The 144,179-nt window shown below is 39.4% G+C and overlaps 2 protein-coding genes across 5 annotated transcripts in view; one reads left to right on the forward strand and one right to left on the reverse strand.

Moving 5' to 3' along the window:
• Nucleotides 1-311: 311 nt before the first annotated feature.
• Nucleotides 312-81,030, reverse strand: elavl4 (ELAV like neuron-specific RNA binding protein 4). Of its 3 annotated transcripts, none has more exons than XM_079385008.1 (8): nucleotides 80,509-81,030; nucleotides 47,651-47,737; nucleotides 42,496-42,736; nucleotides 25,285-25,388; nucleotides 14,698-14,851; nucleotides 7,217-7,442; nucleotides 3,760-3,798; nucleotides 312-1,391 (listed from the first exon to the last, which is right to left on the reverse strand). In XM_079385008.1, exons 1-8 carry the CDS (start codon nucleotides 80,554-80,556, stop codon nucleotides 1,064-1,066), a joined length of 1,227 nt encoding a protein of 408 aa, XP_079241134.1. In that variant the 5' UTR covers nucleotides 80,557-81,030; the 3' UTR covers nucleotides 312-1,063. The 3 variants fall into 3 exon arrangements, with proteins under 3 accessions (XP_079241134.1, XP_079241135.1, XP_079241136.1); XM_079385009.1 differs by lacking the exon at nucleotides 80,509-81,030 and adding an exon at nucleotides 62,262-62,467; XM_079385010.1 differs by lacking the exons at nucleotides 3,760-3,798; nucleotides 80,509-81,030 and adding an exon at nucleotides 62,262-62,469.
• A 9,193-nt stretch (nucleotides 81,031-90,223) lies between these two features.
• agbl4 (AGBL carboxypeptidase 4) overlaps nucleotides 90,224-144,179 on the forward strand; it is a 343,262-nt gene continuing 289,306 nt past the window's right edge. The window contains exons 1-3 of one of the 2 annotated variants that reach the window (XM_079383835.1): nucleotides 90,224-90,332; nucleotides 93,487-93,609; nucleotides 121,768-121,892. In XM_079383835.1, the coding sequence (XP_079239961.1) occupies nucleotides 90,296-90,332; nucleotides 93,487-93,609; nucleotides 121,768-121,892 (285 nt within the window). In that variant the 5' untranslated portion in view covers nucleotides 90,224-90,295. The remainder of the gene's footprint in view (nucleotides 90,333-93,486; nucleotides 93,610-121,767; nucleotides 121,893-144,179) is intronic. The other variant, XM_079383836.1, reaches the window with a different exon arrangement.

A 144,179-nucleotide genomic window follows, 5' to 3' on the forward strand; every position in this document is an offset into this window, starting at 1 on the left:
GCTGTTGAATAATTACTGCTATGAAAAATTACCTGCCTGAATTTGCATCCCTTGATAAATTCTTCCATCTACAAAATTCTTCCATCGCCAATCTGGTTCTCCCCGAAAAACAAACGACCTTGGATCCTAAAAAGTACCACGGCAGAATGAACAAGACAAGGTGGCACCTGACCCCTCCCCCCATCCCTAATTAGCCAGTCAAAATATTTTTCTCTTTTTTCAAATCCAGATTCTTGTAAAAATTCTTCAATAATTATTTTAATCATTATTTATAAAAATAGATCTTCTTTCTCTTTATTTTTTCATTTTTTCTAAATGCATTTTCAAGCAAAGAGATTTTCTCTTTGGCAACAGTGTGTGTGTAGGTTTTTTTTTTTTGACGCAACTTGTCATCAGGAGTGCTAGCCCGTCCCTTCCCTCGCCCCTTCCCCCTGAATCCCCCGTGAGGACAGACGTGTGTTTTGTTTGCAGTACAAAACCAAAACTATGCTAGAAACATCTTCTGCATTAGAGAAAAGGGATGGCCTCATCCCTCTCAATTCATTTTGGGGATCTCTAACAATTTACACCAAAACAAATGAATGAATGATTTTTTTTCTTCTTCTTTTTTTAAAAAGAGCCCCCTCCTGTTCTCTTACCAGGGAGGCGTTATTCTAACGACAGTGGATCCGGATTTAAAAAAGAAAGAAAAAATCCTGAATCGACACCAAGAAAGTTCGATCTAAAGAAGGACATTTTCTTCTTCAAAATAAGGGCGGTCTGGTTTTGCTACTGTTTACAGAGAAAAAAAAAGAAAAAGTAAAGACAACCACAAGAACTCAAGAAGATATACAACAGAATCCCTGTACCACTTCCAGGGTCTCCAAATAATGAATATTCTCAATTTGTCATTTTGTAATACTTAGGCAACATTGGCTTATAGGTCCAAAGTTATATTATAAGCCATATCCAGTTCTTTTTTGTGGGTTTGTTGGTTGGGTGTGTTCCTGTTTTGAGTAGGGCAGAGGTGGGTTTTTAGCATTAGAGGAGCTGTAAGGAGCTACACAAGTGATGGGAGGGGAGTTCAGGACTTGTGGGTCTTGTTGGTCTTGAAAGACACTTGCAAGACACGGTCACCCAACCGATACCCATTCAGACTGGCGATGGCCATGGCCGCTTCGTCGTAGTTCGTCATGGTGACGAAGCCGAACCCCTTGCATTTGTTGGTGTTGAAGTCGCGGATCACCTTGACGTTGTTGACAGCGCCGAACGGTCCGAAGAGCTGCCACAGGACGCTCTCGTCCGAGTCCGGCGACAGGTTGTAGACGAAGATGCACCAGCCCGTTCCTGTGTGACCGGGGATATTCATCCCTACTAGACTGGTCATACTATCGATGGTGATGGGGGAAAACCTGCAGGACGAGAGAGAGAGTGAGGAAGATGTGTAAGTCAAGCTGCCATTAGCCAAACTTCTAGCTGACTCTGCAAGGGTTACACTAGCAATTTCAGTGCCACAATCTTTTCAGCCTGTCTAACTATCTGCTCCTTGTTTTTCAGGCGGAAGGCAACCAGAGGGTGTTTTTGAATGCCGAGTGAAAAGGCTGCGCCCCGGTGCCGGCTGCGGGGGGCCACGCCGAAGCGACGGGTGCCGAGATGCAGGATCTATTGGGGAACTAAATTACAGGAACTCTGCACATTAATACCTTCGAAATTCATCAGAGATTTTGCATGCAACCGAGTAAATCTGCTCTCATTCTCCTTGTAATCTTTCCATTCTTGCCTTTTTTTCCTCCCTCATGATACAGAGATTTGAATGCTCAGTTGATTTCACTTAATTGCCTTTCCGCTTAAAGGAAATTTCCACTTTAAATAAAAGGTAAATTGGATAAAAGGTTCATTTCGTGTGCCACCTCTCAAGGAATGACTATAGGCATTATTGGGGTGTGCTTTAATTGAGATTTCCGCTTTGCTGCCGTCATCGTGTTCGAATCCGAAAGGTTTGGGGAGGGGGATAGGAAGCTGCCAGCGAGCAGAAAATGGAAGCGGCGCTTTCCAGCCAGCTAGCACGGGGAACAGAGTGTATTCCACCCACACCCTCTGCCGCTCCGCAGTGTGTGACTGTGATCGATAGCACTGCACGGACTACAGGGCCGGCCAATTCCCTGCTTCTTGTTCTGCCAAGAATTACTCAGACGTTTCATCTGCGTTTTAGCCCGTTCGTCCTGGCAGAGTCAATACATCTGTCTCTCTCTTTCGCTTTTGTGTCCTGTCGCTTGCGTCTCATTATGTAAATGCAGGATATAATGGTAAATCGGCTCACTTTGCGCCTTGTGACAGGCAACCATCTCATGACTTCAATTATGCTGGTATTTCTGTGTAAATAATGAATCTGTAGCCATTATTCATCGAATATGGCTTCGTGGTAATTTGGATGCCAGTCATCTGCGGGCGAGCGGGCGAGGGTCGGACTAGCGGATTGCTGACACAGAGGTGTCTGGTGACTACTAGGGCAGGGCCGAGCGCTGTCTGTTGTTTGAACTAAGGCTAACAGTTGGATGAGGAGTTGCATAGCAACACGCGACTGACCTAGAGCCATCCCACCCTTCCATGCTGCCCACCTTCACTTAGCGATGCTCACTTCTTCAGACTGGTCTTTGTTCATTAATTACCTTCTATGGTGTGCTCTGTGAGCACAACGCCTCCCCAGCCCCCCGTCGGTTTCATCTCCCCTAAATTTTCCCTCTCTTGAGGCAGACGGGCTTATTTGACAGCTGATCGCAGCGAGTGTAAATAAAAAGGAATCTTTCGTCTCGTCATTTGTTTTGAAAGACGCCGCTGCCTCGTTTGCATATCCTGTTTCATTGTTGCACTTCCCATTACTTGTCAGATTTTGCAAAAAAAAGCATGTTTTCTTTCAAACAACAATTGTTAGATTCTGATCAGCCAGTGCCAAAACGCAAAGGACTTTTCTAGAAAGAGGAGAAATCTAGTAAATGCGGAGCCTTTAGTCTTAAAAGAGGTATCTGTAAAAAAAAAAAAGAAACGTGCACAATGCACAACCTTTCATGCTACTCCCTCCATCTTAGCCTTGAGTGTTCGAGGGACATCAAAGTGTTTCAATAGATACTAAAATATGCAACAAAATGTCATAAGCACTGAAACATGTTCAAAAGAAGCCTTTTCACTACATCCACAGCAGCACAAAGCAAAATAACATGAGCAAACCCAACTGATCAGAGGCTCCTAAACCTGCAGTGAAACACTACATTTCCTGCAGGGATCCAGGTGAGCTGTCACCCCCCTCCGTCTCGCTCTAGACCAGCTCATTCCAACAAATAAAATGGAAACAAGTAGACGAAAAACATAATAGCCTTCCATCGATCCGTGCATTTTAACTGTTATACGTAATGCATTGGGAATGTACATAATTTTGTTCAATTGTTGGCAGCGTGTAACCCTGAGCTGGACGGAGGTACGGCTTCAGCCCCTGAATCCTGTGGAGGCCACGCTTCAAAACACAAAATACCAAAATGGAACTCATAGAAATTTTTGAATCATCATAATCAAACACTACAAATTATAAAAGACACTTACACTTTTAGGGCTACAGATTGGTTGGTTGAAAAAAAAAAAAAATCAAGTAAAAAACAAAAAGGCAAAAGAACTAAAGAGAAGGGAAAAAACCTTGAACTGAACTGAATGCATGTGATTTTCAAAAAGAAGGGAAAAAAATCATACTGTCAAACATGGACATCTGGCATTCGGTGAAGTTTTAATTACCTCTTAACGCCATAGGCCATATTAAGCAAATTGTCCAGCCTGTAAAGAGAAGGAGGGTTCTGGGGTTAATGCCAGGCAGATGGTTGACTCACTCAGTGGAACTAATGCTACATCCCTGCCTCACTGAAGGAAGACGCCCATCTAGCGATGGGCCATTACACTGTGCTGCCCCATCAGGCATCTCACAGAGTCAATCATACATCCAAAGAACAGCAGACTTGCAGCAGCACTAATAGTAAAAGGAGGCCACTTGCATGCCTATCCAGTTATTTAGCCTAACAGTGCTGCAGTCCTAAAATATTATTCACTACATCATTTATGTAACATATATACAAATAAAATTGCAATAGGTTGACTAATTATTTAAATCAATTAATATATGAAGAGTTCAGATGCGAAAGCCTCTAAGTGCCGTTTGAAATTTTCTAAAATTAGCATTTTTATCAGGCTCCTATGTGTAGGTTCAGTAATTTCACTTTAATGGCAATGAATAGGTTCTTCTCATTGCCCTTTAAGTGAAATAACTAAACAGAAACATAGGAGCCTGATAAAAATGCTCATTTTAGAAGAAAATTTCAAACGTAACTTAGAGGGTTTTACATCTAAACTCTTCATATATATATATATATATATATATATATATATATATATATATATACATATACTATATGTATTTTCTAACAATGTGGGGAGTTATAATTAAATTAAGGATGATTTATAATGCACTGGTAATTATTTATATTTATGTATGCTATATTTTCTAATATGATGAATCTGTATATAAATATATATTTTATTTATATTTTAAAGTTGCTGTGAACAACCCTGAAACAGATCCGGTTGAAGCCATGCCTCAAAAACAGGAGCTTAAATTTATTCAGGTAATATACACATATTTCTATCAATTAAGACGTTTTATTTTTATTTTTGGTTCCATATTTAATACAGTAAAATGAAGAATTCTGATAAATTCGCCCAGAAAAGAATGTGTATAGTTTGAATATATTGCAATACTGTAATGCATTTCTATAGTGACAATTAAAAAATGATTAAGAAGGATATGAGCAAATTGAAACCAAAACTCAAAAAGAGAAATAAATGAATCATAAAAACAGATACTCAGAGTGAAATATAACGAATGAATCTTAGTGTCTGAACGCGTGCAGATAATATGCTAATGTTATGGATGAAATTGGTCTGGGGCCATCTTTCAGCCTACCTAAAAACTTTAATATAAAATGACATTTCAATGAAGTTGGAGGCAGGATGTAATGCAGCATTAACTGGGAGTGCCCTTTCTTCTTCTTGCTGTCTGTTTCTTGTGCTGTCTCTCTATTAGCCCCAGTGACCCAGCGGGCCGGTGTATTACGCTTTCCTTCCTCGTCAGTCATTCTCATTTTAGGCTCCCGTCTGTTTGGCTATTCTGTGACCTCTGTCCCTCACTCGGCTCGGCCTTGTCTAGTTTCCTATTAAAACTGCTGCAAGATGGTTGACAGGGCTAATTACTGCTTGCTCACATTTCAAACTGAACTTCTCCAGACAAACACACACGTACACATGCTGGCCCTCCCTCTCCGCAGTGGGTCAACAGTTGGTGACTCTGCCTTCTGTGAACGGAGCCAAAATAAAGCGAGGACATTCAACGTGTTGAGTCATTAACATGCCAATTAGCCAATTAGGGAGGCAGGTTGCTTTGTGGGTAAATGAGTTCATTGGAGAGAGGGCTCTGAGGCGCAAGAGCAGGCGATGTGTTAGATATATGCAGGCGTGTCTCAACCAGGCTCGGCCCGGCCTACAGCTTTTCACACTTCCTCTCCAAACACACACACAACACAATGAAGCCTTTGTAAGGCCGACTAATACATGCAAATGGGACTCATCCTTTTCAGATCTCTTCAATAATAAGTGCTTGTGATGTATGAGGAATTAATTACTGATTTCTGTCATCGGTATTGCTGTGCTAATTGCTTGACGAGTCCTGTTTGTCTAAACAAAGGATCTTTTGCTTTAAAGTAAACATCGCACCAACAGTTCATGTATCTAGAGGAGATAGACTGTAACTCATCCAAAGTATTTTATATTTATGATACAACTGAATAATGAAATATTTTGAATGGTTCTTATGAGCTGCATACTAGAGTCCATAATGCTTCCATTCATACGATTGTGAATACACTGATGTGTAACTGAGTTAAGTATTTCATTTTTAGGTGGACTCCGACCTGAGAATTTGTATAGAAAAAAGGTGTTTGACTAAAAGAAGATAAAAACATCACAAATTAAAAACCTATTCACGCAATATAAAGAATACATGCTTGAACGGTTTGCACATTCTAAGCTCCATTGTTTGCATTTTTGTGAGAAATTGGAGCCCGGTCTTATGAAAATGCATAAATGCCAAATAAAAACAAAAACTTGTGGTATTGATACATAAAAATTTACTTTGTCGTGCATATAATACACAGTTTTTGCGTGCATATGATATTCAGTTTTCACGTACATATGATACGCATCTACCCCACAACCCTAATCCTACCCATTGCGTAACATATAGACGCCAAAGTCAATTTTTGCGTATCAAAACTGTATTTTATGAAATATTACAGCTTTATATTTTTTGTGGAAACTAATATGTTTTTAAGGATTATTTAAAATAATGGATTTTTCAGAAGCACCGAATGTTAATAGAATAGAATGTTTTTGTAATATTATAAATGTCTTTACATTCACTTTTGGTTAATTGAATGCATCCTTGCTGGATAAAACATTAATTTCTTTGAAAAATAAAATAAAATAGAACTTACCCCAAAATTTGTACGGAATGTATTATATAATTTTTTTTAGTCCAAGAGTTTTGGCAGGCTTCGCCAGCTCGAAGCTCATAAGACGTGACTCATAGTTAATTTGAATTAGTCTGCGAGGAAAGGAAATCTTAAGAAAAGTCCTAGCTAGTCAACGGTAGGATCAGAAGGTGTTGTTATTGTTGCCTGTGACTAACTATATGCGTAGTGAGGGGACACGGCAGAGAGAATTTACTTCACATCGCCTTTAAAAAGGTTGAGAAGTGCTGCCCAGGGCTGTAAAGGTGTTAGCTGCCAGAGCGAAGTTATTGCTGGACTGCTGAACTGAAATGAAAGGAACAGATGTGAAATGAAAGAAGGGGAGGATGGCGTATGAGAAAAAGAAATCAGAGGGACATTGTGAACGACAGAACCCCACTGTCTCTTATCAGTCCTTCGCTTCGGTTTCTTTTCTGAATCTCATTTTGTTTCTGCAGATTTTTGGGAGCAGCTATTCCTCGGTGGTGACGTGACACACACGACTTGAGGTCTACAGGTAACAGTTTCACAATCCAGACACCTATTTTTCCTTGCTATTCCACCAATTTTGATGTGAGTTTCAAAGGAAGCTATGTAAGAAAATATACATATTATTATTGTAGACTGACTGTATTTACCTGAACCTCTGCGCTTGGTGGTGGAGGGGTCCCGGGTAGCGGCGGTTGGGGGATTGGTACAGCTGTGACAGTAGCGCCTGGCTGGTCTTCTGACTGGGGTTGTTGGCAAACTTCACCGTAATGGGCTCGGCGGCACCTGAGGGCTTCTGTCCATTCAGACCCTTGATGGCTTCCTCCGCTTCTATCCTCTTATCAAAGCGAATAAATCCCACACCCCGCGAGCCACCTGTGGGGCCAGCACACCAGAAACAACACACCATACGCTTACTGGCTTTATCCGGTCTGCAACAGCAACATCAATGATACGTTCAAGTCCTCCTGGAAATTTTGTATTGATGAGTTGGAAAGCCCTAATTATGGTGGTTGGAGCAAGATGATGATGCACCTTTTATACAAAAATTTCAGGTAGATTTTTAAAATCCATTGCATCTGACATATTTTCTCACCAACATGCCCCCAACTCAGAAACTCTGGGCTTAAAGGAATAGTTAACCCAAAAATGAAAATTGACAGGCCATCTAAGATGTAGATGATTTTATTTCTTCATTGGAACAGATTTGGAGAAATTTAGCATTACATCACTTGCTCACCAATGGATCCTCTGCAGTGAATGGGTGCCGTCAGAATGAGAGTCCAAATAGCTGATAAAACATCACAGTAATCCACAGTAATCCACAAGCAGCAATCCACATGACTCCATTTCATCAGTTAATGACTTGTGAAGTAAACAGCTGTGTGTTTGCAAGAAACAATTCCATCATTAATACTTCAAACCATTTCATCCTGTTATTAGTGAAAAAAGTTGCCTCATCTGAAAACAATTGAAAACAGTTCTAAACAAACATATAGGTGGATTTTGATGTGAGAGGACAACAGTAGATGGACTTTTTCACTGGAGGAAGCGTTATTATGGATTTTGACCAGAAGCAACAGTTTAAAATGAAAACTCCTTGTTATTACAAACACACAGCTTTTCACTTCGCAAGATGTTAATACATAGAATAGAATCATGTAGATTAATTGTGCATTATTGTGATGTTTTTATCAGTTGTTTGGACTTTCAATCTAATGGCACCCATTCACTGCAGAGGATCCATTGGCGAGTAAGTGTTGCAATGCTACGTTTCCTCAAATTAGTTCCGAGAAACTCATCTACGTGCATCTTGGATGGCTTAAGGGTGAGCAAATTTTCATTTTTGATTGAACTACTCCTTTAAAGACAGTTATACGTCCTTCCCCACTGGTGTGGTGACCTTTGTGTGTTCAACTAGTAAATACAGTCTTTCCAATATGACTTGAACGCACCAAACACACAAATGCACTTCCTGTCTCGCACACCTTCATTCAGAATGATTCATTTCTATATTTGGAGACCGAAAATGATTCAGCGTTGAAAACGACAAATAACAGAGATATGCAGCCTGTGTGACGGATACTATTGCTGGTGTCACATTATGCAAATATGGTGCTATGGAACGGGGAGATTCTATTGGCCGGCCAGCATTCCAGTGCTGTCAGGCAGACGTGTAATTTGTTTTCTTTTCTTCATGAGAGGATGGCGATATTGTGTGGAGCTCCGCCGTTATGGAAATTGAGCGCATGTGTGCGACGGCCTCAAGCTGTGTGGTTTGCGGCAGCTGACGGCCCCACGTCGCCTCATGGTATGAAGCTTGTCCGCGACATTTCCACTGTTTCCAAGGCGATGGTTTTGACCGCTACCTGAAAGTAACATTTAAAAGAGCCTGGCTTACTGGGAGGCCTTTTATTGGGTTGGTTTTTAATGAGACGATCCTTCTGCTCTGAGGAGGTGCGTGTGTAGATGACTTGCCAAGAGGGCAATTTGCATAATACAATGAACACGTATTTGTGTGCGAGCGTGTGTGTGTATCTGCTCTCTGCTTTCTATATTGTCAGTTCGTTCTCCTCTCACTCTCTCTCTCAGCTGTCACCCGCTAGTATTGATGTTTTCTGTTGTGCTGCCTGATTGCCTATTCAAATCAGTGTCTTTTGATACGTTCCGTTCTGCAAACAAATATTTGCACACAATCTTTTCAATGCAGTGAGCTTTCATTCAGACTGCGGCTGCATTACTCTCTTTACCTCGCAGCGTGAGTCATTCCTGACAGCTTTTCCCTCTCCCTTCCTAAAACCTGCTCTCTTTAATTAGACCCTCAGAAGTAAAGGCTCGAGGAACGAAAAGCATGCATTATTCCAGAGAGTTTAGGATGCACGGTTAGCTACGTGCTCACCATGGAGTGATGTTGAGGTCAAAGCAGAATCCTTCGAAAGTGGAGCAGAGAGAGGAAACTGGGAATGACACCTCCTCTCTCTGTTCCTCTCTCTGTCTAGAAGATATTTGACATGCAACAGCTCAAGTATCTAAAAATACAAGAGATTACACATTCCGTTTCATAAAATTTTGATCCGAAACGAGACGACTTTTTGTTTCTGTCTGTCAGTTTAAGTGTGCACGAATGAACTGATGGATCTGACATAAACTATATGCTATCTGTGCTTTTGCTTGTTTAGGCTGAACACAAACACCGACTTGAGTCCGAAAGAGGGGAGAGGAAGGAAAGCATCAAGACATGTCTAAATCCAGTGTCTGGTAACATCCCGTCTACTTTAGTGCTTTAATTGCTTTGGAAGGCAGCATAGATGCATTCCCCACAACGTGCGGTTTGACAGTAGGTGGAATAAATAGAAGCAACATGATTTTTTTTTTAAACATATGTCTCCTTTTCTTTCTAGAAATAAGTATTGTGGTAAATATATGCTTTAAAGTTCTTTTTAGCTCATTAGATGTGACTTGGAAGCCTATCTGAAACCAGTTTCCTTTGCTGGAATCTTCATATACCACCCTGCCTTTGAATGCTGTCATTGCGAAACACAGACTCAGAGGTTAAAGGTCAAGTCATTCCAAACCTATGATATGGCTATATTTGGAGAATCATGCAACTTTTTCTGTACAGCATTATATATGCACAGTATGCAGGACTATCAGAAGCTGTTAAAAGTAAACTGCATTCAGTATAGAATGCACAGTATTTAGTAAGGCTGGAATACTCTACACGATTTTTTGCCGATTTACAGTTTGGAGAAGTCAACAGCAGTTGCCGAAAGTTAGAGCCAGTCTGCAGTTGACAGATCTCATAGAAAATCACATAGTCACATACTCAAATTTTTTAGCTTCAGGCTCCATCCAGTCAGGGCATATCAAACACGTTTTAGAACACATTTTGTTTTCATTTGTCAAGCGTAGCAATAATTTGCATGTTTCTGTGTGGGTTTGTTGTGATCGAAACAACTTTAAAGTCTGGTAGTGTGGGATCCTCTGTCGTTTTGTGGATGATGGCCAGTTTTTGCTCTGTGACTATTACAAAGTTGGTAAGGGTATAATGCCCAGTGTTTTCTGTAGTGTATTCCAGCCATAAGTAGAATGCTAGAATTCCATTCTCAATATAGCCTACGTTTGCCATAAGTCATAACATCAATTTCGTGTACTGTATCATTCATAATTGAATTAAGAAAGCCTTTAAATTCTGGTTCAATTCCTTAAATTGAACTGAATATTAATTGAGGAAGCAAACAGGGTTAAGAATTTGAATGTAAGGAAGTAAAATTAAAATAAACTGACGTTCATATATCTGTAATTTTTAAATAGAAAAAAAAATGTGAATGTTGAATGGACAAAGCCTTGTTTGAAAGCCTTCATTATGGAAGGTTCAAGCCTTACAGACAGATATCTATAGAATTTCTTATAGAAATTATACTTAATTTACATGTTTCATTATATTTAATAAATTATCTTTTGTGGGCATAAGTGGAAAAATGTTTTTTTCCCAAACACACTGTGTAATTTTAATTCATGCACTTCTTCCTGTTATTCCAGTTCAAATTTAAAATTCAAACTTGTAAATTGAAAAAGGGACAATTTTTCATTTCAGAATTTTGCACATCCCTGCATATCATTATGAATAATGGGTCTGATGATGGTTAAACAGCAAACTAATATTTTAAACTAATGTCTATTGTTTCCTTTTGTCTTCTGAAAGTCTATTTTGTATCATACCTTTAAAAAAACAATGTAGAGCCGTAGGGCAGGTATTCTGTAATATGATTCAATCCAGAGGTTTTTGGCACTGTACACTAACACAGCTATAATGAAATCGTGATAGGATCTCGGTTTCCTCGGGTAGAAATAGTGCTGACCAGTGTCATTCAGGCTGCGACTCAGCAAACAGCTGACGATCTATCAGACGCCTGCAGAATCGCTAAAATTAGGGTCCAGAAAAAGCTTGCAGTTTAACGGTTAAAAAATGCAAATGGTGCCTTAATGTTGACTGTGCTTTACTTTTTTCTTTTCCCCTCGCTTCCCTGACATTACCATAATGAGCCTGCAGCCGTTTCTATAACAGGCTGCCTAAACAAAGCGAGTGGCCAGGCTAAAACCGGAGACACTGGCACCGCTAGCTCCTTTTTAGAGCTTATCATGAACCGAACAGAGTTACGGCTACAATGTGCCGGTTAACAGCACTATTCTCCGGGTAATCACTCCTACCTTACATAACTTTCTACCTGTACTTATCTCAGCTCAGCACACATGAAGCCGGAGAATGCTGAGTTTAATAATAACCGTGACACACAGAGTGAGCGCACAAGAAACAGTGGCAAGAGACCATCATAGCCGGCCTGACAAAGCGCTTTCCATTGCACGCCCACTGTTCTGGTCCTCGACACTTACTGCGTACGGGAGAGAAAGAGAAAGAGAGAGAGAGAGAGTCCTCTGGAGAAAAAAGGGAAAGCTCGGCTGTTAATGAAAGCCTTCTCTCCTCTGTCTGAACATAAGCACCTCTCCGTTGTCTCTTATTCTCTCACTTTTAAGTGGCTGTGCCAACTGTATGGAACATTTATTAAACTAGTGCGCTAAATATATTATGAGGAAAAAAGCCTACATCTCTTCGCCGTAGCTTCTGCCTAATCAGAGAAAGGAGAGCGACGTCCTCGTTTTATGTAACTTTTAGTTGCTGCCGCTACAGATGGTGTTTGAAAAGGCTCAGTAAGGGAGGTCTTTGAAGACTTGAGCAGCTCTTTGCCTGGTTCTGCCGGCGCACTGCTATAAATCCATCTGTTTGTCCTTGTGTAATTGGAGGCCAAGGCAGCGGTGTCATGACATGCTTTGCAATGTCTGGTGGAGCATCTCGATTCATTGTATACATCACAGATCCTTTGTGTTCGACAGGCCTTGATTTGGACACTCGTCGTGCAACGCTGGCTCAAATGCATTTTGACGTCGCGTTTCTAACCGTTCCTGACAGCACGCTCGAACTGTATAGTTAATGGAATTCAAGTCATGGGAAAATATCAATGAGCGGGAAAAGAAAAGGCGGCGGAAGAGGAGAAAGTGTAGCATTTTAAAAGAGGGATTTCTACAAGTAGCTCATGGGAGCACAGTCGTTTTTCACTTAAGAGGCGCAGCTTGTAGGAGCCGGTGTTATGGATCAATTGTATTTGCTCTCATTGACGGGACATGTATTGACTGCTAGGCAAGGCTCGGCGGAGCCTCTCTGAATATTTGACTATTGATCAAAGGGCCAAACCTATCATACTTCACTTAGGTTACATGATAGGTTTAAGTACTCATGCCGTGGATTCAGTCAAATGCTCAAAAGCTTTTCAAATCCCTGCAATTTAGTCACATTTCCCAATAAACTCAAAACAAACAGACACACCCTAGGGAACAAGTTATATAAACAAGACACGTAGGAAGAGGACTTCCATCGCAATACATTATCCTTTCTGTGAGGGCAAACAGACAAAATGCTTCCCTAATTGTTACCAAAAAACTTATGACAAGGATGTATGATGTATTATTATTTCAGAAAGGCAAAGCCACTGTTAGTTTATCATGCCATATGTGTTTGTCTTTATTAATGACTTTCGGTGTTATTTCAGGATGCTGTGTTTTTCTTGAAAGTGGCGTATAGAGGGATTTGACACAGAATTAGATTTGCCTTAAGAAGCATGTAGCAGATGTTGACTTGACTTTTGAAAATGAACATCTTGATTGACATCATGCTAGCTTTGTGAGTGATGTGATTTCCACATTAATGAGTAGGGATGGAAGTTGATTTTGGTTGAGATTCTGATTATAGTTTCTTAATTACTTTAATGATTCTTGCAGTATTTTTGGCAAAAAAAATAAAAATAATTTATCTTAATTGTGCATGGTATTCCATACTAATGTGTTTCAGTGAGGCATCAATTGATTCAGAAATTCAGTATCAGTGACCTAGTTCAAGAGTAGATGCTGCGATGCATTTTGATTCAGTTAAAAGCATTGCCTCATAAGAATCATTCTTTTGCCATAAATGCACCTCTACAAAATTTTCTGTTTTGCTAATGACATCAGTATTCAGATATGGGGCAAGTGTTGTTGTATGTACCACAAATGGCTTTCAGTGATTTTGCTATTATTAAATCCTATCAGCATATGGCCCATGCAACTAGTGACAGTCTATTCATGTGAGATTTAACTAAACTATTAACTGATCTTGAGTAACACGTCTAATCCCTCTTTGACTTCAACTCGTATTTTAGACATGCAGAATCCTTGTTTGGCTTTCAGGGTTTCACAGTAGTGTTGTAATAATTGCTCCATGTATCTTTACGGCAGCCCTCCGATAAGTAGCTTCAAAAAGAAAACACTCCTCGATTCTTAATCACTAGCAGCTCAGGTTTAATTAATCATTAGGCTCTCTCCTGCGGACCCTTTTCTCCCGGGGAGCCTTTGCAGGGCCAGTGGAAGGATCCGTGTGAAGGGAGTAAGGCCTCTGTCTGTATGTGTGCATGTAACTATGCAGCGTTCCTCAGCAGTTCTACAGAAAAGGTTTGGCACCACTAGAACGTGGAGTACATTTTCCTGTGGCTTATGCGATATTGTTTGCATGGTGAGTGCCGTTATGAATTATGCAGTTGTAAAAATATTGAATGTGTAAGAAATTCAGCTCCATGACCATTTATATCCTGCTTGATTTATTCATGATGTTGTAGAAAGGATAGGCCAAGGAGATGACTAGATGCTTTAAAATGGACTTGGCCATGGACTTGGCTCTAATATTCGCTGATTATTAAGATTGGGATTCATGTCTAAGGTCAAATACAAACAGACAACATGTGCATACATTTACTCACAGAAGATTGAGTATAAGATTGAGTTTGTGTGTGTAGTTTCTATTACTTCTTTTAAAAAGGTCTTCAGAATTCTTAATTCATACAAATTAACGTCTAAAAAGGTCTCAAACTGGAGCAGAAAGTCTTAAATTCATTAAATCATGCCATTAAATATTTCATGCACTACAAAAATAAAAAAAAATCTTCCTAAGTTTTTTTTGTCTTCCAATAAAAAAATATAAACATTAAATGTGAGAATTTGTTTGTTTGCATGCTACAGGGTGAGAGAAAAGCGGTCCCACTGATACCTGTGACCTGGTCGACGAGAATGCGGGAGGTAATTATCCGTCCGTACTGAGAGAAGAGCTGTTCCAGCTCCTTCTGGGTCATGGTCTTGGGCAGCCCACTCACGTACAGATTAGCGTCACGGATAGAAGCCGAACTGGGCCGTGCATACGAAACCTGTAAGACAAAAAACACACAAACACATTGAGCATTTGTTGCAGTTATCAAACTATGGTGGTTTATGTGGTGTAAGAAACTGATCTCTTGAACTCCACATCCACATGTGCTTTTTTCATTTCAATTTAGCTTCTGGAGGATAGTTGTTCAGGCGATTTATAACCAACTTCTTGCATTTTCAATATGCAGCATTCAGATGCCAGAGGTCGTCTGCGCACCTGTTCTGTCTCACACTGTGCTGGTGGTCTGTATTCTTGCATTGACCTGGAGCAGCTTGAGACTTCAGAAAGATAATGCCCCCAAATCCTCCACTTGAGAACAAAGAAGAATCCCTTTTACTTATTGTAATATTTTGAAAAGGAACAACTTGCTGCGAGGGATTCTCTGTGATCCTTGCTCATTCACAGATAAGGGATATACACATGACATCTAAAGAGCTTTGCAAATTGTCTCAAAGGAGGAATGAAAATGTAAATTCAATATTAACGTGCACCACCTCTAACCCAGTTTCTGAGGAGAAACAATATTGCCAAGAAATTGGATACTTAAAATACAGTGGTTGAAGTTCATGAACCCTTTGAACTACAGGCATAATTGCGGTCTATTCTGAGAAGTCTCCAAAAGTCATAAAGAAATACTGAATTTATTTTTTGTATATAATATTAAATCTCAAAATGTAGCAATGCAATTTTTCTTACAGTCTTTATTATTCAAGGTTAATATTTTCAAAATGTTTCTTGTCATATAATTTAAAATGTACTTTATATACATTGCTTTATATTATCGTTTAGTAATATTTTGCGTATACAGTCATGGCCAAAAATATCGGCAGAAAATGCACCGCTTCTCAGAAAATTGTTGCAGTTGCAAATGTTTTGGTACTCACGTTTATTCTTTTTTTTTGTTTGCATTAGAACAACACAAAAAAGTCAAATCTGATACAATTCCACACAGAAACCAAAAAAATGCACTGGACAAAATTATTGGCACCCCTAATTTAATATTTGGTAGCACCCCCTTTGGAAAAAATAAATGAAATCAATCGCTTCCTGTAACCATGAATGAGTTTCTTACACCTCTCTACTGGAATTTTGGACCACTCTTCTTTTGCAAACTGCTCCAGGTCATTCAGATTTGAAGGATGCCTTCTCCCAACTGCGGTTTTGAGATCTCTCCACAGGTGTTCTATGGGATTCAGATCTGGACTCATTGCTGGCCATTTCAGAACTCTCCAGCGCTTTGTTTGTAACCATTTCTGAGTGCTTTTTGAAGTGTGTTTCGGGTCATTGTCCTGCTGGAAGACCCATGACCTCTGGTGGAGACGCAGCTTTCTGACACTGGCCACTACGTTGCGCCCCAAAATTCTTTGGTAATCATCAGATTTCATGATACCGTTCACACAGTCAAGGCATTCAGTGCCAGAAGCAGCAATGCAACCCCAAAACATATTTGAACCTTCACCATGTTTGACTGTAGGGACTGTGTTCTTTTCTTTGAAGGCCTCATTTCTTTTTCTGTAAACGGTGCCATGATGTCCTTTACCAAAAAGCTCTACTTTTGTCTGATCTGTCCACAGTACTTTCTCCCAGAAGGATTGTGGTTTTGTCACATAAGTTTTGGCAAACTCTAGTCTTGCTTTTTTATGCCTTTGTGTCAGCAGTGGTGTCCTCCTGGGTCTCCTACCATAGCATCCCTTTTCATTCAGATGGCGACGGATAGTGCAAGCTGACACTGTTGTACCCTGTGTCTGCAGATCAGCTTGAATTTGAGTTAATCGAGGTTCTTTATCCACCATTCGAACAATCCATCGTTGTAATTTTTCATTAATTTTTCTTTTCCGTCCACGTGTTTCTGAGAGAAGTGTTGCATTTTCTGACAGAATTGCAAGGGTGCTGATATTTTTGGCCATGACTGTATAGAATGCGTGTATATTGTTTCTTGTTACAAACAATATATATGTTTGTCCCTTTACCGTCTGGGAAGAGGTACAGGGCTTTTAAATCCAGGACAAATAGGTTGCAAAACAGTTTTTTTTTTTTGCAAAAGCTGTATCTGTCCTAAAACCACCTATTACTACTTTTACATTTCCATAATAATTATGGACAATTTTAAATAGTGAAAGGACATGTAATATATGTATTTTAATATTTGTATTATCTTATTCTAATATGCAATATGTTTTGAGGTTTTTATGTTACTCAAGGTGTGTGCTTCAATCATGTGTTTAATGTTTACTGTTATGAGAGCCACCACTCTAAATTTCGTAGTATTCAGACAATGATAAATAAAGTAAGTCTAAGTCAATTTTTTTTTTTTTTTTTTTATATTTGATATATTTGAGATTTGTTTTGTTATATATTTTTAATAGTTTATACAAAATTAACTGATTAAATGCAGTTGGTATCATGATTTTGATTTTACAGGATTACCTATTGTTAATGGATAGAACTTTATTGCCTTGTATTAATCATTAATCATCATACCTTATTGCCGTAATTATTGTAAGTATTACCAAATATTTTTCTGTTAAATACTTTCCCAGTTCAGATCTTTAAAGAATTTGTTATTCTAGATTAATGTAAAAATTAAAATTTATACATATTTATACATCGTTACCTATCAAAAATTAACAATACTCTATTTGTGAGTGTGTGTGTGTGCACACAAACACACACACACTCTCTATATTTACCATATACTATTGTGTTTTATTTATTGTAATTCATGTTTAGTTTGAAATGTAAAAAAAATATTAGAATATAAAGAGATAACTTAATTCAGTTTGTATCATTTATTTTTACCTGATTTTCTATTAAATGCTTTTCTATTTCAGGTCTAGAGAGAAATTACTCAAAGCATCAATGGTACAAATTGGACAGTTTTAGTTTCTTTTCTACAGTTGTACAGATTGACTTGTTTTTAGAATAAGGTTCATGAACCTCACTTAAAACCCACAGCAGTAAATGATAAAGGCTAATTTGTTTTCAGAAAACACACATGATGGAAGAGCTTGTGTGTGAGTGTGAGAGAGAAGGCTGGCTGTCATCTGTGCTGAATAACACTTTGGAACCTTCTGTTTGTGCCTAGAGTGAGAGCCAAGCCATCTATAGCTCTCTCACCCTCGCATTCCCCACACGCTCTAATATCAGCACGCTGCACTTACTAGCACCTTGGACAGCGCTCATTCCGCCATACTCCCTCCATCTAGCGCTCACCCGGCATGTTCTCACCTCTCTCGACTTGTCAAACTCTGCAGCACCTTGGACAGTGTCTGTCACACTCTAAAACACACTGTACTTGTTTTCAACTTCACATACCAGTCTCTTTCTTTTCTTACACATGATGCAATTTTCACCCATTGCAACCATTCTCAATCAAATCTCAAAGTCGTTGGCAAATTTAATACCATAATGTCACTGAACTTTACACAGTTGTAGAGAGATAATTAGGTATTTTTTAAAGTAATCATTGTGGGAAACTTCAGTGCTGTGGCTCATCCTGGATTTTCTTAAATGAGAATTATTTTCAAAAGGATAGTTCACCCAAAAAACCGAAAATGAAAATGAATAACCCTTATGTCTTTCCAAACCCATGAGCCCTTGAGATTTTTTTTTCTTCAGTTCCACTAGAATATCATAGTCCATATGACTGCTTTCATACAAATATTATTTTCATTTCACATGACTACTTTTATTACAAATATTTCATAAAATAGTTTCATGTGATGAACAGACCACAATTTTAGTCATTATTGACCAATATTCTTTGCCTCCACTGTGTTAACTGCTGTAACTGACTCAGTGTTGGACTTGGGAACTGATCTTTTTGTTAACCAGATCAATTGATTTGTTTCAAAGATCCTACTCAAAAGAATGATTTGCTCATGATTTAACCATTGCTACTTCTCTCATGAACTCTAAAAGAATTCCTCAAGATTTTCAGTAAATAATGACTTCAATTCCAATTTATTAATGACACAGATTTGTTGTATGTCTTTAGAAGACTTGAAACTTCAAGTATGTGATCCTACTGAATTTATACACATTTTCAGATTTTGCAAACTGACGTATGAGCCACACGAATTGTGTAAATCCAGATAGAACAAAATGCATGGATTTTAAATGTTTGGATACCTTTTCAAATTTGTAATGAGAATTTTATTAATTTGTTTTCAACAAAAGAGAAACTTTAAGGTCTCCCAAGGTTTTTCCACCAAAATGAAAGCTTTATAATTTATCATTTAAAAGCAAAGTAATAAAGATATAAATATTATTATTGTAATTTGTTGTTCTATAAAATATAATTATCATTAAAATAATTTTAATATATATACAGTATTACAGTAGTCTAGTATTATTGCAAGAGTAATGTTTCTTTGTTAATTAAATTTTTATAATGTGAATAATAATACATTTTATTTTATTTAAAAATATATATTTTTTTTATAATAATCTAAATAAATACAAGTCATATGAATACTTTTATGGTGCTTTACTGTCCTTTTTGAAGCGGAAAAGCTCCAATCCCAATTTATGTACCAAAAAGAACGACCAGTACTTTCCTCAAAATGTCTCCTTTTGTGTTCCACAAAAAGTCATATGGGTTTGAATCGACATGTGGGTGAGTACAGAATTTGAGTACAGTATACAGAATTATGACAGATTTTTCATTTTTTGAGCGAACAAAGCCATTTTCTGAATTTCCTTGTTGATTCTATGTTTTTGTCTGTTTCGCTGTCTCCCGCTACAGCAATTCAGTTTTAATTCAAGATGGAGAGATGTTTCTATCTCCCTGCCCTTTTAATGCTCACGTCAATTTAATCTGTTCCCATTAATGGTTGAAGCAGCCTTTCCATCTCATATTTTCATTAGTTCTGACATTTGGGCAGCAGAGCCATCACAGGCTGTTACACTGCTACAAATGCTGAGCTAAACATGCTAAACACTCCGCCGTAATCTCCTCAAATCCACTTAAATGGAGAAGGCAAAAGGCATGGAACCCTGGCAGACTCCTCTCCTCTCCTCTCCTCTCCTCTCCTCTCCTCTCCTCTCCTCTCCTCTCCTCCCTTCTTTTCTTCTTCTCTTTTCTTTTTTCTTGCCCTGTCAAGCAGCTCCAGATGTCAGATCTATCAACACCCTGTCTGCTATAAGCAGTGTGTGTGTGTGTGTATACACGTATCTCACAGCACAAGGCTATGCTCTTCTTGTCCTCAGTGGGATTTCTCCCATCACACCTCGACAGGAAGGCAAAGCCGGAGTTTTGCTGAGAAACGGAGAAGTGTCATGGAGAAGTGTGTGTGTGTGTGTAACAAAATGATGAGCATGTGGAAGTTGTGACTGGAGTGAAACTCTCACTCTTTTTTTATTTTTCAGGCGGTGAGACGCAGCTTTGTTGATCTGTTTTCATGGACTTCCTGCATTAGCTGATGTGCTCGAGCGATGGCGTGTCCCTGAACTTGACACTGGCGTTTTGCAAAGGAATATAAACTCATTGTAAACCGCCACAGACGTTTTTCCTCACTTCCTTTTTCTCGGCTAAACAGCCTCTTGTAAACATATACTATACATCATCAGCTTATTTCAGCAGGAGGGCCCTCATAAACGCCGTTTTTCTTGCTCGGCTGAAAAGGGCAAAGAACTGCACTTCGGATAATTACCCTCTCCTTCTTTTTTCCCCTTTTTCTCGCTCATCCACTCTTAGACGCAGCTGTCTGTTCCTATTAGATGGTCTGTCTTCATCCCGGCTTGATGGGGGGTGGGGTTACGATGGAGGCTTTATGAGAAGGATGACCTTGGAACACACTTATTAGGAGTTATAAGACAGAGGATTTCATCTCTTTCTTGCCGTATTACAGCAGGAGAGCATCTTTTGAGAGGGCTGGTGCTGGTCTGAATAAAAGGTTTCATGGAGTGCAAGAGAAAGGAGACCGAGCAGGGAGGGCCGAGAGTGCGAGAGGTGTAAAAGAGTGATCACACGAAAGAGATAAAGACATTGGCTTCTCTGACCCACGCTGAGATGGACGGATGGATGAAGCAAGAGAAAATATGTTGATAAAAATATCTAGATGATTAACAAAGGACACGGATTGGAGTGACAACGTGTCCTGAACAGGCACAGCGTGATGAAGCGATAAGCAGTCAAAGCTCTTCCTTGTAAAACACAGTTTTTGTTCTTACCAGCTTCGACCACAAGAAACACGGTCACTTGGTTTCTATTTCTGTAGCATAGCCCACTCAACCAAACATATTCAGCTGATATAAAAATATGTATGACTCGCATTAAAAGCACACAATTTCTGATGTCAAATTGCTATAGTTTCTGTTTCATAGAGGTAAAAGAAAGGAATAAAGAAGGCAGGTCTATACGCAGACTTGGTAAATTACCGGAGCAGATAGTTAAAATGTGCTTATCCAGAGACGCACATTGACAGTAATAAGTAGGTGGAAAAATCAGAGAACATACAGTGCTAAATCGTCATACATAAAACCTACTAAAGCAAATTTACATTTGAGTTTGTGTATTCTGGTCGGTTTTAGGATGAAATTTAGGATTAGCACAAAAAAATGTGACTTATGAACTGAGTGAAAAGAACAAATATTAAACTAATTATGGAGATTTCAGGAGAGAAACGTCTAATCAAATAACTATTGACAGTTTTAAATTTCCAAAGGAATTTATTTTTAGTATCTCGATCTGTATTTCTAGTATCTTGATGTTAAAAAGGTGATATTTCTCCAAAGATGCAATTGAAAAACTTGCTGGATGTTGTACTTCAATTTCAAATCAGTGCTGAAGCATCACTAATCGATAATTAATATTCATGAGCTATAGCCATCCTTAATTTGAAACCCCCTACTCATTCATTCTGGTAACACTTGGTAGCTTCCATCTAGTACGAAATTGGTCCACAATCCTTCTTCACATAGCATTTTGATTTCATTGTGGACAGACAAATTGCTTGTCATTTTGCACTTGGTTTAGACAGTGCGCGAAACAGGAACATCTTTGGTTGTGTCGATTCCATTCATGTTTGTGTGTGCACAAGCAAAAAAATCAATCATGCTTGAGATGTGCGTGTGAACCTCACTGTGCACAGTAGCATGTGTTTTGTTTTGTGTATGTAGGCACGCTAAGTCATGGAAGACAACTCTTGCTTCATTACTTGAAAGTCTGTGTTTGTTGGCGTGTGTATGATGCCAGAGAAAAATGTAACATGTTTAGAAGTATGCTTAGCAACATCATTCCTGCAAGGTTCTGACGACTCCCCCAACAGACAGCATGAAAATGTGTGTTACACTAAATTGTGCCCTCGGGCCAAACCACTTTATGCTCACTTCAGTGTTTCAGATTTGAAAACATAATACCATGATACTAAATTTAATACCAGTCTTTAATAATAATAATAAGGATCATCATATTTAATGTATAATAAAATAATATGAATAATAAATTATTATTATAAATAATGCATTATATTTGAAATGTATTTAATATTTAAAAAAGTATTTTTTTCATTAATGCAAAATTCTTAATGCTCTAATATATCAATGTAAAATGTTGTGAAACTTCAAATGTAAGTAAGTCTCACAATTCTCATTTCCTAATGTGATTCCCATAACTTGTTGGTTTACTTTGAGTCAGAGATGAATGACAGCTGTGATGACTTGCAGTTCAGTGAGTCAGATGTTAATTCAGTAACTGCTGTGATGGATTGAATAAATGGTTTGTTTCAAACTGATAACTTGGGAGTTTTTGACTGATTCACAGTACTTGAACTGCAGCCATTTTATTTTCAGCATTGTGTCTTTTTCAGGATTGTGCAGTAAAAAGGGGCGTGAGAGTAAAAAGAAACAGCCCCAGAGTCATTTAGTTATAGCCCTAGGACGGGAACAAAATCCTGAGGTGTTTTTGACCGATAAGTGCAGTTTTTTTAACTGTGTGTTTATGTGTGTGTGTGTACCGCTGCCTCCCTGGAAGTGTGTTTTGTCACTGAGAGAAGTGCCGCGTGGCAGGAAGCTGTGATGATCGGCAAATACACATAGAGTGAGTCATTCTGTCTCTGATGGATTCTTAGCTGATGCTGAAACCAGTACTAGAAACACTGCCGGCCAACACATACACATGCTGCCACTCTTGAAAACGCCCATGTTTGTGAGCATTGTGCTGTGCTCTTTCAAAAACAACCCTGACAAGTCTTTTCTTTCTCCTCTCTCTCTTTTTTCTTTTTCTTGCTCCCACACACAAACATGCGCGTTCTTTTGCTGTTCTGTTAAGAGGTACTGAGCCGCGCAGACTGAGCCGTGTTTTCATAAACAGGCGAAATCCAATCTGATTAGATTAGGGCGGATGTAAGTGAGAGGTCTGGGATTATAGGCTAGATGAAAACACACACACAGCCAGATTATGCCGTGAGCGGCAGGCACAATTTACTGTTAAAACCAGCTGCTGCTTCTAAATTTACCACAAAGCGCTGTTGAGGAAAATGGAAGCCATCAGATTGTGGCAGATCTGTCTATTTCATTGCATGATTTAATTTAATAATAGAATAGAAATGAGTAGAATCGAAAAGAAAAGAGGAAATCGGATCAGAACAGAACTCAGAAGAGAATAAAATGGAATCGAATAGAATATCAGAACAGCTAAGAGACAACGAAGAATGAAATGGATAAATATAAAATCTAACATTGATAAAACTGAATAGAATAGAAAATGATAGATCAGAACAGAATAGAATGATAATGGAGAATAATGTAATAAGACAATAGAATAGAATACTGAACAGAGTAGCAAGATAATAGAGAATAAAATGTAATAAAACAAAACACAAGAAAATAATAGAATAAAAAATTAGAGATCAGAATACTGAACAGAATAGAATGACAATAGAGATGAAATAAAACAGAACATTGTTAAAACAGAATAGAATAGAAAATGACAGATCACAATACTGAACAGAATAGAATTATAACAGAGATGGAATAAAACCGAACACTGATATAACAAAACTGAAGAGAACAATAAGAAGAAAGTAGAATGACAAAATAAAATAGAACAATAATAACAAAACCAAATACAGTGGAATATAAAAAAACACATCAGAACTAAACAGAATAAAATGTGATTTGATGACAATAAAATAATATCGAATAGAACATCAGAATGACAAAGAACAGATCAGAATAATGTGACATTAGATCAGAATAAAATATATCCAAATAAAACTGAACAAAATTGAAATCATAAATGACAAAATACCAATGCAAATGGAATTAAATGGAATAAAATATAATAGAACATGACAGAATAGAACAGATCAAAATTTCCACAGTGAAAACCAAGACGTCTATTTAGCATGTCCACATTATTTCATTATACATGCTATTTCCCTCTTTTTGTGTGACTTCATGATTTGACATTTGGAGATTCATTTACATATCAATTACACTATTTTTCCCTTTTCTTCCTTCAGTTGCTTTCCTGTTTCCTTCTGCATCTTAATGAGTCAGATTTTCCCTCCTCTCTCTTTGTGCTGCCGCGCCTCAGCCCAGCACGAGCCAGTGTACGACACATGTACTAATCACTGCAGCTCCACTGGCACAAACGGTGACAGGAAACATTCGGCGAATTGACTGGCGCAGACGTGAGAAATGGCGACTGATAGAACGCTTCCACCTAAATGAGATGTTGCTCTGTTACCGTCTGTTATCTGTTATGTTTAAATAGGTTCAATTCCAGGTGCGGGTGACCTGTTAACCGGAGAGGTACTGATAGAACCTTCTCAACGCTCAGTCCTTGAGCGAGAGGCGCTGGCTCCAGGGGGGACCGCTACTGCAATTAGCGTAATGTGGGTTGCTTTGGCTGAAAAGTGTTTGGTAAACAACAGGCAGACAGTAACCTAACAACATGAACCCCAACGCTGATCCCAACGTACACATTGAGGTATGCATACAAATACACCATAGTACAGCTGTTCTTAGTTTTTACGTTAATTTACTGTGAGTAATCATACAAAAAAAAAAAGTTAATCCAGTTAATATCATTTAATTAATTGACTTAATTAAAATGGCATGCTGTACATTAGCAATATGTACACACTTAAATATTTAAAAAATAACAAGATTTTTTTTTTCAATTAAATACTAATATTACTATTATTATAGTGCATTATAGTAATATTACTATACTATAATGTATGTACTGTATATGTACATAAACACACTATCATTCAAAAGTATAGGGCCAATAAATTTAGTTTTTTGAATAAAAAGTATCAGGCATACAGTAAAACTGTAATAAGATGAAGTATCACACTTTTAATGTAATTCTATTTAACATTTTAATATATTTTAATGTGATTGACAAGAAATTTGAAAATAAATTTGAATGTGAATTGAAAAGAAACCTTTACTCATTATAGGTAAGTGGTTACTTACCTTTATAGTTTTGGTCTGAAGTCTGAGCCCATTTAACGTGTTAATGGCTTTCTCTGCATCTTTTGGGTCAATGTAGTTGACGAAACCATAGCCAAGACTCTGCCCTGTAGTTACAAGAAAGATAGATAAGGAAGAGAAAAGACATATATTTTAGTTTAAAACATTCAATGTGCAGAAAGACATAAAACTGTGAAAGCATTTCTTTTAACTACACTTCCTTTCAAAGTGTATCGCTTATCTTTACCAACCCTTAAAAAGTCTTTAAAACCACTTAAAACCATTCATCACAAGAGCTATGCATACATTATGAGACAGACGACATTAACACTTAACGATATATGTAGCATTAGCCTGACTAGCAGTGACTAGTTTGAGTTCATGTTTGGCTAGCGCACATTAAGCGAAAGCTTCCGCTGGAAACCTCTGACAAGAGTCTTTGGTGGAATTATTTTGATTTAACCTCTTCTAACCGTCTGCTGCTCCTCTGAAGGCGAGGCAGCCATCATCTGCTATTTGACTTAAACAGAAACCCTGCAGCTAAAGGCCCCCCCCCCCCCATATCCTTTCGTTCTTTAAAGATCTCGCCACACAAATGCAGTGGAACTCGAGAACAGCGCTACACTTATCCTCATTAATGGAAACAGACAGCACTAAGTCCACAGTGTACACACAAAGTGAATCACAAATGTGAAAGTGATACGCCCTGCGCCAAACAAACACGAGCGCGCCAGATACCGCAGGGGGTGAACAGAAAACTTCTCGCTGCCCTCGCTTCAAACGGCATGCCTCCTTCTCTTTCTCTTTGGATTACGGAGGATTACCAATCCCTCTGTCGTTCATTAAAACCCCGGAAAACTGAGAAGCAGCGATACAGCACTATTCAAAGCCTGAGACTGATGTTTCAAAGTTTCTTTAAATATAAATAGTGTGATTCTAGACAGTGTTTTAGGACTCAGGTGCTGCTCTTTCATAGCTTACAGCATCCTGACAACCATGAAATAGCAACATTGGGTCAACTAATAGTGTGAGTTTAAGGGAAATTCAGCAAAATCTGTATAAACTAGTGCTGTCAAATGATTAATCACATCCAAAATAAAAGTTTTTGATTTACATAATATATGTATGTGTACTGTGTATATTTATTATCTACAGTGGTGTGAAAAAGTGTTGGCCCCCTTCCTGATTTTTTATTTTTTTGCATGTTTGTCGCACTTTAATGTTTCAGATCATCAAACAAATTTAAATATTAATCAAAGATAACACAAGTAAACACAACATGCAGTTTTTAAATAAAGGGTTTTTTTATGAAGGGAAAATAAAATCCAAACCCACATGGTCCTGTGTGAAAAAGTGTTTGCCCCAATGAGAAAGAAAGTAATTGAGATCTATCTGTCTGGAAAAGGTTATAAAGCCATTTCTAAAGCTTTGGGACTCCAGCGAACCACAGTAAGAGCCATTATCCACAAATGGCGAAAACATGGAACAGTGGCGAACCTTCCTAGGAGTGGCCGGCCGACCAAAATTACCCCAAGAGCGCAGCGACGACTCATCAAAGAGGTCACAAAAGACCCCACAACAACATCTAAAGAACTAGTTGACTCCTGAAGGACAATGTCCGGCCATCTGTTCGTGACCTCAAGCTGAAGCGAACTTGGGTTCTGCAGCAGGAAAATGATCCAAAACACACCAGCAAATCCACCTCTGAATGGCCCCCGCCATAGGCCTGTGATGATGACACATCCCTCCCCGATGCACTCAACCACTTTTATTCATTAAGAGGTGGATTGTGTGTGTATATCAACAAAGACTGGTGTAACAATGCTGCGGTATTATCAAAACACTGTTCATCGCTGGTGGAGTTTATGTTTGTGAAGTGTCGACCATTCTATCTGCCGTGGGAGTTCACGGCCATTGTTATCATCGCGGTTTACATTCCCCCGTGTGCAAACGCTAAAGACGCGCTTCGTGAACTGTATAGCGCCATCAGTGAACAGCAAACAAATAACCCCGACGGCTTTTTCATCATAGCCTGTGACTTCAACCACGCAAACTTAAAGACAGTTTTGCCAAAGTTCTACCAACATGTGAACTTTGCAACAAGGGGAAACAACACACTAGACTTTGTTTACACAACAGTAAAGAACGCTTACAAGGCTGTACCCCGCCCCCACCTCGGGGACCACATCTTTGTTATGCTAATCCCAGCATACAGACCACTTCTCAAACTTGCCAAACCGGTTCAAAAACTCATCACAATTTGGCCAAATGATGCTACCTCAACACTACAGGACTGCTTTCAGTGCACAGACTGGAACATGTTTAAAGAGTCAGCCACCTACAACAACCACACAGACCTGCATGAGTACACTGAAACTGTGACTGCTTACATCAAAAAGTGCACTGATGATGTGACAGTCACCAAGACCATCACCACACGTGCAAACCAGAAGCCATGGATGACAGCAAAGACTCGTGGGCTGCTAAAGACCAGAGATGAAGCATTCAGATCAGGAGATAAAGCAGCCCTCAAAACAGCAAGAGCCAATCTGTCCTGTGGCATTAAAAATGCAAAACGGTCATATGCTCAAAAAATCAACAATCACTTCACAAACAGCAGAGACACACGGAGCCTGTGGCAAGCCATTCAGACCATCACTGACTACAAGCCCCCGCCACAGGCCTGTGATGATGACACATCCCTTTCCGATGCATTCAACCACTTTTATTCATGGTTTGAAATGCAGAATGACACACCTGCACAAAAACTGCCCACACCTCCCAACGACCGGGTGCTCTGTCTGTCTCCAGCCGACGTAAGGAAGACCCTATCTAGGATTAACCCATGCGGGTCCTGAGAACATACCAGGCCGTGTTCTGAGAGACTGTGCTGCACAGCTGACAGATGTCCTAACAGATATCTTTAACACCTCGCTGAGCCAGGCAGTCGTCCCCACATGTCTCAAATCCACAACAATCATACCGGTACCAAAGAAATCACCTGTGTCCTGTCTAAATGACTACCGTCCCATAGCACTGACTCCAATCATGATGAAGTGCCTTGAGAGATTAGTAATGCACAACATCAAAACCGGCCTCCCCAACACACTCAACCCGCTCCAGTTTGCATACCGTCCAAACCGCTCTACGGACGATGCAATTTCCTCCACCCTCCACCCTCCACCTGGCTCTTACCCAGCTAGAAAATAAAGACTCCTATGTTAGAATGCTGTTCATTGACTTCAGCTTGGCATTCAACACAATAATCCCACAACAGCTCATAAATAAACTAAACCTGCTAGGCCTTAACAATTCCCTTTGTAATTGGATCCTGGACTTTCTAACCGGAAGACCTCAGTCAGTCCGTGTCGGCCACAACACCTCGAGCACTACCACACGGAGCACAGGTGCCCCACAAGGCTGTGTGCTCAGCCCACTGCTCTTCACACTGCTGACCCACGACTGCACTGTCAAGTTCAGCTCCAACCACATCATCAAGTTTTCTGATGACACAACAGTGGTAGGTCTCATCAGCAACAATGATGAAACGCACTACAGAGAGGAAGTGGCACAGCTGGCTGAATGGTGTGGCCCTAACAATCTGTCCCTCAATGTGGGGAAGACAAAAGGAGGTTGTGATGGACTTCAGGAGAAACTCCGTTGACCACCCCCACTGACCATCGACAGCTCGACTGTGGAGAGAGTCAGCAGCACTAAATTCCTGGGGGTGCACGTCACAGAGGATCTCTACCCAGCTCCTACCATCAGGAAGACGGTACCGGAGCATCAGAGCCCGCTCCGCCAGACTGCTCAACAGCTTTTTCCCCCAGGCTGTGAGAGCCCTGAACTCAAATCACCCCGCCCCCCTCTGAAACCCCATGCAAACCCCTAACTCCTGAAACATGGACCACTCCCCACCCCAAACCTTACCACACCAAAGAAAAAAAACTGTATGGAAATTTTTTGTGCAATTCGAAGTGTGTACCTGTAGTAAAACACTCTCCTCTATGTGCACTAGACACTTTACACACACTGCTGCGTGTACACAATCCCACAAAAGATTCAGAAATATATGTATGTTTACATGCTCATGCACTACAAATCATCCTGCACTGTTCCCCAACCAGCTGCTTGACTCAAAATGAGTGGCCTAGTCAAAGTCCTGACCTGAATCCTATTGAGATGCTGTGGCATGACCTTAAAAAGGTGGTTCATGCTCGAAAACCCTCCAATGTGGCTGAATTACAACAAGTCTGCCAAGATGAGTGGGCCAAAATTCCTCCACAGCGCTGTGACAGACTCATTGCAAGTTATTGCAAACGCTTGATTGCAGTTGTTGCTGCTAAGGGTGGCCCAAACAGTTATTAGGTTTAGGGGGCAAGCACTTTTTCACACAGGGCCATGTGGGTTTGGATTTTGTTTTCCCTTCATAATAAAAAACTTCATTTAAAAACTGCATGTTGTGTTTACTTGTGTTATCTTTGAATAATATTTAAATTACTTTGATGATCTGAAACATTAAAGTGTGACAAACATGCAAAAAAATAAAAAAAATCAGGAAGGGGGCCAACACTTTTTCATACCACTGTATATATAAATACACATACATGCATGTATATATTTAAGTCAAATTTTGTTTATATATTAAATATATGCATTATATGAATATAAATATATAAACGTAAATACATGTAAATATTTTCAAAATATATACTGAATGTGTTTGTATTTATACATAATAAATATGCATAGTACACACACGTTATGTAAACAAAAACTTTTATTTTGGATGCAATTAATCGTTTGACTAGTTTAAACCAATAATTTTTGCTGTTAATTCAGTAATTCTGTTTACTGTCACAACATTCTCAGATGTTTCTTTTAAATTGTTTGCTAAAAGAAGCTATAATGAGACTATTGTTGACATATACACAGTAAGTGTCTATGGCATAGCCCTATTAATTTAATATTGAAATAATTTGGTTTGAATGAATATTTAAGCCTTTTGTTTGCAGATTTTAGTTGATATGAGAAATATCAGTGTGCTTTCTATCAATAATATTTATGTATACACTACTCTATACTATACATTGTTCAAAAGTTTGGGGTCAGTATTTTTTTTCCAGCAAGGATGCATTAAATGGATCGAAATTGATGAACAAAATCCAAACGAACTTTACTGTCAAAGAATCGTAAAAATGTATCATCATTTCCACAAAAATATTAAGCAGCACAACTGTTTTTAACATGGATGATAAGAAATGTTTCAAACAGCAAATCAACAGTGATTTCTGAAGGATCATGTGACCTTGAAGACTGGAGTAATGGCTGCTGAAAATTCAGCTTTACCATCACAGGAATAAATTACATTTAAATTTAAAAATAGTATTTTGATTAAATAAATGCAGCCTTGGTGAGCATAAGGGTGAGCATTGACTTCTTTCAAAAATAGTAGAAACATCTTACCAACCCCAAACTTTTGTACAGTGTATTTATGTGGTTGTGGAAATTCTGGACATGTGCTGTTCCAAATGCGAGAAAGTGTGTGTGGGAAAATAGAAATGGAAAGGTTAGTGTAAATGAAGTGTGTTTCCAATGCGCTGTCATACAGAACTTCAGCTCTGGATAATGATACATTCAGAGAACACACTGAGAAAAGAAAGACACTGAGAACACTCTCTGCCTAACCTCACCATTTGTCTTTTTCTATCTACACCATCTCAGCTATGTTCCTCGCTCTCCTCCTTTTGTGGCCCAGAGCATTTGGCCCCACGTTGGCATGCCCCGTATTGCCATTTTCATTGTGTGTATATGTGCGTGTGGGTGGAAGCGTGTGTTTGCATGATTGTGTGTTTGAGCGTACAATAATGGGTTCATAAAACAATCTGTTTTGTAATGCCCCTTTGCCTGATGGCATTTCCATAACTTCGCTAGCAGTTGTTCTTGCCTCCTTTGGAGTTCTTGCCTGAGGATAAGGTGAGGCCGAACAAGGCCACTGCTTCAGTCAAAGGGATTTCTCCCACCACTATAACACACACACACACCCCTTCTCCATCACACAGCGGTGCAACAGTGGAGTTCTCAGTGGGGGACAGAAACAGGCTGTTTGCAAAGAAAAAAGCACCAGCACGCACACCTACGCACACTCTGGTTACGCCGATTGTTGTGGAACTGAGTCATATTCTTAATATTTTAAGAAAATTAAAGGACTAACCCCATAGTGAGTTCATTAATTATTCATTTAAGTGCATAATTTCATTATTAGTCTTTGTAGTCTATGTCAATACAAAGAATAAAATCATCCTGCTTTAAAGAAAGGAGGCTGCGAGTTGCTTTGACAATCTCTAAGGGCCTTTTTTTGGCTAGGCATTTATTTAGCTAATTTAATTTCCCTGCGAACAGACACATTAACAGAACCTTAAACTGATCTCTATTAAATATCTCATATCTCATCTGTGCTCTGTAACAAACCACAGAGGCACAACCTCAAAGAAAACATGCAATATTACAGACATGCACATAACTCCCTCTATATAAACAACTTACTGCTGCACCTGCTTATGGACATACAGACATGACTTACATGGGTTGAATTATAAAATGCAACTCTGCAGGGAAGGTTAAGCTAGCTAAAGTCTCACGATAGCTGTCAGCACACTAAAACCTGCACTGAAAAGTTACATCTTCAAATTATTTAAACAGAGACAGATTTTTCTATTAGGGAGCATTACTGTTGCTCCTTTAAAAGAACCTTTGTTTTCTCTTTCATGTGAATTTTTATTTGAAATGTTTTGATTTAGACATATTTTATTCAGTGTGCTTCAATACTCATGGGTTTGTAACTGAAGTGTTCATAATTTATACTTTTATAATGATTTTACACATTGTTTTAACAGTTTTAGACAAGAAATCTAATTTAAAATGTACTTTCGAGCAGTTTTTAGTTGCGTTGATAGATATATGTAGTGCAATAGAACTGAACTGCATAGTTTAGGCCCGGTTGTTAAATGATATATTTTTTGAATGTACCATTAGAAGGTTCCTTTTGTAGTTTACAGCATTGGCTAAGAGAGATTTTCTTTTATATGTAAACAAAATTAACATTATAACTTAAATGGCTGTCCTTTTGAAGGGCTGTGTGTTCCTGCATTTTTTACGTCAGTCTATGAAAAGACTGGGCATCCATGGCTATTATTTTGAGGATTTTACCTTGTTTTTCAGCATTGTGTGCCATGATCATTGTGCTTTCAAGACGGTGTGTCAAGTTAAAAATAGTTCAACTCAAAAATGTGTCTTGAGACCACTTGCATTCTGTTCCATTTTGTCTTTTTTGAAGCTGTTTTTGAACGCAAGGATGCATCTTGTGTATGGTCTCTAAGAAGCGTCTGGTGGACCCAATTAAATAGGGCTTCGGTAAAGCCTGACAACCTGTGTGCTCTTGTGCTTCTCACAAACACATAATAAAAATCAATATCACACACATGACACCTATACATGAGTATATATACTCCGTACTGTATATTTGGAAATACATATATGGTATACACACCTACACACAGCATATAAAATTCTGTTCACACAACCAGATCATATACCCACGCAGAGACAGCACATGAATACAAAGCACACACAAACACAATCTCTTCAGCACAGCCAGGGTTACCTACAATGGACAGTAGCGTAGGTACAGGAGAGGGTTACAGTCAGGGCTGCCTCATGAATTTATTAGAGGGAAGTGAGAATCACAGAGAATGTTTCATGGCAAAGCCAGCGCTCTGCTTTCCTGCATCATACCTATTCTGTGAATATTTCATGTCATGTTTGATCTACAGAAGTGTGATTATTTTTTGTGCTGTTCTGTCATTAGCTTTTAGAGCCGAGTGTGTTGTTTACATGAAATCAGAAAGAATATTCTCTTTTCTCTGGTGGAAAGTAAGATGATCGATATACATAAACTATATAAAATGTGAATTTGTAACAAAAATGATTGAGGTTTTTGACAGAGCCCATTAGAAATATGCCATAAACATCAAATGTCACAGCAAAAGAGAATTACCTCTATGCTGTTTAATTAGTGTAATGGTTACATTAACTTATATATTTTAATTGTCAATTAAAATTGAAACTGAAATGATGCATTGTGCTTTTAATGAGCTTTTAATGAGTGCGGATCTCCATTTTTCCAGCATTTTCTGTTCCCCAGCAGGATAGACGTGCAGTTAAATTTGGAAACACTGGAAAGGCTTTTTCAAAGACAATGCTTAACACCAATTAAAAGGATATTTTTCACAAATAAACAGCTTATGACTATTAGTGTGTAGGCTCCTGATGGGTTTTTCATTGCGATGGGACACGGCTGAAGCTGGTGCGTAATAGTGATGTGCAAGAGCTTGATCGAAGCTTGTATGTGGTTGTGTGTGTTCTGTGAGTGTGTGGGTTAACCAAAGAGTATAGGTTTGGCTGGTTAGCATGGCCTATTTAACCCCTGTCGGTAAGTGCTATAACTATAATGTCTGGATCCAAAAAGCATCCTTCTCCTTTGAGAACAATTCAAGTGTATCCATGCATTTTGATGAAATAAAATTATTTGCAAGCAACACAATACTGTTCAAAAGTTTTGGGTTGTTTATTCATTTATTAAAGAAATCTCTTATGCCCATCCAGGCTGCATGTATTTATTTATTTATTTTTCAGAATTCTTTGACTATGACGTTCAAAATAACACTTTTATAAATATTTTTTGTAACAATGTAATAATGTCACTTTTCAAAAAACGTAGGTGGTGTCCATTTTTTTAAAGCTTTTAAAAAGTATGAAATGGTCTATTATTTTAATATTTTTGTCTCTCTGTTCTTTCACTTCACAGTTTAGGATTGCTGCTTGGTGTGCGCTCTTGTGGTGCTGATAACCAATCTGCATTATCATTTCCTGCAGATCCAGAGCGATGTGTCCCATGAAGAGCGAAGATAACTGATTACAAGTCACACACTTCCAGGGGGTCCATCGCCAGACGAGCATCTACCATTGAGATGAATGGGAATGCTAACGGATAACAGGTATTACAGATCTCCTGCTGTATGACTTTATAACTTGGGTGCATGTTTTTGATCCAGAAAATATGATTCATAATATGCACAGCTCTATTTTTGTTCCCAAGAGACGTGTTGTCTTGTTTGTGAACCCACGGAGAGTGTGCATGAAAAAAGTATCATTAGCTATAGCATCGCTGCACTGGAGTCACGAGGTCCCAAAACCGGCGTCCTCTTTTCTCTCGTAATCACCATCTCAGTGATAGCGAGGATGAGGAAGGGCATGCGTGAGCTGCCCCCTGTCTGGGTCTCTTTTAGCTCTTGAGGAACACGCTGAGTTAAATGGGAGGAAAGAGATGTTTCTCTCTCTGTTAAATTGAGGCTGTTTGGAGTGAGAGGCTCCATTTGGAGGAGTCGTATTTGAACCATTACGCCTCTTACCTCAGCAGCAGGAGTCAGAGTGTGTGAGATGATAAAATTAGTGTGTGTCCAGTGGGTGTCCTTCCTCTCTCTCACGCACACACTCATATATACGCTTTTACTTTATGGTACATATAATTTACAATAACACACTCGCACACACACGTATTCCTCTGTGCTCGACATCATTTATTATCAAAGCTTTGAACATGAAAGATATATTTGACTGATTTTCGCTGTTCTGCTGCTTGGCAGAGAGCTACAAGTCTTCACGCTGGATTCTGGCTAATTTCCCCCTCTCTCTACATCAATTGTTGATACATAATTTAAAGGCCCAGTGCTTCCATTGATTGAAAATGAGATGAACATCGCAGCAAACACAGCACTGCCTCCAGCAGCACCCCCCATCCAAACCCTCCGGCAGCCATGTTGTGCCGACAGTTGCATTTCCCTTAAGCTCGAATCAGGTGGGAAAGCTGAAACTAGCATTCGTTTGGGAGAGAACAGCAGCGCAGACATAAGATGACAGTTCAACGAGCATGTGACGCTAATCCACCTTGATATCACAAAGCTCTCTGGCTACAAACAGGAAAATCTGTTTGGTCAGACTTAAATTTAGGCACATTTAGGATGTGGAAGGCAAAAAGAAAGGAAGGACGAAAATCCATTTCAATTTGTCAAAACAAATGTATCACTGCTTGCTTGACATTCTGCTCTTGTTGCAGCAGCATCTTGGGACAGGGACGTGTCTCTGCAGTAAAAGACATCTCAAAGACCTTTTTTGCTCCTTTTTATGTAGTATATAAATACACAGTTGCATCACTGAGGTCATCACGGCTTGTGTAATGCCGGAAGATGGTGAGTACGACCGACTTTACGGCTTCTTTTTAATTAGCTTAGTGATCTTCCATCCAAAGAGACAAAAGCTGACTGAAGTGTAATTAGATAATGTAAGGTGCAATGAGATAATCTTTAATTCTTAATGCTGTTTATCGTTGCATCTAATAGCCTTAATTCGACCCATTTGTACATAAAACACTTAAGGGATGCCTAAGTGCTCTCTCCCAGACAAAAGCATCATTCTGATTGGATTTGCATTAGAGATTCATATTTCACTAAGAGGTTGTGTAAAACCATTAGCTTACCTCACCTTGCGCCTTTTTCCTTGTGTACCTACTTGCTGTGTATTTCACTGTGTGTTTTACAAAGTAAATATTGTACGTCTACTTACAGATATGGAAAATGATATAGAAGCCGCATCAGAGTGAAAAATAATAAAGGTAATTGACAGATGTTTCAAATAAGATATAAAGTTCCATTATGGGATACTAAATCTCATTCTGAAATATAAAGTTAAGATACACACTACCTTTCAAAAGTTTGGGGTAGGTAAGATTTGATCAAAAAGGCTGCCTTTATTTGATAGTACACAGTAAACACAGTCAACTATTACTTCAATTTAAAACAACTTTTCTATTTTAGTGTCATTTATTTTAAAATGTCATTTATTCCCTGTGATGGAAAAAGCTGAATTTTCAGCAGCCATTACTTCAGTCTTCAGTGTCACATGAACGTTTAGAAATCATTCTAATATACAGAGCTGGTGCTCAAGAAATATTTATTTTTATTATCAATTAAAAAAATTCTTGTGCCGCTATATATTTTTGTGGAAACTGACACTTTTTTCATGATTTTTGATGAATAGAAAATTCAAAAGAACATGATTTATTTAAAATATATATATATATTGGTAACAGTGCATAATAATGTCACTTTTGATCAAGTTAATGCATCCTTGCTGAAGAAAAAAGTATTAATTTCTTTTACGAAAAAAAAAAGCTTACTGACCTTACTGAATTTTACTGGTATAAGATATAAAATCAAAATTACTGTATGAGAAATAAAGTCACAATTGAGTACAAAGTTGCAACTGTGAAATATAAAATCACTATTTATTTCAAGATTTTGGGTCACATTGTGAATTATATGAAAATGAAGTTATTAGGGCTTAGATTGATAAACATTTTGTGTGTTCTGTTTTCTGGAGAAGCGAAGAACTTTCTACAGAGTTCTGCAGACACCGATGCTGTGAGGTCCGACATACTGGTAATGTCAGCCGATTTTATCATCTACCAAATGTCTATACCAGCTCACTCCCTCGTATACCTATACTGTAAAACTGTGTGTCTGTATTTTGCTGTGCCAGGCTGGCGACAGCTGGAAGACACAGGAATCTCCCGCCCCCGTTCCCCCACTCTGCTGTGCCGGAGCCTGCGGCATGTTGGCGTGTAGCCTGCAGTGTGTGGGCTGTCTGGGAGGAGTGTGCATGTGGAAACGAAAGGAGCCCCTGTAAATCTGGGACACCCCAACGAAGCAACGTCAGACCCCGCATATTAGATGACAACACTGGCAGCCACCCCAGGGAATGCTGAGATCCCACGCTCTCTTGGAACTGCTGTAGCTGCATGGAGCCAGTGGCTAATGCCAAGCTAACCGCAAGGTAATGTTTGTGACTAACCTCAGCAGCACTTCGTAGGCTAGTAAAATTGCTAGGGAAAACATGAACAATAAAGTTTGCAGTACAACTTAGAAAGAGCATTAATAGAAATATTGGCTGGATTTCAGAGAATTTGCCATTTAAGCTACATTGTGGATGGGATAGATGCTGACTAATTCAGTTTAAGAAAAGCTCTAAATATTTTGTGGTTTGTTTGTTTTTTTAACCTTTCAGCTATTTTTATACATGGGTATTGCGAGGACAGGACATGATGAAAGAAATGGGGGGATAAGTTTGTGAAATGATGCAAACCAAATTCAAACTGGTTCTCCTGAAACTTCAATTCAGTTTCTCAATTTGAATTAAGGTACAGTAGGAAACAGGATGCAGAATTTCCATTCGAATTTGAAAGTAAAATAGTAAAATGGAAATTTACACAATTGTGTTTAACTAAAAAAGACAATTCTAAAAAGCCTTTAAAGTTCAAGATGCCACCTTGGTGCCACAAATTTGTATTTTTTTTTTTTTGCATATTTCATCATATTTAATAAATTAACTTTTGTGGAACAGGGTGGAAGGCCACTTAATTTCCCAAAATGCATTGCCTGTTTTGAATTTCTTTGAATTGCAATTCAGTAATTTCCTCTTCCTGTCATTCTAATTCAAAGTCATACTCACAAATGCTAAAAGGAAGCCAAATCTTGAATTCTGAATTTTGCCCAACCTAGTGTTGGCGAACAAGAGCTAACCACAAGGCCGTGGCTCAAACACACGTACATGATTGCTTAAAGAATGTCAGAATCAGAATCAGAATCAGAATGAGCTTTATTGGCCAAGTATGTTTACACATACAAGGAATTTGTTGTAGTGACAGTGTCAGCAGCAATTGGAGAGAAAAAAAGATAAAAGAGAGAAAATAATGTCTGTTTTCCACATGCACATTTTTTATAGGCCAATAGAGGGTAAATCGCCACCTTTGGAGGAAAAAAATAAACTAAACAGAAGGTGACTGGTTTATTCCTGTGCTCGTGTTTGTCAGCGGCTTTGGGATGGTGACAGAAAGTTCATTGTCAAACAATGTAAATGAGGTCTGAATGTTTTAACCTGAATAACAACCTATCATTTACTTTGTTTACTCCAGGCTGAATGCGGAACGCATCACGACACTGAATTATGCGACGAAGTGCATGTTCCCTGCAATCACTACGGTTGTTAATTCCTGCTATTCTATCAGACTTCTCCCCCAATACCCCGTACAATTTTGCCATTTAGATGGTGTGTTGCATGTGTTGGGTTGTTTTAATTCGGCCTTATGTCATTTTTAACAGGAAATGACAAAACATGGAAAGCCGTTCACGTTTTATTTCTACAACATCAGATAAACACGGCGAATGTTTGACATGGAGGTTTTTCACACGTTCGCAGCAGTCTAACACTTACCGAGGTGTTTCAAACCTCAACGTGCTTTTGCAAACATCAAGCACAATGAATTTTTCATGCCACTACATCTGCTTTTCCCTGCAGTTTTTCATCAGCATGATGGTGTGAGTTCCAGCACATCTGCGAAGGAATGGTAAGATGTCTTTCTGGCTTTAAATCACATGCCGTCGTTAATTTGCTAGCGGGCGGAGCAAGCTGCTCGCCGGTCAGTATAGAGACAGAGTCATATACAGCTCCGTATCGATGTCGGCTCAGCTTGACGCTAAGGTTAGCACGTGCTACGCTTGGCAGCAGACAGCGGACACTGCGTTCGGGTCAGCAGCGTGACAGATGGTTGGGTGCTCGGCGTGCGAGCGGGTTGTGTACCTGAACAAGCAGTTGCACAAAGCAGCTTTGATGTAAGCTACATAAGTGTTAAACACAGAGCGAACTGATAGCAGCACCGCCGCCTGTGCCAAGCCATTAAATACCAACAATGGCATCTGCGGATTGGGCAAGAAGGGGAACATAATGAAGCAAAATGGCAGGCGACAAAGCAGGCTGGGAGCGATAGCATGTGCCGCTTGCTTTTCTGCTACACAGGGATAGGCCTAAACCGCAGGGGGCTGGTGCGAGGGGGGTTGGCGCAGTTTCTCAGAAGCCATTTTTAATCGTGCGGTAATTATTTACTGCTTGAAGAATATGAACAGAAGATTATCTGCAGTCGCTCTTTTTCCCCCCTTCTCCTCATCAGATGGAAAATCACAGACGCAATCAATTCATGGCCCTGCCTGAGTGTGTCCTTTTTCTGCCGTATCATTATACACACAATTGTGTTCATTTTCATGCAGAAAAGGATCCGCCGAGCCAGAGAACCTGACAAGTATCCCAATTCTTTTCCCCTTTCGAACTGCTGCTCAATCAGTCTTTTCCATTTTACTTTGTGCTGATAGCCAGAAGCGTTAACACTTTCTTAATGTATTCCATTAAAAGTTTTCATTCAATATGATTCCTGGCTCACAAGAAAATCACCATTACTCCCTATGGGCTATGTGTTTATCCTCACTATTAGCACCGAACGAGGTCTTGCTGAGGTAGCAACACTGGGCTGGGGATGTGTGCATTTAGAGTAGGGGATTTTCAGCTTGATTCAAACCTTTAAAAACAAAGGCTTTCCGCTAAGTTAGCAGCATCGCCATCTGCTTTATTCAGCATCTCAACACAATCCTTGCGGTAATGACTTCTGAAATGCTTTCCCCACTGAGAGGAATGTGATAAAGCCGTTTCTGCTGATAGTTTACATAATCGCTGATAAATATTGGCCCACTGTTTTTTTTTTTTTAATTCAGAGTGTACAGAAATAAATTATTCTTAGAACTACTTTGTGCAATGATTCAACAAAAAAGACAGGGATGTGTTTATTTTTTTGTGGTTTGTCAATAAATGATAAATTTGTGAATTCTTCATCTATGGGGACTTATGTGTCAGAGGAATGACATTATTTCTATTAAAACTTACGGTTTTTTAGTGTTTTGTTATATGAGGATCATATTTGATTTTTTTGGGGAAACCCTACTATGCCATCATTATTTATTTTTGCTATTTTTCCAAATACCCTTTTATGTACAGATTTTGTTGTTTTACCTTTGCTCAGACCCAGACTTTCAATCATAAACTATGAAATTCCACCATAAAAATGTACATTTATTTATTATTATTTAGATACCAATCAAGCACATATACCATGAAATATTTAATAATGTGTATTTAGGACATTTCAAATGTTAGCTATAAAATTAGCTTCACAAAGGTGCTGAACAATTTAATTCCAAAAGGTTTAAAATGTCATTTCAATCGTAGAATGAATGATTGTTTGAGATGTGGTGGAAATGATACATTGATGCATGTAGTTCAACTTTTGGACATTGTTAGTAGACTAGTTTGTATAGTTAGTCGTACATTTTAAAAGGCTACAGGGCCTTAGAGTGCCCATGGTTGACGAAACATCCATATGTGTATGACTACTTTAAATAAAAGATTGAACCTCAGGTCTCCGGTGTATTGCACGTACAACTAGAGGTCAGAAAGAAGGTGATGAGAGAGCATGTGTGTATGTAAAATTGCAAGGAGAGGAAAGAGAAGGACGGATAAACAATCTGGGGTGGCACTTTGGCAAGCGGCAGTCACCCAGGCTTGACAGGGCAAGAGAACAGTAGCCGTGGCAAACGGTACATCACTGCATTGCGTCTCATCAAAGCTGACAGGAGTGGGGGAAGGAAAAAAAGGGAAAAGAAGAAGCCTGTCTATTACGTGCAAAGGCCCAAAGCTTCTCACCTTGTTGAAGGAGCCATCTCTCTCTCTAGCTTTTCAACTGCCATGTAAAAGGCTCTCTTGTACGTCAAAATTCTTTGAAAAGCCAAGAAGTAATTTCTCGTCGAAGTCCGCACCCTATACATGAAAGCCGAGCAGAGAGCTCAGGAAGGTTGCGCTGGTCAAATATTATGAGATGGAGGTTCAGATACAATCTCTGATGCCCTGCAATCTATTTTGAATCCCAGACAGCAGCTAATGACAGCAGCAGAAAGAACTCGCAGCCTAGCTCGCTCTGCTTTTACAATGATCAAGAAGCGATTTGTTAGCTTAAAATTGTGAACTGGGAAATTGCACCCCTGGGATCGCAGAGCAAAGAATGCAGTACAGGGAAGAGTTGAGCCAGAACAAGGACAGAGCGGTAAGACAGTGGGTGATCCTGGTTAACGTTATACTTTCACAACTGGCAATTTAATAAAACATGTTCCATTTGGTGTATGCGAGGATATCCCGAGACTTCAGTGAATTTCCCACATGTAAAGACTGAAAAAAGGAGCATGTGTCAACTCTCATGACGATGATTCTAATGACGATTCTCTTGCCCGACCATCTGACTGCCTGGCAATGAAATCCTACAAAACCTGTGGTCAGGAGCCAAGAGTTTCTCTCTCTCTATTTCTCTCTCTCCCCTTTTGTCTAAAAACCAGTGGCTTTAGGCCTGGCCCTGTTTTAATGAGATTATCCAGAGCGAAGTGTCACTAAGTAGGATATAAAATGGAGGCCATTATCTGGCATTATTTCTGAGCTGCCTCCCCATCCATCTGCTTACCACCCACATAGTCACTACGGTGGGATTAGAACTCTGATTAGCAGGGGAGTGCTGCTTAAACACCTCTATGTCCTCTTTCTCTCTCCTCCTTTTTTCCTGGGCACTGTAAACAAAACAATAGTCCTTCTCACCCAATGTTTCCAACTCCCGAATTGCCCTGAAACTGCAGTCTGACCTGCTACAACTGCATCAAACAGACCTAAAGAAGCAAGTTTAGTTTAAGACTTCATTTTTAATTTGATTTGTCCTATTTGTCCCATTTTTTATGTGAAGATACATGGTTGATGATTTTGGACAGACCTTCAAAATGCTGAATTTTCTAAAATGACTAATAAATTTCATTTTTGTTAATTATAATTTAGGTTTTATTATTTTGTTCTGACATTTTGTATTTTTTAACATACAGTTTTACTATATATACACACACAATTTTCTGATTTGTGTGTGTGTGTGTGTGTGTTTGTATATATGTATGTATGGTCTAGTCAGTCTTTTCTCAACAGCTATTATTTAAATATGCAATTAATTCTTGTAATCCATTTCATTAACATTTTTAATCAATTGACAGGTGGGTTAAAAGTTAATGATTGTTCCTTCCAAAGTTTTTCTTTTTAACCTATAATACCCAAGACATTGTGTCTCTTCTGTCTCCACTAGACACAATTCATTATGCAAATCAAATGCATTTTTTTTTCTGCCCTTATTAGTACCTGTGATTTTGTCTCGAACTAGCTTGCAGGACTCAATCTCGCCAATGCTGCCAAAGAGGCTGCGGAACTCTTCCTGGGTCATGTTCTGGGGTAGGTAGTTGACAATGAGGTTTGTCTTGCTGTCGTCATTAGAGCCGCCGGTCTGCATGGGCGAGGGGCAGCTGCGGCTGTTGCTGGAGGGCCCGTTGGCCGTGGCAGAGTTCGGCCCATTCGTCACCTGAGGCTCCATGTTGCTGATTATCTGCAGACAAAAGAAAGGTTAAAGGATGTGGCATCTGAAAAGCAAGTTCAGTAAACAGCATATTTTAACATTGACATATCTGATTTCCTATGTATTGAGTACTTAATCATTTAAATAACATTTGTGGAAGTTACTGACGTCAGATAAAGGGGTTTGGAATAATCTGGTGTAACTGCAACTGCAACATTTAGCTGTGAAACCTCACAGACTGACTCTAAATAATACAATGCATGACACACTTACTGAAAAACTGTTTATGCATCTCTAGACTTTCAGTAGCTTTCTTCCACCCTCCCTCCCCCTCACTCCATCACTGATATTTTTGAGTTTGGCTGTGCGTTTTGATGGTTGGCTCAACTTGACAGGGTAACAATGTGAGCCCTTCAGCGTGGAGCGACTGTCATGGCGAACAGCGTCTGCCACTGGTTTAGCCGTGTGCTTTTAAGAGCAGGTGTTTGAAGAGAAACTTGCTGGCCCTGGGGAAGTAGGAACAGAGGAGGCCCCAGTCTGTGCTGCTTTTCAGCCTCAAACTTTTTTTTCCAAGATTGTTCCACACCGCAGCTAAATGTATTCACCCATTTGCATAAAGGATGTTTGTGTGTGAGCTCATGTGTGTTTAATTTTGTCACCGACTCTATTTGAGGGGGCTGGGTGACATCTAGAATCGTGTCATATTCTGACTGTCACAAAGGTTGAAGATATGCACGTGAGGGAGCGTGAGTGAGAGAGTGCAGATCAGGGGGCATATCTTCATGGTTGCGAAAGCAACGTGCCATGATATTTTCTCAGGGGAAGAAACAATAGCTATGTCGATCAGTGGTGCACGTTGAAAACAAAATTAAATTTTACACCTTTTATAACAATAGCCTGATCTTTTCCAACTGTCCGGATAGCCACGGTGAAGCTTAAAACGGTGTCCTAATCAGACATTATGTGACAAAGCAACAATACATTTAGTTTTTTTCATATTGGGTAGCACCGCCGCCATGCTGAAATATTACTGGACCAAAATTTTGCTTCTCGTGCATAATAAACATGGAGAAAGAGTGAATGAAAGAGGATGAATTTAAGAAAATACTCATTTGATTGGCCATGGATTTTTTTTTTTTTTTTTTGCGTTAGGCAGATTTTTCGCATTCATTGTGGACAAAAAAATTGCAAGTTGCTCTAATCTTGCCATGTCGAGTCTGGTTAGGACATGGTTTAACGACAGTCCCATTGTATGCTGTTTGTTTTACAGCATCTGTCTTTTAGGAACATTCAATGAGGCCTTTCACTGTCAGACAAAATCTCAGACCAAAAAGCGGATAAAAGGAGGAAAAAACTCTAAAAATAAACAAATAAGAATTAAAACAGCAAGCATGACCTGATTATAACTCGTTCTAAGCGGATTCTGTAAGTCAACCATGTTTAATATTCATTTTCTCTTCCTCTCTGACTGGATTTGGCGTAATTCAGATCAAGATCTGCACTGAGAGGGTGAAGGAAAAGCGCTAATGTTTCCTGCTGATAGATTCAAGAGTGGAAAATAATAGAGATGAGGAGGAGAAAAAAATGGATCTAAGCTGAAATTCAGCTGCACTTATTTTTAGCTCTTCAAAAAAAATACTCTGTATCTGCACTCTGAAGTTCGACTCTCCTTTATCAAAGTGGGCATATTTAGAAAGGTTAACAATTTTTCCCCATCTGACACCACACTAGTGTTTGCACTTTGGAGCATTTTTGAGAAACACACAGGCACAGTAAAGAGGATGCTAAAAACAAAGCTATTCAGTTGTGTATGATACGAAGTCATCAAAAATAACTGTAGCATTTCTCTGCTCCCCTAAGTGTCTAATCTATTTACTTCCTTAATGTATATATATATATATATATATACCTGTATATATATATATATATATATATATATATATATATATATATGTGTGTGTGTGTGTGTGTGTGTATGTATTTATTTATTTATTTAATAAATGTGGTGCGTGGCCAGGTATGGTGACCCATACTCAGAATTTGCGCTCTGCATTTAACCCATCCAAATGTACACACAGTAGTGAACATACACCCGGAGCAGTGGGCAGCCAATGCTGCGGCGCCCAGGGAGCAGTTGGGGGTTCGGTGCCTTGCTCAAGGGTCTCACCTCAGTGGTGGTATTGAGGGTGGAGAGAGTGTTGGTTATTCAATGCCCCCCCCACACAATCCCCAGTTACAAGTCCGACTCTCTATCCATTAGGCCACGACTGCCCCATTTATGTTACACTCTGATTCTGTAAAATGGATACAGATGCAGTTGCATTCTCCCTTTTTTTTGCCCTTTATCAATTGCTATGCCTCCAGTTTTAGTTGTTGTATACATTCACATTTTTTCAATGTGACAAATAGAAAAAAAAACTGTCGGCAGCCCATAGGAGGCTCATCTGCAAAGCTCTCAGGATATGCATGTAAATGGATCCTGTTCCACACTTCTCTGCAGAAAAGAGGGATGGAGCGGCACAAAAGGACAAAATAGCCATCGCCACAGCAGGTCTTGATTGATGTGTGTGTGTGTGTGTGTACGTGTTTATTTCTTGGTGTTTTCATGTGTGCATGAGTGAGGGGAGACTTATTAAGTCTGTTTGCAGCTCCTGCTGTGCACTGTTCTTTCAGGGGAAAAAAAGAAGAAATGCTTAAACCTCATGGGATGAGAGCTTTGAATATTCCAGAGAAGGAACCGATGAAAGTGGACACCTTTCATTCTGATTTCAGGGACCTGTTGTTTCTCGATGGCCAATTAAAGACCTGTCTTTCCTTTGTAATCCCTTCACTAGCTCTTATATGCCGTCTTATTATTTTCCTGTAGATGAACTCCCCTTGTTGTCATATTGAGAAGGGTAATTGTTCCTTTACACACTCACTATTGCTGGACATTCGCCCTAGCTGCTGACAGGGGTCAGTGTAGTGACTTTTCCTTTTTTTTCCCCTCCTTTCCCTTAACTACTGTTCCTGAATAGTTAAAGATTAGATTTGAATGCAAAATTGGCCATTAAAAATAACCAACCAAATAAACAAAACAAAGAAACTCTTTGATTCATGTTGCCTAGAAATCTGTCAATAATTAATCAGGAGGAAGTTTGCTGACATACAACACTGGGAATTTTTACTGTTTGTGATTTGTTATTTGTCTGTCTTTATGAGTGATTCACTGAGTCATTCAGACAACTGAGTCATTTATGAATAAAACATAGAAACGGGATATGCTTGTCACTGTATCATTCACTCAAGCGATTTGTTCAAAACAACTTTTCTGTTAAAGAACTTTAAAATATGATTAGAATGTTGCATTTATTAATTTAGACTATTACATATCTATAATACATATTTTTTTTCAAAAAATTTTTAACAGCTTAATTCATTAAGTGTCATTTTTTCAATAGAATGCGTGAACACTGTTATATTGTGCATTTTATCTCAGGTTGTAATTTGCTTTATTGACCAATCGACATCTTCAATTTTAACTATCCATTTTATTATTTACATGTTAAATAGAATAGCTTTTGGGCCTGTCAACAAACTCAAACACGTAAAAGGGCAGAAAGCATCTATGATTAGCTAAAAAAATGGCAGTCTGCTTCTCTGACTTTTTTTCTGTTTACAGCAAGGTTAGCATGGGCCATTTAGCGTGGAGGTCACTTAGCTGAACAACTGCTATTGATAATGAGAATGCTAACAGATAGCTTTCTCCAGGTTTTGCAGAGCCTAAGTCTGTCACAAAAACATGTGATTTAGTGATATCTGTCAAATAGTAGGGACATTTAATGTGTGGCATTTAAAAAATGTGCTTACAGCACCTTCAACTGGGATTGTATAGTATAAACTTTAGTTGTTTGGATGCTAGCTAAGGCAGAGCCTAGCTGGCTGTATCTGTTTGTGCTCTAGCTGTAGTAGGCAGGGAGACAGTTAGACAGACAGACAGGCAAGGCGAGCAGACAGGCAGACATGCTAAGCCATCACAAAGGCCTTGGTGTCAGCCGGGGGACAGACATCATCTTCCCTTTGATTCAACTGAACAGTAGCCCCAGATTACACTCCTTTATTTTTTTCAAACGCAATGGCAGATATGCCGACTGTTTCTGAACGCTGCTCGGCCCGGCTCAGGCTACGAGCGAGCGTGTGTGTGTGAATGCAGGAAGGAAGAAGCTCTGCCACTCTGTCTTACATAAGTGCCTTAGAGGATTTCAGGACGGGGATAAAAATACAGGTTCAACCAGTCCAATGTCCCTGAGTCACGCAGAGCCAGAGGTGTGTGTTTGTGTGTTCACAGCACTGCAGATAGATGCATTTCGGTGTGTGTCGCTGATACCTGCCATTTCAACACGGCACTTTAATGGCCTTATTAGCCAAGACGATAAAATGTCAGGCTTTTATTCTGATGTGTGTTTTTACTGGTAATGCTCTCCAGTTATTACCGGAGCCTTCTGATGCTAGCGCTACCTCCTATAGATGTCTACTCTTATTTATGTGGTCCTATGATGGTTAAATCTATGAGAAAACAACACTGGTAATGATCTTCAGGTTCAAGTAAAAGAGGAAAACATTTTTTTTCTTGCAATCCAAATACAAAATTGATATTTTTTACATAACAAAGTGATTCCTTAAGCATACATGCAGTATTTTACTAGTAGAACAAGGCATTGAAATGTTGCACATATATTATACATATTGACAATATAACACCCATCCATAATATGTTATCAGGTAACACCCCTAATAACAATTACAGTAATAATACTAATAATAACTTTTTACTTTCAAACTTATTATTACGCCTGTTTCACTCTACCCCTTTGCACACCCTCCCTCTCATAGCACACCTTCATAGCAACAATACAGCTATTAATGGGGTTAAAAATGGCGGTTAGTGGGCAGCAGTCTCCTTACCATCTTTGGCTGTGTCAGCAGTCCCTTCTCAGCCCAGCCCTGGAGCTGCGGCAGGTCTGCCTGACGCCACTGAGTCTCTGTCGATCCCTACGGGAGGGGGGCAGGGTCAATATTCAAACATGCCCATTTTCTCCATATCAAACAAACAATCCTGACGGTCTCCAGGCACACTAAAACACACAGGTGGCTTTGATTTGGACTCGAAAAACACAAGAGAATGAAGTTTGAATAGTTTGAATTGAGTTGGATTTTATATATGCTATAATGGAAATGGGTGCTATAGATGCATGCGGAGAACAGGTGAAATATAGAATGGCTATTCGCTGACGAAACTGAAGTATTTTTTCACGCTCCAGGCCATAGACAAATTTGTGTAGGATATAGAAACTGCAAGTTGTGAAAAACAGCAAGCCTCCGACTGTAGATTTAATATCATGGGTTTTCCGACAAATCCAGCTTCGTAAACAAGACCAATACCGAGGCTGCCGCAATCACAGCTTGAGCCGTGAAGCTAACAGCGAAAACAGCCAATTTAGGAAAAGAGGGAGACTGAGTGTGACCTTTCCGTTGGATGGATGGAATAGAGGAGGAGTGTAATAGGAGGCATCCAGCACTACATGATGGAGGAGACACTTCTGCATCGGAAGGGAAGGAGGGGGGCTGGGGGAGGGGCTCCGCGTCCTCTGCAGATCTTTAAAACGTCCGCGTAAGCGCCCAGGTGTCGGGATCTAGAGAAAAATGGGACTGTCAGCGGAGGAGGGAGAGAAGAGAGGGATGGGGTGGGCAGGTGGATTGCTGACAGCTCTTGGTGTAGTGTTATCTGGGGCATGGATCTGTAATTTAAAAAAGAGCCTCATGGAATTTTTTTTTTTTTTTTTTAATCTCATGTGCCACCTTGGTTTTAGTTTTAGTGAGGACCGCAGGGTGTAACAAAACACTTTTATTGTTCTGGTGATGAAACATCAGTGTACATTCAGCTTAAACGTGATGTGTATTTGTTCTCTAATGAAACAACATATCTGCATGAACCAATCCAGAGCTTTAGATCCACTTGCTGGATCGTTCAAAAACAAGAAGCGGGATGACAGCCAAATGATGCATCAGAATTTTGGTGCATCATTCACAGTAAGGTTTAAAAAGCGCTCACTGTTACTCTGGTTACAGAGGACAGATCAATGTCTGCGGGCGACAGAAGGGAGAGGACAGACTATAAATGAATTCATCTTCTGTTTTCACTGACCTTTTCTCAAAGCTCACAGAAAAATGGAATACATAACAATGGAGAAATAGCTTTTTGTTCTCTTTCTCTCTCTTCCTTCTGTTTCTACGTTTCTTTTGTTGAGAAAATAAAACTACTCAAACTGCTGTTGTTCATAGCAATTAAACAATGTCAGCAAACACATAAAGTAAATTAACACTTGTTTCTTTAAATCATTTGTCAGATGTGCTAGAAGTGCAGTTTGTAGGATGTAAGGTAAGTTATCTGAAGGCTTTTTCCCTTGATATATTTACTTTGAATATCTTTTCGACTCTCTCTCTTTTTCTCTCTCTCACACACATAAACAGAAACACACAATAAACGTAGATGCTCAAAAATATACTGATGAGAAAGAATCACTCATAATCCGCCTTTTTTCTTCAACAAAATATCTACCAATATTTAATACCCCATGAAATCCAAATGAGAGTTTTGTGGTATTAGTCTACGTACTTGTATGTTAGCTTTGAGGCCATCTATATGCTAATGTTCTCCTAAACATTGACATAATGACTTTTAGCAGATATACGCATTTAAAAATATCTTTCTCTTCAGGGAAAATGGACTGATAATGTTGATGATATAACATGTTATAAAACATTCCTGTTTCTGGTTAGGCGAATACGGTAACACATCAGAAAACTGAAGTTGACGAACGACTTCATGGAGTTTTTTCAAAACTGGAGAAAAATGAATCTTGTTTTAGCTTAGCATAAGTCCGCCATTACCTTAACCACAGTAGCCAAGGCAAAAATAAAAAAGTTAATAAATAAAATAAAACAAATGTCACCTCACCCTCTGAAATCAAAAAAGTCTCCCATGCTTTTGGAGTTCCGCTCAGGCAGTGTGAATCTCGGTTTGGTCCCATTGTAACCCACCTCCTCTCCACATGGAGGGATGTTGAAAGACGTTCACAACTAGCTACAAAATGACATAGGCATTCGCCTGTTTTCCACAATAATAACCTTTTATCAGGCAGTACTCCATTTCATTGTCCGCAATGGACAGTAAACACTGGGAGATATCTATGATGATAGTGGTTTAAAATCCTTCCAGAGTCTTAAAACTCAATATAATCTGCCAGGCACCTCCTTTTTTTATGTATTTGCGTATTAGATTGGCCCTACGGGCATATGGGGTGCCTTGGAACTCTCAACTGCCTGTTCATTTTTTTGGGGGGAGTGCCCCTCTCTCTGACCTTTTTGGACTCAGGTCTCACTGGACCTATCATATTTGTTGGGTACTGAGATATGTTTGACTCCACACCATTCTTCATGAATGACTTTTGGGACTTCACCTTGTTCGTCCAACAAAGATCTTTACTGTTAGCTGCTCTCACAGCATCCTCCTCACACAATGGACAGACGAACCTGGACTGTGTATTTGTTGGACATTATCTCTATGGAACTCTCTACTTCTCGTATACATGGATCTAACGTGAAAACTGTTCATTCATGGCATTCCGCTTTTAATGTTGTGTCTTCTTTTCTAAAATATTTGTAAAAATTATTTTATTGCTATTTGTTAATCTATTAATATTAATTAATATATTTTTATTATTATTATTTTTTAAGTCTACCAAGGGGTGGGATGGGTTGGGTTCTAAATATGTACAGCTGCTTTTTGTTTTGTACTACTGTTCCACAGAATAAAATTCAATTCAAATTCAACAGTTGTTAAAAAAAAAAAAAAAAAAAAAGTCTCCCATGCTTTTCTTTTCTGCTCTTGCAATGGTCAATAAATCGTTTACTTCATCCATGGTTGTTTGACGTTATTGGTCAAACAACCCGTACTTAACCCAAACAGGAGCCACACTGGACTCGGAAGCATCTCGCACAATCATTTCCACGCACGTACAGCCTGTATCACACAACCTTGTGGCGGATAATTGACATCACAGAGGCGCTGTTAAAACTGAGAGTGCCTACCACAAAATGGAGGTCACCCTCAGCGGCTATATATATGTGAATGTATGATCTTGCTGTTTTTTTCCACATGCACTCATGGGGTTCAAAGCCAAGGAAAGGAGGATTTCATCTTGTTCTTCCACTATATTTTCTGTTTACTCATACCTCTCAGGTAGATGTAGCTGGGGAATAACCTTTTCCTTCATTAATTTTTACGAAACAGCATGACTCTGGTAAATAACCCTAGACTAAATCCCCTAAAAAAAATTCTCAGATTGAGAAATAAACAAATTTGTACTTAACAGAGTCTCCGGGCGGAGGGTACAAGTCTCCTTAATGTTCGCAGAGGTCGCTGCACTTGCCCGAGACTCCAACCCTCCTGTCCACTGAACTGCTGGAGGGGATGTGAGCTGTCAGAATCCATTCAGGTACGCAGCTTCATACATTTCTTGTATCTTAACGTCAGGTCAATAAAGTTCTCTGTGTGTATTGATTTTTATTTTTCTCTCCCCGTGTTTTGCGTGGGCTCCCCTCCTCAGTGGGACACCTCCTCCAGAGCCCTCGGGTCAGACTGCCACTCCGGCAGATCAATCAGGGTAGTAATGTGGGACGGCATGCGCCAAGACTGCTCCGCTCCGTCACCATCGATCCGCATCTACTTTACCAAATGGATTTTTCTTCTCCGCCCTCCCTCCCTCCCTTCTCTCACTGAGTACCTCTCTCTTCCTCTTATTCCTCTTCCATAATAAATGCCTCAGTATAAAAGCAATTTTTCATTTAACTTTTGCTTGACACACTTTCTTCTTGCCTTTCTAGATGAAGTCCGGTTTTATGTTACGCCGGATCGATAGAAGCTTACAAGGCGGTCCTCCCATAATTTCTCTGCCTTTCTCCCCTGGGTGATGATGATGGGCCTGGTCCAGCCAGGACGTTAGCGGATAGCAGAGGACCACACCCTGATCACATTACCATCATTAGAGCAAGCCTCATTTGATCAGTAATGAAGGCTGCTGTTCATTTGGCCCATGCCTCATGTTCTTTCTTAGCGTCTGTTTCTCAGAGGTGGGTTCCTTGCTCCTGTCTAAGAGTCCAATGAATATCTCAGAGGAATTACTCTGACCTTTTGCCATTCACAGGTGGGATTCGCTTCCTGGAGTGACTCAGGGTGACTGTATAATGACAGGTCTGTGGAGTAATAGGCAAGGCTGAATACAGGTTACTGCAGAAACATAAACACCCGAATGCTGAAAGCCGTGATCACAGGGATTCGCAAATTTATGATGCTTGAGTAGTTTTATGTTAATAAAGAATTAGGATTTTTAAGCAGTTTAATTTTAGGTCAGCACATTGTAAATAGATTTAAAATGTTAATACGTGATTTTCCTTGCTTCAGATGATATAGCCTACAAGATATAATAAAGCATGTCTTCTCTTTTTAAAACTTCTCTTTGTCCAAACTTAAATCATTTATGCTGAAAAAAAAAAAATCAGTTTTTTCACTTAAATGCCTGGATGATGGAGAGAAGATTGATTGTCTGAGGGTTTAATTGCTTGAAACCATTATCAGAGGTTTTAAATAATGAAAAATACATTAATTCAGATTGACACAGCAAGCATTTGAGGTTAGGTACAAACTTTTGGTTCTGAATTATAAAACTCTTGTAAGAAAAGAAAGAAAGGAAATGGAGGAGATGAAATGAAAAGAACTGGAAAGATGATAGGAGGAGAAAATGTGAGGGTGTATGTGGGGGACGGCAGCATCAGTGACACAGGCCGTGTTTTTCCTTTGGGCTACGGGTCTGGTGAAACACCTGCGTCTCTCCCTACCCACTCTCTCCAAATCTCGCAACGTTGACCTCATCAGCTGACCCCACTCTCTTTTTTTCTCACTCTCTCTATCCACCGTCGCTCCTTTGCAGCCCCCCCCCCCCTCTGGATGAATGGCTGTATTTTCTCTCAGTGCGTGGGATCTCCTTGGCCTTAAATTAACCTCTCTCGCAGATCTTCTGTGGAGACGAATTAGCGCCCAACGTGACAGTGTGGCTAATGTGTTGGTGAGGGTTCAGCAGAGTTTTCAAATAAAAAAGGCAAAAGAACTTCAATGCTGTGCTGATGAACTGCAATGCAAAAATGAATGTTTTCATGAAGTTACACAACTGCGGTACATGCTGATAACGCTTAAAAAACAAACGTGCCCATGATAGTACGAAAAAGTCAAATAGTGCTGAATTTCTCGACTGCATGTTTGCGTTTTGCATAATCCACTATCTAGTCCATGCTGCCACGGGGCCTTTGGCTCCGTTAGCCGCTGGTAGCGGCCCAGCTCACTGCCAAGGCGAGCAGAAAATTGGTGAGCATCTTGATTCAGGGATGACACTTAAATTTGTGTGGCTCCAGTGACCAGTTCTATCCTCAGGCTCCGGATGGAAACATGAGAGGGTTTGGCCCTCTGCCTGCTCCAGCATGGCCCACAGGACTCACGTCCTTCAGGCAGTATGGGGTAAGTGGCCTGCTGAGCCTGGCTTTGCACGCATACACATACACAACCAGGGGCGTGCCACTGACATAGTCCAGCCCTTGGCCATCGCTGTGATATCTACCATGGACACGAACGCTGCCTGTGATGCGGAGAGGCCTTTGCTATCAGACGTGAGGCTCTTGTGTCATATTAAAGCAGATTTAACGGGGGAGTATTTGGTGGATGTGTCTTTAAAATCGCTCAGATTGAAACACGCTTTAGTGCAGGGCGATGATCAAAGTGAGACAGGGGAGTTCTTTGGGTGTGTGCGCATGTTGTTCTTGTCTGTCAACTAGCCTCAGACCACGAGTTGATTGTCAGTGACAGGCTCAGCGATACACTGCCCACCCCCACACGCTCTTTCACAAACCCTTCCGCTCGCTCTATCTAACCCCTTCACATATTATAGATATTGCACTAGTGCCTCCTACCATCGGGGGACTTCTGTATTACAATAAAGGTGACCTTGCCATGTCTGCATGAGGAAATTTCTCAGCAACACTAGGAGTGGGCGATATGACCAAAGTATTACATTAAGGTATGAGTAATTTTAAATCACATAATGGTATATATATCACAATATAGTTATTTTTGTTGGAGAGAAAATATAACTGACCCCTAAATACTATGTATATGAAAAAAAAAAAAAATATATATATATATATATAAAAAAAAACATATATATATATATATATAGTCACCCCACTAGTATAAATCTATATATATATATATATATATATATATATATATATATATATATATATATATAATGACAGAATTTTAAATATTTGGGGGTTGAATTTCTAGTATAAATATGTTGTGATATATATATTGTTCAACAAATGTAAACAACATTTCTTCACTGGGTCAAATATAAACAGTTTATTATTAGTGTATATTATATGAAATGTTAGTAAAGTATTATGTAATAAAATAGTTTTATTTATACATACACGCACATATAACTATGCAGGAATTTTTGTACTGTCACAGAATATTTGTCTTTCTACCCAGCCCTACATTGTGCAAATGCAGTCTTTTCTCAGAAATCTCCTCTGTCAAGGTTGTGCGTGTATATGTGTCCTGTCTCTTTAGTTGTGCAAGTGTGTCTATATGGCTTTCTTTTACTATGTGCATGCAGTATGCAGGCTGTGTCAGCTCCAGGTGGGGTGTTGACATGGCTGTAGGTAGCTGGCAGGTGGCAGAACAGTGCTGCACCTGCGCCAGGCAAAGAGAGAGAGAGAGAGAGAGAGAGAGAGTGCAGTCTCGTTCCTCCGCGCCCTGGAAACTATGCATTCTGTGAACTCCTGAACCTCTCCAGTTAACAAGCTGCTTTACCAAATACAAATCACATTGAGGCTATATAGATGAGTTTTAAAGCTGCGCTTGGGAGCCCTTGGTTAGTATTGCAGTGAGTGTGGAGAGCTGGTAAAATGAGGATGAATGTGTTTTGTTATGCGGAGTGTGAAACCCAGCTAAAGACCTTGCACCATATATTTGTCTTTTAATTATTTCTTCTGTTTAAGCATGTCATGCAATGTTTGCTCATTATAGAGAAACATTAAAAGCTTTACAAATAGCCTGCAAGTAGATGTGTGTGTTTGTGAGTGAGGGGAGCGTAAGGAAAGAAAGACGTGCACGTAAGGCAGCTAACTGCGGTCTCAAGTTCCTGAGAGGATGAGGTGGGCTTCTGAACACACATAAACACACTGAGCTTTCCTTCTCTCTCTATTTTTCACTCTAACAAACCACACACATGAGCTCTGGTTAATCCAATCTCAGCCTCCTCATCTTCCTGGAGCCTCTTTCTCAAAGTCCCTTTCTCCACATTCTCTCTTTTCCAAAACATTATCTCTTATTTTATCCATTTCCATTCCAACACAACACACAATTCCTCCATCAATCTCTCTTCTCCTTCCCTGTGGTGTTTTGTTTCCCCTTACCTTCTACATGTTTTCAACCATTTTTTTCTTCACCAGCATTGGACTTCTCTTTGCACCAAAAAACACACCTAATTTTCTGCCTCTTTTCATTCTACAGGGAAGAACAACGGTCTGACAGAACTACAGGGAACTGAAAAAGACAATCTTTTAAAACGTGAAGACTGTTTCGGTAAAGGCCAAAATAAAAAATCAGATGCCCTGATATTGTAATTCTGGCTGATACAAAAAGCTGATTAGTTTCATTTTACGGCTGCCGAATCTCCATTATTAAAAGTAGTATTAAAATGGTATACTATTCAAAATAAAAATAAACACTAAAAACTAAACTTATTTTAAATGATATGAACGAGGCATCACAATAGTGTAATGTACAGAATTAAAATATTAATTTTAAGATTTACTAATGATTACATTGAACAGTGTTATTAAATTATTAGTGTTTTTAAAAACTGAATGCTAGATGAGGGCAAAAATCCAGGAAATGAGCAGACATGCAATATGGGCTAATATATATCATATAGCACCTAATACACTGTAAAATACTTTTTTTTTAATGGCTGTAAATAAATTATTGGAGTACATTTGACGGGAAAATACTATTTTAGTCATTCTACTTCAAACTTTCATGTTTAATTCAGTGTGTTACTTGCCGAATTCAAATGATTTGTTAGCAGCTTCTGACTAAAAAAATCATTTCTACACCTTTTTTCCCCAGTGTATTAACCAATAAATTGTACATCCCTATTTTAAATGTATATATACATATAATATTTTATTTTGAATCAAAAAGTTTTTTTTTCTTCCCTACTATGCATTATGATGTTTTGATGGCTACATTTCAAGCATTTAAAATTTTAGACAAAGCTGTATTGTGAGCACTTCTGTTTTGAGACAACATGCAAAACTCTAAATTTATCATCCTATGCATAAAATCACCCAAATAAATGATATGTCTATTGGCCAAAATATCTGCACTGATACATCCCTATCTTTAACCCTCTAAAACTCACAGCTGGTGGAGAAACATCTCTATGCATGAAGTCAGTTTAGTTATTGATTAAGTTCTGCACTCAAGCTCATAAAAGAAAGTAGCTGCAAGACAAAGCGGCAACCCCACAGCATCTGCTTTAATAAGAGAACGCCTGGGTAATTGATGGAAGATTGACTGAATTACTAACTAGCACAGGCAGCTAATAAATAGCACCAATCTCAATATGAGAGACAAAAAGGTGCATGGAATTCAATTTGTTAACCTCTTCATATATGTCAGGGCTAGAATCTAGTCATATACTGTATGCTCCAAAAAGCAGATGAATGGGAGTCATTTACAAGAGGGCAATTCTTCTCCCTGCTCTTCTGCAACTATAGTGAAGTGATAGACTTTACTGTCATCTTGTTTTACAAAGCAGCAATGACCTAAACGCTGTGTCAACACGTCTCCAGGATGTCCTTATTTCTTTGGAGGTGGGGATATAAAAAATGGCATTATGAGGGAAAGGGCGACCTAATGTCTTCCATTTCAGCTGGTTAGATAAAACCTCTGCAGAATATCAACGAAAGCATGCAATGTGGCATGCATTCAAAAGAGCAGATTAATCTTCCAATGCCGCGGTACACTGTAATTGAAAATGCCTACAGGGGGCCCTCTATGCTCATATATAATGTGCTAGAAAATATAGGGTTATCCTCATAGAATCCATCAGAATCAGAGTTCAGTGATGATTGTGTGTAATGTACGGGGAATACTGCTTTTTCTTTGTTTTTGTTTTTTGCATTCTGGTTCGTGCTTGGAATATTTATCAGTGTTTGTCCGACATTGTTTTACTAACCATGGCTTTCTGATTGCAGGTTGATGGAGACCTAATGGAATAAATGCCTGGCTTCTCGGAGGAAAAAAAAAGAAAGAAAGCAGGGTGTGTTTGTGTATGGGAAGACATTTGCTCCCGGACAAGACAGCACCTTCTGCTAAAGGTCTGCTCTCACCTCTAATCAGCCTAACTCCCCTTGACAGCAAGATAACAATATCCACAACCCGAGCAGATCTACAAGGGCAAGATTTCACGCGATGCAATCCCTTCATGAAATGCCAATGGCGGTATCTATGGTTACTGTTGTGGGCAAGATGGTTTTTGTGGGCCACCCCGTTTGCCCTTTCTCAGTCAGGGTTCATTGCGGGAGCTGCCGTGCCTGGTACCCTCCATAACCCTTCTCTGATGTGACCTTTGACCTCCGGGCAATGATATTCGGAGAGAGCAACTATCTTTGACATTTATACCCATGTTCCCTTTCTCGTCTCATTTCTTCTCATTGTATTCCCTTTTTACCCACGGGAAACGAGCACAAATAAAATCTCTCCTCAAGTGTGCTCTTTTGAATGCCATACCAGCCGTTATTACGCCACATTATGCAATTTTTTTAATGCATCGGTCGTTTTAGTCACAAAGCTATGGGTTGTAAAGGTTTTGAGGTTTAGATTTCCGCGTGATTGTGTGAGGCGAGCCACCGTAATGCGAATGACCTTGAGATGTCCTTTAGCATCACGGGAGGCAGGTCAGTTAATTGGCTAATGGGCAGGAGAGAAAACGCGACTGCGTTTGCAATAGTGCGAGCAAAGACTCGCCTGCTACTGCTGTCTTTTCCTGGGGTGCAAAATGTAGATCAGAAAAATGTGCAGTTTGTGCACAGTCTCGAGAGAGCCTGCCACTCAAATCCGAACGTCTGTATGAATACCAAAACACACAGGCAGAGAGAGCGAGAGAGAGGGAGGGGGAGCCAAGAGAAGGAATGAAACAAAGAAAGTGGGATGGAGGATGAGGGAGGTCGGAAGCTAGAATGATAGGGTATAAGAGCCAGCTTGAAAGAAATGGGCGGTAATGCGCTTTTTTTTTACCTTTCTCTATTTTATCTTGTGATCAACTCTAACTAACAATCACTGTTTGTGATAGAGTCTCTGGAGAACATCATTTTTTTATATATATATATATATATATATATATATATATGCAATATGTAGCTGGAGAGGCATCTGTCAGTGTGCCAGGACGAGTGCTGTGTTGTGTTGGTAAGCAGGTTGTGTGTGCTGTGTATATTCGGCTGATTATCGTCTGTCTGTGCGTGGCACTTTGAATTTGCGCCAGAGGAATTATTATGCTTGCGCTTGTGAAGCCTGCTCGCTCCCTCTCTCCTTCTTGCTCTCTGCTCAGCTTTCTGCAAGGAAAATGAGGATGAATCAAACTGAGAAATCACTGTGGACGCCTATTAAAATTTAAAACTGGGCATTTTGTTGCTATTCGTATATTTAGCTTTGACATAATAAAAGGCCTCTTAGCGAAAGCATATTATTAAGATTATATCAGATTATTATTCATAGCATATTGTTTAATCTTACCTAAACCTTATTAATACATTAGATAAGATCCTTTTTAACGTAAAGGGCATTCGATTTCCCTCCGTTTTTATTTCAGGTGATGCTCTTTCAAATGTCAGGAGACATATTGGATAATTTGCTTATGTTTCATTCATCAGTGTATTTTTAGATATTTCTGCTGAAAATGATTTAGAACAATAAAAAAGACACAAATATTGTCATTAATAACAATTACTGAATTACAGTAAGAGCTATGAACTTAATGCTAATAATATAGCATCAATAATTTAACCTTGGAACATTTTTGCACACTTTTTCTTTTGAAAAAATTTTCACCTAAGCCATTTTTGAGAAGCAAGAGACTTTTCTCATTGGCCTTCTGCAGGAAACAACTGAGATGTTAAAGAGATCTCATTTGGGATATCTCTTTCCTATGGGCAGTTTTTATCTGAACATCTCACAGATCAATTTTAATTGAAGCTCAAAATTTACAAGCACAATGTCTAAGGTTTTCTTCGTAGATTTACTCGCTTCTCATTTAAACACTAAGGGTAAAATTCTCCCAGAAGTGATGTGATCACAAATATGGATGTGATGAAAGCTCACATTAGCTACTGAAATCTTCTGTGAGTTATTTAAGTCTGAATGCGAGACTTGTCTAATAAGCGCATTCTGACTTCACCTGTCAGTGTGTTCTATCCTCCCTAGAGCTGGATGTTCAGTTACCTCAGTAACTCTCAAGGCATTTTCTCTAATCAGTTGGCAGAGTGAGACTCATTCAGTAATTACATTCAGAGGTTACATTTGTGTTCTAAATCTGTCAGAGCCGTTGAAACCGATTAAGTATTAGGATACTTTTTCAAATCGGAATGAAGAGCATAGCGAATAGATTACAGAGTGCTGTTTACTCTTTTAACGATGCCATGTCGAAATAGCAGCGAGAGCATAAAGACTTACAAATGGCATCTGGCATGGATTCTAATTATAAAACTATACCGCAAAAAGGCTACACTTGCCAATAACGTTATTTAGCATATATATAAAAGACTCACGGCTATTCTGTTGTCCATTAATCTTAAATGTAGTGTGCTAAATCCAATGGATGAGAAGTGAATCCTGTTTTGTGTGGTTGTTCTATCTATGATTGTAGAAATGACATCTCAGCATTGCTTGTCATGTCTAGCATCCCTTCACTGGCCATATTTCATGTAACCCAGGTTATCTGATCTAATGTTAGTCATCCGTTGTGTCTTCATGAGGAGTCCATTTACTGCTATTGTAATACTTTTATCGTTAGCACATCCTCTGATTCCTTGAATATTAAAGAAACATTCCTTCTTGGACCCATCTGTCAATTTTTATTGACATTTTCTTGCGTCAAAAACAACTAAAAAGCTATTCAGTCCAAGCATCTTCAAATGAATATCTTCTAATCTAGACAAAAAGTTTCAAAAACAGAATAAATATGTCTTTATATTGAAAAGCAATACTGAAAGTACCTTGTGCCTGAAATATTGAAACTGAAACCTGCACAATGAACCATGTTTAAAACTCACTCAGGTGGAAGCTCTACGGCGCCACCGTCTGAGGGCTCGTTGCAAAAGCACTCCTAAGCAGTCGGTCAGACGGATGCCGCTGTTCTCCTGCAGTGGGAACCGTGAGGGATGGATACAGTGGTGTCACACGCTTGCAAAGCCCCAGAGTCTTCGCGGCCAGAGGGGGGCAACCTGAGCCTCTACTCTAACTCTCAGAAAAATCAAGTGGCCCACTTTGACACTCAGCTGTCATGTGTAGTCACACTGTGTGGAGAGGGGTGCAAACTCTTCCACCCAGCCATCACACATCCTGGGGCACTTTTCCCACCCCTGCTGCCCAGATTTCAGCATCTCGGCAGCTCGTCTCCTGCTCTCTCTTTCTCTCTCGGTTGTCCACCTGCGCCCTCATCCACCCCTTTTTAATATTCAGTCCAGCTTTAGCCTTATTAGCATTGATATGCAACCTTGGAGTCGGACAACAAAGGAGAAAGCCCTAAAGCAGAGTAGTGAGGCTACTTGGCGGAGGGAGTGAAATTATGAGGAAGGATAGAGGTGAAGTAGAGGTAGGGAGGATAGGATGTGAGGTGAAAGAAGAGGAGAGCCTGTGTCTACGTGGCCATAGGTGTGTAATGGCCGTTAGGAGCGCGTGTAGCTGGGACGTCAGCACTGCGGAGGAGGAGGAGAAATGTATAGGCCTATGTGGAAGCTCTTTCCCCTTAACTTCCTCCCTCCCTCCCACACCTTATTTCCTCTCTCACTATAAGCATCATGGACAAGCCCCTCACTGCCCCAATGTTTTTTTCTGCCTCGCAAAAACTGTTTCTACCTCACTTGCACAAAAGAAAGGGAGGCAGGAGGTAAGGCAGGGATTCACTGTTGGGAATCGCTCTCTTTTCAATTAGCATTTTGATTGCATGTTAAAGCCCACACACAAACAGTCAAACATTTGCCTGAAAAATGAATAATGCTGCCCACATTTAAATTTGAAAGTGCGCCGCTCAGATGGGGGATTTGACAGTCACTGCAAGTTAGTAAATACATATATCTGTGCTTCCGCGGCCGTTCGAAACGATCCAATTATGTCTTCCACCTTTATGTGATGTGCTAACGCAGGCCTTGGATTTTTCTTACCCAGCTCCATTTGTAAGCTTCGCTACTTCCCTTTCTCTCTCTCTCTCTCTCTCTCTCACTCTTCATTTCTCTCTCTCGGGGAGAGTTGGTTCCTGGCAGGCACAGTCTCCCACTAGCCTGGTGACAGCCGGGGGAGGCAGTCTCTGAGCCCTTAGTCAACAATGGACACATACACTCGCACAACACACACACAGCGCAGCATGTTTAGTGCAGCCTGGCCTACCTCTATCAGAGAAGATAGGCAAACACAGGCAGTGATCTCCAGACGTGCCTGAACACTAACTACACTGTGCATGGAAACACACCCTCACACACTGCCTAATAAATTCTCATGCACACGTACACACGAGGTCACTCCCACTCAATCTCATTTACAAACTTACACTCTGGCATGTACACTAGTACACAGTTACACAACCTTCTACGTATGCATCGTCTTCTACCTAAATGTAAATTTTATACAAATTTTAAAGTATTTGTTTGGGAAATCATAAAGAAAAATGATACAATCATCACATTAATCATGTGAATTATAAGGCTGTATCCTTTTGACAGAACAATCTGGAGCGGCGAGTGTTAAAATGAGGGTGAAAATGGAAGATGAGAGCAAAAAAAGGTGAGCATTAAGATTCAACACTGTCTCTACATCGTAAATGAGGTTTAAACCGCAGCATCTAAGAACCTGCTACACCTGTCCTTTCTCTCCTCTCCTCTCCTCTCCTCTCTTCTTCTCAGCCTTGTTCTAAAATAAAGCTCCTCTCATCCTAAGATAAAGGGGAGGAGTGGCATGCAGAATTTAAAAAGAGGAGAACGGATAGAGAGAGACAGAGAGAGATTCCAATGCTGCCACTGCAGCTGCAGGCAGTGAGACACAGCAAGGGCAAACACACACTCGCGCAGTCACGCACACACACACACGCTTGTCTGCACAAAACCACCGCAGCATCCTTACCATCTTATACCCGTTCCACTCCATTTGTAAGTCGGCGGGAAGAGTTCTCGCCTATAGCCGTGCTAATGTCTCCTCTCTTGGAGATATCTCTCAGTCTCTCCTCTCTCTCTCTCTCTCTCTCTCTGTGTCTCAGCAGTGGCGAGGCAGCGTGCGGCCAGCGGGAGAGAGAGTGGGCATTCCTCCTCCGAGTGAGGCTGCTTGTGAATGCACGGGCTTCGGCATGAGCTGAACGCTGCAGCCCCACTCCCTGCCCCCTCCTCATTGGTGAGGTCAGAGCAGCCCCCTCCTCCTCACTTCTCTCACTGGCAGCCTCAGCTGTCCGTCATCTGCGCTACTCTGGAAAATTAACACTTTCGCTCTGGCAGCCTTGCAGACGGAGGCACAGGCGCTTCGGCTAGCAGAAGCCCTTTCAGAAGCAGCACAGGCAATCAATCGCAACCGAGGTCTCAGCTTGAGTTAGAGCAGACTGATTGCACCTACAGGCATTATGGTAACAGGGTGCCTGTGCAGCACTGCTAATTAATGCAAGTTAAAAGCATGCAATGATTGCAGAGTATGTTTAAGCCTTTACATATTCCTATATATTACGTATATATAGGGATAATGTACAGTTAGATGGTCATTATTGCAGGTTATATTTTGCAATGATCATCTGCCGACTTTACATTATCCCTATTACATTATTTCAGGGCTAAATAAATTACCACACAGGATAAATAAATACTTTAACATTGAATATTGGATTTAATTGAAATTATTTAGTATACTTGTTTGATGAGACAGAACATCAACATTAACATGGTAGGAAACAGCAGTCAATTATACAATGCTGCTCTTGACAACGGTCATTATTCGGAAATATTTGGCCACTTTGACATTTTGTAGTCACACACACAGACACACACAGACACACACACACACACACACACACACACACGTTGGTTTTTGTGGTTTATGAGGACTCTCCATAGGCGTAATGGTTTTTATACTGAACAAACTGTGTGTGCTATTGCCCTACACCAACCCTACACCTAAACTTAGCCCTCACAGGAGACTTTGTGCATTTTTAGATTTTCAAAAAAACACCATTTAATGTTTTTTAAGCCTTTTGAATTACAGGGACATAGGCAGTGTCCTCATAAACCTCCTTCATATTGTAATACCTCTGTCATACCCATGTCATTATACAAATTTGTGTCCTCATAAACCACATAAACATGCACACACACACACACATACTGTATATAACACACACACATACACATTTTTGAATTATATAAATTAAACATAAAATTTATAATTTATGTATATTTGTACACATTCAGTGTATTGCTATCAAAAACTGCAAAAAGTGGTCAACACACCAGTTTGCTTCAATTAAGTTAAGTGCTTCAAATAAGAGTTAAGCAAAGACTCCAAATGTTTAGTCAGTGTTAAATGAGTGACGAAACATGTTTAAATTCATAGCATTTGTTATCTACTGAGTATCACGTTGAAGAAGGCACAGGTTACTGATCACACACCTGCTCTTTGTACAAACCATAACTGCACGCACATACACACACACGCGCAAAATGAGCTCCCTAATATAATCTCTCGATTCTAATATTCCGTCTTCATCCCTATTGTCGCCGTTTATGTGATTAAGAGAAAGGAAAAGAGCGAAATTTGTGAAATTAGGAGTATTAGGAGGGATGAAGGGATTATTCTTAAGGCTGCGCGTGACGGTGTTTCAGTGATTTTCACTACAGTGTAACGCAATTCTCTTTTAAATGCGAGCACATTACTCACCATGACCATTCTCGTGTCCGGAGGTGAACGGGGGGGAGCTCGTTATTTTATTCAAAAACCCGGTCAAAAAATTAAACGTTGCGCTTTTGAGCGTTTTTTAAGGGGAGTCGTTCCCGAAAGTCTCGGAGGAGGTCGGTGTCGCGTGGACCCAAGGACAGTCGGATGCAGACAGGTCGGTTGAGAGATGGAGAGATGCAGTCGGAAACTTACAGCTTCGGTCGGAGAGTGCCTATTTATTCGTTTATGATGGGGAAAGTATCCAAACTAAAGCAATAAAAACAAAAAAGATCGGTTCCCTCAGTCACTCTGTGGAGCTAGTAGTAGAGCGTCCCTTTTTCCTCCACGCCATTTATGGAACGTAGAGTCAGGCTGGAGTGAGATCTGATTGGCTGAGCGCGGACAGACAGTGGGTGGCGCGCGCTGCTCTGAGGAGACGGCTGGAGAGGGTGAGGCGCGAGTCAGTGGGGAGCGTCGTGCCTTTGGGAAATAGCGACTCTGATTGACAGCTAATTTGACCTTCGCTTGCAAGTGGGAGACAGGTACAAGTAAAACGTTTTGGCTTTAAGTGTAGTCTGTCAAAAGCAAACTGTATCTGTGATGACTAGGTTAATAGATGGGGATTAATTTACTATTTGGAACCTGAGGGAAACGCATGCGCAAGTACAGTGTATTTTACCTCAGTCGATATCAGTGTGTGAATTATGCAATGACTTTCAAAGAGGGCGAATATTTTTAAAAGCAAATTCTAAATGTAGTTTTTGCGTTGTGTTGCAGCTCGAAAATTACTTTTAGATTGTCACATTCAATCTGTTGTGCAACACAAGTTGTAAATTGGCGCCACTAGCAAAGTTACCTGCAGTAGGCTAACTTACCTAAGACTTTTTAAACAATTAGCACAAACATTAGGATATATTTGTGATATAAACATTTCTATAATGACAACTTGCTTCTGGTTAAAGTTTTTTTTTTTTTTTAAACTTTAAGTAAAAAAAAAAAAGAAGAAGAAAAAAAGGTTAGTATTGTATCCTGGTTCTTATTAATCCAGGAAACATATTTTTAAGTCCACAGATAAAATAACACATTCTGTTTGTGTATTAAGCTAAAAGAACAAATGTCTTATACAAATCACAGTTATTTTAGAGAACTTATGTGAAATGTGTTTTCTCTCATTTATGAAAAGTTAATGCACCCTTATTGACTTTATTTAGTAACTTTATTTATGGCTAATAATAATCATTAATAACTTTAATTGCAAACAATTTTATACATTTTATTTCTGATATCTCAATCTTTATTAGCAGTATCTTGATTACTTAATTAAAAAAACAGTCTTGTTATTGCTTCTCAATGTCAGATCAGTGTAGAACATCAGTAGCAGCAGCACAAGCTAATTCATATTCATGAGTTTATCTTCTCATATAGTGACATAACAAGCGCATCTTGCCCCCCCCCCACACTCTAAAATTTTTTCCTGCCCATACTACACTCAGTTGCATCTACTGATGTGAGAAGGACAGTCTTGTAAAATAATGTTATCCAATCCATTATTTCTTTTATTTCATTGTCTCTTTTCTAAATAATATTGCAAACTGTTCCCACATTCTGTTGTTCGCAGCTGCACGCACACTGAATCAATAATTAACCACGAGACCAGCCGCTCCCACCCCTGACAAAACCCATTTTACATCTCCACCGGTGAGGGCTGCCCGAGAGCGACTGCTCGTCGAATGAAGGGATTTCAGATCTTGTTTTATTTACCAAGATATGGAATTCATCACAGGCAAAAACACATTTCCCATTTACTCCGCATATACAATCCTAATGTTACACATTCAATGAGTCTTCGGGGAGTTTTGTGTGAATGCATTTTGCTCTCAGATTTGTTGCGGGGAAATAATGGGGGTATCATTTTAATATGGTGCGGGTCTTTGTGCTGCTGTACTAGTACAATAGAACAAATCACAGGGCTGGAATGGGCTAGGAAACGGCTGTGGTCTTATCGTCTCCACACCTGCACTTCTAAAAACCACAGCGGAGGTCCCTCACGGTGAGCTACTGACTTGACAAGAACCACTTTTGGCATGAGAGTCCAGCAGAGCCATAAAAAATGAAAGACTTTCTCACTGGATGGCCAGGCCTCACTCTTAGTGACAGAGTACTTGAGCACTCAACCCTAGAAAACCCAAACTTTATGCAGGCTATTTATATTCACCTGTTCTTTTAAAATGCGCTTGGCCCAGTGATGTTGTGCTTTTTGCTGATTAAATTAAAATGAATGCATCTTGACTAAATTAAGTGTTGTTTTTTTTTTTATTATTAGTATTAATTAAAATTGGTTACAAAATATTTGTTATTAAAGTATAATTTAATAAAAAATATTATTTTATATAATTATATTTAAATATACAATTTTACATATATAATAATTTAAATATAATTAAATGTGTGTGTGTGGAAAACATTGACATGATAATAAAAAAACTTTTAAAACGTAATGCTCACCCCACATCGCAAAAAACACACCATAAAATAGTTATTGTGTTTTGTTTCCCATTTTGCTCACTGAACCATGTGGCACCATGTGAATTATGGAAGGCATTACCTTTCATCTTCCTCACAACAAGACATTAATTCAGGTCCCTCCCACCAACAGAGAGAGAGATAGAAAAAACCTGCCTGTCATTTTATTCATATGCAGGCTTAATTCAATTATACACAGGACCTCTCATCACAGCACAGGCAAACTTGAGTCAGTCCATTAACCTCTGTGTGAGTTCACCAATCTAAAGTCTAGCAACAACTGATGGGAACCATCACTGAGCTCTTCACAACCTCCAAACTGAACGAGAACGAGCAGCGACACTCTCCACCCTTATCTACCTTCTGATACCAACAACCATTCGTCACATGGCACGTGGTAAGAGGAAATGTGTGCTTTGACTTCACAGATGCCTATTTTTACTTTCATACTGTGTGTTTATGCAGAGCGACAGAGAAAAGTTTGGGTAGTGGAATACTACTCTTGGTAGTTTTTTAAAAACTTTCTCTACTATGTCTGACATTTCAGATTTATGTGTGTGTGAGAGACATATTCATGTGGGTAGTCAATGCCAAGGTCTCTGCACTCTCATTTGAATGTAAACAAAGTGCTGAGTGCCTCTATGCAGATATTTTACATGTTGTATATTCAGTGGAGTGGATATATTGCATATAGATTAAACTTTTTGCTCTCTTATTCTCTTGACTTTTTTCTTTCTGTCTTTTTTCAGACAATAATGGCAGAAGAGATCAGCTCCTGGCAATAGTAAGAAAAACAATATACAGTCATAGACAAAAATATCGGCACCCTTGGTAAATATGATCAAAGAAGGCTGTGAAAATTAATCTGCATTGTTAATCCTTTTGATCTTTTATTAAAAAAATTCACAAAAATCTATCCTTTCATTGGATAATAAGAATTTAAAATGGGGGGAAATATCATTATGAAATAAATGTTTTTCTCTAATACACATTGGCCACAATTAACGGCACCCTTTTATTCAATACTTTTTGAAGCCTCCATTTGCCAGTTTAACAGCTCTAAATTTTCTCCTATAATGCCTGATGAGGTTAGAGAACACCTGACAAGAGATCAGAGATCATTCCTTCATCCAGAATCACTCCAGATCCTTTAGATTCACAGCTCCATGACGGTGCTTCTTCTCTTCAGTTCACCTCAGTCATTTTCTACAGGGTTCAGGTCAGAGGACAGGAATGGCCATAGCAGAAGCTTGGTTTTGTGCTCAGTGACCTATTTTTGTGTTGTTTTTGAGGTTTGTGTTTGGATTATTGTCCGGTTGGAAGATCCAAACATGGCCCATTATAAGATTTCTAATAGAATCAGTCACTTATTGATTTTTTATCTGTTGGTATTTGATACAATCCGTGATGCCATGTGTCTAAACAAGATGTCCAGGACCTCCAGCAGAAATATAGGCCCACAACATAAAAAATACAGCAGTATATTTCATTGTACACATGGGGTACTTTTTATCCCTGTGTTCACCAAATCCATCTTGAGTGTTTGCTGCTAAAAAGCTCATTCTTTAGTTTCATCTGACCATAGAAGCCAGTCCCATTTGAAGTTCCAGTCGTTTCTGATAACTGAATATGCTGGAGTTTGTTTTTGGATGAGCTAGGAGAATTTGTCTTGAAACCCTTCCAAACAACATGTGGTGATGTAGGTGCTGTTTGACAATTAGTTTTTTAAGGTTTTCTGACCCCGAGACTCAACTATTTTCTGCAATTCTCCAGCTGTGGACCTTGGAGAGTCTTTAGCCACTCAAAACTCTCCTTCTCACCGTACATTAGGACGATATAGACACACGTCCTCTTCCAGGCAGTTTCGTAACATTTTCTGTTGATTGGAAATTTTTAATTATTGCCCTGATGGTGGAAATGGGAATTTTCACTGCTCTAGCTCTTTTCTTAAAGCCACTTCACTAATTTGTGAAGCTCAATTATCTTTTGCTGCACATCAGAAATATATTCTTTGGTTTTTCTCATTGTGATGGATGTTTAAGGGAATTTTTCCCTCCTATTTATATTTCTGTGAAACAGGAAGCCATGGCTGGATAATTCATGCTCATTATCACCCTGGAGTGCTCAAAATTGTGAATATGAATGGGAATATACTTCAGAGATATTTTACTCTCAAGAATTTCTAGGGGTGCTAATAATTGTGTCCAACGTGTATTTGAGAAAAACATTTATTTCATAATAATATTTTCCCCTATTTTAAATTCTTTAAATGTTCAATGACATTTTTTTAAATAAAAGATCAAAAGAATTAACAATGCAGATTAATTTTCAAAGCCTTCTTTGGTCATGTTTACCAAGGGTGCTTATATTTTTGGCCATGACTGTATAACAAAAAATAGATAACTGTGGCGTTATTTAATATTCACCACTACCAAGAATTTTAGACTATAGTTGCTTTTGTTAAATCAAAGGAACATTAAGAAATCCTAAATACATAACAATAATGAATCTTACAATGACAGTTATCTTTCTGTCTCTCTCTCTTCCTGTCTCTGTCTCAGAAATCTTTATAAAGGACTAAATGTCAGCTTCTGGTCTTTGTAACAGCTGATGCTGTAGATAGAAGAGGAGACGAGGCCAGTCAGGTTCAATTGGAATTTCCCTGTATTAAAAAATTCACAGATTACTAAACACACAAGCATTAGACAAATCAGAAATATCTGCATTATATTGTAATACACCAGCTATCATGCTATTTTCAAAATAGCCTGTGGTTGAAGAATGTCAGTATTTTTTTTTAGTCGCTATCAATTATGGAGTATTTGGGTAGTTGACCTGTCACTAAGCTCTGTCCTGCATTTTAACATTATGCCAATCCCAACTAAAACTGTTTTCAAATTGGTGTACAATCACAATGCATTTTAATATGACCCCACTATGTGGAATATTTGTTTTTATGAAAGCCACAACACAAGACTGCTTAAGAATCAAATAGTAGTGGAAAAATGAGCAGTCATAACATCTAAATGCACACTTTCCCTTATACATATGTATAAATATGAACCTAAAATCTTGTTAATTAAAAAAATGTCCGTTATTTGTCAGCTACCCATTTGCAGCATCCGCTATGATTCCTCCATATGAGAGAGTGCATATGAGAGAGTATTTTGAATCGGGGCCGTGTACACCAGCAGTAGACGTGCAGGCTGAGGGAACGCGTCCAGTATGACTCAGAGGCTGCGTGTGACCCTCTATCTCTCTGTTCACTCCTGGGCTGGGTGGGGACAGATGGAGGGAGGGGTCTTAGGGATTAGACTGGCATGAGGTCTGTGGTAGGAGGTTTGGCCAAGAATACATGGAGGTTTTGAGTGGGAGGATGTGACCTCAAGGATCTTTACTATTGCAGAAAAGTGTATGTGTGTGTCTGTACACATAAATGACTTTCATTTAGTCATCATGCGTTGGATAAGCCTCTCGGAAAAACGAACAGCAGGTAATAGCAGTCAAACTAAGATAGCATCATTTTATATAAGATGCCGTTATTTGTCCTCCAACCCACATGCATTATTTGTCAGCCATTTTGCCAAATGGGCTTTTTATGCAGGTATTTTCGAGCTAAAGGATGGCTGTTCTGACCACCGGCTGAGGGGTTTTATAACAGGCCAGCTAATGTAAATCGCATCATTTATCGGCTGTCAAAAAGCCATTAAAAGTGAAGCAGCATGTGAATTGAGTAACGAGCTAAAAGCAACGAGGCTAATTGATTTATTTTCATTCTGTAAAATGGTGTTTTATATGCTCAGCTAACTAATTGACAGTAAAACATTTTTTTTTTTTTTTTTTATCTTGGACGTGTTCGGTATACAGTAGTTAAATTGGATTGTAATATTTGATTGAGTGTCATTGTGCAGTTTTTTACTGAGAACACATTTTCTTGGAAATGAAAATATTTATGTATAGATTTCAAACACTTTGTCTTTTTTTTTTACTTTGTCTAGAATGTCTGTTCTCTTTTTCAAATCGAATTTAGGCATGTGTGTGATTTTGATGCAGTCAGAGGTTTGGTCAAAGCCTTTGCTAGCTGAGCATGTAAAATGTCATTTTAGTTATTGTTCACTCAAACACTAAGAGACACATGCACACACCCAATACAGCAACCTCTCTCTTTCTCCCTCTCTCTCTTTCTCTGCCCGTACTCCTTTGTTTCTGGAGTACCTCTGATCCTCTGCGACCGCTTAGCTCCAATTAGAGTATCCCATCCCGCCTGGCCTCTAACACAAATACACACACACACGCACACACACAAATACTTTGCCCCAGCCTCCTCTCACACTGCCTCATTTCAGCCCTCAATCTGACTAATTACTCTGAACCTTGCATGCCCCATCTCTCCCTGCTTCCAAACACACACATACACCACCTGACTCCTTCCGTTAGCCATAGCCACAAATCCAAGTGCTCCTCTTTGTCAAATATTTCAAACCTGCAGTCCCCTTGGATGAGTGTGTTACTCGTGCTCCATCAGTACCCCATCAATGTTATCGATTTCCACCGAATGCATCCTACACATTCACTTCACATTCACTCCTGCTTCCAGCATGAGCACCAGGCATCTATTCTGAGAGTTTAACATGTTAAAACATGCAACAGACATGGTGATAATTGTTTCAACTGAGCAAAATCTTCCAGTGAGATGGAACATATATTTTGTCTCAATTTTCACCCTGAATAATAACGGGTTTATTTAAAGACACTGAAGTGTAGATCCCCTTCAAGCTGTCAGCTTAAGTGTGTTAAAAATTGCACATCTCATTTGGAGCCTTGTTTTAAAATTTTACAAAATTCTCTAAAGGCACTTCACTTTGTCCTGTTATTCACGAGCAGATTAGGAGGAGAAAAACTCAAACACATTCAAAACACTGCATGTTTAATTTTAGTTAGTATTTTCCAGCAAAATACTTTGTTAAAAAAAAAAAAGGTTTAGTAGGCCTATTTTTATTGAAATATTGACTGGAGTATAAAATATGTATATAATTTGTTTTTTGAAAAAAACTTAAATATTAAGGAGAAAAGTAAAAACTCGTATATATCCCAGAAATACTGTATATATAAAATTTTGATTTGTTGAAGGACAAATACAGTAAATTCTCTCTTTTATTTGACATATCCCAATTGTCACAATTCTCATTCATCTTGGGAGTAAGGGGTGAAGTTTTCTCCCTTTGAAGCAAATATCTCTCTCTGTCAGAGGACATGAGTATCACCCAGTCCAATTCCTGTTCCTGTCACCTTCTCAAAGGAGAAACTCGACACCACATCAACTTTTTTGGCGGCTTCACCGCCAGGCAGCACTGCTTGTGTCAGGATGCTGAGCTCAGGCTCGGCTCACCCAGTCGACGCTTACTACGTTTAGATACGAAAAACCTGTCTAAAAACGGCGGTTGTGTTTCGTAGCTCAGATATTTTAGAGGATGTGGATACAGGTAATGTTTGAATTATGATTTAACCGGTAAAAACATATGTATCGTCCATGTCTGTTCACTTTTTGCTCAATTTTGTACATTTTCAATGCTAATAAAATCTATCAAGGTTAAAAAATTCAACTACTAATAATTTTCATGCTGATTTTGATGGTACTTATCATGATGACTTTTAATGAGTGGTTATTCTGTTTTACATTAAGGAAAGCCTCATTATTTGTGGGGAAAATTAGATGAATGTGGCACTGGTGAATCCTTGAGCAGATATCGAACCTAGTGGGAGGCTCTCCTCGTGGCCAGTTCCAAACGAAGGTGACATTGAGCGAGACACTTGAGCTCTTTTCTGATCATTAACATCACTAACGATTCTCTCCATCTCATTTGCGTAGTGCAGTCACTGACGGTTGGCTGGAGGGGCACTGAGCAATGGTGAAGATCGAGTTGTATGACGGTTGGCTGTAGGGTGGCCTTTGCTGTGTTTGATCGCAGTTGGAGCTCTCGAGCACGATGAGGAAGACCGCTGTGGTCCATCTGGCCTAGTCTTTAATCAGTGCTTCCCTTCAGAGAGGGGGCCATGCTTTCACTGTGCTGACCAGGCCAGCTTTTGCTTAGAGCAACCACAAGATGAATGTAGCTTATTCATTATATTGTTCACTCCTATGCAATAGTGAATATCTATAGTGGATTTCAATTGGTCTATAGTGAATTTTAATAATGGTGTATCTAATTATGTCTGTTTTAAGAGAAAGAAAAAAAGTTTGCATATTTTTGATCAGATGTGTCATGGAAAAAATAGTTTCTTAATTATATATCTTACACTGTTTAAATGACACACGCACACACACACACACACACACACACACACACACACACACACACACACACACAATTATTTATACCCAATAGATCAGTTTTGTAACTCTAGTCCCCTCACATGCTAAAGTAAAATTGTACCACTAGACTAACAAATCTACATGTCTTTGATATTCATGATAAATGGCAATCATGTAGTAGTTTTTCAAAGCTACGCTGACAGAATTTGATTCCGAGCAACTACTATGAGTTATCTGAAAAAAGTATGTCATTTTTAGCTCATTGATATTGAATGTACAACTCATATCTCTGGGGTAAAATCGAACAGAAATGTGCCATCGATCTCTCTTTTTTCTTTTCCTCGTTCCCCCTCTTCCCCCACCTATCTTTCCTTGTTTGTAGATACTCCATCACCTTGTCTTTCTGAGCCCTGGGAAAAGCATCGTCAGTATTTCTACACCACTCCCCTCCATCCATGCTGCCTTTCTCCCAGAATTCATGGTGCCTTGCTTAGTCAGAGCAGAACAGAGCAAGATGAGAGAAAGAGAAAAAGATATAAGAGCCGCTAGCTGTAGACAGAAGGAATGCCTTAAGAAGCAATTAGCATATGTAACCCCACCCACCCCCCACCCTCTGCTTGAAACGGGGTTATTTCAGTGAGTTTGTATTGATGTTTTTGAACAGGCTCCATGGCAGAGCATTTAATGCTGAACACTGCTGTTAGAAAGAATGCATTATTAATGTGAGGGGAAACTAACGGGGACCAGCGGATCCTCGGGGCTGTGAAGAGGACGGTTGGCGTCTCTGAGGAAGCAACACCACGCCTCAAAGGTCTTCCTCGGTAATGCACACATGCCAGGCATCTATCATTTATTCATGACAGTCAGGCGCCTCCAACTCCCTCGAACAATTAACGAATCAATGAAATGTATGGGCTCAGAAACTATCAATTCGGGGAAACAGCGCTGTTCGTCAAAGTGTCAGCTCTTGGGCACAGGCTATCATTCAGGCAGAGAGCACATTTATCACTTTAGAAACAGCCTGCGTGTCATAGCAACGCGGATAATCCTACTACAAAATGGCCGACCGATTCTGATGGATGATCGTACTTTTTTAATAACAATCGGCCGTAAGTGCTTTTTTTTTACGTATTTAACATGCACTCCAACATAATGGATGGAGTTTTTCAAGGAGTCTCTGGAATATGTTTTCCTGTCAATAAACAACAGCGTGTTTTGTTCAATTTGAAGGAACAAATCTTTTCCAAGTTGCCAGTTTAATTTCAAATCGAGTTCATCTTAAAAGATAGTAGGCTGTGCAATTCGACAGCTAATGTCCTCGAGCTGTAAAAGTAAATGTGTGCAAAGAGAATGAGAGAAGGAGAAAAAGAGTGAAATTGATGAATTACTTGTGCTGCTTTCTACACTGCTTTCCTTCGCAATTCCTGTTCAATTAACAAAACCATTAATTATAGTACTTAAGAAAGCCTGGGTAAACCAGACAAGCGAGCATTCATGCACTTAACACACATTCCTGCGTAAGCATTTAACGTTCCTCTTTTAAAAATCACTCCATCATCATCATTCCTGAAATACTGAATCATTAAAATGTCTATTTCTTTTTCTGGAAGAATAAAACGGCACCGGTGCTGAAAAAAACATGAACTATTTTCTGCATTTGGAAATACTGTGAATTTTAGTATGCATTCTCGGTAACAGTCTTGAGTGCTGGCTCAGCCATAGAAATTACTCTTCCTTTGTAATTTTTTCTGTTCTTTCTTTTATTTTGTATCTTTTTATGGCTTTGCTTGAATAGTCTCACTTGAAACACAAAGCTCTCACTGTTCACTGAATCCTCAGTTTTGATATTCTTTTTCCCTGCAGAAATCACAGCTCTGAAACTCCAGATGAAGACTAGACCTTTATTCTGTACGCGGAGAGAGGTACGTGAACGTGTTTTACTTTGGGGACCATCATCGCCAGCACTCGCCCCCTGCTGCTGAAATCACAGGCTTTTTACTTCCAGGTCATGGTGCCTGTATCACTCACGCTGACCCCTCTCTTCGCTGACTCTTTTTTTAGCTGTCTTTTCAAAGGGAATAAGGGGAGAGCTTTCAAGACCTCCAGTCTGCCGCTCTCTTCATCAACACCCAGTCCATGTGAAATCATCAAAAAGTAAAGACTGTGGGGAAAAAAATCACATCTTTCCATACTGACTCAGGGCTCAGAGATTCAGTAGTAACTGTCATCCCTGGAGGAAGAGTCTTCCACTACATAGGCACAGGGGCCAGATGCCACCTGTCCTCCCAGGCGAATGGAGCACTGGTGGGGCTAAGACTCAACCGAGGCAGGCTGCCCTGGTTCTCTCACTCTGGCTGGAGACACCTGCTCCTCGCCTCACTGGTGACGGCCCCCAGTGGAGCATTTTTCATCTACTTTCACATGCACAAGCATCCTGAAGCACTGCGGGTGTGCTAGTGGATATGTGTAAGTGAGGTGTGTTGTTTGTGTGTCATGTTTATGCGAGATGCACACACAAATGCACTCTTGTGATGACAGTACAAACTTAATTTAGCTCGGGTTTGCCCCTTTAGTTAGATCCAAACACGGTAGTCAACTGGGCCATTATTGCAGTCAAACTATTCCTGAGCATACCTTCCTGCTATTTCATATTAGTATATTTATTATAGAATAGAACAAAATAGAATATGTTTTGCCATAAAAAAAAATTAGCTGGTCAAAATGTTTTGTCTAAGGGGCCAAAGGTGCATGCCTCCTGTGGGCTTTGAATGTATAACTTTTCAATTACCAGCTCAGATCTGTAACCAATAGATAGATAGTAAATGTTGTCTCTGTTAATGCCACTGATATTGTGGTACTTTAAAGAATTACAGTGTTTGCCATCATCAGATTACTTAAATAAAACAACAACAATTTTTTTTTTCTTTGGTTTCACACAGTTCAGAATATGCTGTTTAGTTTCTCCAAATTTCACATCTATTTGCATTCCATATGAGCTCAGAGCGTCACCATAATGCTCACACTGTATTTGGATGCAGTTCTGTGCAACATTTGGCGTACGTCTATTAAAAACAGGTGGTCCTGCATCGCTAGTTTACGAAACAGGAGTCTGTGTTTCTGCACTCTCTCATTTACACATGCACACACATTCAAGTCTGAGCAGTGCAAGGTGGCTAATTCTCCCCCGAATGCCTTGTGCGTGTGTGCGCAGTGACCGTTGAGTGACCCACAGGTTAAATAGCTCATTCTTGCGGCCTTTTCTTCCAAAATGGCAAAGCGCCCTGACAATAGCTGCGGCCTCTGAAGCTGCAGGGCTCTGGGCTCCAGATCTTTCTGTGTTATGGCTCTGCCATTTCCACACTAGCACAGAATCACGGACTGAGCCTGTCCTTGACTGAGGCGTCTGAAATTAAATAGTGCTAGTGTCATATTAGGTTTAGCTTTTGTGGCAGGCTAAATATACACAGAAGTAAAAAGTTATTGATGTCGGGATTCTGAGGTGAACGCTAATAAGGAGAGACGTCCTACTAGGAGAAAAAGGTTCTTATTTTTGAACAGGAAGTTGATCCACTGCAATCTTCTGCCATTGTGTTGCGAGATGTGAATCTTTTCACAGTTGATGAGTCTGCTTTACTTGCTGCTCGGCTGCTCTCGTAGAGGATTCACACACACACGCGTACATGCTCGCTATGGCTTTGTGCGGGGGTAGAATGCTGCACCTGTTCTCAGTACAGTTAGGCTGGGGTTGAGCAGCACAAATGAACTAATTTCCAGGGCTACATTGAACAGAGAACACTGCAATCACAGCAGGAGGAGCCTGTCGAGCCGGCAGATGGGCAGAGCTAATCATTGTTGTGAAATAGAGATGACCCTGCCTATCTCTCGCACTGCCAACAGACATTTGCCAATCGCTCTTCAATTCCCTCTCCTCTCCCCCTCATCTCTGTTTGTTTCTCAGCTCGCTCCAACGATTTTTTTTTAAGGAAAGTGAACGTAACCTTCAAAAATGGCTAAAAAATGAAGTTAGAAAGCGAGCACGCTGCCGTTTGAGCAGCTGTTACCCGTGGACTGCTGGAGCGTGTGTGTGCACATTTCCAATCAGCACTGGAAATTTTTAATCTAGAAAATCTGCATGTGTTTGTATTAATACCCACAACCCTACCAAATCTGATGTAGTTTTGTCAGAACGTGCCGTTTTCCCCGTAATTGTACTTTTGTGCTATTTCAAAGGTTTCCATCATTTGTGCTGAATGCTGAAAAAGGTTGTATAATTGGAAATCACACCGTATCCTGCTTAGCGCAGTATCTCGAGTGGCAATGTGTCATGCTTAATTAAAAAAAACACTGCGGTTATTAACCGTGATTAGAAATAATTTCAGTGTCTTCTGGATGTTCCAGAACCCATGAGAGTGCTTGGCACAAGAATACCAAAATCAAATATAACTACTGTTATGTGCTGCATCTGTTTTGCTACAGTACTTTCGCAAATAAAACATTTTATTTTTATTCAATTATTCCATATAGATATATGTTAAAGTGCGCTGATAAATAAATGATCTCAGTGTTAGAGATCCATTGCTTCTCATGATTGAGCTTGGCTTTTAATGTCAGTTCATGTTTATAAAAACATCTTCAGATCTAGCTCTGAGTGTTTTCATTGCTTGATTGATTTACTTAATCATAAAATACAATCATTATTTTGATATATGAATTCTACGCATGCTGTGCATATAGAAATATGATTGAAAAAGCTGCATCCAGATGGAACATTCTAGTCATTTTGCTCGGCAAGATGTCTGAGAGCAACCTAATGCATGTAAAAAAAAAAAAATACTGACAGAGAACTGGAAAAGAGAATAAAATCTCCCTCTCACAAAAAACGCCTAGACAGACCTCTACCTCTTGACTGTACAATGATTTAATGTATGCAAATTATCTGGCTTCAGTTAATGAAGGCACAATTAATCACTGTAACGATGGTCTGATTTAACCTGGTTAATTACAATCTGAAATGTGAGTTGTGTGTTTGCGGATAAATGTGAGTCACAAATGCAGATTTTTATGAGAAGAATCAGTCCAGCAGAGATAAAGACATATTTTCCTGCTTCCAAATGAATACAACAGCACAATTCATTATCCAAATGAAGAGAAAAAACAAGAAAATCAGCAAGGGTATATTTTATATCCAGAAATAAAACAAATAATCACACACGATGTGCAATGACTGTTATTTCATAACAGTAAAAAAACAGATGAAATGATATCAGACAGCAGCTGAAAAATTAACATATCAGTGTTTTATTCTATTAATTCTATCTTTAACATGAAAAGTGCAGAAGCAGAACATTAAAACAGTTTGTTGACTGTCTCTCGAGGTGGAAAGAGAAACAGAGAGAAACCACTTCTCATTAAAACATCTTAAAAAAATTCTACTTTTGTGAACTGAATCAGTGTTCTACCAATGTGAAAAATCTAGAACAACACTTTGCGCAATCACATGGTTCCCCACGACTAGTGACGCATACGTATCACTGTCACTAATTTTCATTATATATTAAATGTTGCATAGATTTTCCACTTTCCCAGGCCAAATAGTGAATGATTGCTGGATGACTTTGATTTTCCTGATTAACTTTTGATTAAATTTTGTAGTTCAAATTAGAATATATGTGGTTGTGACTTTACATGCCTTGTTTCTTTTTTCTATCTTCTTAGAGCTGGAGAATCACCAGGATGAATATGCAAAATGTTTCAAATCCCTGAGCTGCAGAGGATTTTAAGGCAAGTGTGTACACACACCTCAGAAAGGTTGCAAAGAAGGGTTTAAAAATCTGCTCTCTCTGCCGATGAACACCCAGCTGCATGTGATCGCAGTGTGTGTACGTACACTTGCATGTGTGTGTTTGTGCACTGGCAGAGGAGCTCCAGTGCTGTCAGTATGAGTCTGATTTGTGTGAGAATGTGGTGCGGCTCCAGGCAGGCAGGCTGATCCTGTTTTGTGGAGACGAGGAACGAGAGCCCATCACAGATTAGACACCCACAGTTTCGTGTCGATTTAATGCACCAAGTCAGGGATTTATTCTTAACCGACCGGCGCTTACAGCACCAGCCAGCCAGCCAACCAGCCAGGGCTTTCCCATACAGCCATCTCTCTTCCTCCCAAGACTGTAGTAGAAGATCAGAAATGACTGAATGAGAACGTAAAGGATGGTTATCCACTTTCATAGCTCCAGACTTAAAAACACATTCATTATAATCAGGAAAAGCCTTAGCCAGCTATTTACCTACTAGTATGCTCAATTATGGCCACCTATCTGTGGAGAAATAAAACATCTTAATTTTGATGTGCTACAAAATTAGATAATTACAATAGAGCCACTCATGCATGTATATTGAGGTAGTTTGATAACATAATACTTATAAGACACATGCTTTCTATTTGACGCATTTTCGAGCAGGTTTGTGCTAAAAGGCACCAGCACAACACATTCGGGAAGTTGTTTTAAATTCAAAATGATGCCCGAAACAAAACGTACATACAAAAATCTGTCCTTTAGCCATCTAAACTCACTATGCTCAAATGACTTTAAGCATACACACTCACACACACGCGGCGCACTTTCAATTTCAGGCATCAATACACCACCACACAAACACATTCTGAGCAGGAATACACAAACAATACACTAACACAAGCTGCTTTTTCTCTCGCAATCTGTCTCTCTCTTTCTCTTTCTCTTTCTCTCTGGCTAACTGATAGAAAAATCTAGTCAGAGTGGGCGGCCGTATCATCACACAGTGAGGCATGAAAACATTGGCTAATTCAAGCCCAAGGGCTGCGCACATTTACCTAAATGAAGTTAGTATTCTTATTCTACTGTGCTATCTATTTTCTCATTTATTTGTCTAACAGATCCGTCTATCCTCTTACCCCCAGCGCCCTGGCCCCCAGTTGGCTGGATGGATCTCGGGGGAAAAGCAGCGAGCCCATGCCTGGGAAGGAGCCTTCCGCCTGGGCTACTGCCGAGTTCTGTGAACACCTTACCATCATCTTCAGACACTGCTCGCGAGGTGCACGTTTACAGGGAAGAGGAGAAAAGAAGAGAAGAGGAAGAGAACAGAATGCTAGCCAAGGTGGTAATGAAATATACAGGCTAAAGAAAAAAGCAAGAGGCGGAAGGAAAGAGAAAACTGGACTGCCACAGTGATAGAGAGCTGTGTGCTTACGTTCATATTCGCGCTACACACACACAAACACACACGCATGCACACAGTCAGTGCAAGCCCCAGATGGGCAAGTCATCAAGCAAGCTCAGCAGTTACAGCTATCTTGCTTTGAGTAAATGAGAAAATGAAATGATTGTGCGTGGGAGAGGGAGAGAGAGCGAGTCTAGTCTCTCATCCATTACAGTACGCCCGGAGAGCAAAGAGGTTCTGCCTTCAGCTAGCAGCCGTTTAACTGGACCTAAATGCTCAATCCCTGCACATTCATTTAGACCTGCCAGCTGCCACATTTAGAAGCATGGACACACTGATAAAACATAGAAACGTTACGCACGACGGAATAATGAACACAGACTTAGAGAAGTGAGGTGACAGAAGAAGAAAATCCAATTCCTTTACCTCATTGCTCAACAAAGCAGCATTCAGTGTTCGGCTGATTTCAAACATCTTGTTGGCGGTGTTTCGTTTCTTGTCGCTTTTCGGTGGGGTTTTTTTTGCGTTCTCGTGGCTCTACGGCTCCTTTTTCTCTACTGGAAATGGGAATCAGTCCCGAGAAAAAAAAGAAAGAAAAATGAACAGATTAAAAAAAAAGAAGAAAAGGAAGGAGAAATCCTCTATATGTGCTGTCTGGCTGGATGTATTTTCTCCTCTCTTGCGCCCGTGTTTTCTGGTGCACCTCTGTTAAATGTGGCGCTTGTGCCCTGGCTCACGCCGCACGACTGAAGAGTCAATATTTTATTTTTTTTTAGCTCCCCAGAGTCAGCACATTAAAACAAGCAGTCGGTCTGCCGGGCTTCTTCCCTTATCTGTCCTCCACACACTCGCTCGCACAATGCGTTCCGATCCTCACACTGCTCTCTAGCAGATTAGTTCGTCCCAAAACATAGCTCTTAGTTTAAACTCCTCTCTCTCTCTCTTTCTGTCTCTCTCTCCATCCTCACCCTTTCTCTTTTTCTCTCCTTCCTTGCTCCCTCCCTTCCTCACGCTCCCTCTCTCTATCTCTCTTTACCCCCACCCCACCCTCCACTCACTTCCTCTCTCTATTTCTCGATCACGCTCTCCTGCAGTTACAGTTCACAGTGTTACCACAAGGTGGGAAGACTGTTCATAACAGACATGACACAGGCACATCTGCCTTTCCTGGCTCATCTTTTCCTCTCCGTTTGGCTTCACGGCTCTCCTCCTGCTGCTTGTGGGGAACACATGATCGCTTTGGCACCCGCTCACCTCCGTTCTCTTCTCTCTCGCCTCCCCTCGCGCCTCAGTCGCCTTGCGACAGCCGCGTTTGATGTATGGGAACGGGGTTGATTTATAGACCCAATAGCATTAAGAAAACTCTGACCAGTGGCACCTAGCCGGAGAAAACCCCAGCTGAGATGCCCGCATATCATTCCCGGAGCATATTTGTGAAATGGATACATCTCTTCCTCTAAAATAGCATTAGAGCAAGACGTTGGTGTATTTGTAGACAATTCAGTGCTTCCAATTCACTGTTTACATAGCTACATTGGCCCCAAACTGCATTTGGGCACTTACTTATGAATGTAAATATATAAATGCCACTTAAAAAGAAGGGTTGCACATCCACTATCTGGTTGTCGAATGTCAGTAGAACCTATCCATAGTTGTATATCCACACCTGTGCTTACTCTGCTAGCGGCACTTGTGTGTAGTTGTTTCATACTAATATTACTTGACCTTGGTTAGTTCTGAAAGAACTAGCGTCATTTGTTCACTTATGCTGCTTGGTTTGATTCTGTGTTTGATACAGTGAAATTTATACATTGTGGCTTAAGTGTTTACCTCCAATTACCTTTTGGAGTCATATATATGAAGAATGGGCATAATGCCTGATTATTAAATTGCAAAGACCAATTGTGATGTGTTGGTATTTGCTCAAATATAATTTCTGTCAGGACCACTACTGTCAAAGATGACTGACAATTAGCATACAGTTTGGATTGGCGGTATGGTTCTGTTCTGGGCAAGAACTCCCATGCGCATCCATACAGCCTAACATGGATAAGAGCAGGGAGAGCAGCAATAACCCCCCAGGGTAAACAGAACAGAACTGACATAAAATGTATTGCAGATATCATTAAAGTTCAATAATTTAATGTAACATTTTAGAGATTAGTCTGATTCAAAGAAGAATCAGAAGGCTGAGTCCTGACTGACAGAGGAGTTGGGGATGGAGGAGAGTAATTAGCTATTGAGCAACGCGAAGCTGGTGATAATACTGATGGACCTTATATGTGACCATGGACCACAAAACCAGTCATAAGCGTATATTTTTTGAAATTGGGATTTATACAACATCTGAAAGCTGAATAAATAAACTTTCCATTGATGTATGGTTTGTTCATATAGGAGAATATTTGACTGAGAACTATTTGAAAATCTGCAATCTGAGGGTGCAAAAAAATCTAAATATTGAGAAAATCGCCTTTAAAGTTGTCCAAATTAATTTCTTAGCAATGCATATTACTAATCAAAAATTAAGTTTTAATATATTTACATTAGGAAATTTACAAAATATCTTCATCGAACATGATCTTTACTTAATATCCTTATGATTTTTGGCATAAAAGAAAAATTGATAATTTTGACCCATACAATGTTTTTTTTTCTATTGCTACAAATATACCTGTGCTACTTAAGACTGGTTTTGTGCTCCAGGGTCACATATATGAGTGCTATGATAGGTGTTGCATCCCTATAGGTAGGTCTGGGTCAGCTGAGAGTCAGCTGATGCAAGCTTGACTAACGTGACCTGCCAGAACTAACGCTGACGCTAGATCATTATAATTCTTCAGAAGTATTTTTAAAAGATTAAGAAAAGATTGAAAAAAGAATATAATACAATAATAGTTAGAACGCTGATTCCCACAGAATATCAGAAACCAGATGATTAATGGCCTGTCCTCTCAATAATTAAACGTCAACAACCAAACCCTTTAATTTGGTTTGAGAATGGTATAGAATAACAGAGAACTTGATTCTTGTCCAACATTTGTTAGGTTATTTTCTGTGCAGTCCTTTTTTTATAGATTAATGGAATAATCAAATTATATTTAAATTAAAATATTTATTTTAACTTAATCTTTTTTTTTACTATAAATAACTGCTTCTAGTGACTCTTATTGTCAGCTTTAGATTTTAAAATGTGTTGTTTCATGTCCCTTTATAATTCTTTTATATAGACAAACTTTAAAAAGTATGAGCAACGATGAGAACATTGTTATTCATTGATTTAGTCATAGACTCACAGATGTATTCCCATCAGCCAATGACTGCATAGCATAGCTGTAATCTTACCATTAAAAAAAATATTATATTAAATATGCATACTAAATTAGACTTTCACAAGATGTTTAATTTAAAATGTTTAGCTGTAATTAAGAAGAGTGGATAAAATTTGTCAAGATTCATTATGATGTTTTGTGTTAAACAATTAACTATTAATTGTTTAATATTAAATATTAAATCAAATTGTCTACGGCAAAGCCTAATCATCTTCATGCCAATGGATGCAGCTAAACTCAGGTGTGAAAAGCGGAGGTTAGCTGAAAATGGGTATGACTGCAGGAAAATGAGCTGTTTCTTTCTTTTTTTTTTTTTTTGAAAACTGTGTATGTATGGTACAGTATGATCTGGTCTCCAGGCCCCATGAGAGGCGTGTGTCCAGTTAATAGCAGCCTATTGACACCGACCCATCTGTTAGGGTGGACTGAAGCCAACTAAAAATAGGGAGATGGAGAGAGCATTGGAGAATGCTACCATTTTTACGTCATACGTCGTAAAACTGCATCACATTTGTTTTATGCTATTACAGAACAGTTTGTGCCTCCACCGAGTCAACGTTACAACTTTTAATCCTAAATGCATTTAGAATAATAACATTATAGGCAAATCTTATGAAGTTAAGAATCCACCCAGTGTGTTGCATGCTACGGAGGGATCATGTAAAAAGCACTGTTTTCTCACTCGCACTGTAATTGCATTGTCGATGTTGCAGGATTTTCTATTTGTCAAGTACCATAGCCTATTCTGGATTTTACAACAAACCTGGTTAAAAATTGTTCAGAAGATGGTTTGCGTACATGCACACGCACTGGGATGGGCTGTCACTTGAATCATGGAGTCTACCGTTTGATTCCAGAGTCATCTGCCTCTCATTCTCCCTCTTCTGTCCGCTGGGGTCCCAGGAGGATTCTGATTGCTGTCTCCATAGTGACTCTATGTGTCTTCATAAAGCCTTTTCAGAGCCTACCGCTTCTCCTGTGTGCTGTCTGTTCCATGCAGATGATCTGCCATTCACAGCAAGGGACTCGTGCGTGGAGTCCCAACATGGTCCGTCTAAAAAGGGTTTCCCTGTACACCACAAAAAACATGTTGGGTACATTGGAAACGCACACCCACACTCACAAACATTCAAGTTGATTCTTCTTACAGCGCTTGCTTCAAATGCATCCAGCCCAAAAAGAACTCAATCCAGTTTTGCCATTTCAGTCATTGGCGTCACCAGTGGCGGAACGGGGGGGTGGCTAATTGGGCTTAAGCCCCGAATGTTTTGTCAAAAGCCCCGAATCTTTTAGGTTTTTAAAAATAACTTCAACTTTGTTTCATTTCCTCTCAGTCTTTCTGACAGGAGCGGCAAAAAATTAAACAAAAGCTCTATTACCGTGCGTGGTGTCGGACGGTACTCGACGCGTCTGCACGAGCGCGAAGGTGCGCGTGGCAAAAATGACGTCATCACTCAGCTTGTATGAATTTGAATTTATATTGAATTTTTTTTTTTTTTTACTGAGTAACTATCATAATTTTCCCAGATAGTGTATAGATTTTTAGGCATTCTATTATCTCAAACAGCCTGAAAAATAGTGCATTTAGCTGACGTAATTGGGAAAAATCTCATGTTTACATCGTCTGGCTCCGCCCCTGGGCGTCACACCCATCTCGCATGATTGTTAGCAGCAGAGTCGGTTATAATTGTGGGGCAAAACTTATTTTGATGTGGAAAAACATTGTGTCTCGTGGGAACCAATTAAAAAATCAGAAGATCAAGAAGTGGACTATACTTCGCTTTTGTATTCTATGATTGATGGGTTCATTAAATCTTCTGTTCACTTGGCAGACCGCATGACAGGACCAGTGTGCGGAGAAGAAATTCTGCTTTTGCAGGAACGTCATAATTGTCATAGGAATATCTGCTGTGATTCTGTTTCCCCTACAATTTTATTTCCTGCTTTTTTGTTCTCAGATACATGGATACGGATGTACTTCGTGCGCATCCTGAAGCATGCGCAGACACAAAAGAACGAGGTGGAGATCTATTTTTTTGTCACCTGATTCAAAATACGAATTGACAGTCTCAATAAATAAACAGGGAGGCATGGAGCCAGATAATTGGAGATGTTAGGGAATGACATACCATGAAGGACAGCTTTTCAATTTTCAGTTTGAAGGGTGTACCGTGCAGCACAATTCCTCATTATTTAAAAACAATCAAACTACCCTAGCTGCCCTGCTAGTTGTAGTTTGCCATCAAATATGATCGCAAGGAAAAAATCATTGCCAATTTTGTCTTATTAAAGACGACCCCCGTTCTCTTCATCTGCTTCTGACACTCGCCGCTCTGCTCATAACCTGAAAATTAGCGGCTGAGGGTCTCAATGCCAGTGTCCTCCTGAAACGCAAGTCATATGGTTGTTCATTTGCAGGCTAATCAGAAAGCTGCAGTATTAATGGAAAATGAATGAGGTCGGATTTGATTGTGGTTGATGGCATATTCTATGCTCCAATTGTCCTGGAATCCATACACTTTAATCAATCTATATTGAGAGACAGCCAGTGTCGGTTGTGAGGGGCATTGCAATTTTAAAATATGAGACACTTGAAGGGACGGTTGATGACTGCAATCTTTATCCTCACAATATAAGAAAAAGAAATATCAGGTTCAAGGTAGCTAGTGTCACGTTTCGTAGGAGCAAGGGAACGAGGAGGCGAGGAACTTTTCAAAACATTGACATTTACATTTATTCATTTAGCACTTACAATTGCTATATATGTCAGAGGTCGCACGCCTCTGGAGCAACTAGGGGGTTAAGTGTCTTGCTCAGGGACACATTGGTGTCTCACAGTGGATTCGAACCCTGGTCTCTCACACCAAAGGCATATGTCTTATCCACTGCGCCATCACCACTTTATTCATCCAAATGCTAGAACATAGGAGTCGCAGGAGACACGGAACACAAGGGATGGCATATAACAGCTGACACCAGACTCAGGGAACACAGGGCTTATAAACAGTGGAGTAAACTAGATACATCAAACACACCTGGAACTAATGAACTAATAAACCAAAACGAGGACAGGAACAAACCAAATATGGGCACGACACACAAAACACAGGAAGACAGAACTGACATGTACTCCCCCTTCCCGGAAGGCGCGTCCCGCGCCTTGCAACATCCAATGGTGCAACATCCAATGGTGTTTTAGCATCCAGAGGTGGGGTGGGCGCTCTGGAGGCCTCCAGGGACCAGGAGACACGACAGACGGCCTCCAAGGTGGCACCTGTTCCGGGACCCATGGCGGGTCAGGGGACTCAGGAGGCCATGGCGGGTCAGGGGACTCGGAAGGCCATGCGGGACCGCCTCGGAGGCACCGGCCCCAGCCACCCGCCTCTACGGCAGGAGCTCTACTACCCCCCCCCCAAAAAAAATTCCTTGGGGGAAGTAGGGGCTTGATCGGGCTGGCGTTCTCTAGAAGCGGATTCTTGGGGGCGCTCTGGAAGTGCGGACTCAGGAGGAAAGGGCCCTGGAGATGCGGACACTGGAGGGACGGGCCCTGGAGAGGCGGGCACTGGAGGGCGCTCAGGAGGCGCAGGCATAGCATAGCGCCCTCAAGGGGCCGGCACAGGACGGCGCTCTGGGTGCACAGGCATGGCATAGTGCTTTCGAGGGACTGGAGCAAGGGAATGAGGAGGCAAGGAATTTTTCAAAACATTGACTTTATTCATCCAAATGCTAGAACATAGGAGTCGCAGGAGACACGGAACACAAGGGATGACATTTAAAAGCTGACACCAGACTCAGGGAACACAGGGCTTATAAACAGTGGAGTAAACTAGATAATACATCAAACACACCTGGAACTAATAAACCAAAATGAGGACAGGAACAGGAACAAACCAAATATGGGCACGAGAGGAGGGGAAACACAAGACACAGGAAGACAGGACTGATAGGTAGATATTGTAATATTTTTCATTTTTTTATATTTATATAAGGCTTAAATGATGAGCGCTCACCTTCTTTATTTCTTGTCCAGACTGTGAGGGTGAATTCCATTTGAAAGTGAGCATCACCCTATAGTCACTGCAAAGAGCAGAGCAATTGAAGTCGAATACTGTATGTGGCCATTTGAAACATCCTGCACAAAGCTATACTTTCTTGCCACTTTATTATGAATCTGAATGTTACCTTGATAACACACAGTAACCTGCTAATTTCATGGTTATAGATTAACATTGCTGTGGCAAATAAACGTTTCAATTAAATATGGCTTCTGTGTGTCATTATAATAAAACTTTTTAAACATTTATTTCAACTGGCTGGTTCTGTGGTGCTTGATAAAAACAAATATGATTGCTTAAGAAAAATGTTTCAGAAATATTCCTGTTGGATCAAATCCCATAATATCTGAGATAAATGACCTCAAAATGAATTGTGAGGATGTGTCACCCAATATCACATGATCGTAAACGATGAAATTACTTTCTTGAAGTGACTACTGAATGTACCCTTGGCTAATTGGTCCCGTGTGAAGTGATTCAGTTGCTCAGTTTATTTTAGAACGAACCTGCAAAATAGCATCAACATCAGTAATTTAGTTGTGACCTGAGTAGGTTGAGTCTGAGTCGAGACCAGAGGATGGTTGAATCCGAGTCAAGACCAAGTCCAAAACCAAGATCATGAAAATATGGACTTTGGCTCAGACTCGAGATGAACTCATAGGCTACTGAGTGATTCTATAATTAGGGGTACATGCCATGTCCATGGACTCTATTATCAATTTTACAAATTTTTCATTAACTTTTCACTTCAAACAATGACCACTTTTATATCAGGGGACATTTATAATTAATTTAATACAAAAATTCAACAGATATCCATCTTTTATCTTGCAAAAATGGCTTATTCTGTACTGGAAGTTGCTGTTTTTGTGCTGTCCAATTTGGTAAATGCGAGGTTGTGCTCTTCAGATTGGCTCTAAAATATATTTTTCTGTATATATTTCTTATAATTATTTGTGCAAAATCATTAAATTACGAGAAAGGTGTTTTAAAAAATATTTTGCTCATGCATCTACATTAAATCATCATTCATTTTGTGTATGTCCGAGAAATCAGTGTCAACTGTGTTACTCACTATAAAGCGCCCTATAAATCAGCAATGGTTTGTTCCAAAGTCACATGTCCAACATCATTTGATGTATTTCACTTTTTTGGAGGGAAGTTTGAAGACAGTGTGGAAATTCATAACTTCTCTTCAATTTTTTATCTATATTATTTTCTGCACGTAGAGTAGATTAATTGACCGTCAACTGTGTTATCAACATGTTCTGGTGAACTTGCGTCACATGTTATATTTATAAATATGTAGAGAAAGAACATAAAAACATAAGTTAATCAAGGTCATGTACTTACTAGTCCAAGGTCAGCAGTTTGCACAAGGCCCTAAAATGGCCGAAATGTCAACTGTGTTATCTGTCAACTGTGTTACCCATCAGCTGTAACTCAGTTGACAAGGATTAACACGGTTGACATTGTTGGCAATTCAGGGTCAATTTATGCAATTTATACACACCGAAGAAGGCCTTTGAGCCGAAACGTATGTGTCCTTGTCCTATTGGTGATAAAATGTTGAATAAAACAAAAAGAAAAAACTATTTCATGTGAGTGTGGATCATGGTTTTGTGTAATAAGTGATTTAATGGATCAACGCGCCTAAACGAAAGATCAAGCGACGAAAGAGTGCAGTGCAAACAACTTTTGTGGGTCAATTTATGCTCCCACTGAGTGCTGTTGATAAAAAAAATATTCACAAACTATTGTCATTATACGGAAACGACATAGGAATTGCCTAAATACCATGATTTGCATTACAATGGATAAACTTAACTGATCTAATCACGGCCACACTTGCTATGAACTCAGTAGGCCTATCCATAATATTATATACACATTATATTCACATTTGTCAAGGGTTATAATGCATTTCAGAATTCCTCATGATTGACTTAAACCTATAATATTATAGATTTGGCATATATCTGTTTCTGTAGGGTGACCATACGTGCCATTTTTCCCAGACATTGACTAAAATATCAAGGTTTTGGCTTTGTTTGCGTGTGGTGTATGACTTCGGTTCCTTATGTTTTCGAAACGCTCTCGAGGTACTTTGAATCAAAGCAATATAGAAATCCTGGCCAGGACATGTCCGGGAAGAATGGCATGAATGGTCACCCTAGTTTCCGCATAGTCATGACTGATAAAGTGTTATGATGTCATTGAACAAGTCCTTACAACTTGAAGTGTCATGATGCATTATAAAACTTTATATAATGTAATATAGTCATTAACTTTATAATGTATGTTATTATAATGTGTGTGTGTGTGTTTAAATGGCTTTATGGATACTAAGTTAAGCTATTAACTAAGTTAAGATACTATTAAGCTCTCATGAAATGTTGTACAACATAGCTTTCTGCCCCGTTTTGTCATGGAACAGAAAGGTTGGGCAGTAAAGAAAGATTTTTTTTCCCTTCCTAGTCTGTAGGTATGTCACAGGCTCAGCCATGAATAATAAGTTGCTGCTTGATAGTACTACATTGGACACACAATGTGTAATATGCGTAATTCAGGATGAATATAGTGGATGTTATAATGCATGTTTTATTAGCAGCTAATAAAGGGCTTGGTCTCTGTAAACACTGCTGACATTTGCTCTGCATTATTTGGCGCGTTGTGAGAAGACATCCGCGAGGCTGGGGGAGCTGTGCGCTTTTCGCGCGCTTACACCTGCTGGTTACGTCAAATCCTTCCTCTAGCTCTGCAGCACGCCGTCGTCTTGGAAACGCACCTTCAGCGTCGCAAGCCTATGTGAGGTTGTATGGACGGATGATGGAAGAAAACAGCAGAGAACATCTCGGTACTGGTGTGTAAAATGAAAACGCATCAATACAGATTCATTTTACCGTTTGCTATTCACAGACACTCGTTGGGTACTGTCTGTGCGCAAATTTCGCCGTTAGGTGCATGATGTGAGCGCCTCGTCCATGTAAACACAGCACTGTTTGCTAACGTTAGCCGAATAAACCTGTTTTATGTAACTTTCCGGCACGTGGAGTGTCAAAACATTACAGAGCTCTATGTATAGCGATATATATTCACTTATAACTGCATAGTGATGATACGTTACTCCACGTGTGTTTGTAGTCCAGCCTTGTTAAGGTGGACATTTCCAGATACAGTGACTGACATATTTACACTTACTGGCTCTACTACATATTTACGAGACTGTACTAGGATTGCTGAGCATTTCTTGATGAAATATGTGACCCTGGATCACGAAAAAGTCATAAGGGTCAATTGTTTTTCAATTGAGAAGTATACATAATCTGGAAGCTGAATAAAAAACTTTCCGTTGATGTTTAGGACAATATTGGGCTGAGATACAACTATTTAAAAATCTGGAATCTGAGGGTGCCAAAAAAAAACTGAGAAAATCGCCTTTAAAGTTGTCCAAATTAAGTTCTTCTTAGCAGTGCATGTTACTAAAATTGTTGATATTATAAAATAAAAATTGATCATTTTGACTTCTACAATGTATTTTTGACTGTTGCTACAAATATGCCTGTGCTACCTTATGACTGGTTTTGTGCTCCAGGCCAGGGTCTCCTATACTAGATTTACTATTTATGCTAGCTTTACAAGTATTTACTACCTGGTCTGCAAACTAGGTTACTAGTAATCTGATTAGACAGCTTCCTTTATTTGAGAATTTTCTCAATTTAGCATATATAATATATTCATATTTAACACATATACAGGTCCTTTTAAAAAAATTAGCATATTGTGATAAAGTTCATTATTTTCTGTAATTTACTGATAAACATTAGACTTTCATATATTTTAGATTCATTACAACACAACTGAAGTAGTTCAAGCCTTTTATTGTTTTAATATTGATGATTTTGGCATACAGCTCATGAAAACCCAAAATTCCTATCTCAAAAAATTAGCATATTTCATCCGACCAATAAAAGAAAAGTGTTTTTAATACAAAAAAAAAAAGTCAACCTTCAAATAATTATGTTCAGTTATGCACTCAATACTTGGTCGGGAATCCTTTTGCAGAAATGACTGCTTCAATGCGGCGTGGCATGGAGGCAATCAGCCTGTGGCACTGCTGAGGTGTTATGGAGGCCCAGGATGCTTCGATAGCGGCCTTAAGCTCATCCAGAGTGTTGGGTCTTGCGTCTCTCAACTTTCTCTTCACAATATCCCACAGATTCTCTATGGGGTTCAGGTCAGGAGAGTTGGCAGGCCAATTGAGCACAGTAATACCATGGTCAGTAAACCATTTACCAGTGGTTTTGGCACTGTGAGCAGGTGCCAGGTCGTGCTGAAAAATGAAATCATCTCCATAAAGCTTTTCAGCAGATGGAAGCATGAAGTGCTCCAAAATCTCCTGATAGCTAGCTGCATTGACCCTGTCCTTGATAAAACACAGTGGACCAACACCAGCAGCTGACATGGCACCCCAGACCATCACTGACTGTGGGTACTTGACACTGGACTTGAGGCATTTTGGCATTTCCCTCTCCCCAGTCTTCCTCCAGACTCTGGCACCTTGATTTCCGAATGACATGCAAAATTTGCTTTCATCCGAAAAAAGTACTTTGGACCACTGAGCAACAGTCCAGTGCTGCTTCTCTGTTCAAACGTGGCTTGACCTGGGGAATGCGGCACCTGTAGCCCATTTCCTGCACACGCCTGTACACGGTGGCTCTGGATGTTTCTACTCCAGACTCAGTCCACTGCTTCCGCAGGTCCCCCAAGGTCTGTAATCGGTCCTTCTCCACAATCTTCCTCAGGGTCCGGTCACCTCTTCTCGTTGTATTGCGTTTTCTGCCACACTTTTTCCTTCCCACAGACTTCCCACTGAGGTGCCTTGATACAGCACTCTGGGAACAGCCTATTCGTTCAGAAATTTCTTTCTGTGTCTTACCCTCTTGCTTGAGGGTGTCAATGATGGCCTTCTGGACAGCAGTCAGGTCGGCAGTCTTACCCATGATTGCGGTTTTGAGTAATGAACCAGGCTTGGAGTTTTTAAAAGCCTCAGGAATCTTTTGCAGGTGTTTAGAGTTAATTAGTTGATTCAGATGATTAGGTTAATAGCTCGTTTAGAGAACCTTTTCATGATATGCTAATTTTTTGAGATAGGAATTTTGGGTTTTCATGAGCTGTATGCCAAAATCATCAATATTAAAACAATAAAAGGCTTGAACTACTTCAGTTGTGTTGTAATGAATCTAAAATATATGAAAGTCTAATGTTTATCAGTACATTACAGAAAATAATGAACTTTATCACAATATGCTAATTTTTTGAAAAGGACCTGTATAACGTATTCAATATAAGATTCATTCTATCTATCTCTACAAACACAGATCTAAATAAATGTTATGCTTGGAAATGTTAAATATAGACATAAATGATTTTTAAAGTTACAGTCGTTTTATAATAAATTATACAATTTATATATTACTGAAATATAATAAATTATAACATTTGTCTGTCTTTTGGATATTCACTACTTAAATGGTTAGTTCACCCTAAATGAACTTCATCTTCGGCAGAATGAATGCTTTAGTTACCATTCACTTTAACTCTCACTTTAATTTATTTTTTATTTTATAATACAATGGAAGTGAATGTGTCTAAGTGCTGTTATTCTGCATAAGATCTAATTTTGGGTTCAATCTAAGAAAGAAAATAATATGGGATTGGAGTACATTTTTGAACCATTTTTAAATTGTTTTGCTTTTATTACTTTTAGGTTTTGTTTCGTTTATCCCATTTCAACTCATGTTTGTGTAAAAATGATTCAAACTTAACTAAGTACTTTCTGGCATTGTTTTCTGTCATGCACACAGACCACGATCTTGTTTGCTATTGCCAATTAATTTTGAAGTCAGTTTATCATTACTGAAATATTTATTTCCTTCATGTTTTACAATGGAATGTGTTTTTAGATATTGTAAATTGTAGGCCAACTATATGTATTTCTGAATTTTTTGTGGCAGATAATGAAGTGGAGGGAGAGGACGCTTTGGTGGGGAATGTGAACAAACTGATGGTTACCCCTCCAGGATACACTGGACCTCCCAAGAAAGGTCATGTCATCTTCGATGCCTGCTTTGAAAGTGGTGAGAGTATTTGTATTTTTTCAGTCCCCTTTTCATGCTGTTATATGAACACTACTGTTCAAGAACAGCATTTATTTGAAAAATTAAATAAATAAATGTATTTGCTGTCAATTTTGATCAATTTAATGCATCCTTGCTGAATAAGTATAAATAAATAAAAAACTGAAAACATTGAGCTGACCCAGAGCTATTAAATGGTAGTGCAATTTCTGCACCATTAGCACAGGATGGATTTGCAAAAATCAAGACTCATTCTTAGCATTTTTTTTCTTAGCACTCAGCCCATCTTCCATTATTTAGTCAAAGAGGCACAAACTTACATTGTTGGCTGAGATTACTGAAGATGAAATGACTAAAGCAGTGTCGAAAGCACAGCAGAATTTACACGTTATGAAGTGATCAACCTATGTTTTGGGGATGATCAAATCCACTTTAAATATTCATTGTTTATAAAGGTAAAGGAATAGGAATCTGCACCCAATATTTTTTAAGCAATTTACTAACACTAACAATAACAAATGCTATAATAATCTTGTGCTGAGTTTCATGAGTACAAACATATTAAGCGTGTAATGCTGACATGTTCATTATCTAATTTATGTAGTGTATAAACAGAATATCATTTAAAAAGCACCTTAGTTGAGCAATATGTTAACATGGCAGTTAATTAAAGATTTAGAAGGATGTATACGGTGAACAGCTAGAATAACCGTCTATGCCTCTACAAATGTGATACACCCTTGAATTCCCAGGAGAGCAGTAGATCTGTCATCAGACATGTTTGTACGAAAATCATTGTCTGTGTCTTTTGTTTAACCATACTATTTTAGCATATGGCACCTCAGTCTGAGAGAGACTTTTGTCCATGTGAGCAGGGCTTTTAATGGATAATTATCTTCCTTTTAAATGGAGGGGGTAAAAATTGAAGCGTTTCATTTGAAAGTGACTGCTCTTGTCGGTCTACCCCACTGAAAACTGTAATTAAAGCAAGTTATGATATTTTGAAGAATGCTTTGAGTAAATGGCCTTTGTTTGGCACTTTTTGCCGGTCTGAATGAGCATTGATGTAATGAAAATAAAGTGCTTTTGCAGTGACAAGGTCAAGTGGGCAGCTGAGAGCAGCTTTGGGCCAGATTGACAGTGAATCAGTATGGCTGGAACAGGCACAATATCATTCTTTGCTGGGAGATTAGGTTCAGGGTCTCCAGCAGATGAGGCTCAGCTTTCATATTCTTGACAGCCAACCAATTCACCCCTCTGCGGGGAAAGAGCTCGCCTGTGGCTAGACTCCCCGTGGGGAGGTTTTTTATATAGATTTTTTGGTCTTGGAAATATTCTGTAATAATAGTACAATTTTTAGGTGGAGCGAGTCTTTCTGTTATTATCAGGTAGTTGCTTGTGAGTTTGGGTTGAATGTTAAGCTGAAAGAAAGTAGTTGGTTACAGAGCCAGTGTCTGAAATGTAAGACTGACCGTTTCGAATCAATTCCAGAGTAACTTGATAAATCAATATGATTCTGAGCAACTCTACCAGAACTAATAATAAAAACTGTTCACATCGTGCTTTAGCAGTTGAGCCATCTGTCATCATAGAGATGTTTATTGCTGTTATCAAAACAATGACGTTCCTCATAAGGATGTTGACGGTAGCCATGTTTGTGAGCCGAGAGTGAATGATGTTTTGCGGCAATAAAAGGACATGGAATATTAACATAAGTTACAGAGCTAAAGTCAATATAAATAAATAATCAGGACGTTTATAAGTTTCTCTATTTTACCCTCTGACTGCCCCCGAGGACCCCGAGGCACTGATTAATGAACATCCAGCCCCAAGACCAGGATCAGCTAACATATATGACATTACCCCCATGTCTCTGGCTCGGCAAATTCTCTGAATGATTTATGGAATAGATATTAATCTGCTTCCAGTAAACGCATTATCCAAGTTGGAAAATGGAGAGGAATTGATGTTACAGCGCTAATGTCAAATTAATGTCCTGTTGCTGTTTCAGCAAAGCAACACTGCAGTGAAATGATGTTAACCACTTACACACTGACAAAAGGGAAGCGGCACCTTCTTGGCAACAATCGGGGCTTTTGACGTAAGTGACTTTGAGAGCTGAAGCCCCCTTGTCAATTGAAGGAATTGAGACGCAATAGTTCAGCAAAGTTTTCAGAGCTAGGCACATTCAGTCATTAATCAAATGCTCTTCTCTTTATGTTGAAGAATATGCGGAAATGTAAAGGTTTGTGGCGATGTGGGCTCATTTGTCAAAAAGCCACCTGTCAGCAAGTGATAACTTTTCACTGTTCGCAGCCTCTCCTTTGTTACGGTGAAAGTCAGCACCTTGGAAATGGAAATGATATTTAATACACAGTCAAAGGATAAAATATCCCCTTGGATAGCTCGGAAAAAATTAAAATAATAGCATAGATGCATTAGATATCGCTTGCTCAGATTCTGAGAAAAAAGTTCAACTCTTTTTTTCAAAATAAATGGCTGTGCAGCTAGTATTAGCAGTTTCAGTGTATATATATATATACACTAGTGTTGGCTAATTAACTAACTAAAGCTAGTGATGCCACTAACTTAACTGAATTTTGTAGTTGCATGACTTTTAGTTCATCTGTTTTTAAAGTAGTGAAAGTTTTAGTTATTCTAGTAAATCTAGTTCTATGGAAACCTTTGTTTGGGAAGTACATGTAAAGGATTATTTTGATAGTTGATAATCTGTTATTATGTGTTTGATTAATCTGATAAAAATCTAATTATTAGTAAATATTAAAGTGTAATAATTTTAATAAAAAACTTAATGAATTAATTATTTAAAATGTTATTCTACCTCCTGCCCAGATGTATCCTATGCAATTTTAAGGATATGAAGGCAAATATAGTGAATATAATTATGTAGGCTTTTTTATTCATTGTGCAAAAAGGGTTAAATATAAACATTCATGTCTTTTAAAAAAATGCTTGCTTACCCTTTTTAGTGAAAGTTAAAATCCGTAAACTAAAAATGGTAATAAAAACAAAAGCACAGACTAAATGTTAACTGGTATGAGTAATACTCACTCATCTGAATATAAGTAGATTGCTTTATATTTACATCCATTAACTCCCTTTAAGTCCCTTTGCTCTTACTGTTCTCATAAAAATACAATTACTTGTTCATGTAGAATTTTAAACCTATGTTTAATGTCTTAACAAGAAATATTTTAACAAAATGTATTAATCCTATTGTATTGTTCTGTCTGTTTGACGCACATGTACACATCACACTTATTCAGTGAAGCCTGTGAAGTTTGCAGAGACCTGCTAGCATTCAGGACTAGCCTGTATGCAAAATGGAAATAATTCTGTGACTTTCTAACATTTACAGATAAGGATACAAACTGTGACATGTAAGTTCTGCATTTAGGAAAACGCGCCTCAAATGCTTTAAACAGCAGAAGTGTCTGTCAAGCGCCTGACAGGAGAATTCACAAATTCATTTTTGAGTATTTTCATTACTTTTTGTTTTTATCAGTTAGTTGTTGCAATGCTAATACAATTGACTCTGCAATGTAAATTAAGTTTGACCCAAGATTGATCAGTCATTAATTTCACTGTTTTTGTGCCACCTCTGATTAATTGTAAATTACATAAACGGTTATATTTTTTATTTATAAAGTAAAAAAAGCATTTATGTGCTTTAGTTATCTGCTTTATGTTTGTATCTTGTATTGTATCTAATTACAATTAATGCTAAGCATGAGTGTAGCTTAACTACGGCAAATTATTATTAGTTTGTAGCTTGGTAAGCAACAGTTTTAGAGTAGCTTCTCCAACACTGATATGTACACTGTGGCTGCTACATACAAGCTTTCAATCCAGGATTGCACCAAAAGCCAAGATATCACTCAAGTTCCTTTTCTCTGCCAGAAAATTTGTTTCTTGTTTCTTTCTCCCTTTAGACAGCTGTCATGAATAATAAAAAAAAAGTCAGAAAAATGGCTCTTATCTTTAGTATCCGGGTAATAAATTCTAATTGGTTAATTAAAACAGACCATGGATACGTAAACTGTTTACTGAAGGCATAAAACACTTAATTTACATTTAGATGAGATGTAACTCATTTTCTTTTCAGCCATATGCAGATTAGGTCAGTGGTATATCTTTTCTTAGGGATTTGGGCCTACAGGTTTCTAATTCTCTCTCACTTCTGTGTCTGTCTTTTTTTAGCGTAACTTAAAATAAAAATAACCCCCATTATGCACAGTTTGGTAGTAAAAAAACATAATGAATATTTCCTGAAGGCGTCATTAAAATGGTATTGATGGCTCTATAGATATAGGTACGTTTGCCGCATTATGTAAATTCCATAGATTCTTGAATTTAAAAGAGCTTTAATGGTTATAATTAGCACTTTAATCTTGTGATATTATCTGAGGTTTTTAATAAACTGGTGTGGTTTTGTTCTAGTTTAGAAACATTTGTTTGTCTTTTTTTTCTTTTGGAGTAGCTGACTTTTTTATTTACTTTTTTATGATAACAGACATTGAGAGGATTGATAGTCTTGCATTAATCTATGGCCTCTGGATAAAAGCATTCAAATTTAGCATGCCAGAATCCAGAATAAAAGTAAATTTATTGTAAACCTTTTTGCATTTTGAAGAAATATTTTGTGCACGTCATTTATTACCTCACACCCTCTCATTCATGTAGATGTTCTCACATCAGTTTCCTAATTCATTCTGGGGTAAATTATGTCAAAAAATATTTCTCCACATGCTGGTGCTTATCAGAGGCTTTGAGTGATAAAACTTATTGACTGTAGCTGCTGATTAAATCTGGTGACAGCTAGAGGCAGAGGAAGAAGGTGTGTGCGTGTCTACACAAGTGCATATATGTGTATGTGTGTCTACGTAATGATTCGAGTCCTACCAAGGGCAGAATATAACGTATCCACCAATGACAATCCGAGACATGCGGTACCCCCTAAGCATTTAACGGATTTGCACTGGGGATTTTAAATTATCCATTGTAATCATAATAGATGAAAAATCTCCTTCGATTCAGCGAACAAAAGAAATGTGTTCGGAGAGGGGACAAGGCCTCAGCCGCACGTTTGCTAATGAGGATAAACAGTAGGGAAAAATCTCTCCGCTTATGGGGCTTTAATTGTTTTGCGTCCCCGCCCCCATTCTGTAGAGTTTCTCTGTCTGTTTTTATCTTCCCTCAAAAGTCCTCATGCTTCATGTCACTCTTACAGAGTGCGTCTAGTGGATGAATGATTACATTTAACACCCCAGAAAGACAAGAGGGGGATGAAGGGAGAGAAAGGAGGCAAAGGGGACAAAAAGCAGCCAGGCTTGCCAGCAGATATTTATATACTTCAGATGTACCCTGCATCAAGACAGTCAGATCCCCATTGATTAAAGAAGTGGAAATATTCTAACAATCAGGCTTTATGCTCAGAACAAGTGCCTGCAGGAGACAGAAGGGCTTACAGGGAGGATGAAGGGTACTTAGACCGATATTAGGCTACTGCAGATGTCTTCCTGTCCTCAACAAAACATAACAACATGGGCAAGCATAAAAAGTGGAAGGGATATTAGTCACAGATTTTGTGCTTAGCGCTTAGAAGATGAAAGTTTTGCTTGTAAACACCTTGGTGTTTAGCAGAAGAGTCATGCTCCTACATCACTGTCCAGTGTCTTGTGGATTTCTCTCTTTTTTTTCTTGAGGTTTTAAGGAGCATTAGATTGATTTGGGCTGTTTTCTAAGAAGAACCCAGAGCAGGTTTCTGATTTATTGTTTTTATCAAGTGTTTTTGTCCTCCATCTTGCTAGTTGAAGCTAGCCTGCTTGTCCTTTGACAATTTTGTAGCTTTATCTCTTTCATTCCACTAACTGATACTAAGGCCTGTGGTGTTATACAGCTCTGACCCTGAAGAAAATATCCCTGCACTCAGACACCATGTGTGGAAGGGGTTTCACGCTCTCCCCCTCCTTAACCACAAGGTTAACAGCCTCGCTTCTTGAGTTTTACTGTAACACATCCTTACTCATTGTGGCCCTTTACTCATATGTCACTCAGTCAATGCACAATGCCCAACAGCTGTAAAATTTACAGTTATTTTACAAAGTGGTCTGAGCAGTTTGTTTTCTGTCAGAAAATATTTATTTTTCTATCCATTGGATTGTTGTAACAAATGGCATGAAACAACAATTGCAAAACATTAAGCTTCTGTAATTTACTATGTATGTTTCTGAGAAAAACAAATTTAAGTGTAGGGCTATGAAAGTTATTTCTGCCACGAAATAAAAAAAAAAGAAAAAAGTAATTGTAACCTTTCTGACAATTCTGACTTTTTCTCACAATTCTAAGTTTATATCTAACAGTTCTTAAAGAAACTCAGAACTGGGAGATGTAAAGCCAAAATTGTGAGATAAAATATCACAATTACCTTTTTTATTTTTTTATTCCGTGGCAGAATTAACCTTGTGTGACCCTGGACCACAAAACCAGTAATAAGGTTAAATTTTTAAATTAAAAGCTGAACAAAAAAGCTTTCCATTGATGCATGGGCTGTTAGGATAGGACATTATTTGGCTGAGATACAACTATTTGAAAATCTAGAATCTGAGGGTGCAAAAAAAAAAATCTAAATATTGATAAAATCGCCTTTAAAGTTGTTCAAATTAAGTCCTTAGCAATCCATATTACTAATTAAGAATTAAGTTTTGATATATTTATGGTAGGAAATTTACAAAATATCTTCATGGGACATGATCTTTACTTAATATCCTAATGATTTTTGGCATAAAAGAAAAATCAATAATTTTGACCCATACAGTGTATTGTTGGCTGTTGCTACAAATCTACCCCAGTGACTTATGACTGGTTTGTGGTCTAGGGTCACATATAGGATCGTACTTGAGGATTTGATATTGATTGCTAAACTGTAATGTTATTAGGGGCCAAGGACCGAAGGTGCATATGCACCTATTATATCCGTTAGCGTTCTTATTATTCTTCTTCCGCTCGAAAGTCAATGGCAGCCCATAGAACCGCTTGCGGGAAAGTTGTAAAATTTGGCACACTGATAGATGATACTGTCAATATTAACCACACCAAATTTGGAGTCTCTAACTCAAACTCTCTTTTTCTATTCTCTTTTTTTTTTATGCTAATAACTTTTGAACCGTAAGCCACAAAATGAAAATTATTTTTTCCTCTGAATCCTTGGCTCAAGCCGAGTCGAGTCAAGTCCAAAATCGTAAGGTTTAGTTTTTTCGCTATTTTCAATTGTTCGTAAAACATACTTTGTCGAACTCGCCCTAGATGGTTCGTCCGATTCTCCCCAAAACTGGCTCAGATCATCTACAGACCATGCTGGCAAAAAGTTATGGAATTCAAGTCGATTCGTCAAAGCGTTATTGAAAAGCACGCAAAATGGATCTGAGGCTATATCTCCGCAACGGTTTGGCATATTGAGACGAACTTGGTGTGTGTTATAACAAGCATGACCTGAGGCTACCTGCAGGGTTTCGGCGCTGTGACACCTAGTGGTCAGGAGATATGAAAAATGCATATTTTTGCTTATAACTTGTGAATGGTTTGGCCAAAAATCACAAAACCGGTCTCTTTGGATTCGGTGCATCATGCCGAGTCGAACCCTATCCAATTTTCCCATGTCAACCATTTTGGGCGTCAGTCATGTTGAATTTTGTAGTAAAATGCTATATTTTACGAACGCATTGACGTATCATTACGAAACTTGGTATGGGTAATTAGCACGATGCCCTGAAGAAGCCTGAGAAGTTTCGAAGCAGCGCCATCTAGTGGTAAAATCAAATATTCACATACTTATAACTTTGAGTGGGGTTGACTTATTTTCACAAGAGTTACATTTTTAGACTCCTGAATCCTTGCCGAGTCCAGCGGTACCAAACTTGCCAGATTTTGACTTATGGTTTGTGCAGTGTTGCATTTTAGCACTTAAAAAACATTTGCCAATATCTTAGAAAACATTTCCCCGATCGACACGAAACCACTGTAGGAAATTCGGAAACTTAGCGTCCCGGCTATACGCTTATATTTTATTGCCAAAATTTTGTTAGTAAGTGGCACAAAAATGCAAACAAAGTCATCAGTCAGTCATTTTTCATCTACTTACACACATATTTGTCTATAACTCCAAAACAAAATGAGATTTTTTCACCAAATTTGGCACACATATGTATGGGCACACTCTAAGGACACATAATAAATTTGGTGGGATTGTGCCTCTTGGTGGCGCTATAATTGAACAAAACATGAAATTGCCATTGACTATAATAGAGTTTTATGATATAAAATGCTATATTTTACGAATCCATTGGTGTACTATAAGAAACTTTATATGTACCATGGAGACCATGACCTGAAAGTACTCAAAATGTTTTCAGACAGTGCCACCTTGTGGTCAGAAGTTACAATGAAATGTCAAATAAATGCTAATAGCTTTCTGTGAATTTTGCCTATTGCAATGAGACTGGTATTAATAGATTCCTTGGGTCATGCTGAGAACAGTGATACCAATGTTGCCATAGTCAGCCAAACTTCCTCTCTGCCCTTTTGATTTTCTTTAAAAACCTACTTTTTCGAACTCCTCCTAGACCGTTGGTCCGATTTTCAAAAAAAAAAAAAAACATTACATCTTCAGACCATGCAGACAAAAGGTTATGGATTTTGTGTTCATAGACAAAACCGTTTTCACATAACACAACAACGAATTTGAAGCATGATGCCAAAATGACACTTGAGGCCGTATCTCTGTAATGCTTTGGCATATTGACACCAAAGTTTGTGTGTGCCATTGTCACCTCACACAGAACACATCACATCGATTTGATAACGGTGCCACCTGTTGGTCAAAAGTGAAAAGTCATTCAATCATATTACTAGTAGTTTTAAATTATTTTTCAGCCATTTGGACTACAATAATCTTAAAATGTCTTCAGTTACTCATTTCTGCAGTTGGACAGATTGCCGCTGATGTGCTTGGCCCCGTCATTGCTGCTTGCAGCTGTATTTTGTTATTATTATTTTTCATTGTCTTTGTGGCCTTGATGTCAGAAGTACGTAAAATTTGTTTCAGAGGTGGTAAATCTCATTGAATTTGGAAAAAAAATTTTTTCGCTGGCCTGCCTCTCATTTTTAAACACACTATTCGTACGCTTAGACCTGTTTTTTCAACTTATTTTAACATGAAAGAACAAGCAGTTGTATTTGCGCTTTGACCTTTGCATGTCTGTACCACATCCTACAGTCTCATGCACAGAGATGAACTGCATAGCTGAACTATAATTTGAATTGGTCCTCACTCTTCCTGCCGGCATAGCAACTGCTTCTCAGAGCAGAAGTGCACAGTGGTCTGCGCACAGTCATGCTGTAATATTTACCCACCCCTAGAGTGCTCGGTTATAGAGTGTGTGTCCGCGCTGTGGAACGAGCCAAGCGAGCAGATATCTCAAATGTGCACAAGCAAATGAAACAGGTGATAATCCTGCCTGACATTCCCACCATCAGCCTTGGTTATGTTTGATCAGAGCCCTGCAGCCCGGAGAGATCTGGAATGAAACATCAGCTCTTAGGCTACTGATGGCTGTTGAGATACCTGCATGGGAATGTCATGGAGTGCACATGTGTGGTCGCGCATATTTTATTGATGTGTTTCTTTGAGGTATTTCCTCTGGTATGTTGCTCTTTGAATTGTCAGAATGTGTTTTAGTGTGGTTTTAGTGCCTTGTGCTCTTTTGCTGCTTTGGGGATCTTTGTTTTTACCTATTCTAGGTAGGGGTGTGGTGGCGCAGTGGATAAGACACATGCCTTTGGTGTGAGAGACACGGGTTCGAATCCACTGTGAGACACCAATGTGTCCCTGAGCAAGACACTTAACCCCCTAGTTGCTCCAGAGGCGTGCGACCTCTGACATATATAGCAATTGTAAGTCGCTTTGGATAAAAGCGTCAGCTAAATGAATAAATGTAAATGTATTCTATTATTAAAAAAATGCAATCAAAATGAATCATATTTCCCTTTAGTTTTGGCAATTTTTTATCATTTCCTCTATTAGGTTGGTCCACAAATTTAATTTCACCTATATTTATGTATTTGGCCGATGCTTTAATTATCCAAGGTATTTATGTACAAGTTCATGTGTTCCACAGGAATTGAACCCTTTCTCTGTGTTGCTAACGCTAGGTTTAGTTTACTGGGGTGCATCAAAATGCAGAAAACTGCTTTAACACTTATCAAAAAGATAAGTCAAACTCTTATCTTTTCATGGCAAAATACAAGCATAATTTTTTATAGGCAAGTCTTAGAATCCAGCAAGTCTTACCTTGTGGTTAACGACCAATCCTTTTTCTGTTTGTTCTCCATTTGAAGTATTATGATTGCTAACACACGTCCTCTATGCTGAATTCCCTCAAGAAGAATCCGTTACCGAATGTTCAGTTGGTTCAGTGCTATCAAATTAGACACAGCGAGGAACCAGTTTTAAAACCATACAACACGTTCCCACTTTTAGCCACTCAGTTTAGGAACCAATTCCTGCCATGTGTTTTACTTGCGAACGTGACACATACTTCAATTAGCACCCTTCACATGCTCTCACAAGCACATTATAATGGGCGGTATGAAGACTAGCATAACACTCACGGGCTCAGCGTTTTCTATTTTACAGTTATTAGCAGTAGGTTAACTCTGAGCACAACTGCCTCTTCTTTAAAGCAAATGGAATCTGTGCGGTTTTAGCCGGACGCTGACCCCTATTAGGAGAGCCTCCAACGAATGGCGGCTTTCCTGACTATCTGCGCGGGGTCATGGCGTATGTGTGTTTTTCTCAATGAGCTCTTTAACCCGCTTTCTAAGCCGCCACTCTTGTGTAGAGAGTGTATAATATACTAGGTCGAGTGATCAAGTCAGTATCACCATTGGCACCGTTCCACTTTGTGTAGTAAAGTCATTTCAACTTGTTTCCGCAGTTTGTGTTTTGTTTAAACACTTCTTTTGTATTTAACGCTTCAAGGACTTGTGGCTGCCTGTCGGGCCATTGTTTGCTGCTAAAGCTCTTGATCAAAAACATGTTGTTTTTGTGCATTCAGAAGCAAAGTTCGGAAACGGCGCAGCGAGCAGGGAATAGAGAGCGTCTCGCAGGTGAAAATTACTACACACAGAGCCGTGTTACGATAGGTTGCCACATGAAGACGCTGCTCCACGATGATGGAGTAATCCATTTCCCCAGCAGCTCTCCTGATGCCTTAAACACAGGCGCTAGGCGGACATGTCATTCCTCATTCTAGGCAAGGACATGCAGTTTGGGAAAACGCTGGAGATTTGTAACGCTTTAGCGCTCTGTGTTTTTTCTTTTTCTTATTTTACACTGCCTCTGTTTATATTGCTGATTTATTTAAAACATTTTCTTTGAGATGAAGTTCATTGATGTGTCAGGTTGCGTTTGATATCACACATTTGTATGCTCCGGGTATGTTTGTAAACTGATGCATAAGAACAGAGAGGAATTTTAATAGAAATACCATCTGTTTGGATTCTGACAGCTTCTTGAGACTGAACCAAAACCTGTTCGTCAGGTTTTGCCACTGCTGAAATCTGCAGCGTTTTGCATTCACGTACAGTACTACTCGAGGATATATAACGAATGTTTTGCAAGCAGATAACTGCATCCTGTGTGCTGTCCTCAAACTTGTTGACTGTTATTCTACATCATTTGAGCACATTCCCCCCTACAAAGATAAAAGCTCTGATTGTTGCTCTCTGCTGAGATTGTATTCAAACACTTCAGTGTTCAGTAAAATCACAAACTGCCGTAGTGCATCTAGATTTACTGTTTTACTAACAGCACCTCTTGTATGCGTTCTGTGCTCTGTGATATCGCTGTGAGCACAGCATAGCATTTTAATTCAGAGTGATAGGTATTGATCTGTAAAGGAGGTGATATTCATCATGTAAGAATATTATTCAGTCTAAATTTGGCGTGGTAGATGGTAACGTTAATAGTAAAATCTATAGCCTTTCATCTGCCGCTGTAGGCTGTGAGGAGTGTGTCAGAGAAGATTTTTGTAGAAAAAAGATTCTTTGAGAGAGTCTAAAAAGGCCAGCGTCTAGCAGAAAACCAATTCTAGACCGCCCACTGTCTTTGAATCGGGAACATTTTAAGTGTGCAAATACTTTGCCCTTAATTAGAGCAAAAACTTTGCATCTGTCCTTTGAGGAGGGTTCGAGAAGCTTCCTTGCTCTTGGCAGCTACCGCTGATTCCAGTGCCTCCTGCCATGCAGCCAAAATGACCGTCCCTGCTTTATTTTTGCCCTAAAATAAGAAATATTCAGAATGAATATCAAATGTAAATCGAATCCCTCATAGGCTACATTCACACAGCAGCTAAATACAGCAGTCAGTCCAGATTTATAGTGCTAAATATGATTCCAGTGACACACAGTTTGATTAAACTGAAGTAACAACTGTATTTTATAAACAAATTGACACTTAACCACATTTAACTCGTGCTCCTAAAAATAAAAAAAAGCTGTATATGGATCGTATCTCTCTGAATGTAACTTATTTATCCAGCTTGTCTGTTCCTATATCATTTTTCAAATATTTTAATCAGCATGTTTGTATATTTTAAGTAGTTTAACCTACGTATATATGTATTTACATATTTACCCGGAAATTATCCTTAGATGCTGACTGACAATGCCTAAATAAATACATAAATCAGGGGTTCTCAACCCTGGTCCTGGAGGGCCACTGTCCTGCAGAGTTTTGCTCCAACCTTGATCAAACTCACCTGCCTGTAGCTTACTAGTAATCCTGAACAGTTTAATTAGCTTGTTCAGGTGTGTTTGATTAGGGTTGGAGCTAAAATTTGCAGGACAGTGGCCCTCGAGGACCAGGGTTGAGAAAGCCTGACATAATTCATACATAGAATACAAAAGGGCTTGCCATACGTTATTTGTTCATACAGCAATGGCTCAAATAAAATGTAAGCTGGTGTATGAACAAAACCGTTTGAGTGTCTCCTGTTAGTAAATATGGTTGTCAGTCCCAGTATCAGTTGACTGTTTGAATGAAGCTGAAGTTGAAATATAGATAAAATGCTAGCAGTGTAGCTGAAATAGCTTTTGCTGCCTTGCAGAAATCTGAAAATTGTGCATCCCCCCTAGTGAGCTTCTCTACTTTTGTAGATTATCTACTTTTACTATATATTTAGAGCACTATTGCTTAATTCTCTTAAGTAATTACATTGCAGTGGGTGTAGTTTGCTAGAGTGCTTGTGCAAAGGGAGGTGAGAAGGAGCACTGATTTTCTGCCAAGATTTCGGAACAGCTTGCAGTTGAACCCCTCCATTCTTTTTCTTTCCATTCGAGTCTATCAGGCCATTGACAGTAGCATCACTTTACATAATTCCCTGTTTTGAAAAGCTTTTGCACGTTGAGAGATTTCTGTGTCTCTAGCTCAGGATGGCCAAGAAGCCTTGCTGGCAATTTGCAGCCATCTTGGTCCACAATGGCTGCATGCCATTGATTCAGCTGTGGTTTATCAAACTGCCACACAACACGACAGCGCAGACCAGATCTGCACTAGTTACTGCATGCTACTGCTATGGGACTCAACTCTGAGTTTATCACTGCATACCAACCCCTTAGTGCTAACTGCTGCTTGCTAGAGAAGTCATGTTATTTTTTCACTCAAATACCTGAGTACCTGGCACAGTCCAGATGAAACACAATTGATTGAGCTTGTACAGTATGTAAGCCTACATATGACGACCAAGGTTGTTGTGTGATATCACCCAAGACAGTATTTATTTAATCACAAACACAGTAAAAACTGTAATATTGTGAAATATTATTCCAATTTGAAATAACTGTTTTCAATTTCGGTACATTTTAAAATGTAATTTATTCCCATGATGGCAAAGCTGAATTCTCAGGAGCCATTACTCCAGTATTCCGTGTCACACAAGCCTTCAGAAATCATTTTAATATGCTCATTTGGTGTCCTGGAAACATTTAAAAATAGTTGTGCTGCTTAAGCCTGTAAAACGTAAAATGTTGCTACCGTATTTTTGACGGTAAAGTTCTGGCAACACAGTAAATGTCAGATCTTATTTCTGTGTATGTGTACTGGAAATATAATGCAAGTGACTGTGTTGTACTTTTTAAACAACACGCAAGGATATGCAGGTAAAATGGAAAAAAGCTGGAAATTATTTTAAATTTTAATATTTTATAATAATATTGCTTTATTGTATTTTTGACCAAATAAATGCAGTCTTGGTGAGCATAAGAGACTTATTTCAAAAAGCTTTGAAATATAATATAAATACAACACATTTCTTTAATTAAAAATTGCTTGAGATTTTCTAGAGTTGCTCATAATGACTTCATGGAAATTTCTCTTTGAAATGCACTACAGATTGTTTTGTTTCTGCATGTGAAAAAGAATAAACAGAAAAAATGAGAAGCTATGCAGTAATGAAAAGAGAATGAGAAAGAGAAAGAATCAAAAAAAGGAGAGAAACAGAATGGGGGGCAGATCTGTCAGACATTGGCATACAATTAAGAACATGGCTTGGCTAATCCCATTACAGAGTTACAAGCCTGGTCAGTTAATGCAATCCTCCTGCTCATCCACAATGGGACACTCTGCAGTTCACAGCATCAGAGGGAACGTCAGAGGAGAATAAGCCAGCAATGGAGGAGTGAAGTTAGTCATTGTAAATTCACCGATAGATTATTTAATTCAAATATACAGTACATGGTAAAACATAGTATGATGTACTCATATACTGCATCTTAGATTAAGTCACCATGTTATGCAAAATAGCTGATTATAAAACATCATATAATAGGAATAAACACATCTATTTGAACAACAAGGACAAGTGCTATCTGGTATCTATTGACTAGCCGTACTTTAATTACTGTTGAGAAATGTGGTAATGTGGTGAGTCTAGAGCATCCCAGGTACTGATAACAGCATTGGACACAGATATCTTTCAACCTTTCTACGAGTTTTTTTTTCTTCTGTTACAAACTGCAATGGAAATTAGAAGCGACTCTGGAGACTGGCCACCTCTTAAATGTGTTTTTGCCATGTGCTCCTTTTCATTATTGGAAAACACATCAGCCTCTCCCACGGGTGAGAATACCTGGACACGAACAACTGATAACGCTGGAATTGATTCAAACCCCAGGAAAGATATCTGGCTCAAGACCTCCAGCCAAACTCACTTCATGCAGTTTTTCCTGCTCTCTGTCTAAAGGCAAGGTGTCACCGAGGCAACATCAATCTCTCTCTCTCTGTGCCCCTCTTTTTCTCTCTCTCCATCTCTGCTAAACTTTTTCACATCTTTATCGTTAAATGACCTCTGTAACGTCTGTAACAGGTGTCAAAACTGCAAAAGCCTTCAAACTAGCATTCTTCACAATGCTAGCACTATTTCCATCACCGTTCCGGGAGTCCCATGAGGAAGGCCGTGCAGTGCATGAAAGTGGGTTTTAAGCTAAGCGGCCTCTAGATGCTAATTAATGACATCAATTACACAATGTCACCCAAATCACTAGACTGTCTTTAAAATGGAACTAAATAGTAAAATAATCACATGCATTAGCATTTTATCAAAAATGGGGCAGGAAATAAATGCAAGAGTAGTAATTGCTTGACATCTATCTTTTAGCATGGATATGCGGAACCCTCAGCGGCACAAAATACAGAGCGTCTGCATCTGTGCTTTGCAGCCCACACGCTTGGCAGCAGTGATAAAGGGGCCAATGAATCTGAAAAGGTTCAAATTTTCTTGCTGCCCTTGTATCGGTATTGTTCAAATAAAAAAGGGCCCAAAGCAAGTGTGTTCATTTCATAACAGTCGGCAGGTCACGGGAAGGCATTCACTGTGAAATGTACTAAATTGTACCATCGATCTCAGCCATGAAACATGCCGGCTTTTCTGAAGCCCCAGACTCCTGGAGGCACTCTCTTAAAAGAGCCACTCACCGCCGTCAACTGTGGTCTTCCCTCTTCATCTCATTGTGAAGAATGCAGGGTTAACGTTGTTACTCCTTTAAATCCAGATTTAGATTATATACTACTTTGTTCTCCTTCCCTTTCATTCCATGTCTTATCATTTTGTTAGCTGCACATTTTGAGTCCTTAGTGGGTAAACAGAAGTCACTTCAAATTTCATGCTATCTCTTTACGAGTTAATTATATGAAGTCCTACAAAGGACAAAAGACGCTTTGCCAGCAGGACAACAGTCCAGGTCCTTTTCTGTTCCTGTCGGCTGTTTCTTCAGGCTTTGTCTTTTTGTTTTCATCTTTCCTTAACACACTCCCTAGCTCTCTTTCGCTATCTCTTCTTTTAGTTCCTGCTCTATATCCCTGGCCTGGCAATAAGAATAATCTTTACTGTGGAGACTTGGGAGATAAAGACAGAAGAAGCTGAAGGGTCCTTTGTGAGCCTGTGGCGAAGAGAAGGTCAACAGTGCTGCTAAGAGTGGTCTGTTATTAGGGTGGTAGCATCCTATTGGGGAGGCGGCTGCCCTGTTTATTTACAGTTAATGCTCCCTGTTGGTGTGCGCTCTAATGCCTGAGGCTGACTGGTCTGTAATGGGAGGTGTTCACCAAAAGAGGAGAACAAGGGAACCCTGAAATTAACAGCAACTCCAATAGGTCACCAATAAGAGAAGGGTCTTTCATTATGAGAGGCATGAAATGTCAAATAAAAAGACAAAATATTTATGAAATGTTGATCTTTTCTATCAAAGCGCTACACACTGCCTGATACAAACTCACTGTTAAAGATGACATCAGCAGAGTTGTGCATCATTCAGAATGGCTTTTAAATTCCCAAATCAAAAAATTTTGAAATCCTAAATTACTTTACTTTACTTTTGTCATTTAGCAGACGCTTTTGTCCAAAGCGACTTACAAATAAGAAAAAGTAACTAAAACTAAAAAAGGTACAACTCTATAAATACTATATACCCACATATTTAGAAAATAAAGAAATTAAATAAAATTGACACATGCATATAACAACATTTCAATAATAAACATATAAATGAAAAAATTAAATAAAAAGCGATACTACTATCCCTTGCTGGTGTCCCTGCCCGGTGGAGTCGCACGGTAGAGAGAGGGCTTCACATGACGACTGCCGTGATATAATAACCTTTTTTTATACCAATCCAACAAATCATCATTTAAATTCAGCTGGACCCACTTTCCTGTTTATCAACTACAAATGGCCAAGCAAGTGCACACACTGACAAGATACGCGATACAGTACGAGACCAAACGCGATTTCCGCAACTCTCATCCCAGTAAACAAAATAAGTGTTTCCTAGCAACGGCAAATGCGCTAAACACTGAGACAAGTAAATACACTTACTTGTAAGTAAATATAATTTAATTGAGGTAGCATGTAGATTTGAATATAACTTAATTCAAGATATCAATGTCTAATACATTTTTCTTTTTAGTTTTATTAAAATAGTAATTGTAACTTGCCTTGTTTGAAAGTTTTGGACAAAAAAAAAGTGAAGGTTTATAGGTTTAATAGAATGATCAATAGATCCTTAGATAGATTCATAGATTGACGAATGGATTGATACATACACAACCATTCGTGTTTTCACTACCATGTATGTCTATAGAATAAAAAAAATAAAAAAATAAAGCACTTAATAAGTATGGATGCATTAAACTGATCAAAACTGAGAGCAAAGACTCTTCTTCTAAAAAATCACAAAAACATTAATTTAATTTTGCAGTAAAAAAACATATTTGATATAATGTTAATAAACTGACATATTGAAGTACTACTGTCTGTTTTGTGTAATACACTGATTACCACCAAAAACATGTGATGAGAAAGCCACATGATGAATCAAAGCTCAGCACAAGCAGTTCTTCCACCACCTGAGGAGGGAAATACATAAATATAGAAGGTGCACAGTGTCATTCACACAAATACTAAACACCATCATGGTAACCCAATACTGAAATTAGAGATGTTCCGATACATTTTTTCCCTTCCCGATACCAATTCCGATACCTAGGCTCAGGGTACTGGCCGATACCGCGTACTGATCTGATACCTGTGTATTATACAGCTGTATCCACTACTAGCCCTGTATGAATTGATACAATTTTATATAAATATATATATATACATATATATACGCCATAATGACAAAGCACAAAACAGGTTTGTAACATCTTTGCAAATTTATTAGAAATAAAAAACTGAACGCTTGAAATTTAGCTCAGGAAAGCTAAACTGTGGCAAATTCATTTGAATCAGTATTATTTGGACAGGCACACACCTCTCAGAAAAGGTTTAACAGCTGATAATGCATATCAGATCAAAAACCAAGCCCTGAGGTCAAAAGATTTGAGTCAAGTCACAAATCTGAGGAAGAGTTAAAAAAAAATTATGCTGCAATGAAGGTTCACAGAGGCATGTAGCCTCCATTATCCATAATGGAAGAAGTTTGAAACAACCAGGACTCTTCCTAGAGCTGGCCTCCTGGCCAAACTGAGCAATTGATGGAGAAGGGGCTTGCTTATACTGGTGAGCAAGAATCTGATGGTCACTCTAGTTGAGCTCCATGAATCATGATCATATATGCAGATGGGAGAAACCTACAGAAGGACAAACATCACTGCAACACTCCACCGATCTGGGCTTTATGGCAGTGTGACCAAACTCAATCCTCTCCTCAGCGAATACACATGAAAACACACTTGGAATTTTCAAAAAAGCACCTAAAGGACCCTCAGACCCTGAGAAACAAGATTCTCTGGTCTGATGAACCTCAATTCTAAGCATCATGTTTAAAAGAAACCAGCTCTGCTCATCGCCTGCAGAGTACCATCCCAAAAGTAAAGTGTCAAACGATTAATCACGATTAACCGCATCCAAAATAAGTTTTTGTTTACATAATATATGTGTGTGTACTGTGTATATTTATTATGTGTATATATAAATACGCACACATACAGTATATATTTTGAAAATATTTACTTATATTTACATTCATATAATTTATATTATAGATAAATACAATCGCTTTTGGTCTCATACTGTATCGCATATCTTGTCAGTGTTTGCACTTGCTTGGCCATTTTTTGTGATAAACAGGAAAGTGGGTTCAAGCGCCAGCAGAAGGCAGTGTATTGAAATAGTCTATAAGAGAAGCAGTCTATCAGCGGAAGCTAAAATCAGCTCGTAAATGTATTTACTTGTCTCAATAGTGTTTAGCGCAGTTGCCGTTGCTAGGAAACACTTATTTTGTTTACTGTGTTGAGACTTGCTGAAATTGCCATTTTGTAGTTGTTTATCGTCCTCCAGGATCACTAGGTAACTTTGTGGAAGAATTAGATTTATTGCTCTCAACCTTTCCCGAGGATGGTACTCCCTTAGTCTTACTTGGAGACTTCAACATCCACCTAGATAAACCTTAGGCTGCAGACTTCCACACTCTGCTTGCCTCTTTTGATCTCAAGAGAGTGCTAACCACGGCTACTCACAAATCAGGCAACCAACTGGACCTTATTTACACACGACACTGCTCCACTGATCATGTGCTGGTTACTCCACTGCACACCTCAGATCACTTCCTCCTCACTCTTAACCTCAACATGATTCCTGACACATCACATACCCCTCCACATGTCACTTTTCGACATAACTTGCATTCACTCTCACCCTCCCGGCTATCTGTTCTGTTCCACTCTGACGTCTTGTTTAGATACTTTCTACCCCTTATCTTCCAAGCCAGCTCGTACCACCCCTTCTGCCCCTTGGCTATCTGATGTTCTCCAAAAACATTGTTCTAAACTCAGGGCTGCGGAAAGGGTATGGCGCAAATCACAAAATCCTACTGACCTTAATTTATATCGATCACTCCTCTCTGACTTCTCTGCTAATGTTTCCACTGCTAAAAGGACATACTATCATGACAAAATTAACAATTTGCCTAACTCTCGCATGCTCTTTAAAACATTTTCCTCCTCCCCCTCCTTCATCATCTCTAACAGCTGACGACTTTGCCACATTCTTCATTAATAAAATTGCAAACCTCACTGCACAATTTTCCACACCACAATCTATCAAACATACACTCGTTCACATCCTTCTCTCCACTCGCTGAGGCAGAAGTCTCTAAACCCATCCTTTCCAGTCATCTTACTACCTGTCCGCTTGATCCTATTCCATCTCATCTCCTTCAAGCCATTTCTCCTGCAGTTGTACCTGCACTCACTCACATCGTTAACACATCCCTTCACACTGGAATATTTCCCTCAGCATTTAAACAGGCTCGTATAACAACACTTCTTAAAAAAAACACTCTTAACCCAACTCTTTTAGGGAACTATAGACCGGTTTCCATTCTTCCTTTCATTGCAAAAATACTTGAACGAGTTGTGTTCAACCAAGTCTCTGTCTTTCTCACACAGAACAACCTCCTGGACAGTAACCAATCTGGCTTCAGGAGTGGACATTCGACCGAAACTGCCTTGCTTTCTGTTGTTAAAGCACTAAGACTTGCAAGAGCGGCTTCCAAGTCTTCATTACTTATCTTGCTGGATCTGTCTGCTGCTTTTGATATGGTCAACCATCAGATCCTCTTGTCAACCCTATTGAGAACGGGCATCTCAGGAACCGCACTCCAGTGGTTTGAGTCTTACCTCTCTGATAGGTCTGAAAGTATCTTGGAGAGGTGAGGTATCCAAGTCACAACATCTAGCTACTGGGGTGCCACAGGGCTCAGTTCTTGGACCACTTCTTTTTTCTGTCTACATGGCATCACTAGGTTCTGTCATTCAGAAACATGGCTTTTCATGTCACTGCTATGCTGATGACACTCAACTCTACCTCTCATTCCATCCTGATGATCTGACGATAGCTGCTCGCATCTCAGCGTGTCTAACAGACATTTCTTGCTGGATGATGGACCATCACCTTCAACTCAACCTAGCTAAGACAGAACTGCTTGTAGTTTCAGCTAACCCATCACTTCATCACAATCTCACCTTCCAGTTAGGCTCATCTACCAAAACTCCTTCAAAAACAGCCAGAAACCTTGGAGTTGTGATTGATGATAAGCTGAATTTCTCAGACCACATTGCTAAAACTGCCCGGTCCTGCAGATTTGCATTATACAATATTAAGAAGATCAGGCCCTTTCTCTCGGAACATGCAACACAATTCCTTGTTCAGGCTCTTGTTCTGTCCAGACTTGACTATTGCAATGCTCTCTTGGCAGGTCTTCCAGCCAATTCTATTAAACCTCTACAATTAATCCAAAATGCCGCTGCAAGATTAATCTTTAATGAGCCGAAAAGAACACATGTCACGCCTCTGTTCATCAATTTGCACTGGCTACCAATAGCTGCTCGCATTAAATTCAAGGCATTAATGTTTGCCTACAGAACCACCACTGGCTCTGCACCCCTTTACCTAAATTCATTACTTCAGACTTATGTGCCCTCTAGAAGCTTGCGTTCTTCAAGTGAACGACGCATTATTGTGCCATCCCAAAGATGCACAAAAACACTTTCACAGACTTTTTCATTAACTGTTCCCATCTGGTGGAATGACCTGCCCAACTCAATCCGAGCAGCCGAATCCTTACCTATCTTTAAGAAACGGCTAAAAAGTCATCTGTTCCTTCTTTACTTGACCCTCTAACTCTAGCACTCTCTATTCTAATTTTATCTTATCTATATGTCTTTTTATAAAAAAAATTAATAAATTATTATCTGTACTGCGTTAGGCTAACCAAGACTTGTAATAGCACTTGCACGTTGTTGCTCTTTGCTTTTGATTGCTTCTTATGTCCTCATTTGTAAGTCACTTTGGATAAGAGCGTTTGCTAAATGACTAAATAAATAAATAAATTTAGTCGCCCAGGTTGAAGATTTAGTGCGAGTGATTTGCTGGCAATGTGCTAGCACTCTTGTATTCTGAGCAGCTTTGCAGCTTTAAGCAAAGCTAGCGGGCCTAACTATGGGTCTTGTGTAAGAAAATGGTATCGGATCGGTACATGGCTTCAAGTACTTACCGATGCAGATGCCAGATCTTTTTGTGGTATCGGTGGATTATCCGATACTAGTATCGGAATCGGAACAACCCTAACTGAAATAATGCAATAAACAGTAATTTAACAACATTAGATGAAAGATAAAACCCTAATGTACACAACTGATAAGAAAAAAACTAAGAAGAAACAAAAAGCGTGAATGTGTCAAATGTGAAGTATCATGCAGGGAATGTGAATTTACAGTTTTTCACTGTAAATTACACAGTGACTTGTTATTTCTTACTTCCAAAAACCATTACATGTAATTACAGCTATTCACCGTATATAGTTCAGAAACTTATTTATTAACAGATTTGTACATTATTGTGCTGTTAAAATAATTTTTTACAATTTGGTAGATTGTACACTTTATGAGGTGTTGAAAGTTAGTCATAGAAACCAAAGAATATAAGAGAGGCAAATCAGTTAAGAACCAATGGAGGCCAAGTGTATGTTTTAGAAATAAGTGTCTGAATTGAACAGCTGGAAGGAAGGAACAGTGCTAGATAGCTGAGTGGAGACCACCCACATGCTTCTCCAGACAGCAAACACATTACATTAATACGGATTCTCCATTTGCTTTTCTCTTCTACATCTATAACAAGGTTAACCACATGAGAAACGCACACACTCACACTCATGCACACGCTCAAACTCAAGCCACCAGATAAGATGATTCAACCTCCCACTCTTTTCTCTATATGGAATGTTTATTTCAGTTTGCTGATAACAGTGGGAATTAACTCCCTATAAATGAGAAAGTGTCTCTCCTCCCAGCAGCTCAGCGGTGTCGTTCTGCTGAGAACAAACAGGCTATAAAAACAACACTGCCTCTATTCCCATTGAACTCCATAGAGTTTTCCTTTGAGCTGAGCTTGTTGCATTATTTGCTAAAAAACCCAATTTGTTAAATCCTAAGCACTGCATTGTAGAAGTTTCTTATGACGGAGTATGTAGATGAAATTATCAAGACAGCTGAAACAGGAGAATTTGCTTGCATTATCTTTTTTCCCACTCTTTCTTTCTCTCTTTTCCACTCTGTCCTTCTGCACACACACACACACACACACTACGTTAAAATACAGTCATTGATTTTTCCTCCCCTGGTTATACATTGAATTATCTGTGTTGTCAGTGAACTGTCATCCAAAATAGCGTTCGTCCTCCATGCTGTGATGGCCGGACCTCTCCTCTGCCGTAGTATTTATGCTTGTTTAGGGCTGGCCGAAGCGTTGTAGATTACAGCTCATCATGGTCTGACTCTGGAGTCAGGCACCATAAAATTAAAACTCAAATCAATGGTGTATCATATCCTCTCCCATCAAGCTGAGCAGAGACTTGTTGCCCTGAAGCCCTGAAGAGTGTTTTTTTCTCTTTTCGGAAATATAAGGCTGTGAGACATTACATACCAAATGAAGATTGAAGGAAAATGAATCTGATGTTTGCTGCTAAATCAGCATTTTTGTGTGTGCTTGTGTTCATCTTAAAATTGTGTGTATCAAAAAAGTTGCAAGCTTGATCGAGAGAACTAATGATTGAGAGTTTTTAAGTTACCCAGCAATGCATTTTAAGAGGGAGACTGCGGTGGATCTTTCAGCACCATGGACAGCGGCTTTATTCTGCTGTCTATGGAGCTGTCTTAGGTGCTGAAGAGTCAGGTTCTGAAAGAAAGGCAGTTTGATCTGCTATTTAGATTCAGAGGGTTTGTGTGTGATTTGGTTTGTCTATACACGCACTCACTTTCAAACCTCAGAGAAAGTACACCTGTACTTGTGAGCATAGTTTTGGGAAGTTGGGGACCTGTCCCCCCCTTTAATTGAATTACTCCCCCTCCCCACCTCAAATCATGTATTTGAAGGTCTTGTTTATTTATTTAGAGGTTGTTATATTTGCACAAATCAGTCAGGGCAACTTTATAAGTAATTGTGAAAGTAGATTACAAATTACTTGCAAAAAGTTTTGTTTCCCAACATATTTATTTTTTTCTGTACGAAAGTGCATTTTGTCTGTTGGTTTCATTATCTATGACATGAGATGTAGCCAGGGTCCAAAATTTACTTTTTGTTTTTTTTGTGTACCTGCCAATAGCAAGTAAATTAAGAACATTTAATGACCAGAGTTATTTCTTACTGGCACTGTATTTTGCATAATTTTATTTTAAAAAAAGGAAATCAATAAAAAATTGTTCCTATGAAAATGCAATTATTTAGCTTTTGTTTTGCATATTTTTTAAACACTCACTCGTTTTGTGTCTATGCTGGCTTATGTTGATCATATACAGTATATGAAGTATATATATGTCTGTCATATATATCTTAAATATATTTATTTATGATACAAATACAAATTTTCTTGCTTTTTTTTCTTCTACTAATTGTAGTTTGTATTACAATCACATGAAAACTATGAGAAATCTCATCTCATCCAATTAAACTCTCGCAATTAAGACCAAATCGCTGGATCACTGTTACTGCATGTTGATGGCCAATATTTGATGCTAAAAGTGGCGTAAATGGTTAATGTGCTGGAATGGATGAATGATGAATTAGCGTGCACATCTGTCTGGAACAGGTGCAGCCACCAATCTCCCATTCTCTCTTTCTCTCTCTTTCTCCTTCAGTGACTGACTTAGCTACTGATCCTTTTTCTCTTTCTCTGTATGGTTCGCTGATGTATAAAAAATACATGTTAGAGCTGTAAAACAGATGTTATTTTTGGTGTAAAGTGTATTTGACTTGACTCTTCTCAGTTACTGAGAGCTGCGGTGTGGAGCCCTATCACTTCTGCTGGGAGTTCATGTCTGTCATTCACATTATGATATGAAGAGGAATGTGAAATGGCAATACATCTTGTTCTTAGCTGCCCTGGAGGTTTTGAACTATAAAACTGATTAAATTCATCTAGATGCCTCATTTTAAAGTGGATGTGCAGCACAGTTCTACGGTATTCTGGTACTCAATTAATGGCATAATACCAAAAACTGACATTGCTACAATATCATTTGCAAATTTAAGAACATTATTAATTAATTGAGATTAATCTCAAATTATTCTTATTCATTATTGAATTTATTGGTAGCCCTAGTTTAATTTCATTAGTCGCGCAAGTTTTAGTATTGATTTAGTATCAATGCTGAGAGACCAGGGATATCATACTAAAGCCAACATTTTTGTACCAGCTGAACCCTTATGCACACACGCTTTCAGAAAATGTTGCAAAATACATCTGTCGATCCATACACAAAAGCTACATGTCATGTTTGCGTTACATATGGACCTTTCCATTTGATTCAGATATGTTTATAAAGGTCACTCATTGACCTTTGCAATAGTTGTCTGATAATCGCTAAAAACGCCTTTCCATCAGGAGTGTGCTACTGCTGTCATACTTGGATTTCTGTTGCAGGAGATTTGTGTTTAAAAGAAAGTGACTTTAATCAGCTAAAGTGCCAATATCCATTTCATCTGGAGAGCACTATCAATCTGTACCCAATACACTGGAAGAAAGACGCAGTGACCATTAGAACCATTGGGCAGCTGTTCAGAAAATGAACAGAAATGTATAAATTAGTTTATGAAGTTATATATTTAAGGAGAAAAAAGTGACATGCTTTCATACTTTATTTATAATCATCTGAACTGGCTACATTCTGAACTGTCTGTATCAGGAAGTTGAAACTTGAAAAGGATGAACTTCACACTTTCACAGTTTCATCCTGAGAGAATCCATACCCGCTGGTTTTGTGGACAGGCAGAGTGAGTTTGCGATGCGTTTGGGATGTGTTGTATCTGTTATGGCAGAAGGATAACGTTCCGCTGGGCTCCAGTGTGACGGAATGGTGGTCACTCCATCTGTCAGTAATTAGCTCTGAGCTAGCTTCCACCAGGCGATGACTTCCACACTTCTTTCCATGAACCCAGACTGCATGAGCAGGGCAACCAGATGCAGCTCCCCCTCCTTCCTTCATTTCATCCAGCCTTATGAGTTGACTACTTGTTCTCATTTCCATAGAATAGGGCTGCTGGTCTAGCACCTGTCAATGCAGCATTTCACTATAGTAAGAAAGTTAGTTGTCATTCAGCAGATACTTTCATCTATGTATTATAGCAACAATTCCCCTGGAACAACCTTCAACCATGAGTTTAAAAACCTCATGAAAGCTAAATTTGAGTGTTGTGCTTTTTAGCTAATGCCCGTTCCTTTTTATATGTTAGTGTACTTTAAAAGCGGACTAAATGAAACATTAGATGAAAGGATCCAAGGCACTTCCCCAGGGCTGTTTACACCTGGTCACTTCATGTGTTTTGTCTGATCGGATAGCTATCCGATCGTGAATAGACCAGGTATAAATGCCCTCCGAGACGCATTTGAGACGGATATAAATCCGATCGCTCAAACCACTTCTGGAGGTGGTCTGGGCCGCATTCCAGACGAAACTGGACAAGTGTAATTGCATCTGGTTGTTGAAACCACATTTTACTTCTCCCAAAATATTAAAATAATAAATGTGTGAAAGCGTTTATAGGCTATATGGCATGTTATAGTCAGATATGACAGCGCGAGTCACCGCGGATGAGTAGCTGAGTATCTCTTCAGCAAGCCGACACGCAAACTGCCGTGAATGAAACTGAAAGTAAGTCGCTGTTTACACCTGCGTTGTTTCTGATCGGATAGCTATCCGATCTTGAAAAGACCAGGTGTAAATGCCCTCCGAAACGCTTTCGAGACTGATTTAAATCCGGTCGCTCAGACCACTTCAGGAGGTGGTCTGGGTAGATTTCCAGGCGAAACTGGACAAGTGTAAATGCATCTGGTTGTTGAAACCACATATGTAAATTTTACTCCTCCCAAAATGTTAAAATAATAAACGTGTGAGAGCGTGTTAAAGGCTATATGACATTATAGTCAGATATGACTGCGCTAATGCAACACGCATCGCCGCGGACGAGCAGCTGAGCATCTCTTCAGCAAGCCAAGGCGCAAACTGCCGCGAATGAAACTGAAAGTAAGACGCAGACGCTCAACAACACACAATCATCTTCATTAGTAGGACAAACTTATCTTTCCAGTGCTGATGCCGCGCGTTCTCCTATTGCAGTCTTTGAACTTGAAATGAGCTGATAATTAATAAAATGCAGCGCTTATCTTTTGATTTCGTTGACGTGAACTCAGTTAAATTTAAATATAGCGCGGGAATTGAAGATCGGACTTATATCCGTTTTGCGACGACACATTTATGTGGCCAAGTGTAAATGGAAACGTTTTAATAAATCAGATAGATATCCGATCAGAGAAAATGCATGAAGTGACTGGGTGTAAACAGGCCCTTCTAGTCCAAATGTGACCAGCCAAAACAATAATAAAGGCTTTTTAACTTTGTTTTGGAACTTTTTTCTTTTAATGCCAGTATTTTTGTTGCATTGTAGCAAAGTGTTGTTACAGATGAAACTTTCTCTGTATTTACATTGTGTGAGAAGATTCCATGTGTTCCCATTACTCTGCTTGTTTAAGACTGAACTTTATTACCTTCCATTTGACATTTGAGAGGGGACTGGAGGATAATATGTTACCAACAAAGCACTTTTCTGGTTTGTTATTATTTATTTGTTTGAGGCAGCCATGTTGAGGCTTGTTATTCTGTGATCTGCTACCAAAGCTGTCTAGTCATCACCTGAGCGACTGCCAAGCATCTCGTGTGTGTATGTGTGTGTCAGAATCTATGGGGAAAGAAAAGGTTAGACTGCAACACTGTATTTTATTTCCCTTAATGAAATACTGTAAACGCACACAAATATCAGTAGGATCCCAGCTGAGTTATAGTTCATTTTATTAGTCTACAGGGAAATCTCTCCCACTTACTGCTCTCTGTGTGGACATATTTGTGTCTGCCAGGTTAAACTAAACAATAACACATTTTGAAATATATGCGTTTCTGTATGAATATATTAAAGCATATCATAGAACTGCTGAATAGATTCAAGGCGTGACATTTGTTTCTTTGTCTCTCCGTAGGTAACCTGGGCCGTGTTGACTACATCAGTGAATTTGAGTTTGATCTGTTCATCAGGCCTGACACGTGCAACCCACGCTTCAGAGTGTGGTTTAACTTCACAGTGGAAAACGTTCGAGAGACTCAGGTGAGCCCAGACCTGCACAGAGACTCCTTACAAAAAAGAACTCATCAAATGTTCCTAGAAATTTTCAGCGTTGGTTAAAGATGTATCCATGTTTCAGAATGAAAACTTGCCAAGCACCACATGCAATCAGAAACTGGCTTTTAAATGAACTAGTGACTTTTTTTTTAATAAACTTTATTACACATTTATATTCAGTGAGGGCATTTGACATACACTACTATTTAAAATAGTATTTTTGAAAGACATCTCTTATGCTTATCAGGACTACATTTATTTAAAATATACAGTAGATACAGTAAAACTGTGAAATAATATTGAAGTTTAAAATAACTTTTCTCTTTTAGTATATTTTAAAATGGAGTCTTTAATGTCACATGATCCTTCAGAAATCATTTTAATATTTGGTTTTCCAGAAAAATGTCTTACTATTATCAGTGTTGAAAATGGTGTAATGGTGAATTTTGTGGAAACTGTAATACATTTTTTTGATTCTTTGGTTAATTCCAAAAGTACAGAATTTATTTGAAATAAAATTAAATATATAAATATATAATTTACCAAAAAAAAAAAAAATCATACTGATCAACTTTTCAATGGTAGTGAAATTGTGAGAAAAAATAAGCAATTTTTTTTTTTTTTTTTATATATACAGTTTCGTGACTGTTACATGGCTGTTGATATTATTATTATTTGGACTGGCAAATGTTTTCAGTTCATAGCTATGAAATGTTATTAAACCTTTCTTTCTATTCTTTCTACTTTGTTGGTGCAATGTTGCATCGTGAAACACATTGTAATGCAAGTGACTTTTGATGAAACTATCCAGAAGTTTTAAATGCCATTAAAGATTGAAAGGTATTTGGGGCAGTGAGGTCTGCCTGTCATTATCACATTGATGATATGCCAAAAGTTTTTCAAGTGTCACCCACAAGCTCCCAAAGGCAGACAATTAGCAGCAAAATAAATTCATCCCTTATGCTGACGTGAATCCTCAGCAGATTGGATGACTGATGCTTTAAATGACATCTCAGGCTCCTGGAAGAATCGATATCGCAAATGAATCTTAAATCATGCAGGCTTACATGAATTTAAATCACTTTTTCTGCGGAAGTGTGACGCTCAAGTTCCAGTTCATGCCTGTAATCAATTTACAGAGACCTCGTGGTACACTCGTCAGGCGCACAGATTGGTTTATACACAATGTAATCTATGGATGATTGAGTCAAGTTATCTCTCAAATGAATAAATTTCTTCATGGTTTCAAATATCACTTGACAAATCAACAAGTGGCAGCGTTCCCCAAAAGAAACACAATGTGCGCAAGTCAAATTGACAAACTTCACCTTGTTGTTGAGCTTCAAGTCTGTCTCTTTTTTTTTTTTTTTTTTTTTTTTTTTTTTTTTTTTACCCTCTCCTGTCCTCTTAGCTTGTCACTGCGCAGACAGACAGTATCCACTTGTGAGCTCAGGACATTGCCATTGGTGGAGAGGAGTGGTCACATGCCACAGTGATATGTGGGAACAGAGGGCGTGTCCGCCGGACAGGCCAGCTGGCTGGGCCAGGCTGCAGATGTTTAGTTTTGTTAACGCCGGTCGAAGCCTCATCACGGCTGTCATTTTTGTTTAATAGCTAGAGGACAGTTTACACTAAGAAAGGAGGGGCAGAAGGAGGACATGCACGCTATCTCACTGATCTTAGATACCTACACGCAAGGATTGCACACACCGAGGGCGATATGAGGAGGGACGGAGAGAGAGACGGGCTGTTATTAATAGGAAGTGCTTTATAAAGAAATATAAAGAGAGACAAAATATAACGTGCAAGAGAGAGACTAGATGAAAATGTGGGATGCTGTTGCCATCTCCTGTAGCCTGGCTCTATCAGCCCATCTCCCTGCAGTGCTGTAGTCAGCGCTAATCAAATTTTATGGGCAAGAGATGAATGGAAGCCCTAGTCCAGGAGTCTGATCGATTTTAGGGCCAGATACCACTCTGCATCCTGCGCCAACAGGATATTTGCTGCTATGGCAAAAAAGAGAAAGATCAGGAGGGGAAGAAAACACACACACACACACACACACACACGCTACAGGTGGCAAAAGAGAAACATTTACACTATTAGCTTCGGAGGTGCTTTGTTGATGCCGACTCCACCCTCCCCACTCTCTCCCGCTGTCACCACCTTGCCCTCTGTCTCCGTAATCTTTTCTCCATCAATCCAATTTCCGTTTAAAATGAGGACTAGTGTGAATTTAATCTACTTCAGTGGGAGGAGGTGGGGGCGGTCGGTTGGTTTAGCAAAATGGAGTTTGTTTGGTAAGGGTCGTCTGTGAGATAGAGGCAACCGCAACACATATTGCATGTTTATTTATTTATTTTTTATTTTATTATTATTTTTTAATTTAAAAAAGGAGAATAAGAACACATAAGCAGAATAACAGAATAGTGAAATAAAAGTGTACTGATCTGGCTTGCGCTAGAGTGATATCAGGCCAGGCACAGAGAAGTTGAAGTTGAGTGTTTCATTCCTGCACACCCACCAACTCTCTCTTTGCTAAAGAACAGGGGAATAGGAAGCAGTGAAAGTGTGTGATACTGAAGCTGAGATGACCATTTTGAAGTAAATGTAAGCTGGTGAAACAGATTTGGTCGTCTCAATCAGCTTAGTGGCTTTGTGGAAATTGGCTGCGGCATTTTTTTTTATGATGGGTGGATGTCTTTTTCCTTTTCTTCTCCACCCAAAAAATCTGTTACTTTAGAACCTGGACTCCCTCCTTGTCGTTGAGCTGAGGTTAATTATTTTGCGATGGGATGGAGTTTGCTGCTTCTGCTTAATCAACGACTGTAAATGTGTGTGTGTGTGTGTGTGTGTGTGTGTGGTGTCGTCATGAAACCGTTGCTTTAATGTGCATCCAAAATGTGTATTATACTGGCTCCTGTGATGGAGAAAAAATGCTTTAGCAGATTTAATTGTCTTTGAAGAGGATGGTCATATTTGCAGAACACCTGGGTTTGATCACATATATAAAGATGTGATTATGATGCTATATTCAATTCATAGGCATTTTTAATCAGTGTTATTTCTCCCTCTGTTTTTATACTTGATATTTTTGGAAATGTACAGCTACTGTGATTTTACTCTGGGCATTTTTATTGTTCATATCCATGATTTATAATGTATAGTTGTGAATGATCAAGCTGGTTTTATTAATTGCTTGGATGGTTTTATGCTTGTTTATATTCAGTGTAGAACTACAAATCATATAAACGCTGTTGATAGCTTGAAGGATGTGAGTTTATGTTTGATTTTGTGTATTGCTTTAAAATTTCTAATTTTCTTTGTGGCCTTTTTGGTACTTTTATTGAAAGGTACATTAGAGAGAGGACAGGAAAATATAGGGAGATAAAACGCAAGCTGGAAATGATATAGGACTTAAGCACCAAGGCTTAACATTTTTCTCTTTTCTTTTTCTTTTTCTTTTCTTTTTTTCTTTTCTTTTTCAAATCCTGATTTTGTTCCTTTCTGTTAAAAGTGAACAATTCCACATAATCATAAAAAAGGTACATTGTGAGATAAGATGTGAACCAATATCATCTGCATGAGTGCCAAGGCTCAACATATGGACCACATTTTCATTTTCACTGACTTTTAAAAGCAAAGATTCCTGATCACCCCTGATCATAGACAAAAGGACCTTCTGAGTCATTCGTATGATGTTCCTAATTAATGTCATTAAGTATGTGTTTTTTCCCCTCCATGCTCTGTACGAGCGTCAAAGACTGCTATTAGCTCATCAGAGTGACGGCAGCTCAGTGTAAACATTTTGACGTCTTGTATCTGCACAAAGAAAGGAAAAGCCAGAACAGAGAAAGGAGAGATGGAGATGGGAGTAGAGATCCTGGCCCATCCGTGAGTGCTGTAATGGATGAGATGCATATTGATTTTTCTGCTGGAGTGGAGGGAGACTGGGTGGAGCAGGTGTGTGTTTGTATTAACAGTAGCATTAGCGTATGTTTGTGCATCAGCATCAATGTGTGTCTATGTGAGTGTGTGAATGTGATGGTCTCTGTGTATGTGTGTGTGAGTGAGAGAGATTTGCGGGAATGGGCGTGTGCTGAGTGATCTTGGCTGTGTGTTCTGGGAAGGCTGCTGGAGGTTGTGCTGTGTAATATCAGCTCTTTGGCACAGCCCGGCTTCTGCATCTGACTCTGTATACCTGCATAATAGATCACACACACACACACACACAATACTTGGTGTTCCTACAGGGACATTTAACCCTTCTGTTGTCCTTCAGACTGGACTGAGGGACATGATGGGAGGGGTAATGAATGTCTGCAGAGCTGTCTCTAGAGGACTGGAGCTAGATATGTGTGGCCAAGGGCGGTGCCATTCGTGTATCCTTGTGTAAGTGTGTATGCGGACATGTGTATCTGATATTGAAGTGTAGGATTAGAGGGCAACCGATGCAGTCTCCTGACATATGCAAATATGAGAGCATGAAACAGGTCGCATATAGGAGTAGGTGGAATGACCAAAATGGAAAAAAAAATCATTATTTTGTATTACAAATGTTTGATGCAACTAAAAGATAATAATATTTTTTGTTGCTGTAACATTTCAATTAACTTTATTTGAATGGATTTGCCAACTGGATGTTGCATTACTAGACAGGTACAAAAAAAGGAAAGTAGTAAATAATAGATTTTAAAATGATTTTAATAGATTTCATAAAGGTTATGCTTGTGTCTTCCAAATCATAAAACCCACTCACTATGAAAGACATTACATTGCAGAAGTTAAATGTGTTGCATGCTGTCTTTAACAACTCTACGATAAAGACAGCAAAACAACAAACCAAAAATAACATTATTTCAACTCTGTTCACTTTGCTCTAGAGTCTTTCTGTGTATTGGCTGGTATTTTCTTCCAGTCTGTGTGTGGAAATGCTTTTAAGTAATTTCCCTGTCATCTCTCTGTCCACCGCTTTTGAGGTTTCTCCAGGGGGGGTGGAAGGGGAAAACCGATGTTTAGGATGTAGCAGGGATCCTGTTCAGTCCTTGGTGAGGTTGTTTGAGGATTACACCTGTAATTTAGGTAAAGTAGCCCAAGCAGCAAGACATAGACCTCCTGTATTCTCAAAAAGATTCTGCTGGAGTCTTCATAAATGTTATATTAAAATGTCATCTGTCATATTAGAAATAAACAGCCTTCCTTGATCCATCAGCTATGATTTTACTTGCAGATGTTGTTTGTTTTTATTTTTATGTTATTAATTAGGGTTGTCAATTTAACATGTTGATTTCGTGGGATTAATTATTAAATGCAACTTGTTAAAAAATTTGCACAATTAATCATGTCCCCTGACCCATATGTAAATGCCATCATTTTAATATTTTTTCTACCATTGCAGCAGTTCAAGCTTGAAGTACTACCAGTGCATCCCCAGCTGCTATACATGCTGGATATGGAACAGAATGGAACAGAACATAAAAATGTTGTGACAATTTTTTTAAACTAATATTAACTACAGCTTTAAAAACATTTATCTGGCGTACAAAAAATCCAGTTCTTATAATGTGTATTGACAGATTTTGTCTGCCACCAAGTGTTAGTGTCTTAGAACTATCTTCATTTGTGGCTTTTCTCAGCAAATATACATGTATGCCATTTAATTGCAATTAATTTGTTTCAGTTACAATTTGTAATCTATTGACAGCCCTATTATTAATAAGATATTTTGATTTATAACAGCGGAAAGTAGAACAGCGGTTATATTCTTTGCTCATACAGAAAAACATTCTGATTAAGCCCCAGCTTTGTTTTGCAATCATTCCAAGCCATTGCTAATGTGGTCACACAAGCAGAGTGTTTCCTCCCAATATGGCGTGTTTATTTACAGTCTTGCTATAGCTTGTATCGCTTGGGCTAATGTGGCTAATGTACTGTGATTTGGCCAGGCTGCCGGGGGATCTGCACAGGAAGCTCATTTCACAGATATATAAGCACGCTGCACAGAGCGGCTCCAGCAGCACCTCGGCACCGTGGCGATCATCCGGATGGTGGGTGCATCTGCGCTCCATACGTAGCCCAATACACTCCCTCTGCGGGAAAGACAGAGACCGTGTCATGCGCGGACCCCCTGCCAACATGAAAGCTTCAGATTACATCTGCAGAGTCCCTCGTCCTCCTCCCGCGAAACACCAACCAGCTAGGCAGGTGGTCCATTTATATACATTAAAAGAGCCAAACATCTCACGCCTCGACTTCAGGGCTTTTTGATAAAGGCCGCTGCTGGGAAGGGGAGGGAGCCCGCGGGGCCCTTTTGAGTGGCTAAAAGGCTGAATTTGGCGGTCGGGTACTGCTGCGCTTGGCGCGGCTAGCGGGATGCATTGTAAGGGAATGGCAGGGGCCATGCCGAGCACCGCGCATCTGCACGAACGTGCGCAGCGGCGGGCCGAGGATCATCCTTTTACAGGCCATAATGAATACAGATTGCGCAGCCAGATCGAGATGCTTGGCAATCTGCTGTGCCGAAAATGAAACAACTGCTGCTCTAATCAAATAGTCTTTTCATGCCAGCGTACTCCTTAAGTCGAGGCTAAATTCAATTCCAGAATTCTGGGGTTATAAATGTTGTAATTAGACCATTGTTTTTCAACAGGAGGGTGCTGTACAGGCTGGCTCTCTATCTCCCTCTTGCTTTGTAGTTCCTGATCTCTATCTGAGTTGTAACCCATTGTGGCCCCAATGTGCTGAATGCGAAAGCTGAGGCTATAGACTCTTTGGGGCCCTTCAGAACCCTTCTGCCCAAGTCAGATTCATTATGCTGACTAGCATTCAGGGAGTCTGCAGTTTATTAAACAAAGAGGAGCTGGTGAGCAGCGGCGCACTGATGCTTTGTTGCAGCTTTTGTTTCTGTTTGTGCACTTAATTCAATCAGCTCTCTGCCCCCCTCTAACCACGCTGTTTGTTCTTCACCGTTAATTACTGCCTAAATTGTTGTCTTGATGTTATATCTGTGTTTATTTACAATGGGGGGCTGCAGAAATGCCTTATATAGAAAGGTGTGCAGCTGTTATTTTCTGGCTTTAGCCCTCTATTCTCTACCTACCAATAAGAAACCCTGCAGACAAAGCAAATGATCGCTACATTGGAGCCTGTTAAAGTTGTTTGTGTTTAGACTTTAACTAAAGGGCATTGCTTTGCTTTCCTGAAATGTTTAGATTTTTATTCATACTTAATGGTTTACGTCATAGGGTTTTTTTCATGGAATATATATATATATATATATATATATATATATATATATATATATATATATGTGTATATATATTTCTGTATTTATTTTTATTTTATTTTATGAAGTTGTATAATTTACCTACATGGTATGAAATTTCAGTGTTTGATTTTTATATTACATTGTTGTTTACTTGAACAATTGTTATGTGGTTTTGTCTTGATACAGAAGCAAAACCAGTCTACAGATCCTGATCAGTTAATCACTCATTTTTACACCCACGGTGTACCTTTAGTGACCTTTATCTCATAATCTGTAATGCATACCTTTTCTCTGTCTGTTCTCAGTTACCCTGGTTGTATTTGCAGTAGATGAATGTTATCGCTCACTAGATGAATTAGTGGCGTGTGCAGACACCAGCATCCAAAAGAGCGGGATCTTCACGAGTGCTGCTGTCGCTCACGGGCACTGCCATCCATTAGACGTCTCTCTAAACAGCTCCACATTTATTGGTGGTTATGAAAAGGCACAAATTACAAAATGCAAACATGCTCTGCCTTTGTATGACACTCTTAATGCATTGAATGTGGATATTATGAAAGGCAGACCGAGGCCTAGAACGAGACATGTGCCGGAGAGCTGTCTGCATTTGCATTTTCATCCCATTCAGTGGCTTCCACTTATTGCTCTAAAATTGTTTTTGAATCTCCAATTCTGTGGTTATGAGGCTGTATTGAATGCCATTTGCTCTGTATTATTTGATGTGGAGGCAGCGCAGAGAGGTGCTGTCAATCTGTGTTCATCACTAATGTGGTTAAGTAAAGCCAATATGGTTGTTTTCAATGCGTGGTGTCGTGAACAGGGGGCCGGCTGTTGACTTAGCCAAGAGAGAGAGAGAGAGAAATGAGGGAGATGCCGTGTTCTCCACTTATCTTGTGTTTTGCCTGGCAAGGTATTAATTCATTGATGCTGTGTGTAATTTGCCAGATAAATAGGTTACATTTTATTTTGGTTCGAAGCTGAATTTAGCAGCTTGGTTTCACTGGGTGTGTTTCTGGGATGGATTAATAGGCAAATTTGCCCCTTGGACAAGTTAGCCCACATGTATATTGCTTACACAATCAGGGCTGCTGTCTAAATAAATAATTACGAAGTGATTACAAACTACATTTTTCCCCAAATTTAAGAAAATTCTTGATAGTATATCTAGATTTGTCTTCCATTCTCACATTTTAATACAATGTGGTTGAAAATTCACACAGAGATGCATGAAACTCTAATTTTACACATCACCATTGTTAGAAGATGAGGCAGCATGTGGACTGTGTTGTACATATGGGAAGTATTACTATTTGCACATAGTGAAAGTCTTTCCCATGAAGTTACTTTCAAGAAGCTGAAATGTAGTTTAAGGAGAGTTTGATTGTATAATAGTAACAATAAAAATGCTTTATTAGTCTAAAATGTAGAAAACAAGAAAGAGCAATGATTTGTAGTTGTAGTGTATGGTATATTAAAATTAAAAAAATATAATACAGTCAACACAATAAAACAATCAGTAATGTTTACTATTTTTGTAGCATATTTGCATAATTTGTATTTAATTTATTCAAATGTATTATCACATATTTGTATATATGTAAATTTTTTGTAACATATTTGCAATTCCATTTATTTTTTGCCAAATAATTTATATTTAATTTATATTTATATTTAATCAAATATTTATCTATCTATCTGTATCAATATATATATATTTTTTTTTTATATATTCAATATAATTCAATATAAAATTTAATTTATATATTTGATGTAATATTTGTGTAATATATATATATATATATATATTTTCTATTTAAATATATATATTTTTGCACTCAAAATATCTATATTTAGTGATGAATATTGCTATGTTAAATATAATTTCACTCACAACTATGAAGTACAATCAATGTACACTTGTACCCTATGCGTCCATATGATTCCAAGTGTTCCTTACAGTAAGATTGCTGCTGACCTATGATGTCCACTTTACAGGACACTTTTGGGTGATTGTAACGTACCCATAGAAACATGAAGTGAGATGGCTCTCCTTATTGTTGGTGGTCCATGTCCATAGAACTTTGAGTACCACAGATTAATAAATCAAGAATTAGGCCTGACAGTGTGTTCTGTCTGCCATGACTGCAGTTAGAGCGAATGAGGCAGGGTAAAAGTGAAACAAAGCAGCTCTTACCCACAGTGTACTACCCACAGGGCTCTGTGCTGCCCATGTGCCCCAGGGGAAATACGGCTCTCACTGCCACCAGCAGCTTTTTAAGGCCTCCTGCGTCATGCCCCACCTCAGACTTCATGAATCTTTCATAACGCTGCTTTATCTGCGAAACCGAATGACCGTTGCGAATGACCGAGCGCATGCATGCAGGCACACTGATTCAAACGCACTCTATCCAAACAACAGAGAGGAATGCATAATGCACATAAAGATCTGTGTCACGGTACGTGTGGGGACTAACATCATACATGGACCAACAACAATCAAGACTTAGCTCTGTTAACTGAGTACTGATCCCTTAAAGCACATGATTAGGGAATGTTGTCAGTTAAGCAGACATTTGTAAGCAACTATGGAATTTAATCTGAGATTTACCTTGCTATTTTTACCTCACAGAAAGAGTGAGCTAGTTGAATGCAAAAAGCATATTTTTTATTATTTTGAAACAAGCAGGTTTAGTACTGCAGGAAAGAAAACGATAGTTGATTTTAAGATGATAGATATGCCACTTTTCTTTAAGATTCTGACCTAAAGCTCAGTTAAAGAAGAGGTGAGAAGGAAATGTAGTTTTCGTTCAAAGCAGTTCCCTCGCTGATGGTTTTTCAGATAGAGATTATGTATAGTCCCGGGCTAAATTACACTGTCAGTGGTGATTTCCTATTGAATAGTTTTTTTTTTTTGTAAGTCTGATACTAGATTTAGGTTTTTTTCGAGGATTTTTCGACCCTTTTTTTTCTACCCTTTTAGTCTGTGAAGGAACCTGCAGGAACTCGAATTTCAATCTCCATGTCATCACAGTAATTGAGAAGTAAAATAAAACTTTGCTTTGAGATGGATGTTGCATTCACTCTCATATTCTCAGAGGAGCTTATACTCACAGGTATACCAAAGAATGTTTGCATAGAGTAAACATCTGGGCCCGTATTCATAAAGATTCTAAGAATCCTCTCAGAAAACTCTTAATTTAGCTTAAAAACTTTTACGTAGGAGTCTTATCTTAAGAGCGATTCGGGACCGATCTGAGAGCAACTCTGAGTAAGGAAAAGACAAAAACTTTCATCTTAGTGAGGAGGCGGGGTTGACCCCGTTGCTATGTATGACACAATCTTTTGAAGACTGTGATTGGTTGGTTGTCAAGAAGGAAATAAAAGAGTGCTTTTAAGAGTAGGGTATATTATAAGCCTTCACTTTGAAATTACAGGCGGAATTTTTCCTCTCGCTCTTTCTCACACACACACACACAGACACACATTATATATGTATATATATTCTTTATTTTTTATTTACCATGCTGTCATACTTACAGAGCCGGCGCCAGGGCACCTCCATCGGGGGGCATTTAAATTTCTAGGGGGGGGCACAAATCACGTTGTGTGTGTGTGTCGGGGGGGGTGGGGGGCTGCAATCTGTGATCTCGTGCAGTTGCTGACGCTCGCTAAAGCGTGCAATCGCATTATGTGCGCTGTTTTATCGGTACTTTCGCTTTCAAAATCGATCGCGTTCAGCAAGGAGGGGAGAGGATGGAAAGTGGGGGTGCACAGTAACTCGTTTGGGTGCCTTGGCGCCGGCCCTGCATATTTACTGTGTTTTATAGGAAATGAACACAGACATATAAGCCTAATAAGTGCTGTAACAGACCCAAATCATCACTGCTGCATAGTTGCATTTTTCCAGTTGCCAAATATTTTAATGTAGTGATTTCTGGCGCTATGGCAATTCTGCGCGGTGTCTGAGATGTTAGCATGTCTTTAATAAGATCAGTCACAAACATGATCCCTGCACGAACTAATGTGTAGTGTCTTATTAACTCACTGTCATGCATTGTGTGCAACACATTTCTTCTCCCTCTTCATTTTCGTCCATTTTCTCCGCTGTTAAAGAAACTCTTAAGCCCCTTAAAAGTCCTCGTCCATACCCCTAACAAGTTTGACCTCTTTTAAAGAGTTAAGATGCTTTCTGAATTACTTTTTCCTTTACTACGATTTTTTCTTTAATTTTAAGAGTAAACGCCCACATTTCTAAGAATTTTCTTAGAATTTTGTCACTAGGAGCTACTTTTTGCATTAAAATTCTTCATGAATACGGGCCCTGGTGTTTGTCATCTGGATGTAGAGGAGATGTAGAGGAAATAAACCCGAATATCCTCTTAAATTTGTCAACCGAATCATGGTAATATCGCCGAATCTTTCACAGCTTGTACGAAATTGAGTCATTTTAATGTATGTTCCAGCAGTTTTTATGATAATAAAGAGACTGGATAATAATCTCACCCAGGAAGCGCTTTAATGCAACATTTACGTCAAAAGCAGGTTGAATTCACATGTCATTAATAGCTGAAACATATGCAGCGCCTTTGGTTGTGCAGATTGTATTATAGCGATTCAAATGCACACACGTTTGCCCATCCCATGCATTCCATAATTGCTTATGCCTCTGTTCAGTGGCTGTCATTTTCATTCAGTGTAAATTGCAGTATGCTGAGCCCACAAAGAGAGTCACAGCCAAGCCTGTTTTTCAGCGCCGGGATGCAAAACAAATGATGTTTTCATCAGGAGACTAGCGGGGAATTTGATCAGCGGTGCTAGCTGCAGCTCCAGGCGGCACAGCGGCCAGATGTAACACGGTTAAGACGTACCTGAAGGACCCTGATTAACAGCCTATAGCACTTCCCGGACCCAAATTAAAACCCAGATATCAGTAAACATGTACTTGAATATTCTAAAATGCCAGAACAATCCAGGGTGGTCCATGACCGAGAGAGTTATAGAAAGTCGTAGTGTTCTGTGAACGTTTACGTTTCATGTTGTGATATGAGATAGCAGGTATCTGGTAGGCTGTATCTTTCATCCTCCATATCAACCCTAATCTTGGGCTGTGCTTTTTGCAGTTGACTTTCAACTAAATCTAATTTCATGTGATTTCAGGAACAATGGATTTTGGTAATCTGCAGTATCTCTTACAAAAAAGGTTTGCATTTAAATATCAATGAGTTATTAATTTATCCCTCACAGTCAGACTGAGTAATTGAGAGAACATCCCCTGATTTAATAAAAGATTAACATTACATTAATTAAACCAGCAAATGACATCCATTATGTTGCAGGTTTTTACAGACTACTGAGTAGTTTGTGAAAGGCATCACTCCAGTTAACAGATGAATTTTAATGTACGTCTTAACGAGAAAACACCCATGTATGATATGGAATGGGACGTAAATATAAGTAATTGAAATCCTGTGGCATAACTCTGCCTGATTCGTTATCCCATGTTAACGTTTGACTGGCTTTCCGTGTTGTCAAACCGTTGGTCCATAGAGATCGCCAGCGTTTGAAACCATTGAACATTAAATAAACATTTTAAGTTTGGGAGAGACAAATGAGGAGTGCCGGAAAAAAATGGATGCTCACATGAAAGATGCAGGGAAAGTTTTCTAATGTAATGAGGCATCAGGACGAGGCTTTTGCAGAATTAATCAGCTAGCAAAGAAGGTGCCATTAAAACACACAGAGAGGAGACTGAATGCTTCTCTTGTGACAAATGTGTAATTAAGAATGATTTCATCCTCTCTGTATTCACACATTCATCGAGAGGAAGACAAAGAATGTTCATCTGCTCTGCAGTTTGATGAGAGGCAGTTTTTAATTACACCCCCATTACAATGACACCATTTTGTCATTTCTGGGTGAAGTTTTAGAACCACGCTCCCTCTTTTCATAATGTTTTAAAAAGATTGAATCATTTTAGCAGTAAGGATATTTTCTGTCAGCCCAGGACAATAGTTCAGGGCCCGTATTCCTGAAAAATCTTAGTGCTAAGAGTTGCTCCTAGTAACAAAATTCTAAGAAAATTCTTAGAAATGTGGGTGTTTCCTCTTAAAATTAAAGAAAAGATCCTAGTAAAGAAAAAAGTAATTCAGAAAGCATCGTAACCCTTAAAAGAGGGTTAAGAGTTTCTTTAGCAGCGGAGAAAATGGACGAAACATGAAGAGAGAGAAGAAATGTGTTGCACACAATGCATGACAGTGAGTTAATAAGACGCTACACATTAGATCGTGCAGGGATCATGTTTGTGACCGATCTTATTAGAGACACGCTAACAACTCCGACACCGCGCTGAAATGCCATAGCGCCAGAAATGGACGTAATCACTATATTAACATATTTGGCAACTGGAAAAGTGCAACTATGCAGCAGTGATGATTTGGGTCTGTTAAAGCACTTATTAGGCTTATATGTTTCTGTTCATTTCCTATAAAACACGGTATGACATCATGGTAAATAAAGAATATATATACATATATAATGTGTGTGTGTGTGTGTGTGAGAAAGAAAGAGCGAGAGGAAAAATTCCGCCTGTAATTTCAAAGTGAAGGCTTATAATATACCCTACTCTTAAAAGCGCTCTTTTATTTCCTTCTTGACAACCAACCAATCACAGTCTTCAAAAGACTGTGTCATTCCTAGCAACGGGGTCAGCCCCGCCTCCTCACTAAGATAAACGTTTTTGTCTTTTCCTTGCTCAGAGTTGCTCTCAGATTGGTCCTGAATCACTCTTAAGCTAAGACTCCTAGTTAGAAATTTTAAAGCTAAAATAGGAGCTCTCTGAGAGGATTCTTAGAATCGTTATGAATATGGGCCCAAATGTTTCCTTATGTCCAAAATTGGCTCCACCACATAGCATTATCGCTGTTTTCCTGATCGGAGTCCATTATATATAAAGTAGGCGAATCACAAATGAAAAATAGCAAAGAAATGAGCACTGTTTGGCCTCCATTTTGAGTCCGGTTATTGAGCAACAGGGTACACGATAACCCAAATTAGGCTGTACTCATTCTTAGCAGTTGCCTATTTTTGCTTGTTTGTTTATTTATTTATGTGTTCATTTTCAAGAGACTTTTATTACATTGAATGCATACAGATGAATGTAGGAAATCACTTCAGATGCAGGCTGATATTGTCTTCATATAATAAAAAGAAAATACAGTTTATGTAACCGAATTTGAAATGAAATTGAAAGACAGTCAGCTAGCAATACTATTTGCACAGATAGGAAAAAGGCCAGTTTTTTGTCTCAAGAGGACGTAATGCAGAGCTAAGCTTTAGGACATAATGGAAGTGGTCAAACCATCATAACTTATTACCATTAATTCAAACTGTGCCACAGACAGCACACCTAAGTGAATTTCATGGCTTAGTAACTGCAGGTCACCTTGTTATAAGGAAATGGCTGTAATTTCTCTCACACGCACACATAGGGATTGTGAGAATGTGATGGAGCGTGCATGTGGAGGCGTATGTTTATTTGTGTGTGTGTGCTTGAACATATAGCTGTCATAGGTGATATAACTTGTATTAACCTGTCTGTGTGTGTAAGACTCAGGGTATATGTGAGGGCAGCTTCTTTCTTTATGCTTTAAATGGCTTTTTTAATGTTAAGGACCTTATACTGGACCAAAGCTCTAAATCATGCTCATAAAAGCAACTTAAAAGCATGGATGTATGATCACTCACTAACATATCATGCTTTTTCATGATAATTTGCAGGAGACAAAATTTAATCAGCAATCACTGAATTTTTCTTTTAATAGTTTTAACTGTTTTTAAAGAGACAAAGCTGTTAATGGAAATCATTTAAATGGATTATGAAAAATTTGAAATAACTTACTTTATAATAACTTCTTTGTTAACAACTTTGATGTTTACATGCCCCATCTGACTTCAAATATCTTGGTTTTCACTGGTAATTGTGTTTTTTTTCCAGCATTGAACTGCACATAATTTGAACGTATAATATTTCTACAGCTGTAGACCACATAATAGCTATATAAAACTAAACTTGACTATATCAGACTATATATTGACTAAAATATCATGCATGAGGATGTGAGAAACATCAGGAGATGCTGGAGGCGGAGTCTGAAACCACTTTGGGCCCATTGGCCTGTCAGGATGAGGATGTTTACTCTTTCTGATTACTTTTGTGATGGGATACTTTCTTCCAATCATTGTTTTGAAATCCAAACACAGCCTGTAATCTCTCTGCAGAAAGATCCTCTCTCTATCACTTCCCATTCTCTCTCTCTTTTACTCTCTCTGTCCTCATGAATACCATCGCTCAGGCAGCGAACTGTTGCAGGGACTTTGTTGCTGACCATGGTGCTGAAAGGCCTGCTGCCTTCTATTGCCTGATTGTTCATTTCATGGTTCATATAGCTCACTCGCCATTTGTCAGCCGGCCGTTGGTGCACCTGCTTTTTCTCTTTAACCCCTTCCTTTACAAACCATAACAAATCAAACGCACATTTGTTTCAGCTCATGGCTGACAGCTCACTGCCAACTCTACTGTTTCAATTAGAGCGGGGTGTGCGTTTCACAAGCGAGACTCAACGCCGGCTCTGCTGCTGCAGTGGGAATAGGTTTTAGTTTGTGTTTGATCTCCTTTAATGGGACGGCTTGTTTGGTGAAGGGGGAATTCTGCTCAAACACAACTGGAAAACTTACATATGTGGTAGCGTGTATATGAACTGGTGACGGCAGTAACTGTACATATTTGTGCTGTTATGTAAGAACGGAGATAATCTGAGGGCTCATGTTTTGAGTTTGGGAACTTTAGATGGAGGTGGAATTATCTCATTAGGCTTCTCCAGCACACACAGACTAACATTCCCTTTCTTTCTCATGCCAGTGTCCTTCATATGGAGTGTTGCCTTTCTCAGCTGCAAATTGTCCTTCATGCTGCTCTGAATTTGTAAGCCGTGTGCCAAATGCTAAGTAAATGTGTTTTTCAATCTACCCCTCCTCCTCTTCCTCTCCTTTCTCCCCGTCCTGCCATTTCCTCCTTTTAGGATCCTACACCTGTCTATGTAATATTGTCTCTCTCTCTCCTGTCGTCATCTCCTTCACACCCTGTTGTTTTTAGCTGGTCTGGATAGATCAAATCATACACGCATACAAACACACATTGTTTGTCCACCGAGTGTTTTGCAATCTTTTCTAAAATCCTGTAGCATTGCTCCCCTCTTTTAGAGGGTCACTTTTTGAGCATGCTGCTCCCTTATGAGCGTCTGAGTTCCCTCTCATGCTGAGAGTTAAGTTCTCCGCTCTCCAGAGCTTTTCTTGGTAGAGCTAGCATTGCTCCCCTCACTATGGAGGGTCTCTTATGATCATGCTTCTCCCTCACGAGCTCTCCTTGTTGGTCGAGCTGGCATTGCTCCTCTCTCGAGAGAGGGTCACCTATGAGCATGCTGCTCCCCCCAGAGAGCATCTGATAGAGAGAAACATTATTAAAATCCATGTTATGGTAAGTGCACACGCTAGTCTCTGTGCACTTTCTGAAAGCCACTCTGTGGTAAGATCGCACACCAAGTGTTTTGCGGTCCTTTCTAAAATCCTGTATGGTATGGGTTACGCGCTGAGGCTTCGTACCATTCTTTGAGTTGGTCAGGCCTCGGTTTTCACCTTAGGCCCCACTCTACTTATGTATGTGCTGAGTATCCTCTCATGCTGAGAGTTGAGTTCTCCGCTCTCCAGAGCTCTGTCTTGGTAGAGCTAGCATTGCTCCCCTCACTATAGAGGGTCACCTATGAGCATGTTGCTCCCTCACGAGCTCTCCTGGTTGGTCGAGCTGGCATTGCTCCCCTCGTTATAGAGGGTCACCTATGAGCATGCCGCTCCCTTTTGAGCGTCTGAGTTTCCTCTCATGCTGAGAGTTAAGTTCTCCGCTCTCCGGAGCTCTGTATTGGTAGAGCTAGCATTGCTCCCCTCACTATAGAGGGTCACCTTTGAGCATGCTGCTCCCGCACGAGCTCTCCTTGTTGGTCGAGCTGGCACTGCTCCCCTCTTTATAGAGGGTCACCTATGAGCATGCCGCTCCCTTCTGAGCGTCTAAGTTCCCTCTCATGCTGAGAGTTAAATTCTCTGCTCTCCAGAGCTCTGTCTTGGTAGAGCTAGCATTGCTCCCCTCATTTAGAGGGTCACCTATGAGCATGCTGCTCCCTCACGAGCTCTCCCGGTTGTTCGAGCTGGCATTGCTCCCCTCGCTATAGAGGGTCACCTATGAGCATGCTGCTCCCTCCAGAGGATTTGGAGAAACGGAGTTTGCAAATCCATGTTATGGTAAGTGCGCACGCTAGTCTCTGTGCACTTTCTGAAAGCCACACTGTGGTAAGATCTCACACCAAGTGTCTTGCGGTCTTTTCTAAAATCCTGTATGGTATGGGTTACGCGCTGAGGCTTCGTACCCATTTTTTGAGTCGGTCAGGCCCCGGTTCTCACCTTGGGCCCCACTCTACTTATGTATATGCTGAGTATCCTCTCATGCTGAGAGTTGAGTGCTCCGCTCTCCAGAGCTCTGCCTTGGTAGAGCTAGCATTGCTCCCCTCACTATAGAGGGTCACCTATGAGCATGCTGCTCCCTCACGAGCTCTCCTTGTTGGTCGAGCTGGCATTGCTCCCCTCTCTATAGAGGGTCACCTATGAGCATGCCGCTCCCTTTGAGCGTCCGAGTTTCCTCTCATGCTGAGAGTTAAGTTCTCCGCTCTCCAGAGCTCTGTCTTGGTAGAGCTAGCATTGCTCCCCTCATTTTAGAGGGTCTCCTATGAGCATGCTGCTCCCTCACGAGCTCTCCTGGTTGGTCGAGCTGGCATTGCTCCCCTCGTTATAGAGGGTCACCTATGAGCATGCCGCTCCCTTTTGAGCGTCTGAGTTTCCTCTCATGCTGAGAGTTAAGTTCTCTGCTCTCCAGAGCTCTGTCTTGGTAGAGCTAGCATTGCTCCCCTCATTTTAGAGGGTCACCTATGAGCATGCTGCTCTCCTTGTTGGTCGAGCTGGCATTTCTCTCCTCTCTGTAGAGGGTCACATATGAGCATGCCGCTCCCTTATGAGCGTCTGAGTCCCCTCTCATGCTGAGAGTTAAGTTCTCCGCTCTTCAGAGCCCTGCCTTGGTAGAGCTAGCATCGCTCCCCTCAATATTGAGGGTCACCTATGAGCATGCTGCTCCCTCCAGAGCATTTGGAGAATAAAATTTGCAAATCCATGTTATGGTAAGTGCGGACGCTAGTCTCTGTGCACTTTCTGAAAGCCACGCTGTGGTAAGATCGCACACCAAGTGTTTTGCGGTCTTTTCTAAAGTCCAGTATGGTATGGGTTATGCGCTGAGGCTTCGTACCCATTCTTTGAATCGGTCAGGCCCCGGTTCTCACCTTGGGTCCCACTCTACTTATGTATGTGCTGAGTATCCTCTCATGCTGAGAGTTGAGTGCTCCGCTCTCCAGAGCTCTGCCTTGGTAGAGCTAGCATTGCTCCCCTCACTATAGAGGGTCACCTTTGAGCATGCTGCTCCCTCACGAGCTCTCCTTGTTGGTCGAGCTGGCATTGCTCCCCTCTCTATAGAGGGTCACCTATGAGCATGCCGCTCCCTTTGAGCGTCTGAGTTTCCTCTCATGCTGAGAGTTGAGTTCTCCGCTCTCCAGAGCTCTCCTAGAGCTAGCATTGCTCCCCTCACTATAGAGGGTCACCTTTTGAGCATGCTGCTCTCTCCAGAGCATTTGGAAAGAACGATGTTTACAAATCCATGTTATGGTAAGTGTGCACTCTAGTCTTTGTGCACTTTCTGAAAGCCACGCTGTGGTAAGATCGCACACCGAGTGTTTTGCGGTCTTTTCTAAAATCCTGTATGGTACGGGTTACGCGCTGCTGCTTCGTACCCATTCTTTGAATCGGTTAGGCCCATTTTCACCTTGGGCCCTACTCTACCTGTGTATCCCCAGTGATACTACTTGAACAGGGGCTACTACAAAGGATCTGTTGATACAGTTCCTTCAGCTAGCTCTTGTAGGAGCAAGCAGTAGCCCCTGGGTGGCAGGCCAGGCTTAGTTACTATCCTAAGCGCTTGGTCGTATCCCCTTGAAGGAATCCCTTTTCTGATTCCAAGCCTTGAGCTCTACCCTGGGTCCAGGAGCTCTATCATGTGAGTTCCGGGGTATGCAACTCAGGCCTTTGGCCGAAGGGGATAATGTCACTGACAGCCGTCAATTCATCCCAGGGACAACTCCCTTATTCCTTTTGGTAGAGTTGATGCTTAGTGCTCGCCTTTGTGGAATGGCATGCACTCCCCTCAGCATGGCGGCGTGGGTATATCGTTCCCCATAGCGACCTCTAGAGGACGCAGTTCGAAGTTCCCTTGAAAGGGAACGTCTCAGGTTACGTATGTAACCATGGTTCCCTGAGAGGGAACGAGACACTGCATCCTCTAGACTTCAGGCCATGCTTCGGATGCCGCTTCAGACGAAGAAGTGGATGATGCTTTCTCCTGGCGCCCTCTTATACTGTGGTCGTACCGGGAGTGACGTCATAGGCTGTCGCCGGCCAAAAATTTGGTGTTTTTGTATATATGCTTCAGACACGGGTCACGTAGATGGAGTTCCCCATAGCGACCTCTAGAGGACGCAGTGTCTCGTTCCCTCTCAGGGAACCATGGTTACATACGTAACCTGAGACGTTTTCTGTCATGGTATATAATGTGCTGGGGTGAGTGAAGACTGATACAGTTAGTTTGGCATCAAGCCTTGGTGAGGTAGTAATTTTAAATAAAATGAGCATCATTTTAAAAACAACATCGGTGCCAAATATCCAGAGAACAAAACGTCCAATAAAACCCAAATGAGTGGACTCAAAAAGTAAACGAAATACAAAAACAAAATATAAAAAAAATCACAATAAATAAAATCCCCAAATGTTGCGCTTTTTCACTTTGTTTGAGACTCTTATTAAGATCATGTTTAAATTGTCCTCTTTGAGTGTGCACTTTTTCATTAAATAAAATAAACCATAAAATATTCAGTGTCCAGTTAGAAGAAGTGCAGTAACTGAAATGGTTTGTGGTTCGGGAGGTTCAGAAAAGGTTTGGGTCTAGGTACTTTAGTGGTGGTGTCCTCTATTGCGTTGCCAGTGAGCGGAGGGCCTGACATCCCAGCATCCTGGTCTATGAGTTGTGACATGTGCTTCCAGTACTTCATTCCATGCAGGATTCCATGCCTGCTCCCTTCAATGAGAACCTGTGATGTGTTTTCACAAGAAGAGACTGGTCTTTTGAAAAGAAGTGCCAATTTAAGGAACAGACTGTGATGACATTAGAGATGGTGGTCATTTTGTCAAGGTGAATACAGTAATTATTCAAAAACATGATATTCAGTGCTCTCAAAAAGTTTCTACAGCTTTTCTCAGCACTAACTACAGTTTTTCAAGACTTTGTCTTAGTTTCTAGCAATATATTATTTAATATTTTGTAACTTAAACTTCTTTTAGTGAAATAATTCAGTGAAAAGTGTCCATGTTATATTTCTTGAAATACTTTTTTGAGGCCTCTGTCAGTATACCGTGATATTATCATAACTGTGGTACTTTGTTGTAAGTAAAATTAATTAAACACACAAAATGCACCTTAAAAGCTGTTTTGTGAAGGTGCTGCTATAATTAATAGTTATGACACAGGCGTTTTCCCTCTGGCACATTTGAACCACATCTTATGACAAAAAAGGAAAGAGAAAATAATATTTGAAAAGACACTGCTCTGGAGAACATTTGTTATAAGCCATTAGATAGAATGCGGCATTTCATTTGTTGACTGCCCCCAGTTGCTTTCACATCGAAATGAAGATTGAGAAACACTTTGTTGCCGCCAAAGAACACTCACATGTGCACACACACACACACACACAAAAATGCACTATATCGTGCACAACGAGCACTGTTAAAAGGGAACTTCATTAGCTATGAAAAACTGTTTCTCTTTTGGTTCTCCTCCATTGCTTTTGGAGGCCATTGGAATGGAAAATCCCTGATGACCAGGTAAGGAGTCTTCTCCCTGAAAAGTGCCATTATCCAGATGGTGCCATTAACAATTAGGCTGCAACATTTTCTCTTTTATAATTGACTCCATAGGCTATTAGGCAGGTTGGCATCAGGTTCGGTCTGCCTGAAACTTGTCCAGATGTTGTGGCACAGACAGGGGTGACTGGATAGGAGATTTTTAAAGAGGGAGGGAGAGCGCAGGAGAGAGCGTGTGTGCTCATGGCTGGGGTGTTGTACAGATGGACAGTGGCGGTGGGTGGTGGTGGGAAGTCAGACTCGATTAGATCAATGTCTCTATCACTCCATCTGCACCACGCACGCTCCTCTTCTTACCGGAACAGATGAGAAAGTATTCATTCGTTCAGTATGCAGATGCTTAAGGTTGACCCTTTGACTTATAAAACTTCTAAGGTAGAATTACACTTAGCTATCTACATTATCAGTGTTTTTCTACAGATTTTTACATTTACATTTTCACTCCTTGCCCTATTATGCTTATACTGTAGTTGGTTCTGCATATTAAGCTGGCATAGTAGAAAGTACCAAAAATTAAATTCTGTAATCATTTACTCACCCTCATGTTGTTTCAAAACTATATGACTTCCTTCCTTCTGTAAATTGTGTGAAAAACAAAATAAAACATAACACCGACACATTTCTTAAAGTATCTTCAAGTCATCAAACTGTTTAGTTAGCAACATTCTTCTAAAAATATAATAATTCTGCAGAACACAGTTGTTTAAAACACAACATTTATAAACGTTTTCTATATGTACACACACTTTTTTTTTCTTTGAACATTATTTTTTACTATGACTCAGGCTGTCAAAATTCTGATTTCGGAAGTCTATTGGCTCTGCCTCTGATTCATTTGATTCATTTGATCACTCAATTGTATATGAATTGGAGTACACTGGTGGTGC

This window comes from Barbus barbus (assembly GCF_936440315.1).
Source record: "Barbus barbus genome assembly, chromosome: 29".
Taxonomy (NCBI): Eukaryota; Metazoa; Chordata; class Actinopteri; order Cypriniformes; family Cyprinidae; genus Barbus; species Barbus barbus.

Coding starts and splice junctions, on each gene's coding strand:
- elavl4 (XM_079385008.1), bottom strand. CDS start 80,556: ATGTTTGAAATCAGCCGAACACTGAATGCTGCTTTGTTGAGCAATGAG. Junction 14,852..25,284: donor TTCAGACCAAAACTATAAAG/GTAAGTAACCAC, acceptor TTTGTCTTACAG/GTTTCGTATGCACGGCCCAG. Junction 1,392..3,759: donor ATGGCCTATGGCGTTAAGAG/GTAATTAAAACT, acceptor CTCGTCCTGCAG/GTTTTCCCCCATCACCATCG.